This window comes from Pelecanus crispus, chromosome 3 (genome assembly GCF_030463565.1).
Source record: "Pelecanus crispus isolate bPelCri1 chromosome 3, bPelCri1.pri, whole genome shotgun sequence".
NCBI classification, from domain to species: domain Eukaryota; kingdom Metazoa; phylum Chordata; class Aves; order Pelecaniformes; family Pelecanidae; genus Pelecanus; species Pelecanus crispus.
The window spans coordinates 127,259,403-127,403,581 of record NC_134645.1 but is presented as its reverse complement, the minus strand read 5'-3'; the positions used below and the strand labels follow the sequence as shown (position 1 = coordinate 127,403,581).

Sequence of the window (144,179 nt, the reverse complement as noted above, 5' to 3'; positions counted from 1 at the left end):
TTTGGATAAAAACATAAATCCTTTTTATATCATAGAGACATAAGAGTGTATAGGACATCACTTTGAGGATAAAATAGATGCTGTTAATTTGGATTTTTCACCATACTAGCCAACAGCTGATGATTTTTTTGGTTCTTTCAGACCAGTTTTATTTTCCCAGACTGTTTCCAATTTTTCAGATGATAAATTTCTGTTACAGTGTCTTGTGCTTATTGATGGTATCTCAGGATGTCTCTGGCTTCTAGGTACCCCAGCTATACTTCAAGAGGCCAGCTACAGTTGTCAGGGATGTTTCTAGTTTGAAGGCTTAGTTCCCAGGCTCACAGCTCCCAGGATGGCAGGCAATTTCTCTGCCAGTATTTTTCAGCAGACATTTTCTTCTGTTCAGCAATTTTCCCTTTCTAACCAGGCCACCTTTAAGGCTGCTCACATAGCAGCCTGAGCAGAGGAAGATCCAGTCAGCTTATCCTACATGCTTCCCTCTCTCAGCTGGAACTTCAGTGCCTCCTGAAAGGGATGCTGTTCTCTTAATGTAAACACCTACTTCTCCCAGTGTGAGCACCTTTATTTCTGCCTAAGAAAAGGTATACTTTCTGAAAAAAAAAATCTAAGATCTAGTTCTAAATTGGGCAGGATTTAAGCTGGATAGTACTACATATATATGCACCATGCTGTGGAGCTGAAAGAAGTCAAGAAGGCAGATATTATAAATCATCATTCACCCTTTTAATCAGAAGAATAAGTAGTACTGGTGATGGTGAGAAACACAGAAAATCTGGAGAAATAAAGGAAAGGAACTGTAGAGAACAAGGGCTGAAACTACTGTTCACCACTGAACAAAATGCCAAAGGTGGCAAAAAAATGCCCTGTTTTGGACTCAATAAAAACAGGCTGCTTTCTGAGTTGTCTGAGAAATTCTAGCATTGCTTGTGTTTTCAAGACTATTAGTCTTGAAAATATTTTTCTTCAATATGTATTGCACATGCATATAAGTCAAAGGCTCAATTTCTTCGTAGGTGCTCATGTAATGAAAGCAACATCTTTGCAAAATGTAAGACTTGGAAAAACCTGTGCATAAAAAAATTTGCACAATAATTTTTTTTTCATCCTGCTAAATGTTATGCCTCTGCCATGATGTACCTTGAAACATTTTCTTCATGATGTACAAAGGAAATCTAATCTGATATTTATGACCAACTTTGAATTGCCCACAGTGAACCTAACTGACCCCCTGTTCCCAAGAACTATAAATCATGTATCTGATGTTTCATATTACCTGACTAAGGGCTAAGATAAATCACATTTTCCCTTACACTATATAAAATTGAGCTCTTTTAGTAATTGATTTTGAATTGTCTGCCTTTTTCTGAGATTGTCTGTACTTATGGGTGGCAAAAAGAAAAGAAAGGATTTGCAGAAACAGCAAGAAGTCAAAAACAAGGACTTGTGAGATTGCAGCAGATCGATTTATAGTGCTTACAGATTGTGTGCCCAGATAATTTGAAAGCACATGATATGAAGGGGTCAGATCAGCCTCGTGCCAACATTTTTTGCAGCATCAGGCAAGACTGTCACTTAAGACCTAGCCAAAAGATTTACAATGTAAATGGTTAGTGCATATGGGCATGAGATTGCTTAAAGTCCCCAGCTGCCAGTGTAGACAAAACCTTAATTAGCCAATAATGCTGGAAATTTCTGCTAGCATGGAAGTTTTCTTTATTCAGTAAGCAGTTCTTCAAATAGTGCTGAACTGAAATCAACAACCAGTTTGACAAGTAACTGAGGAGCATGGCTTTAGCTCAGTATTTATTAACTAAAAATTCAATCAGTTAGCTAAAGGTAAAAGTTTATTATTATATCTCATGAGACATTTGGTACACTAAGCAAATGAGAACAAGTTTCTTTTAAAAGATTAGATATCTGTATTTGGGGATCTGTTTCCTTAGGGAGAAACCTGATTACATGACCAGTTTTATAGATTCAGAGAAATACACAACATCCATGAGAGACGTAGGCAATTTTAAGCACTTGTTCTGCAAACAGTTGAACTACCTGTGCACACTGGGCTAAGAAATTCAACAGGTCCTAGGAATTTAGACACACAGTTCTCAGTAACACGTATTGAAAATATCAGCTTATACATTCAACACTAGGTAAAGCCACCAAAGCAGACAAACCCCCTTCAGTAGTTTATCCTTTGAATTGATTGTGTTCCTTGTCCCATATTTTCTTAATGTGTGAAATGACGAAGCTGCAAAGAATGCTAAACCTTAGGCAGACAAGTACACTTTATCATATGGTTCTAATTATGGAAGACAATGCAAAAGTAAGTTTGTTTGTTTGTTTGTTTGTTTGTTTTCCTCAAGTACTCCCTAATTGTTCTAAGCTTATTGGCATTCTTTTGTATATAGGGAAAAGAGGACCAGAAGTATAACTAATTTTTTTCCAAAAGCACAAGACTTCTGAATCCCTTTCAATACTTAAAGGCAGTTTATAGGAAAGATGGGGACAAACTTTTTAGTAGGATCTGTTGCCACAGGACAAGGGGTAATGGTTTTAAACTGAAAGAGGGGAGATTCAGACCAGATATGAGGAAATTTTTTATGATGAGGGTGGTGGAACACTGGAGGAGGTTGCCCAGAGAGGTGGTAGATGCCCCATCCCTGGAAATATTCAAGGTTATGTTGGATGGGGCTCTGAGCAACATGATCTGGTTGAAGATGTCCTTCCTCATTGCAGGGGCATTGAACTAGATGACCTTTCAAAGGTCCCTTCCAGCACAAACCATTCTATGATTCTATGATTCTATGAATTATCTGATGTTCTGGAGCAAAGAATGTAAAAGCAGCAGACAGCTAACCAAGCTGCTAAAATCTACAGTAGGAAAATGGAAACCTGAATCCGATGGCACTGACCAGTTATGAAGGCTAAAAGTCTATATCAGCTGCCAGCAAGAATTTTTACTCTCTTTAGCTCAGGTAGAAACGGGACACTAAGCAAAACAAGAGTCAGAAAAGGATGAAGAGAAAGTCTTCCTTCAAAGATGAGGTCTGTCCGATTGGACTCTGGGCATTGGTAAAGAGACCCAGGAAAGGGTCAAGGTTTAAACTGTTTCATACTAAAAACTTTACGGGTGAATCAGCTTAACAGGGTCAGATTTTACATTGCCATTGATTTTGGTGATGTAAACAGGTGAGATAGGATAGCACCAATACGTTTACTCACATTTGAAGTTCTCTTTACGCTATCACAGCAGATCAAAGAAACCTCGGTATAAATGAAATTCAGGTCGAAGTGTTTAATGTACATATAGGCATGCAAGAATGATCCGCTTAGTGTTGCTAAGGTTATTTGAGAGGTGTCCAAATTGCTTTTTGAAGCTCTTTCTCTGTCTCGTTTGCATGCCATTCTCTTTAATTCTGGAGATACCTGAATGGTTTCATAACTTTTCCTTGCAAATGCAAGAAAGCTCTCATACTATGTACTGTCTACATTTTTCCTATGGTTAAAATCCCTATTATGCAAGTGCACACACCTCATGATCATCTTTAATCCAGGACTAGTTCGATGAAAACCAAACCTTCATGTTTAATGGACCAACAACATCCAGGACAGTAGTGGGAAATCAATCCTAGGTATTACTTGAACTACAAAAATTATGCCGCATTAGGAGAACCAACCTTGTGCTGTGTAGCACTGCTGACAGTGGTTACAAAGGCAGCAATATCTCCCAAAACTGTGCCAGGATTTTACTACTTTGCAACACCTAGGTATTGCTCAGTACTGCTATTAGTACCTGCACCCAGTTTCAGAACCCATTGAATTGTGCTACTGTTAAGTTCTCCCTACAACAGATAAGGCTATGGAAATGAGTGAGACCAGCATTTTGCTGCCAGTCCTAGAACTTTAATTTGGAATTCAGTTGTCTGAAAATTAGATAGACACTAGATATTCATTTCTCCCTTTGGGTAGCAACTGCAGCAGCAGGGAGCAAAGTTTATTGTCTTCTTTGGATTAGATATAAAGAAAGACTTTGTTCCATTCTACATCATTTGAAAATTTCAAAGGAAATTTAATGAGCTCTACTTACACACTTTAACCAAAAAGAAGCTCCTGCAGAAACGGTCCTCATGCTTGCAACCACAGACTAAGCAGTAAGTGGACAGATGATAGTAACTCTTGGGAAGATTTGGTGTGGCTTTGGTAATGTTGAGTTGGCGAATCTGTTCCAAATTCATTCAAGGGGATTTGACTTGCCTCTTTGCTTTAAAAAATACATGTTTGTAATACTGAATGTGTTCGTATCCGGTACATAACGGACCACCTGCCATGACAACTGAAATGGGATTAACTGTTATGGCTTTTTAAACTCAGAACAAATATGAGCATATCAGTGTGACTATTATCCATGACTGCTTGAGTGTGGATCAAAGAAGTCAACAGAGCACAATATCTGTGTTATACACATAGAAGAATAAAAATTCCTACCTCATTTTTAAACTACAGAAGAACATTGAGTCTTGCAATCTTTCTTAATAGGTACTTTCAGTACATATTGACATGGACTTAGTCTCTTGAATTTAGATACACTTGTAAGGGTGAGATTGAGGTCATCTAACTTTAAGGGTAGTATTCATCACTGGTCATTGTAGATTTGAGTATCTACAATGTAGTGTGTACATCTGAACAAGATGACCAAGTTACTATTGTAACTGTTTCCACTGGTAAGTGGAAAAATAGCTGGGATTAAACTTATATATGTAATGCCATTTTAAGCAATCACAGCTGTCCTATGTAACATCCGGCTGCTGCTCCAGAAGGGTGTGGATCTTCTGTATGTCTCCCTTCCTTGTCAGACCCATGCCATGGGTGTCTTGGATGCCCTGAGATGTCTCAAATTGCTCTAGATGCCTGTGTATGGACAAGCCCCTATGTCCACAGTGTTGACTTCTTCACCTGAGATAGTCTTGACTGTGGCTAAAGCCAATGAAGAAGAATATGAACAGCTCACCTATTTTAGCTGCACCTTAAAATGAGTTCACTCCCCTCAAGCCCCTATTTTTCTCTGTTGTCTGTAAAGGAAGCATAGGGCTGACCAGAAGAGGTGTGGACATCTATATTCTAGCCATCTAAACATACGTAATTGAGTCATACTGTCCTACTTCTGGAAGTGGGAGGAGCCAAAGGAGCAACTCCTTTTTATATTCTCTGTTAGTATTATTGTTGTGGGGCTGTTCTCACCGATGTCAAAAAGCAGCAGCATAAGAGTGCAGGCATTCACTCATCCGTCCCTGGTCTGGTGGAGTGCTGGGTCAGTGCATGAGTGTCTGTGAATATGACACTATTTGTATCAAATGCTGGGAAAAAGCCTCTTTTTAAAAAGCAGGGAGAACAGACATGTTGCTTTGTTTATAGCACTTTCAAGAATAAAAGTGGTAAGTGGTAAATAATATGCCTGGGAATGCAATGATTTCCCAATGCCCAAATGTGATGGCTCCTGTGGACTCATACCACTGTTACAAAAGCAGTATCAAATGATCTGATATCAGTGGAGCAGCTGCAGACATTTTGCTAAGTTAGCTTGGCAGAAAAGAATTTTGTGAAATAATTGAGCAGTTGGACAAGCTTGAAGAAGGAAGAGGCAGGGAAACCAGTCCCTTGGCAAAGAGATCATTATGGCTGAGCCAGAGCTAGAGATGGCAAATCCCTTTGCCTTTTCCTTTCACTGTCCTCTCACACTGCCCATTTTCCCTGCCCTACTCAAGAGCACCATCCCAAGCCAACCAGTTGTTAGTATGTCCAATGCCATCCATTCACAATTCCCTCACTAAATGAGAGCATCAGCAGGATACATTAGGGCCAGGGTGTCATTCCTCCAGGACTTCACTATTAGACATATCTGCAACCCTAACACAGACATAATCCCTAACATGGGGATGCTAAATTAAACCTCTTTCTCTTCTGCACATGAAAAAGGATAAAGCTGACTGTGAAACACTCATTCTACTGGCCTGGAACAGCTGAGTTAGGAAAATAGTCTCTCTAGTCATGTTCTCTAGTTAGAGAACAAGTCTTACAAGGAGCGGCTGAGGGAACTGGGGTTGTTTAGTCTGAAGAAGAGGAGGCTGAGGGGAGACCTTATCGCTCTCTACAACTACCTGAAAGGAGGGTGTAGTGAGGTGGGGGTTGGTCTCTTCTCCCAAGTAACAAGCAACAGGACAAGAGGAAATGGGCTCAAGCTGCATCAGGGGAGGTTTAGATTGGATATTAGGAAAAATTCCTTCATGGAAAGGGTAGTCAAACATTGGAAGAGGCTGCCCAGAGAGGTGGTGGAGTCACCATCCCTGGAAGTGTTGAAAAAATGGGTAGATGTGGCACTTTGGGACGTGGTTTATTGGGCATGGTGGTCCTGGGTTGATGCATGATCTAAGAGGTCCTTTCTAATCTTAAGGATTCCTAGTTTTTACTTTCATTATAAATAATCCAGCCACCAAGCCAGGAAACATGAAAATGTTACTCTCCCCTTAATTGGTTTAGTGGTGGACTTGGTAATGTTAGGTTAATGGTTGGACTGGATGATCTTAAAGGTCTTTTCCAACCTAAACGATTCTATGATTCTATGATTCTTCTATGATTCTATGATATGTCCAAGAACACTATCCTGTTTCTTATAAATGCATCACTGAGATAGAAAAATACTTGATTTAAGAGAGTTATATAATTGACATAGGAATCATCAGTCCTTGTGGTACAATAGAAAATATCTGTAATAAGAACACATTTCCAAATTTAAAAAAAAAAAATACCTACTATACTCTATAACTATACTATGGCTGTATTATAATTTAGCTATAATATATCATCTTTCAGTTAGCCTTTATTTCCTACAGAGTCTTGCTGCTTATTAAGTAGGAATATTTCCCCTTTGAGTCTCCTTGTATGTCAGTCAAAGTCCCTACTAAAATAGCTGAACCCTGACAATTTTATTTTTTTGCCTTGATGTTATTTGCCTTGACACCACTTGAGAAGGCTGAAGAAATACTGCTTTTACAAAGTTGCTTCCAACTTTTCATCACAATGTAATTCTCAGAGAATCTGCAATGTCTTTTTTTCCATGTTTCTAAACTCTTCAGGAAAATTTGAGCTATCTTGCCTAACTGCAGATTTCTAAACATTAAGTATCTGATCCAATCTAGTCTGCCCATTATCACTGGATAAAGTGAACCTCTTGCAGAAAATGTCTTATCCTACCTTTCAGAGAGACCTCTACAAAGATGTGATGAATGTTCCTCTTACAGCTATCTTTTTCCATCTACTACATAGGAAGCTTATGCAACCTGTTAGATTGGATCCTTGAGGTGAGATTAATTCAGGTCAGTTGAATTCTACCCTGTGCTGAACTACCTTATAATTGCATTTCCCATGGAGTAATTATGTGTAAGGTGAAAAACAGAACAAAGGAATGAGATCCAATTTCTCCAACATTTTCTTTTTTATGTAAGACCCCCTTTTTAATTCTGGAAGAGCCAAATTAATGAATTTTCTTATCATATAGGCAAATGTTATGCAGGAGCACACTCCTAACTTTTTCTCAGGCAGAAATTCAAGGATTTGAAGTATGAAAAAAAAAAAAAAAGGGATCCTGGCATTTAAGCAAACTGACATCTGTTTCATTAACAGACAACCTGGATAACTTGGTTTTGTGTGTAAGAGCTTTTTATTTGTCATAACTCTGCAAACTGAAGGAACTGTTTAATCAACTTCAGCAGAGCATAATCCCTTAACTTTGATATTTTTTCCTCACAGCACTTAGCAATGCAAACAATATTATGAATACCTGGAAGCATTGCAGCAGATTCACAATGGCAACCTGTCACAGTCTGCCCATATGAAATTGTTTCTGAGACACACAAAAAAAAGGAAATTACCAAGAGAAAATGGCTGTCATTTGGGAAATTCATATTAATTGCCTACAGTCATAGTCAATGTCAACTGACTCAGCAAGGAATATTTAACATTAAGGTTTGAGTAGTCCCCAGAAAATCAGCCTCTGTTTTAAGTCAGTTGCACACTTTAACAACTGGCAGGATAGGATTTTCAGTAAGTCATTTGCTCCATTGATCTGGAAATGACAAGATTTAGGACGCACACTTACACAGAACAGAGGTGGAGACAGCTTGGAAAAGTTAGCAGTGTATGGAAATTTTCAAGAACGTAAACCTGAGGTTTCCATCACAGACCATATGTATGCCACTAACGGGCACTGCTAAATAGGTTATCCTGTATAACTAAAGCTATTTCAGACTGGCAGTGAGCAAGTCAAAAAAATGGAGAGGAGAGAGTCTCGAGGAGAAATACAACAGTTCAAGCAGATACGGTTTCAAAAAAAAAGAAAAAAAGGAAAGCAGAATAAGCAGTAGCTGTCATCCTCCATGAGCATCTCTAGACTGCTAGACTGCAAGAGAATCCACTCCTCCTCAAGATAGCCAGGGGAAAGAAGGAGAAGGAAAAAAGGCAGAAGGACCCAAATCATCCATATTAATCCCTGGGATCTCTATGAATGTCACAGTGGTCTGGTTTCCTCAGGACACATGACCAATACACTTCTGTCATAATTGAACTTTTCCCTTCCTATCAGTGTGGGAAACTGCTGTCTTCCCCAGTATTAATGCTGATGAGGCTCTTGTTTTCCTTTCTCATAAGATTCTCACAATATAAGAACCATGAAATGGAGCTTTCTCTTGGCCACACCTCTTCATCCAACTTTGATTTACAACCTATACCCATTCCCTTGTGTATTTTTGCTGTATATCTCTGAGAAGAATATGTATCTGTCTTCTCTACAGCCCCTGCTGAAATATAAATTAGATATTCCTCACTGCCCTTCTCTTCTCCAAGCTGAACACATGCAGCTCCCTCAGCATCTCTACTTATGTCATTAACTCCAGCCCCCAGACATCTTCATGCCCTTCTACTGGACTTGCTGCAATTTGCAAATATCTTGCTTATCATGTGTGCACCAAGGCAACAGCACACATATTGAGAAAATCCACTAGACAGACAGAAATTATTAAGTGGTCCAAATACTGTTTATATTATAAACCATTAAGCTTACAGTGTCTGGGTTAGGTACATATAGTGTGTAGTCAACATATGGCCCCAAATTCATGCTGATTTGTAATAAAGTCAGAGATGGCTGTTAATCTGTGTGTACTAAAATGAACAGCAGACTTCACTGGTACAGGATGAGTACCAGTAGGAGAGAGAGAGCAGCAATTTTAAATGTACTGCATTACTTTTGGGCTTTGGAAGGATCTCCTTTTGTTTTGGGAGTTTCTCTGTTGTCCTGTAATATTGTTTCATTGTTAGAGAACATTCAAATGGCATATTAAAGCTTCTGTTTTTAAAAAATAAGATATGCAAGTAAACGAGCAATTTAGAAAGCTCTTCACATGTCTGTCTGAGCAAATCAACCTAGCCGTGAGTTTTCACTTTCAAAGTTGCCTTGAGAGCATGAAGGTGGAATTCAGCCTAGCTGCCCTTGAGTGTGCATACAGAGGTGGCTATGTTCAAGTTAGTCACCCAGGCTCCCACTACAGCCAGTGGAGATCAAGTCAACATAGCCAAAATTAATAGTTCTGCAGACTCCATTGATTCACTCAGTGCTGTAGCAGGTAGAAGAATACCTGTCTATCTAACTCTTTCCCAAATAATGTCCAAGCATTGTTCAAGAATCAGCATGGGTCAGAGACCATCCCCAATAGGCAATTTTAATGCAGTCATTCAGTTTGGAGGCTGAGAGAGTGACCAACTTGTGTCAGAGCTAGAGAACAGTTCCTGGCATGGATTTATTTGCTACACTTATATATGTATATGTGTATGGGTATATACATATACATATTTTGTAGAATCATAGAATGGTTTGGGTTGGAAGGAACCTTTAAAGGTCATCTGGTCCAACCCCACTGCAATGAGCAGGGATATCTTCAACTGGATCAGGTTGCTCAGAGTCCTGTCCAGCCTGACCTTGAATGTTTCCAGGGATGGAGCATCAACCATCTCTCTGGGCAACCCCTTCCAGTGTTCCACCACCCTCGTCGTTAAAAATTTCTTCCTTATATCTAGTCTGAATCTCCCCCCTTTCAGTTTAAAACCATTACCCCTTGTCCTATGGCAACAGGACCTGCTAAAACGTTTGTCCCCATCTTTCTTACAAGCCTCCTTTAAGTACTGAAAGGCTGCAATAAGGTCTCCCAGAGCCTTCTCTTCTCCAGGCTGGACAACCCCAAGTCTCTTAGCTTTTATTCACAGGGGTGGTGTTCCAGCCCTCTGACCATTTTTGTGGCCTCCTGTGGACCTGCTCCAGCAGGTCCATGTCCTTCTTGTGCTGAGGGCCCCAGAGCTGGACACAGTACTCCAGGTGAGGTCTCACCAGAGCAGAGTAGAGGGGCAGAATCACCTCCCTCAACCTGCTGGCCACGCTTCTTTTGATGCAGCCCAGGATATGGTTGGCTTTCTGGGCTGAAAATGTACATTGCCGGCTCATGTCCAGCTTTTCATCCACCAATAACCCCAAGTCCTCCTCTGCAGGGCTGCTCTCAATCCCTTCATCCCCCAGCCTGTATTGATACTGGGGTTGCCCCAACCCATGTGCAGGACCTTGCACTTGGCCTTGTTGAACCTCATGAGGTTCACATGGGCCCACTTCTCAAGCTTGTCCAGGTGCCTTTGGATGGCATCCCATCCCTCAGGTGTGTCAACTGCACCACTCAGCTTGGTGTTATCTGCAAACTTGCTGAGGGTGCACTCAATCCCACTATGTCATGTATGTATGTACAGACAGGGGGACAAGGATAGAGAGACTATGTATGTGTATATATGTAAATATATATGTAAATATATACAAATGTAATACATAAAGACTCAGAGTATACAGAGATAAGGCCTTAACTCCAGCACTTCCATTTAAAAATTTCTGCTTACCTTGTCTTTCTTACAAACCAAATGTGTGACAGCATAAATTATTTGGCATCATTTAGGCTCATATTTGTGTGTTTACTGTTTTTATGTGCTGTGCCTTTCTTCTGGGCTTTCTGTGCAAATTCAAAATCTGAAAATTACTGTCATTTTATACATTAGGAAAACCCTGTGTTCTAAACCCAAACTAGCTGTTTGAGAAGAGAAGCATATTGCAAATGGAGCTACCATATAGGTCACAAATCTACCAACTAAATTATTGGTGCTTTCTCTAGACTCTTCCTTCCAGGCTCCGTTTGGAGTGCCAGCAGGATCATTTATGAGAAATCTGTATACCTGCAAGAATCCCAGGTGTTGTGGGAATCAATACAGAATCGATGGCAATTGCTGAGATTTGGCTGGATGTTTAAGAAATTACTCATCTGGAAGAGGTGTAACATCAAATGTTTTCCCCTTGCCATGTCAAAGCTCATGGAGATTTATCTTACTGAAACAAGAAACTATTTCTGAGCAGAGCCATTGCTTCCTAAGATAAGCCACTAACTATTATGTTGCAGCTGAATGACACGAGGATGTGCAATTACCAAAGCACAGAAGAAAGTGTCAAGAACCTCAGAAGAAAATAAGACATTTACCAGTCCTGGCAGTTCATGGAGGTGGGTGAAAACAATGATTAGCAAAATGGTAAAAGTGTAAAATGCCACCTGTAAATAACTATAAAGATAGTTGGTGTGAATATTTAATATGGGGTTGTGGGAGATTTTTCTTTGTTTCTTTGTTTACAGATTTATACATAACCTTGTTTAAAGTTTGATTCAATCACTCAGAAATTTTTTTTTAAAAAGTAAAATTACACCTGGTTTTACAAAAAAAAAAAAAAAAAGAAAGAAAAAGAAAAAAATCTAAGTAGAAAAACCAAGATCCTCATTAAAAAGTCAGAAATTTTTGAATGTTCAGAAGAAATGACGATTCTTTACTTAGTGATCTGTAAGACAGACATCTGTGTCAAAGATCTGTGTAATCAATGGAGCCATGCAACATTTCCAGAATGCAATGCATCTTGTCTTAAGTTGTTCACATGGGTTAAATCATGCTCCACCGATGTCTTTTTCAGTCTAATCACTACAGAACAGCTATATGATTAGCTTAGACCAGACATCAGACTTTAACATATGAAAACTTTGTTAAAAAATAATCTCACCATTCATACCTAAATATAGTTGTTATTCTCCGATATAAAAAAGAAAAAAACCCATCTGTTTTGTATAAGTCTGATCAATAATAGGCCCTTGTTCTTTCAGAAATGTAGTGAAAACTGATATGAAGAAACATTTGCAATGCAACTGTAAACTTATTTCGAGTAAAGTAACTTTGGGCTTTGTGTGCAGATCTAGTGAGTACAAAGAAGCTATTGAACGCTGAGACAATGGTAACTTCTTGAGATTACAAAAAAAAAAGAGGGAGAGCCCACCTTTGTCTATAATTTATTTCCCAGATGTACTGTCATGTAGCAGCATTAGGGCATAATGAATCTGCTCTGTTATTTGCTCCACTGCGGGCTTTGAGCCAGGGAGTCATTCTGCCTGAGAGACAAAAGACACTCTGTCTGCACAGAGATCCCTGCATCTTCACGGCATGTTTCCTCATACATTTTGTGAACTGTCTTTCCCCTCCCCTCTCCCTCTGTTATGTTAGCTGTGAACTGCAGTGAAAATCTGTCTGTGACAGACACTTTTGGTACTTGGTCAGCTGTCAGACAAGAATGAGGTGAAAGACTTCAAATATGGCATCGGGCTTCACAAACACACATCCATGCACACACACATAGAGAGAAACAGCCATCACTGGCTACTGCTCAGGTCCAAGCAGGAAAACAAAAACAAAACACACAAAAAAAAACCCTCAAGGAAGAGACTGCTCCTATATAAGTCTGAGAACTTGCAGAGAAAGAAGGCATATATATGTAATGGTTTTGTTAAAATCAAACATGTAAGTTCTAAACCCAAAAGAATGTTTCCTAATCTCTGACTGCAGGGTTAGTAACATCTTTGTTCTATACCCAGAACTCACCTGTGGCAGTATTTACTGGAGGAGATCTCCACTTTGGAAGTTGTTTCCATTAATGACAATGTCAAGAGAAATGTAGGGGAAAAAGACTGGATGAGAAACCTGTGAATGGATGAATGTCCCAGGCTGACTCACAGAGTATGAACTCTAACTCATGCCACCCCAATCCACCTTTATTAGGATACTTACACGGCACCTGGCAATGCATGTTAGGGCCATGCTGTTCGGATGCTATAACCTTTAGTTACACATTAGTCTAAGGTACATTGCAGTGAAGTCATAGTGTTTATCCAACGTGCTGGGGCTCGTTGAAATATCCTCTTTGGGTCTTGTACCATAACAAAAGGGTGTTGTATTCTCCTACAGCACTGGCTGAATTCTGTCTGTAAACACAATGCAGCATTCAGGGAAATCAAAGGAATCATCTCAGCTGGGTCCAGTCTGAGATCAGGTCTTGAAAATCCTTGTTTGTCCAAGAGTATTTGACCAAATAAAGCATCTGGTTTGGAGTACACAAATGACACAAGAAACGCCTTGATTTTCTTGTGACTCTGAGAGACGTATCTTAGATTCACTAGGCTGCATGCCTTTTTTACTGTAATCTGTAAATCTAAACAAACAACATGGCCACATGAATATCTGTCATGCCCCAGCCAGAAACTAAGCACCACACAGCTGCTCACTCACTCCCCCTACCCTGATGGGATGGGGGAGAGAATCGGAGGAGTAAGAGTGAGAAACACTCCTGGGTTGAGATAAGAACAGTTTAATAATTGAAATAAAGTAAAATAGTAATTATAATAATAACAATATAATAATGATAATAATAATAATAATAATAATAATATACAAAGCAAATGATGCACAATGCAATTGCTCACCACACACCGACCGATACCGAGACAGTTCCCAAGCAGCAATCACTGCCCCACAGCCAACTCCCCCCAGTTTCTATACTGAGCATGATGCCCTATGGTATGGAAAAGCCCTTTGGGCAGTTTGGGTCAGCTGTCCTGGCTGTGCCCCCTCCCAGCTTCTTGTGCACCTGGCAGAGCATGGGAAGCTGAAAAGTCCTTGACTAGCATAAGCAGTACTTAGCAACAACTAAACCATCAGTGTGTTATCAACATTCTTCTCCTACTAAATCCAAACCACAGCACTATGCCAGCTACTAGGAAGAATAACTCTATCCCAGACAAAACCAAGACAATATCTCTAATATTCCAAGGTATCCCTAATATTTCTGGATGTCTGTAGAAAACTGAATCTTACTGCCAGTGATTACAAGAGTCAGGACATGCAGGTCATGTGTAACAATTAGGTGTGTGAACTTGAATCTTGCCATAGGCTCGCTCTTAGTCACTGGAGAGATATAGGCACCTGTTGAGTGTGGTTCACCCTTTTCTAAGACTGAGAAAAGACATGTCAAAGATAAATTGGATTGAAGTGTCTGAATTTTATCTTCATTTAGTATGGACTGAGTCCTAAGGTGGACTAAATGCCTAACATTCAGACAGCTAAGTCTCCATTTCTTTCCCTGAGCTTAGCTATTCTTGGTTGCGTAAGATGTCCTGGTGTATCTGAGAGCGCCACCCAGGGCTGTCAGATACCACAAAACATATGACAAAATGGGAAGCTCAAAATTTCTGAACCAGTAGCTAATGTTGAGGAAAAATATCTTACAGCTTCTCAAGACAGTGCCAGGCACTGAAGTTGAGGTAACTGAGTTCAACATCTGAAGGGAAGTGACTGAAGCAGACAGTGGGCTATATTCAGCTGCCCAAACTTTGGTATTTAGTGTCTTTTAAAAAGCCATGCAGATATGACAAACTACTTCTGGTATATCCCCAGAATTTGGAAGCATAGTTAAGGCCAGGCAAGATAACTCAGCGATGCCTGAAACAATAGGGATGTGATTCATTTGCCTACATATAGACATTTAGGGTTATTTTAAGTACTGCAGGATGTCCTACCTGGCCTCATCTGACACTCCAGAAGGATAGTCTCCCATTAGTGCTGTGTAATACCTGTCACTACCATGCATATGTCTCAAATATGCTACAGCAAAATTGGCAACAGACATGTTTCATCAACAAAATCTCCTCTTGTGTGTCTGCACTTCATAATTCCCTGAGCATGTGGAGATCTAACTCTGCAAGCCATCACACATGTAGCACAGAACTGCAAGTATCAGCCAGCTAAGGCACAAAGCAATATAGTACAACTATATAAGTACAATTTGCAGTATGGTGTGCAACCAAGGCAGATGACCCTCATCCCCAGGCAGTGCTCATGTCTCCATGAATGGAGACATTTGTTCTTTCTTGCAAACAATCCAAGCTTGCTCAACTTTGTCTACACTTGCTACTGAGGACGTATCCAAAGAGGACTCTCAGAACCTTTTGGTGGATGTACGGCATATGAATAAGATCTGTATCAAGCAGATCTCTCTCAATGACATTTTTTGTAAGAGAAGGAGAAAGGAAGGGTTGGCTTTGTGTACAGAAATTAAGTTCCATTTGTAACTGAGCCACAAACTTCCTGCATTTGACAAGCAACGTTTTTCTTCTTGTTTCCTCCTATCGTATCCTGCGATTAATATTACTTCCCCTTTTCTGAGATAACTTGGGTGGACATATTCATTGATGCTTATCAGATATGTCCAGAAATATCTTTACTACTGAAATATTTAGAATCCTCAGGGTTTCTTGCCAGGGAGATAACAACCACAGTTACCTCCTAACAATATTGAACTTTTCCACTTTTCTTCAACCCCTTTGGTCCTTTTTTTCTTTCTGATAAGCACCATAAAGTCTCTCTTAACCTTCACAAATTCACCCTTCATCTAATGACAGACAGTTCACTTTCCACATTTTGGCATTTGGCATTCTCTTCCTCTTGCCCTGACTCTGACTGGATTCTGTCTTTTCTTAATCTGTCTTCCCCAGCATGAGAAACCGTAGAAAATCTCACACAAACCAGAGAGAAGCTATGGAAATTCCCTGTAAAAACAAGAAAAGAACTGGAAAGACTAACACTCCAGAGGTGTGCACCAGCTTTGAATATGCTATTCCCTTCCTTCACTCATTTCCCTCAGCTTCTGCTACACTTGTTTATCCTAACAAAGCTAACTTTTAGTATCTCTTTCATTAATTAGTTAAATAAAAAAAAATTTTAAATGGAGGAATTAAAAAAATATGAAACTTTAATACAGCCATTTGATAATCATAAGATAAACAGGTACTTCTAGGACACAGTATGAATTTGTTTAGATGTTAACTTCAGGATGAAATGAAACATGCCCCAAAGATGCCTGTTAATTTCCAGAGTCTATGAAAGGAGTCTTACTCAAATACAGATGCCTGTGTCTAATTAAATTAATTCCATTTCAGGTGCCTAAATGACTTGGAGAATGTGGTCTTAATGGTCTTCATAATATTCTTTTCTTCAGAACTTCTCACCATCTTTCCTAGTAAACCTTGTTTTTAAGTGAATTCAAAGGGGATGTGACTCTATAAACCACTAATGCAGGAGATGGCCACAGTTATAATGTTGTGTAGACTACAAATACTTCTTAAAAAGAAACAAAACGCACAATTCAGTAGCGTCTGTATTTCTTTCTTATATTGTAATCACACTTGAGTTAGTTTTGGCACAGCAGTTCTTTAGATGTGTAGGTTGATAGATAAAGTTTCCTGTATTGCGTATGTCTACTAACATAGAATACCTGGAAAAAAAGGTTCAGCTTTTATTACCTTTGTATGTATAGGATTTAGTGTGACGATGGAGACAACATTACTTAAGAAAGCATTTGGAACCGTGTCCAGGTACTTGACAGCAGGATATCTTTTTAACCTGTAGAAGGAAAAGAAATTGCTCCCAAAGATTTTGGGGTTTCTCAATAAAAACTGGAAGTACATTATTCATAGAAATAATTATTAAGCTCTCTGACTATGGTAAATTTGCACCTGAACATTTCCTGTTCATGGTATTAAGACAAGGCCTTTTTGTGGGAAGTAGGTCAAAAAGATTTTGGGCTTTTCCCTTTTCACTTTTCCCAGTGAAACAATGACTGAATTTCCAATGAAGTTGTCTTGAGTCAGCCAAAAAGACATGAAGATTTGTGCTGATGTGCAATGCTTGGGGAACCACAGGTGCTGGAGCAAAATGCATTTGCACTGTGAACACAACTCTCCTTGCCCAGCAGATTTTCTTCCCTACTCTGAGTCATGGAGAGATAAATACATACAGGGATATAGAAAAACAGAAATATGGTTTTATAACAAAATTTTCTTCCACTCAGATTCCCTGATAGAATTATTTTTTAATTCCAAGTCTACTTTCTTAATAAAGTATATTACTAGTCTTAAACACAAGACTTTGTTATTTCTGTAATGGACTCTTGCTTTAGACCACCTCAGGGTTTGATCAGGCTACAGGCTAGACTCTACCTAAAAAACCCCTTTGGAAAGAAGAGAAGTGAGAGCTCCATTAGTCCAGTGCAACACTCAGTGAAGATACTGAATTTTGGAACATACCCAAGGACGTACTGTTGCCTTAAATGATCTATGTTCAACAAAGGGTAAGAAATATATATTGGACATTTATAAAAATCCACAGAATGCTCCTTTTCTATCATCTTTTCCAGGCCCAAAGTGTTATCACAGATGTTCCCTTCCATGACATCTAACACGTTCTTCTTGACATTTTTTCATCAGAACTAATAACAGCAGGTATGCTGGGAATTAACTGTATCAAAGATCTAAATGAGGCCTTATAGAAAAACATAGTATGGTACAAGGATATTGTTATACAACCTTGCTATACTGCTAAAATAGTGGCAAGCAACATCTCACCCTAAACACGGAAAAACTTCTGTCAGATAAACTATGGAAATTTAATTTCATTTTTCATTGCATTTTTCTGTGTGACTGCCTAATAGAGTAGATCCTTGAAACATAATCCTTCTAAATAAATGCACTGTTGCTAAATGCATTTGCTATGGCAGATGTCTGAAGTTACCAAATAAAGGAGTTGTTTAATCTTCTTCTAAGTCATGCTTGCTTAGAGTTACTGGCTTTAGTACTCTGGGAGGAGCTACAGAAGAGCCTGGGTTTTGTGCCCTGTGTGCAGAAGTTAAGGACGATGGAGAGGGAAGAAAGAGCCACTGACTCTTGAAAGAACCAGTATCATCTCCAGGATGGAAGCACTCTGCCTCAGTGATTAACTTTGCAACCAGTCTGTTCCTAGAGATACATAGTGGAGCTTTCAGGCTGCTTTTTTCCAAAGATTGTGGTTAATGGCACTATATTTCCATCAGTTTTCTGGTAAAACTGAGGCCTTGGGAAATGAGGTAGAAATAAAAGCTGAGGCAACAAGTTTCTTTCAGGATTATTAATATAGTTTGGAATCTCGATAATGGACTCAAAATATTTATCAAGCATGTGATCTGAGGTTACACTGTTCACAAAGAAATTACCTCTCTGAGATAAAGGCAGATGATACATAGAAAAGAGCACACTGTTGTTCAGGGTAATAAAAAATGATATGCTCGAATAATTGAGAACACGTTCATCATATGGAGCATGAGAAAAGAATGTGGCCTATTATGTCTAAAATACCAGTGGGAAAGCTGCCAGAAGGCCTCTTTGGCCTTTAAGAGCAATGAATTTATTGATTGTTCCATTTGCATAACTGGCATGAAACTCCACATAAGCATTTGGGCTTTCGGTTTGTGGCGGGCAGAAAATGAGACAGCTTCACCCATTCATAATGCAGGACTGCTGAACAGAAGTGATTGTATGGTTGGGAAGGTGGAATTTCTCTCTCAAATGTTTTGACATCTTTAATTCAGGTGTCTGTTTTAATCAGTGGACAGAGAAGTCACCCAAGGTCAGTCTTTAAGTAGGATGAACCTGGAGGTTACCTGCCACTTTAAAGACTAAAAATGAATTTTTAGATTGATAAACTTAGCTGAGATTAATCCCAACCTATGATAACAATTATTTTTCCTCCACTGGAAAAAATCTAATTCTTTCTACAACTAATTCTCCTCTCATTTTTTCTACAGTCACGAAGTGGAACAAAACCAGGAACATCTAGATATTTGGACACTGCCTCCCACATACAGGAATATTTCAGCAGAGTGGGGTTTCAAAGGCTTTTGTGGCTTCTAGACTAGGTCAGGCTCTCTTTGTAGCCAAGAAGAACAGAACAATATTTTCAGAAGATAATTTACTTAAGATAGGTGTCTAAGATAAGAAAAGAGAAAGGTGTCTCTTACTCTCTGTTGACTATTGAGAGACTCTAGATACATATTTTGTGCTAGGCATGCAACATCTGGACATTAAAGGCAGGTGAGAGGAATCTGAAGTATGATTCCTTATGTAGTTTATTAGTGCTTTTTGGTCTTACTGTGATAGCCTCTGGTACCCTGTTCTGTGCTAAGAAACAATTTTAGAAGATGATGTACAAATGAGAATAAATGGATGCTTTTCCTCCTAGAGGCTGTATAGTTAGCTACCAGCCAAGATAAAAGAGGTGTACAGAAAAACAAGGATAATAAATGGAGATAATAAAGACAAAATAAAATGGTCTTGACCTATTTGTAAGACAATATCCACAGACTAGAGCTAGCTTACTGCACTGACATTTTTTGTAGGCATCAAAAGGTCCAGAGATAGCTCTGCAAATGTTTACTGACCAATTTCCCATAACAAAACTAAAGATGCTGAAACTTTACCAACTAAAATTTGAAAGTCATCACCAGGGGCTGAGGAAGTCATGGTCAGAATCTGAAAAGTGGGTGAAAGATGAATGTCGGGAGAGAGAGAGGGGCTATACATATCTGAAAAAATGGAAACAAGTAGCTTATGACTGATAAGATGGAGCTTGCATGAAAATTTTAAGAAAGATAATGAATTGCATTTATATTAGCAATGCCAGGCATCCAGACACATTATAAATGCCTGAGACTTAAAGTGATTTACTAGAGAAGTGAGGTTTAGATAATCATGTTTTCTGTATGCGTGACCACTTTGCTTCCTCAGTGGATGTGATTTATTTCATCAACCTTTAGACATCTTCAGTTCAGCTGAGTTAGTTGCTCTAGGTTTTATTTAGAGAAAATGAAGTAAAACAGACATTTGTAGGTCTTGTGGATATAATCTATTTTAGATAAGTAATACAGGATTAAATGATTCACATCCTGGAATTGTCCATTTTTCTCTATATGTTATCAAGGGAGATGCACCTGAGTAGCTTCAATGACATCAAAGAAGTTAATTTCCCAAGTTTAATGAGTTTTACTTAAGCTGGCAACCTGTCACAGGTGTGGTCCTCCAGGGATCACTACTGGGCCTCACGCTGTTCAACATCTTCATAAATTATCTGGATTATGGCATTGAAAGCATCCTCACCAAGTTTGCTGATGACACAAAACTGGGTGGTGAGGTGGACACATCAGAAGGGAGAGCCATCTTACACAGAGACCTGGACAAGTTTAACAAAGTGCAAAGTCCTGCACCTGGAATGACACAACCAAAGAGCCCAGTACAGACTAGGATCTGTGTGGGTGGAGAGCAGCTTTGCTGAAAGGGACCTGTTATCCTGGTAGACAACAAGCTGAACATGAGTCAGCAGTGCATTGCTGCAGCAACAATGGCAAATCAGATCCTGGGCTGCATCTGCAGGGGCTAGCAGAGACAGAGATGTAATCATCTCATTCTGCTCAGTGCTTGTCAGGTCATACCTGGACTATTGTGTCCAATTCTGATCTCTGCAATTCAAGAAAGATGTGGACAGACTTGGAGAGCGTCCAAAGGAGGGCCACAAAAATAATCAATGGGCTGCACAACTTGTTCTATGAGAAAGACTGAAGAGTTAGGTCCTTTCTCCCTGAAGAAAAGAATGCTCAGAGGATGGAGACTGTCTCTTCACGAGGAGCCACATGGAGAAGACAGAGGGCAACAGGTACAAGTTGCCCTGAGATAGGTTTCATCTCAACATAAGAAATAAATTTATCACTGTGAGAACAATCATTTACTGGAACATCCTCCCCAGGGACATGGTAGAGTCTCCATCGCTGGAGATTTTCAAGATGTGATTGGACAGGATGCTAGATAATCTCATCTAGGTTGCCTTTCCCACAGAAGGTTGGACCAGATGATCTTTCAAGGTCCCTTCCAGCCTGGGCTGTTCCATAATTCTATGATTCTAGGATAATAAACTATAGGAACAATTTATGAAGTGTCATGACAGAATTTCTATTCACAGAAAAGTTATTACAGGATAGGATGTTGTTCTGAATCATTCGTTCAGGTTTAAGGACAACTCTTACACTTGAATGGAGAGTTGATTCAAGAGGTCTCAGTGTATATTGGGCAGAGAGATGAATGACGTGAGCATTATAGGATCTAGTCTTTACCTTAGGATCCGTGGTTCACTGATAACCTGAATGCAACCTTTTCATTATTAATGGTTATAACAATTATGTTAGTAACACTTGCTTTCTCATACAACAATTAGAGCTTCCCACTGTAATTAAATTGTCATATCTGTCAACAAGTAAAATAACACAAGTCTCATTTGGTGCCTTTCCAGTGTAAACAATATAAAAATCATGCAACCTTAGAACAGTTTTGGTGGTACAGCACATCTGAAGCTCATCTGGTCTAACACCATGTTCAAAACATCGTAAACTTGAAAGTTTAAGATTAGATTGCTCAGCACCTTGCCCAGTTTTTAATATCTCCAAGCATGCAAAATCCACCACCTCCCTAGTCAATCTGCTTTAGTCCTTAACAAACCCACCGTAAAATTTTTTTTTTTTTTTTTATCTAGTTAGGGTTGCAATCAGTGGTCCTTGCCTCATGTCCATGTTGTAAAAGAGTCCATCTCTGCCTTTCCCCTTGCCGACATAGTGGCCCTTTGCTAGGCTTACTCCAGCTTGTTAATGTCTTTCTTGTACTGGGGACTCCAAAACTGGGCATGCTAGTCCAGACAGTTTCAGAAGTGCTGTTCTCAATACTCTCACTACGTAGGGGCTGATGCAGTGCGGTACATGGTTAGCCCTCACTGTTGCAAGGGTGCACTGTTTACTCATATGCAACTTGTCGTCCACCAACAACCTTTAAGTGCTTTTTTTAAGAGCTGCTCCCTAGAAAATTGGTCTCTTCCAGTTGCTTACTTTCAGATCATTTCTGTCAAATCACTTCTCCAGCTTTTTGAGATTCCTCTGAACAGCAGCCTTATTATCCAGCATATTGACTGCTCCCGGCAATGTGGTGTCAACCACAAACTTGCTGACAGTGTGTTTATTTCCGTATAATTACAAAACAACAAATCATCCACTCCCATTTTGTCTGGTAGAGCCTATATACAGGTTTCCCAGGTAATTAAAAGCAAACGACTGTTTTGAAGGCACACTTCACAAGGGACTAGGGTAGGAGTTGAGTGGCAATGAGGAAGGAAGACCTGAATTTAAATAAAAAACCCCCAATGTTTAATATAAAAGCAGACAATGATAGCTGCTCTGGTCAGTAATTGCTTAAGACTAAATGTGAACAGAAACAGTCTATGTGCACGCAAATACCCTTCTGATCTGGCAGTATTTCCACCCATTCTCATCTTACTCCATGTACCCGGCAATGTCAAATCAAACTACTAAATGTGTTTTAATGTTAGTGCACACAATAATCTTTTAATCTTTATCCAATACTGGGTAAAAGAATCAATTACAGAAATAGTCTTCTCTACTTCTTTGACTTTTATACTACAGGATTGATGTAAAGAATCCATAGCATGAACAGGAACTTGGCCCAAGAAGTTTTTTACCCCCATGGAAAAATCAATAGGCAAGATTCCTTCTTGGTTACTACAATGTCAGTCTGGAGACACGTCAGTAGCCAGCCGAGTTTATTTTCATTCCTGGAGTTTAAGATCAAGTCTCACTATAACTGGATGTGTCAATCATTAGCAGACAGCCTTTGTACCTGGAGTTCACATTGACTGCAAATTTCATATATAAGGAACAATACATACAAAACTCATTTCAGACTATTTAATCTCTTCCAATACAAGATGTAAGAGGAAATAAAAATGGAACACAAGCAAAAAACCTTCTCCTTAGAAGAATGTGCACTTGCCAAATGCGCTATTCTATCTGGTCACTATTTGAATTTTATAATACCTGTGACACTGAGTCACCTTGTCCTATCAGGAAACAGAAGACCTATAAATGACCCTTTGGTGAAGAGCTCTAGTCACTTCCACAACCAGCTGAAGAAGGACGGAAGAAACTTCTGATCTTCCTGGAAACAAAAGGTAGGATTTAGATTGATTTGTTTGTTTAAAGTATTACATTTTTTTCATGTATTAAAATGCAACCTATTGTCAGAAGACTTCTTGAACAATTTAGGACAATTTAGGACAGTCACAGAAAGAGGATTTTATTCAGTGAAAAATAAGGATTACATAGTCAATAGTGTAACACGAGCTGAAAAAAAGGAGGAGAAAATTGATGAACAATCAAAAACAGATGAAAAGCTGCCTGTATGCAAGAAAGCAGTATCTTGGCAGGTTATATGTATATAGAGAAAGAGACAGGGACAGACTGAACATATTGAATTGGATATATATTCGGTTCAGTATATTCTATTGCTATATGTAGCTATTACCACTTCTTTTCAGAGTGGGGAAATCACCACCTTGTGCAACTTACCACTTTTGTGCAAGGTGGCTGCTAAGTAGAACTTTGTCCAAGAATGCTGTAGAAGTGAAATCACAGCTAGTATTATTCCACTCCAGGTGTTTTTCAAGGATAATAAAAAATAATGGGAAAGTTCTTTTCTAATAGATAGCCAATTTTATGAATAATTTAGGATATACCTTTTTTTTTTTTAGGAGGAGGGATAGGAAAAACATATTCACACAAGTTTGCTAAACTCATACAAACTAGGGATGCTAAAGCACCATCTTTCAGTGGCAGATCCCTGTACACAGATGGAGTTGCAGGAAAGTCAATAAGACTTGGCACATGTCCTGATTTATGTTTGATTGAGGGGGAACAGGGGAGGGGGACAGAGAGACTGATTTTAGGACCAGTGCCTAGAAATTAATGCAGAGCAATTAAATTTACATCTCATAAACTATAAGCATTTGGTTGGAATCAGTGGGATTGCCAACAATACATTAATATCTTGGAGCAGGAAACCCAGTGGGTCTTAAAAAGTATTCCAATGGCATTTTGAAACTTGTATCATGTATTACATTACCAATTATATACAATTGTACATTAATTCATAGAAAATATTACACTGAATGAATGCTTTGCCCATGTCTTTAAGTTAGCTTCTTCAGTTTGGTTTGCAAAACAGAAAGCTTCACAATTTCAGTGAAGAGTTATTTTTCCTTTGAAATAGAGAATTTGGTTTTACATGTTTTAGGTGCAAAAAGGATTGTTTTCTATTTGCATATCATCACATTTTACACTCAAAAGACATATTTTTGCTTGTAACTTGAGTATAGCTAAAAATAACCCCCACCTCTATTTACTTTCCAGTTAGAAATTAAGTGAAAAGAATAATTTTTCATGCTATTGGGAGTACAGTCTTTTATTGCTAAACTCCCAGGTCATATACACTGCAAAGTTTTGTAATGGGTCAGAGAAATAAGTGGTAGAAAAGTTAGTAAGAAAACAATTCTGTGATCCTAAAGTACCTCAAGGAGGCATAGGTGATGTCAAAATCAAAAATAAGTGACATAAAGCAATACCCAGAACAGGAAATCAATGACTTAGACTGTTAATTACAACTATGTTTTTCCCCCAGATCAATTAGATCCTTCCTCAACTACAAGTGCTTGGAATAAGCCACCCTATTTTGAAGGCTGTGACAGTTTAATTGTACAGATGTGGCCAGTCAGTCCAGGTTTTTGGCCTCTGAGCCACAGCTGCCCATAGTCACAGTCCACTTCAATGAGCTTTGCTCTTTAGCAGAGCTGGAGCACCATCTCTGCCTACAGGCTGGGGACTGGGGGTCACCTCCAGTACAATGTAAGCAAGCTGGTGAGGAAAATGGGCCTTGCTGTACCTTTTAGAAAAGGGTAGTTTTTCTGACCCACATGTTCTGCAAGAGCCAGAGCACCTTGTGTTTTATATAAACTGGTTGCCTCAAGGTAAAGGGGCTTTGCTGAATATGGAAAGATCAGCAAAGCCTATTGGCCTGTCCCCAAGAATAAATTAAAACTAAAACCAGCAACCCCTCAAAAACCGAATTAGAAGTTAAGCTAATAATATACTTCTGTGGCAACATGCCCATAAATTCCCTTGGAGTGGGAGGCTGGGAAAAATGCCAAAATAAGTAAATTCCACTGTAGTCACCTGCTTGCCTGCCCAAGGTACCTAAGCAGAAACAAGATGTATGTAACTCCTATGACTGATTGCAATCAGACACCAGAATTTTGAAGTGACCTATTACCTCCTGGATCACTGTAGTGGGATGGTGTGGTGCTTTGAGCCTCCTAAGCAAGTAGAATCTTGGAGCGCAAAGTCTGGTGGTTGCTTCTTCAGTTAGAGAAGGCTCTCATTTCTGCTGCCTTTCCACACTACCTGTAATATAATCAAGAGTTGTCTTTTAAAAACAAAAACAAACCCAAAAAGCTTTCTGAAAGAAGTCTTTCCCAGGAAGCCACTGCTGGTCCATTTCTGGTCCAGCCAGTTCTGCCCCAGCTTGTGTGCAAGACTTCACAGTGCTGGTCATTAAAGGCGTTTAAATCTAGACTCGAACACCTAAGCGCAGAGGTCTGCACATGGGCTGGGTGTCTAACACCCCTTTCAACCAATGAAGCGCATTCAAAGCAAGTGACAGGGAGTAGGGAAAGTTTCAGACTAAGGCAGACACAGAAGCAAGCTAAAAGCAGCATCCCACCTCAGCCGTTCCGCAGTGTGGCAATGAACAGAAGGCTTCCTACAGGAAGGGAAGCATGAATGTCCTCCTGTACTGTGAATTCAGGTGAAGGTATTTGGCCAGGATTGCAGGAGGAAGTAAGAGACGTGCAAAGCAGTTGATTCATAGAAATTTCAAAATGCAGCGGGGGAACGAATTTTATTTTTCTACTTCTAAAAATGGGAGGAGGAGAGAAGGAGGACAGAACGAAAACATTGTCTTGCTACTTGAGAAAAAGCCAGGAAATACACAGAAGAAAGATGAATTATGTATTCATGGAAATGAAAGCTCCACAGAAAATAAATTAAATCCTCATTCTCCCCTTTTCAGAGATGATTCTGCCAGTGCTGTTCCTGTGTCTCGCAGCTGTGCTGCCTCTGTCCACTGGAGAGGTAGGAGCCACACTCTGTACTCAGAAAATCTGGATGGGACCCAACATACTTGTGATCTGACTGAACATGTTTTTTCCTATGCACACCTGTCATGCAGAAAGAGACTGATTAGACATCTAGGATCTGGAAAGCATTTACCCTTGAAGTCTGTTTAATTTTAAAGCAGTAGACTGGTTCCACACTTGCACACTAAACCATGTGTAGGCTCAATGTTACTTACAAGTTGGGTCAGAGATAACTATATTTTCCAGAAGCTGCCATACACAGATCCAGTAACTTGGATCTCCCAAAGATCCAGCCCTCTTCCTGTTAATTCCTTACACTTTTACAGGCAGCAGTTACCTAACTCTCTCCCTTTCTTGTCCTGCAGGTCCTGAGCTATGTGTCTCTCCCTTTGCTCACAGTCCCATCCTCTCAACGTGTATCACTGACTTCCCTCAAACAGCTAAACAAACTTAAATACTCAGTGCACACTTAGAGTGGTTCCTCCCAAACCATACTTATTCTGAAGTTTGAAGTTTGCTACTTCTGCTTCAGAAACACTAATGTGACTGAAGGCTTGACTACGTTTCTCCCTAATTCTTCAATTTCTGCTCTCCATGCTGCAGTCTAGAAGACTAGTGAGAATGGTTGTAAAGAGGAGGCTGAGTTCTTCACATGGCTATTTCTTAATTGGAAAACACATTAAATATTTGAGAAATGCTATCAGTTATGGCAGGAGTGGAAGAAAATCTATGGCATGAAAAACATAGGCACGCTTTTTTGTTTCGTAGGATGTCCTGATGAAGTACCACAAGAGGTCTGTCATGATCCTGTGATTAAATAACAGGTTCCTTCAATAAGAAAAACATTGATAGGCATGTTTAAAATATTGAAGAAGGGGAACACATCATAAGCACATTCACATCTTCAGCTGATTTTTAGATCCTATTTCCTCAAAACCTCATGAAGGAATTTATAATAATAGTAAATTAAGTCTGATTCAGTTGCCTAAATTTAAGAGTCTACAGGCACATGAGATGTTCCAGTTTACCTCAGCCATCCACAGAGGGTTGGCAGATACAATGCAGGAACCAGTGTTATTACTGCTAAGCTCTATGCTGTGGAACCACTGGAAGTGTTACTCCACATGGAAGCACCCCTAGAGATACTTAGGAGACAAAGCGTATCACAGTACCTTCTCCATCACAGGGATCACCTCATTGGTTGATATTAGTATTTTGGTTTTTTAATATTTCTTAGACAGGATTCAGGATTTTGTTACATTCAAATGAAAAAGAAATATAACATGTTCTTTCAATTTAGGAACCTGAAGGTTTCGATATTCTGTCAACTAGCAAAGCAGATCAGCAGAAGCTGATTGTTGACAGACATAATACTCTCAGGAGAGGAGTACAACCAACTGCCAGCAACATGATGAAGATGGTAAGTTGCATGCTGTAAATCTATTTGCAATGAGTAATGGACCCTATGAGAGATGCAGGATTGTATGCAAGGTCACATTATTTTATTTAGCTACAGATTCACCCTCCAGACCTTTCTTAAGGATTCAGCATGGCCAGCACCAAGAGAAACATAAAGCTGGGCAGGTGGGAAAAATAAGTCTGGAAAATGTTGTGGTGTATGAACAATGATGTCTTTCTTTTGGAGGAAAAAGAAAAGGAAAAAGCAGAGCCATGGCACTGTTCATTTCTTTCTGATGCATTCTTCATCAGCCTTCACAGTTTCTATTCTTCTCTTGGGTGCATAGTAACTGTGTTCCTACTCGCCCTACCCCCCAAAAAAGGGGAAGAAAAAGATTTTGTATATGATTTTTTTCTGATTTGAAGTGTAATTTCCAAATGTTGTTCCTTCATGAGGGGTTATTCATTGGTACATGTCTGTATGACTAATATTTTCTTCTTTCATTAAGGAATGGTGTCCTCTGGCTGAAAAGAATGCCCAAAAATGGGCCAATCGATGTACTTTAAGTCACAGTCCTGCTAACATGAGGAAAACCAGTAAGTGAAGCATGAATGCTAACTGAATAATGTCATACATGTTATTGTTGTGACCAGTTTGGTTTTTGTGGGGGTTTTTTGAGATGCCATTTATATTGAATGTGATTTTGTTGGTGCATGAGACAAAGGCAAAATTCCAGATATAAATCTGCCCAGTAACTGAGAAAAAGTTCATTCTCATCCCAGTTGCATCAGTTTTACACAGGTATATCCCATTTTCTTCAGTAGGTGAAAAAAATCATAGTGAGAAAGCATATTCTCTCAAAATATCCATCAGAAAGAAGAGAATCTAGACCCAGTCTACTGCAGAAACTAGCTTGCATGTGCTGGGATGAAATTTTCTAGGAAGGAAGGGGCAAAAGGTGAAGGTCCAAAACCAGCTGGTGGTGTTAAACATCATTTCTAAGATGAGATTCATAGTTTTTAAATCCCCTGGCAATTTGCAACCCATAACTATCTTGGAGGCTCATGTAAACACTTCAGTCATTGGATATTGAAGTTACAGCTATACTGCGTTAACAGTAGTCACGATCAGTGCCCAATGTGGTGTTGACTGACTTCTGTCTATACTGCACGTAAGATGTGGACTGTCCTTCAGTCCCCATACTTTTTGCCTAAAAAACAAATCCTCTGGTTCTTGCTAAGGTGAATTCCAGACAAGAACTAATGCGTACGCAGTGGGGTTGTACCTGAATAAAAACAGTAGGTGACGATACTGTAGACACCTTCTTGTGCACCCAAAGTAATCTTTGCGTTATTGGGATTTTCCCAAGATTACTGAGCTGTGACCTGAATAATGACTAGTTTGCTAAGTTTCAAATAGCAAAATTACAGTCGTGAATCTGTGGTGTACACGTGCAGGTATATCTACAGATATGCAAAAGGTTTGTCAACAACCAAACTACCAGCCAAACAGGCTGGCCATGCTGAAAACTGGTCAAGTGACAACCTCAGTATTGACCAAGGCTGATGTCACTGAATTGGAGGAAAAAAAAACACCCTGCTGTCCCATCTGGGATGAGAACTTCCATGGAAATCATACCAGCTTTTGCTGTCTTTTTCTCACAGGTGTATCTTTTATGCATTTCTCAGTACCTTTCTCTTTTCAGCTGTACAATGTGGCGAAAACCTCTTCATGTCATCTGCCCCTTTCTCATGGTCAGATGTTATTCAGACCTGGTACAATGAGAAGAAAAATTTCCAGTATGGAATTGGAGCAAAACCACCAGGTGCTATGATTGGCCATTACACTCAGGTAGATGCAACTTTTTTATATTTCAGGCTGAATAAATAAATATCTGTATATTAGCTAAGCAACTTTTACCCTTTCATTATTTTTAAATGGAATAAGTACAATGGAGACACAAGAGTTATTCTGACAAAACAAGATGAAAACTTTCAAAGTAACAGCATTAAGATGAAAATAATAGACGAAGTGTCTTTACGGAGTAAAGAGTAAAGATACCGGTATTTCAAAAATTCAGGAAGAAACCAAGGGAAGAAACATATTTGTTTGTTTAACATCTGAAAATTGCTCAAACACTGGAAAAATAGGGTTATCAAAGTATCAGGAAGGAAATATAAATAGGTTTGTTACAGTCTACAGAATTCCATTGACTCAGAGAGTTTCCAGTTGGACAATGGCTTATGATAAACTCCTCTGTTCACCTGCACAAAACACAGGAAATAAAATTTTACATCATGATTTCTACATCTTCTCCAACAGTTTTAATTAAATGAAAACATACATAATTGAGACAGTTTAACTCAAACATTTTATATATGTGTGATAAATTATTATCATTATATCCTAAAAGTTCTTTGCTTCAAGGGGTGAAAGCAGGGAAAAAAAAGTTTTTCCAGCAAGATGGAACTTTTATTTTATTTTAAAGGGTAAATAAAGTGACTTAACTTTATTAACTTCTGTAATGCATATTGTACTTAAATGATTTTCAAATGTATATTTTTAATTCTCCCATGATTTTTATTCTTATACCTACAGGTGGTTTGGTACAATTCTTATCAAATTGGATGTGCCGTCGCTTTCTGTCCGAACAGTAAATACAAATACTTTTATGTCTGCCAGTACTGCCCCATGTACGTATTGATTCTGATTCTGGAACTTCTTTTTACATTATCAAATTTAGTCAGGAGATGGTGAAATTTGTGATAGGGCACATCACCCATAGCTGAGGAACAGGTTTGAAGGGTGTATTAGGAATACAAAAAGACAGAAAAACACTCATCAAAAGAATTTTTAAACAAGCAAAAACATAAAACAGATAAAAATGACACATTTTCAGATTAAATTTAATTTGCCTAAAAATCCTAATTTTGATAATAGAAAATCACAAATATTTTGCACATTCTACTTGAAATCTTGGTTCAGAAAGGCATATCAATATGTACAGTACAGTGAAGACTATAATTAAGACCAAAAACTTTAGTGGGAAATTTAAGGCAGAGTGATGGTTTCATAAAACGCCTAAAATTAATTTTCACATTTACATTGTAATATATCGCAGTGGGTTGACCTTGGCTGACTGCCGATAGCCCCCCAAGCTGCTCTATCACTCCCCCATCCTCAACAGGACAGGGGGAGAAAAAAATATAAGAAAAAGCCTGTGGGCCAAGATAAGGACAGGGAGATCACTCACCAGTTACCATCACAGGCAAAACAGACTCCACTTGGGGAAATTAATTTATTGCCAAACAGAGTAGGATAATGAGAATTAAAAACAAATCTAAAAACACCTTCTGCCTACCCTTCCCTTCTTCCCAAGCTCAACTTCCCTCCTGATTTCTCTACCTCCTCCCTCCAAGCAGCGCGGGTGGATGGGGAATGGGGGTTGCAGTCAGTTCATAACATGTTGTCTCTGCCTCTCCTTCCTCCTCATGCTCTTTTCCTGCTCCAGCGTGGGGTCCCACCCATGGGAGACAGTCCTTAACAAAATTCTCTAACATGGGTCCTTCCCACAGGCTGCAGTTCTTCACAAATTGCTCCAGCATGGGTCCTTTCCATGGGGTGCGGTCCTATAGGAATGGACTGCCCCAGCATGGGCTCCTCTCCACGGGGTCACAGTCTCCTTCAGGTGCATCCACCTGTTCTGGCGTGGGGTCCTCCCCGGGCTGCAAGCAGGTCTCTGCTCCACTGTGGACGTCCATGGGCTGCAGGAGGACAACCTGCCTCACCATGGTCTTCACCACGGGCTGCAGGGGGATCTCTGCTCCAGCACCTGGAGCACTTCCTCCCCCTCCTTCCTCACTGACCTTGGTGTCTGCAGAGTTGTTCCTCTCACATATTCCCACTCCTCTCTCCTGGTTGCTGTTGCACAGCAGTTTTTACCCTTTCTTAAATATGTTATTACAGAGGCTCTACCACTGTCACTGATTGGCTCAGCTTTGGGCAGCAGTGGGTCCATCTTGGAGCCAGCTGGCATTGGCTCTGTCTGGAATAGGGGCAGCTTCTGGTGTCTTCTCACAGAAGCCACCCCTGCAAATTCCCTCCCCACCCCACTGCTGAAACCTTTCCAGATAAACCCAACAGACGTATAAAACTTGTTTGACATATAACCAAAGACTGAGGGTGAATTAATATATGTATGCATCCATATAATTAAGTTTTACCTCAGATATGTTATAGTGACTTTATAGCTTATGTTGGCAATGTTGATGTTTCAGGGGGAATCTACAAAGTTCAATTCGGACACCCTACAAAAAAGGAAAACCCTGTGGTGATTGCCCTAATGCTTGTGAGAATGGCTTATGCAGTAAGTTTTAAGCATTTTAATTGTGACTCAGGTAAAGTTGATGCTTTAAAAAAATCCCAATTAATTTATTGCGAATGGAAATTTTTATTTGTTCAAATACCAGGCCACAAGACTATTACAGAACCACACTTCAGCATGCCAGGTGTTTTACCTAGGTGGGATGAATTGTGGAGTGAAACCAACGAAGAAGGAGTCTATGATAAGGGTGGGCAAATGTTAGTAGTTGGTGTACACTGTGATGCAGATACCCTTCACTTCATGGATCAAGATATTCATATGGCCTTAATTAAAGATGACAATGTCTGGGTCTTCATATGGAAACTCTTATGAATATTTCCTAGTGTAAGAAGATGCATTGACTGCAGTGAGGTCAAAGATATATTTATACCAGTGGTAGCACAGAAATCTCAGCTCCAGATTTCCAGCTGCAGTTTATATGCTTTTCCACACCCAGGAGAGGCAATTCTCATCCTTGAATCTAGGAAATGCCGGGGAAGGAGGGGACCTCTTTATGGTTTTTTTTTCTTCTTCCTCCTTTGAATAATGGTGGTTGATCAGGTAGCAGTAACAACACACTTGATAAGAGCAAGTAGAAAATCTGAGTTTTAAGAATTCTAACAAAAAATAAAAAAATATGGGCTGAGCCTCAAGATGTAAGATTTCACTTCAAGACTAACTTCTGTTATGTAATTAACTTAATTCTAGATTCATTAGATGTATAAAGACAGAAAGCTTCACAACACCTTGCAAGTTCAGTGAGAAAACTCCTTGAAAGAGCTAAGAATTTTGTATGTGTGGTCAAAGGTTTTGGATGCTGCTGTGGAGTAAATGACAACAAAGAGGAAAAAAACTACAGAGAAAATAAATATTGATGAAAAAATATTCCGAAAGGAAACACTGCAGGTTCTTATTTCCCATTTATGATTAATTTTGTGTTTCAATTAATTTTCAGAAAAACTTTGAAAGTTTGAAGATGTTTATTCCAACTGCTTTGGCAAAGTCTCCTGCATGTACCCATAGCTTCATCAAGTTCACTGCCCTGCTTCCTGCCAATGCACAACTGAAATAAAATAACAGGCTCAACTTTTTCCTTCCTGGACATCCATCACCTTAGTGACTTCTTTCACAAAAACAGATTCCATCCTGCCTCTCCCGTATATGCAAGACTAACTTCAGTCCAGTGATTCATATGAGAAAAAGCTGTAGAAAGATGTAATATCCTACTCGTATAATGGTCTAGAACATAGTGGAGATCTTAATTGAAATTTGGCATTTGGGTACCAGATATATTTAATGGCTAGCTTCTCACATCTTTCTTTTTCCAAAGTGTTATCTAAGGATTGTTTAAAGTTCTGTGGTTCTATATGTTTCATATGTTCTTAGTATAGATGGATAGTCCTTGATCATGCAACTAGACTTAACTTGACCAACATTTTGAACTATTGCACTGTTATCAGGACCAGAAGATAAACAGGATTACCTGAAATATGTTGTTCTCAAAAGGAATTAGGAGAGCAGCACAGTTTCCATTAGAACTATTCTGGTTTAGAATCTGTATCGTTTGCTGACATGCATTCTACTGTAAAATGCTCAGTTGTACTTAAACATTAAAAAAAAAAAGTGTATGCCATTTAAATTAATGATCCTGCCTATAGTATAAGATTGCACTTAGCATAAATATATGTAACCAAACCTGCTCTCTAATGGAAAAGAACTGTCTGAGAAAAGGGCTTAATTCACAAAAATAGATAGTGAAGGGAAAGGTCTGCGTTTGGAAACTTTGCTTTTAATAATAACTAACAGTGTATTCCAAAACTATGTTTTAATATCTGCTTTTGCTGTTTCAATCATTAAATTACTCATTCTTCACTGACCAATTCATTGTAAGTTTCCTTTTTTCTTATTACCATGAAATACAGTTCACTTAATTTCCACCAACTTTGTGACTTTATCAGCATTAGGTCTTGAAGGGAGCCTGATTCTTTAGCAGCATAAGCAGAAACTGTTCCTGTGAGAAACTGAAGATTTCCTAGACAAAAACAGAAGTCAGGAAAACAACTTTCCTTCAGACCCTTTTTCAGTGAGAATGACCATTAACATAAATAACATGCAATACTCACTTCTATGACCTTTGGGAAGCAAGTGCTCTTCTGTGCAGTCAACAGTGGGACTAAATATTATTTTAGTCTCACCTTACAATGGTTTCACATTCCAGTCCTCTTTTAGTAAGGAAGCTGCTGTCATAATTAAGATTCCAAGTCCCAGAGTCTTTTGCACAGAATAATTTTAGCAACACATTTCTGACTCATTCATTTCAGCGGCAATTTCAACACTGTTGTGGTTTAACCCCAGACAGCAACTAAGCGCAACACAGCCGCTCACTCGCCCCCCACCGGTGGGATGGGGGCGAGAATCGGAAAAGTGAGAAAACTCATGGGTTAAGGTAAAAACAATTTAATAGGTAAAGCAAAAGCCGTGCATGTAAGCAAAGCAAAACAAGGGATTCATTCACTGCTTCCCATCAGCAGGCAGGTGTTCAGCCACCTCCAGGAAAGCAGGGCTCCATCACTTATAATGGTTACTTGGGAAGACAAACGCCATCACTCCGAATGCCCCTCCCTTCCTCCTTCTTTCCCGCAGCTTTTATTGCTGAGCATGACATCATATGGTGTTGGATATCTCTTTGGTCAGTTGGGGTCAGCTGTCCCAGCTGTGTTCCCTCCCAACTTCTTGTACACCCCCAGCCTGCTCTTTGGTGGGGTGGTGGGAGAGACAGAAAAGTCCTTGACTCTGTGTAAGCACTGCTCAGCAATAACGAAAATATGCCTGTATTATCAACAGTTTCCAGCACAAATCCAAAACATAGCCCCATAGTAGCAGCTATGAAAAAAATTAACTCTATCCTGGCCGAAACCACCACAAACACACATTTCTGATTCATTCATTTAAGTAGCATTTCTTCTTATATGAAATATGAGCATTAAGTTAAAAGCCTAGTTTCACAATTCAAAGTGCTTATTGTTTGGGTTTGTTTTTTTCTCATTCATCTCCACCACTTTTTCCCTCCATGATATACTGCCCTCTCATTTGGGTACATCTCTACTAGAAATTAACAATGCCAGGACATAGATGTGAGCACTGGAACATGACTTACTGCACTCTTAAATAATTAGCATAGGTCCAAGTAAGAATGATGATAATGCAGTAGCTAATCCAGTGTTGTTACCATTAAGGAAATGGGTAGACCTGTTACCCCCACTCCTAAATAAGTCCATTTACTATGAGTAATGGGTCTAGAAATCTATTCCCTTGCATCGTAACCCATACCACAATAGCTGATTTCTCAGTCACTCACAAGAGGAAAGGAGCAGTGTAGTGAGGTAAAAATCAGTCAATAAAGATCAATAAGCCTAATTTAGATATCCAGGAAGATAATGGAGCAAATTGTTTACCAGTCATTTTGCAATCAGTAGAGTATAAAATACCAGCATGGACTCGTCATGAGCTGATCTTGCCAAACCAAACATTCTTCATTGAGTAACTTGGATGAGTGGATGTTGTTTTAGCTTTTAGTAACATTTGACAATGACACAAAAGACGTTTTCAAACTAGGGAGATGCAGTTCAGATGGAAGTAATAAGACACAGCACATACACGCTGTTGAACACACACATCCATGATGGTCCTGTGCAGGGGGCAGAGATGGAGGCCTCTGGCAATGCAGTTAGGTGTCTGCACAGGTGGACAGTACCCACACGCAGATCTAATTGCACAGTTCTCACATGTGGTGTCTATGACCTTCCCCAGCCACAAGTCACAATCATGGTTGAAGACAGCTTTTCCAATGATATGGAAAACCTTCACTGAATGCTCTTCTTGGTTAAAGAAGGGTCAGATCCACATTCCCACATTTGCCACAAGCACATTTAGGGCATGTTTTGGGGCAAAACCAAGTTCTGAGTTCCCAGAACACTTCCAAAAAACATTAAGAGCCAATTCACTTCTAAGAAATATGCCACAATTTTAATCCATTACAGTTCAGTATAAAACAAATAACTAGTACTTAGGAGAGATAAGATCTGGAGAGGTAATAAAAATAGATAGATCAATGATGGAATAAACAACCCTTGGAGCAGGAAACCTAAGATGTCCTGTGCTGTGCTACAGAGACACTAATCTACTCTTGTTTGCTTCAAGGAATTTTATATTCTTTTTCTCTCAAAAGGGACATACCTTTTATGGGTGAAGTACAGAACATTTTTGTCACCTATCCCAAACAGCATTTAACTTAGTGCTTACAGTACCTTCTTCATAAATGTTAGCTTTACCGCAGGCAGGCATTATATCAGATCTCCTGTTCCCCTGACACATTCTCTCACTACAAAGCAAACTGGTAAAAAGTAGACCTCCGCCAACAACTTTTTTTTCTTTTAAGCATATTTTAGAAGGAAGATGGCTATGACCGACTATATGTGGGGTCCAGCTACTGTTTTTTCTTGGGCATGAGAAAGGTTTAGTGACTGACTGTAGTACCAAATGGTGATGTTGCAACCAGGCAGTGTTGGTAAAAGACTTAAAAGCCATTATAACATATATTTCATATGAATTGCAAGGCAATGTGCCTTGTCCCTGGTAGCTTCCTGTGGTCACTGGGGTCCCCACTTGAGATCATGCATTCCTCCTAGCACATCCCGTTCCTGGCTCATTTCACCTTTAAAGGTGAAAGCGTTGAAACCTTTCCTACCTTTACCAAGGATCCAGAGCAGACAAGGAGGTGACATGGGAGGGCCCGTGGAAAGGGGTCATTTCCCATTCCTCCTTCTCACCTGCTTCTGATGGAGCTCCCTGCAGACAACTGGCTGCTCTAGGACAGTGCCTGAATTATGTCCCATATCACAGGCCCCTGGTTCACTGTGGAAAAGTACACAGTTTAGAATAGAATAGAATAGAATAGAACAGAACAAATTCAGTTGGAAGAGACATACAATGATCATCTAGTCCAACTGCCTGACCACAAATTAGTTTAGAACTAGTTCCTCTCTAAACTGCAGAAATTCTCTCACTTGTGCAATGGTGTAACAGGAACAGCAAAACTTTATGATGTGCACAGTTCAGCTAAGGCATTATCCTGTCTCTCACCTTTACAAAAATAATGTCCTTAATGGCAGGTAGAAAAATACTGTGGCAGGCAGAACTCAGTTTGCTCTTTCTCCAGATTTGACATCCAACAGTCATGACATCCTTTCAGTGCTGAAACAGAAACTTTGTCATTCTGAAAATGTATCATGATTAGTTATGGAACTTCTGGATATTCCTAGAATGTATGCAGCCTTCTGAAAGCTGTAAGACGGATGTATTTTACACCCTTCTCATGCTGTGGGCCTTAGATTCACTTATTTCTCAGAATTTGAAGAAATATTCTTAAAAACTGCAAAGCAAAAACATGCAGTATAGTTTTAAATGTGTGCCTAGTGCCTTGATTGATTTGACACTTTAACGTGTTATAACAATGTTTCAAGGGTGAGGATGGAAAAATGGTGAAGTCTCGTTATGTGTGGTGGGTTTGAAAAATCCCTCCAGAAGCTGTGGATTGCCTCTAACTTAGACTCTCTCCTGGCTGCACAATGCAACAGCTCTTTCCCAAAATTCAAGAAAAAGATACTGTACATGCTTTAAAGTAATATTTGTTCTCTGTGAAAGGAAGTCGAATGAAACAAAGTATGCATCCATCTGAACAAAACAACTGCAAGAAGGATCTCTAACTTTTGAACAACACTCTCATCACAGAACTAACTTTTCTTAAGCCAATGAATGCTTTGCATTCATTGGCATGTGGCAGGACAGTACTGTTTAACAATGCATCTCTAGGCTTTATAAGAGAAGTAAATTTTAAGTAAATGGCAATGCATTCCAAAGATTGGCAAGACCTATGATAAATTCCAAATTGTATAAGGTGTAATCAACAGCAGGAGAAAAATGAACCAAAGTTGTCTCTTTCGAGACTATTTTCACATGAATAGTTTTGGGTTTGTTTTTTGTTTTTTTTTTTTTTTAACTTCATTTTACTTGTATCTTTTTACTTATTTGTTTCCAGATAATATCCAAGGAGCAAGCTCCACATTTTAAAAGACAGAGCTAGGAACCACATAATCATGTGGACTTAATACAAGGATATCTTTGAGAGCAGGCACAACAACCCAACAAATCTCATAAATTAATCTAAACTGTTGAAAACTGACTTTTGATAATATATTGTCTTCAGTGAATTTCTTTCCATACTTTCTTGAGATTTGAAGAGGGAGCTCTATTTTTGTAATCTGCCTGACAGCTTTCAGCAAAGCTCTGCTTGGCATGTATTGCAAAGGCAAAAACGTATTTACTGCAAGAGACATCATCATTGGATAACACAGTTCAGAAATATTAATGTTTTAAAATATGCTAATGAAATTTAACATCCTGTACACTATTTTTAATGTATCTATCAACATTTTTTTCCTTTTTCACAGTAAATGTAAGTTATTAACATTAGAGGAAGCCAAGAACTGTAGGCTCTGCAATCACTACCAATATCCTGCTATGAAAGCGCACATGAATGCATTGATCAAAATATGGAAAATTCCATAGTATTCAAATGCAGCCTTGAAGAAAGTTCTAAGCTCTGATGGGAAGGGCAGCTTGATTTTTTGAAATGCATGTCACAAATAGCTGAAATTGCATGATAGATAAAACTTTCCATTCCTCAGCTAAACCTAATTGGATGATAACTAAAAGAGAGAGGTTACAGTGAGCATACAAAGATTGGGAGTATAGTATGATAATGAAGTCGCACTTACATTTTTCACACTTCTGATTTTGATTGCTACATTAGATAAATGCATTGATTTTTAGTGTACTTTTTCCTGCATTTTTACAGGAGCATGTACCTTTGACTTAATCTTCTCTCACATAATTATGTAAACCCAGAAAAATTAATTGGAATTATAAGTTTACAGAAGACCAGAAAATATTTGTGGTTTTTTTCCCATCCAGTTAACCCCTGTCAGTGCTGGTTCATCCTTCCATACTGTTTCTCTAACTTTTAAGCTATTGTATGTAATATTGGTTTTATCAAACAGATTTCCTCTGAAGCTGAGTCATCATCTGCTACATACTATAGAATCATTTAGATTGGAAAAGACCTTTAAGATCATCCAGTCCAACCATTAACCTAACATTACCAAGTCCACCACTAAACTAATTAAGGGGAGAGTAGCAACCCCACCCCTCCTGGCTTGGTGGCTGGATCATTTATAATGAAAGTAAAAACTAGGAATCATTAAGATTGGAAAGGACCTCTAAGATCATCAGTCCAAGCATCAACCCAGCACCACCATGCCTACTAAACCATCTCCCAAAGTGCCACATCTACCCGTTTTTTGAACGCTTCCAGGGATGGTGACTCCACCACCTCTCTGGGCAGCCTCTTCCAATGCCTGACTACTCTTTCTGTGAAGAAATTTTTCCTAATATCCAACCTAAACCTCCCCTGGTGCAGCTTGAGCCCATTTCCTCTTGTCCTATCACTTGTTACATGGCAGAAGAGACCAACCCACACCTCACTACACCCTCCTTTCAGGTAGTTGTAGAGAGCGATAAGGTCTCCCCTCAGCCTCCTCTTCTCCAGACTAAAGCACCCCAGCTCCCTCAGCCGCTCCTCATAAGACTTGTTCTCCAGACCCTTCACCAGCTTCATTGCCCTTCTCTGGACACGCTCCAGCACCTCAATGTCTTTCTTGTATTGAGGGGCCCAAAACTGGACACAGTATTCCAGGTGCAGCCTCACCAGTGCTGAGTACAGGGGCACAATCACCTCCCTGCTCCTGCTGGCCACACCATTCCTGATACAAGCCAGGACACTGTTGGCCTTCTTGGCCACCTGGGCACACTGCTGGCTCATGTTCAGCCGGCTGTCTACCAACACCCCCAGGTCCTTTTCAGCCAGGCAGCTTTCCAGCCACTCTTCCCCAAGCCTGTAGCGTTGCATGGGGTTGTTGTGCCCGAAGTGCAGGACCCGGCACTTGGCCTTGTTAAACCTCATACAGTTGGCCTCGGCCCATCGGTCCAGCCTGTCCAGGTCCCTCTGCAGGGCCATCCTACCCTCGAGCAGATCAACACTCCCACTATGCTATATCTAGGACCAGACTGTCCACAGTCTGTGTCAGCCAGGTTTTTATTCTGTTCTGCAAGAGTAAAGATGTCATAAAAAATACAATGGACTTTAAAGTGGCCTTAAAAAAATTGGGACTGTTTAATTCAAGTATTAATCATCTGAGCAGAAAGGTGGTTTTTCTACTTGTATGGAGATAATTCTCATTAATTTTCTCTGTAACAGTCACCCACAGATAAGCTTTATAGATAAATGTTATACAGCAAAGTAATGAACATTGTTCTAACTCTTTCTATGCCATTTTCAGATGGATTTCCTGACTTTATGTGTGTGTCCACCTGCTCTGCTGCATCAGCTTGCTGGACAGGTAAGAAAGATAGGGCAAATTTTAAAGAAAACAGAAATAATCTGCAGATAATTTTACATACCTGTAGATTATATTTTTATCATTTTGCAGCTGTAAAAGAAAACAACAGGTGTATACTCAGGAGATGCACGTTCAGATCTTATCAAGGCTAGAGATCATTTGTGCCCTCAGCTGGCCCACAAAATGCTCCAGAATCCGAGGTTTTACACTGTGAAACTGAGCTGTGGCACCCACAATCTGCTGTTTGACACCCAGGCTGCCCACACAGTGCTTTACACTTAAGTGTCTCCCAATTAGATGCAAATTGCAAACAAAGACTGAGCAAGGAGTGGCCTATTTCAATTTAATGGAAGTAAGGTTTTAATCCTCCCACTCCTTCTGTGCTGTGGAATGCATAAGGGTCACAGGTTTCCCTTGGCATGGCAGAAGCTATCAGAAGCAGTTACGAATACACATTTGGATTTAAGCAGCTACATTTCTCCTAGAGCTGTCTGTAGGGATCCTGTAATCTGGATCTCAGCCTGTCCACAAACCAGTACTTGCTCTAATATGTTAAGAATAAACCTCTTACTTTTTCAGCTTTAAGTGGCAGGGACTGTTCATTGCTGTAAGTATATTTATTTCTCTGCCTATAATACGCTTTGGTTATAGTTTGCTGTGCTGTATCAAGCAATTTCTATCAATTTTTCCTTAAGTTTTGTTCTTACTGCTGTTCTGGCTGTTTTGGGTGAGCTGTTTTTCAGATAGCTGGTCTATGATTAAAAATAACCTAGCAAAAATCAGTTATTTTTAAGCTGGGTCAGCTCCTCAGCACAATTCACCATAAGTCCAACATCAAGTCCTTTTGTTACAACTAACTAAGGGGCCATAAAAAGGCAGAAATGAGCTTTGTGGGAGGGGAACAAGAAGCACTCGTTAGATGAAACCCCTCTACAGTGTTACTGCTAAGATTTTAGTGCCGGGGGAATACATCGCAGAGTCTGTCATGTATTTATCTCTCAGCTTATCAGAGGATTGTGTCAAAGAAAATGATAAGTAAAAGATAAGTTAGTTTGAGACTGACAAGACCATGTTGTCTAGGTTGCTTGAACAGCAACACAGCTACATGTTAACCAGCATCGTTAGCAAAATTGTGAATAGGAATTGCATGCCTGATGGCACTTGTGAGGAGCAGCCACCATCTAATGAGTGCCACGGGTCTTTGGTTAGTGCCGTGTACTGCCAGCTACATCTGTGAAACAAGGTGAAGATAAAAGATACGGAATAATAAAGTAGGATGTCATTAATCAGCTTCTACAAAAGTAGCATATCAGTAGATAGCATTTAATAATACATCGCCCCAAGCAGCTCGATGTCTGAGCCTGATCTCATCTTCTACATAAAGCATCTCCCTTGAGCCCAAGCTGTATTTGTTCACTTTATGAACTGCAGTGTTGGACCTGCTTTGCCGTTAGTGGGTGGTAGCAGGAGGCTTATCCTGCCAGGAGGTGATACACAATACATAGGTTATATTTTTGCTCCATTTAAGAAACTAACAACAAATAACAAGGCCATTCAGGTTAACCCATCACCTAACGAGGCACAACACTGGCAGCCAGGCCATCTATTAGCAGTTAATAAGGAACAAGGTTGCACAGGTTAGGCTCTGAAGACACCTGTTAGCCAAGAGGTACCACACAGCTCCTGGGTCAACCAAAGCAAATGAGCTTACCCATTAAAACATCAGGAATGTTAATATGGGGGGTGGGACCTATCTTGAATTACTTTAGCCTTCCACAGCCAGTTTAGTCATCCTGACAGTCTTTAATGGGGAGAAGAGAGAGAAATTAGTAATTTTGTGGAACAATTCATAGGAAACTCAATTTTTTTTTTTTTCAAACAGAGGTATTATATGATACTCTGGGTTGGCAAAGATCTACACATAAGGCTGGTAGGTACAGCATCTACATAAAAATGAGAGGACAGTTTTAGACTGCTAAAAGCAATTGCCATGGGTCTTCAACTTTGCAATCAGTGAAGCAGTTTGCCATTATATTGGGTTTGGTTGCGATAGAATTAATTTTCTTTGTGACAGCTCATATGGTGCTATGTATTGGATTTGTGGCCAAAACAGCATTGATAAGACACTGGTGTTTTAGCTGTTGCCAAAGAGAGCTTACACAGCATCGAGGTCTTCTCTGCATCCCATGCCGCTCCACCAGTGAGTAGGCTGGGGGTGCGCAAGAAGTTGGGAGGGAACACAGCTGGGACAGCTGACCCCAACTGACCAAAGAGATATCCAACACCATATGATGTCATGCTCAGCAATAAAAGCTGCGGGAAAGAAGGAGGAAGGGAGGGGCATTCGGAGTGATGGCGTTTTCTTCCCAAGTAACCATTATAAGTGATAGAGCCCTGCTTTCCTGGAGGTGGCTGAACGCCTGCCTGCCAATGGGAAACAGTGAATGAATTCCCTATTTTGCTTTGTTTGTGTGTCCAGCTTTTGCTTTACCTATTAAACTGTCTTTACCTCAGCCCATGAGTTTCTGCACTTTTACCCTTCTGATTCTCTCCCCCATCCCACTGAGCCCCTACTAGGGCTAAACCATAACAGCCATAAAAACTTTGCCGTTTCTCATGATGTTCCTGCCCATGGTAGGAGGGTTGGAACTAGATGATCTTTAAAGGTCCTTTCCAACCCAAACCATTCTATGACTCTATGAGATGTATTTTTCCACGTGAAAATCAAATTATTTTTCTGCCACCTTTTCCAGCATGTGTGCCACATAAGTGCACTGTGCTGGTGAACGAGTGTATAAGCTTGTTGTGGTTGAACCCAGTAGGCAGCTAAACACCACAGAGTCATTTGTTCACTCTGCTCTCCGCCCAGTGGGATGGAGGAGAGAATCAGGAAAAAAAAGTAAAATTCATGGGTTCAGATAAAGACAGTTTAATAGGACTGAAAAGGAAGGGAAAATAATAACAATAATAATAAAAATAAAAAATATACAAAATAAGTGATGCACAATGCAATTGCTCACCACCCGCCAACCGATACCCAGCCAGCTCCCAAGCAGTGGTTCTCCACCCTCCGGCTGCCCAGTTTCTATACTGAGCATGACATCATATGGTATGGAATAGCCCTTTGGGCAGTTGGGATCAACTATTCTGGCTGTGCCCCCTCCCAGCTTCTTGTGCACCTGGCAGAGTATGGGAAGCTGAAAAGTCCTTGACTAGCATAAGCAGTACTTAGCAACAACTAAACCATCAGCGTGTTATCAACATTCTTCTCATACTAAATCCAAACCACAGCACTATGCCAGCTACTAGGAAGAAAATTAACTCTATCCCAGCCAAAACCAGGACAGACCTCAATTCTGGGGAAGCAGCACGGATGTTTCAAAGACAAAATAGCAGTTGTGCAGCATGCCTGGATATTCCACCTCTATGGAATACATATGGTATGCGTAGTATTGTCCTTCCTCATGAACAGCTGTTTTGTGACTGTGCAACTGGGAAACACATCAACAACTGCACTGCACTCTAAAAATAGCCCTCAGATCTAGGGCAGGAGTGGGTGACGTATGTACACACCAGAGCTATGAAGGAAATTGCAATTAGCTAAGCAGCTAAAGAAGTAGAGGTGCAATTTTACATTGTTCCTCACAGAGGAAACAGCACATTTTAGTCATTCCTACATACCATGCAGAGACACCATCAAGCAGGCTCCAAAGGTAACACAGTGATGAGAAGATGACTCAGTTGGGAGTAGGTTTTCTTTCTGCTGACTTTGCACTGCTGTTTCCAACAGACATGAACTAGCTCAGGCACATCTTCCTTACATGTGTCCATTGCAGTCAAACACATTCCCTGTGTATTTTAAAGGATACATACACACTGTCCGTCAATCACTGATGGCATTCTACAGTAGGAAGAGTAAATGACCTGAATCTATTCTTAGCTTTAGACCTTTTTCTACATCTTCCTCCAAACCCTTTCCACCCATTCTTTTTTCCATGTCTATCTATATTGATAGGTTTGAGAGCCAAAACACAGGCTTGAGCTCTGAGGTGATTTTCTGTACCTTTATAATCTGTCCTTGACACAATTTTGGCTTAGACAAACTAGCATCACCCTCCAGAAAAGCCTTGACATGGTTGAGAGGTCAGTAATGCCAAGGGCCTTTCATTACCAGGAGCTTGGAAGATGTCATAGTGGTTCAAAACGTAGAGGTCAGCTATACTGACCAGAGCCAAACCAGCTGGCCTTAAGGCCCAAAAAGTTATCCTAGACACATAGTACTATAGAAGTAGCATATATCCTTACAGCTCCCCCTTACATCTCTTCCTGGAACAATTGTTTTCCTCAACCTTGTCCTCAAAGAGATATAGACTAGTGAATGACTTGACCCATATGATATTTTTTTAAAGTCTTGGTGATGTCAAGACAGTCATTTAACTTAGCTGCTCATCCAGCCTATCTCAGACATCTGCTGTAAGATGAGGAGATGAAATGCAGACCTGGAGTCCCTCCATTACCTCTAAAGGCAGCATAAGGAGAATGGCTGTGAAGTAGACCCCTAGCTTCTAGAGCTGGATGAGATGAATCCCACCCCAGCAGTCTAGATCATACTCTTACAGGGACAGGTCTTCATCACCATCTGCAAACTCAAGAGACTTATGTGGAGGCTAGCTATAGTGAGGTTAACTTTAATGACAGCAGGCTTGGCCTGGGGTGGGACTGGGAGGGGGGGATCTGCAGACCATGAGGGTTCTGGCTGAAAAGAGACTGAATAATGGAGATAGTGGCAGTTAAACACTGAGAGATTTTCTGCAGTGGGTCAAAAGAAGAAGTTTAAGAAACACATTAAGATAAGTAGTCACAAAATACTCCAAAGAAGTGAAGTGACTGGTCCCATTAGATGAACTAGCTAGAGATTCCCCATATTTGAATCGTGAAAGCATGGAGGTCATCTGTCTCTTCCTGAAGTGCAACTTCACAGGTTCATAGCAAACCCCATATTCTTGATCTCCCTTTGATTATGTGATGGATGCTGAGTTTGGCCCAGAACAGACAGTGACTGACTCATTAGCTGGAGCACAGGAGGTAGCAAGGTGGAGAGGTGTCATCAAAGAACAATGCAGTCAAGGAAATCATCTTATTACAAAGTACATTTGTAACTAAAAGCTGCCCACCTTTTCTCTGTGATTTTTCTCTGACTAGACTGACAGGTCCAGCCACGTGACATCTGTAGGTCCAGTGCAGACCGGTGATTTTGCAAGCACTTCTTGCAGAGCTGTAACCAGCTGGGAAAAAACCGTGACAGAAAAAACATGCCAAAGGTGTCCATAGGTAAAATACAACTGAGAGGAAAGGACTGAAAAAAAAAAAAAAAAAATCATGCTTACACCTGTGTTAGCTCAGCCTGGCTCCCCCTAGTTGTATCAACTGGGTTCAGGTTAACACAGATGCTTCCTTGGTGTAGAGCTGAGTCTGACAGTCTGATTTCAGGCCATTCTTTCTCACTGGCTTTAGAGGAAGGGAAAAGTACTTACCTGTTCAGTTTAAGAGTTACTGTGAGAATTTGTCACTTTTGACATGATGCCAGAATATGTAAGCCATTTGTTGTGTCATACTTCAATCTCTGCTGACTCTGTTCACATATATTTTGGTGAAATTACCAAAAGAGTTTATTTCCTCCTGCAAAGGTGAGGTGCTGGAGTGTGTTCAGAGAAGGGCAACAAAGCTGGTGAAGGGTCTGGAGCACAGGGCTGATGAGGAGCAGCTGAGGGAACTGGGGTTGTTTAGCCTGGAGAAGAGGAGGCTGAGGGGAGACCTGATCGCTCTCTACAACTACCTGAAAGGAGGGTGTAGTGAGGTGGGGGTTGGTCTCTTCTCCCAAGTAACTAGCAACAGGACAAGAGGAAATGGGCTCAAGCTGCATCAGGGGAGGTTTAGGTTGGATATTAGGAAAAATTTCTTCACAGAAAGGGTAGTCAAGCATTGGAAGAGGCTGCCCAGGGAAGTGGTTGAGTCACCATCCCTGGTGGTATTTAAAAGATGTGTAGATGTGGTGCTTAGGGACATGGTTTGGTGGTGGACTTGGCAGTGCTAGCTTAACGGTTGGACTTGATCTTAAAGGTCTTTTCCAACCTAAATGATTCTATGATTCTGTGATTCTATAAATTCTAGAGCATCAAAGCTACAAAATTAACCTAAGCTGCATCAGCTCTCAGAGTGATTTAATTTTTATAACAATGTGTATTTCCATGAACTAAGTTAAAATCACTGGACAGTGCAGGGGATGAAATATTCTATAGAAAATGCTGAAATCTGGTACCAACCCTGGTGACACAGGTGGCCTCGTTCCTCCTCAGGAGGAAGACACAGACGTCTTTGATCCCAGGTTAAACCAGGTCATATCCTGGCCACATCAGACACTGCGTGTATGAACTGATTATTTATTTTACGTGTGTAAGCCTGACACGTCTGGCATGCTGAAGACTTGCTGTGCAGGATTGCCTAGCAGTGGAGGGTGCCAGATGATGCATAGTGCCGACAGATGTGCGGCGAGGTGAATCCAGTCCTGCATTTTTCTGTTTGCCATGTCGCAGATAGAATTGTACTGTGCATGCCAAGCTATGCAAACCTGCCCAACGCCGTTCAGACACTTGCCTTCATTAAAAATATAGGAGTGCCCTCTGGTGGAAAACTGAACACCTGAAGCTGAAGTTTCAGTGTCACTAAAAATTACCTTTTTCCTCAACTGCAAGTACATGTAATTTGTTACTGGTAAACCAAAAGAAACTGCAGGGCCCAGATTAGTTTTTAGTTACATCACCGGCTATTTTCACCTAGAAATAAGAGTTTAGTAAAAAATTGTCCCTGGTTAGGCAACCTGGTGATTTTTTTTTTATTATTCTTAAAAACTTCGTTTAGATTTCATCTTCTTTCTCACCTTAATAACAGCCTTGGGACACAGCTCATCTCGGTGTACTAGGGACTGACGTTTCATCTCCTGAAACTTAAAAAGACTATCTGCTTAACAGTTACCAAGCATAACACATTTTATGTTGAACATATAATTTTGGTCAAATTATAGCATATGGAGCTCTGTTTTAGATGACTAAACTTTCTCTATAGGTATGGGAGAGTTAGGCACTGCCGAAAGGGCATCCTTTTTTGTCAATACGCCGCAAAAACTACTCTTGCAGATAGTGGCGCAAACTCTCCATGTTTTGGACTTTGGTGAACATCCTGTGCAAGTATATCTATAATCATAAAGGAGGTTTAGACCTAAATATATAACTTAGAGACTTCTATGTCAGGGTAGAAGAATCGCCCCATTGGTGATTTTGGAATAGAAGACAGTCTGTGTCTGGTTAAGGGCTGTAAATTCCTCACACTCAAGGGAGAGCACAGTAAGAACAGAAAAAACACCTCTGCTCACCTCAGCCCTAGACTACTGGTAGCTTACCCTTGTGATAGAGAAATGGTTTACATCTAGCAGCATCTCTCTGTGCCAAAATTATTTATTTAAAACTGACAGTCATGCATGCAGAGTTTGATTCTCCAATACATTCGGTCTTTTGGCTTCAATATAAAAACTCCTGTGCTTAAACTTACATGTATGCTTAAGTATTTGTCTGGATCGGGGCCCAGTGCAGTCAATTGTTTCTTCTGTCAAAGTTGTACTCAGAAACTAGTTCAGATAGGCTAAAGACTTTTGCACAGTTATAGTCATTCCCTTGGTCTTAGTCAGCATTACCACAGCAGAGCAAAGTACTCAAATGCATGGTATAGGAGAGTACAACATAGTAAATAAATATACCGCTAGTGTACCCAGAATGGGGTCATTCCAGAAAAGAAATAACATCCCTGTTTGAATCTCTTGTAAGTATAAGCAACAGGGCTTTATGTATTCTAAGATACATAAAATGTATCTTAGGATGTTTGGGAAAATGCAGCACAAAGTAGAGTGAATCAGGAACTCAGTTCCAGTTTGTCAAGTTCACAAAAATAGAGTTATTTTTGTGCTGATTTCTACTGAAGAGGAAGGTTGGGGGGTTCAACACAAAAGCACAATGACTGGTTTCAAAAGCAAGAAGGTTGAAAAACCTGATTCTTATGTTTGTATAGAATAAGATAACTGTGTAATGTCAAGAAACACCACGTAGTGCTAATGATATCCAATCAACTTCTACAGAGGAAGAAAAATTTTAACTAGTGATAAAACAATAAAATGAATATTTTGTGATAGGACTCTCTTCTGGCACTGAGCCTGTCTTCAGGCAGAGATTTCCATTCCCTCTTACCCGATAAATTTTTGAAATTTTGTCTCTGAAGGAACATAATCTTAAATGTTAATTCTTTCCTCACGTTTCTTTAAGGTTACATGGATAATGAGTGAGAAAGAAAATATCACACAGTTCATTATACTGTAATACATGAATGATTGGAACTGCTTTGTTTTTTATTTAATATGTAGTAGTGTGTTTAAAGTTTGATTTTATGTTATTTTATTATTTACTCTGAGAGACCAATCTCTTGGGAGGAGGTGGAGGTGCACTTGACTCCCAGAGCCAACTCAGCAGAGACTAAATTCAACAGAGGCAAAGCCAGTTTAGGCAAACAGCTGTCTGGAATGCTTTAAGTCTGTGGATTCTGCATTTGGACTTTCAAAGTTTCTTCCAACTCTATTTTTTCTTTAAGCAAAGTGAAGTGTAAGTTACTTTTCATTGCTCACTGTTTGTTTGTAAGCCTTAAAAGAAAAATGAAAAGCGTCTTCTATAAGGAAAAAATACTAAGCAGGGTACTTCAAATTAAAATGACAAATCTCCAGGGGTTCCTAGAGGTACTGTCATCACCCCATGAAAAAAATAAAGCAGCACAAGCCAAGATTGTTATTTCAGTTGCACTGACATGAAACTGTCCTATAGTGATATAGCTGTCCCTACTGGGAGCAGGTCTGTATTAATAAATTTGTGTCAGTATAAAGCCTTTCTGTCTGCATGTCAATGTGTGTAGATTTGAAACTGCAATCAGATATCACACCCTGAGAAAATCTACCGAATTCATACAAAAACTTGCAGGCTTGGGTTTGCAAAGAGGTGGGAAAGCCTCTGTCATGACACCCATGCAGTCTTAATCCCAGATTAGCTGTCCTAATGGGTGCCCAGCAAATTGCTGTGTGTGCAGAGCATGTCCATGGCCATCCCACTCTGCCTGGGAAGGGGATGGGTGGCTGCTATCCATCAGAGGGCAACAGGACACCATGCTCACGGGAAAATTAGTGTCTGGAGCTGCTTATTAGTGGGAATATTCAACAGTGCATTTGGTGGCCTCTGTTTTCTCAACGCTAAAAGGCTGGACCTAGGTTTCACCCTGTGTGCTTGGTCATTCCTGCAGGCTGGAGGGGAAGCTGTGTGTGCAAAGTGCTTCTCTGTGTCAGCTGCCCAGAGGTAACATCCCACCTATGCTACAATTACTTGTCAGTGCAAAATGTCCGCTTAGACTGGAAGTGGTCCCCTAAGCCATTCTGGGGGATCCACTGCATTGAACTGAAACATATATCACAGCTGGCTCTGCTTTGGACAGGGTCCTCCGTGGGATGGGTCAGGGAAGGAACTCTGATTTGCTGGCCCATGGTGCCCTGCAGAGAAGCTTGTCTCTGCAGATGGAGTCTGGGATGGTTCACTGGGTGTGTTGGGTACAGATGATGTGAATATCCCCTCTGATTTTCCCCTTTGATTTGAACAAGGGCAAAATGAAAGGGAGATCTTAAAACAATATTGGGACTGTACAGGTTTACCAAGTCAGCCACATCCTCCACTTCACAAGAGACTTCAGCTGGTTTAACTGTCCTTGTATACCTGACTTTATGCACAGTTTTGACAGCCAGCTGAACATCTTCACCCTCACCAATGAACTGTTCCTGCTGCAAACGTGAAGGTGATGGCAAGAGCAAACCAGTGTATAAAGTTTCATTCATCTGTGAAAATTATTGCCACTGGAAATCACTGAATCAAAATTGCTCAGCTGGCTTGCAATAGAAAAGTACACAAACAAATATATGTGCAAATATTTTTGGCTTTGAATTTTATGCTGAGAATGAGTGTAATCCTGTCACTCTGTAATCCCAGCTGTGAGCTCCCTCCAGATGTGTGCCAGGGTTCATCTGCCTGTGTTCCTGATATCCATGGCCTAAGTGCGTACCCTTGACTCCTGCTGCTGGGAAAGAGCAGAGGGAAAGTTTGTAGAAAGACAGCAAAGTAAAAATAGGGACAGAGTAAGTACTGTTGATATAAGGTTGTTAGCACCTCAACAATTCAAAAAGAAAAACATCAACATGGAAATGTATAAAGTCTAAAAAAGAAGAAAAAAGCCAGGGAGGCAAGTCAGGAGCTAGTAGGAAATCACCAGGCTTTTGGGTGAGTCATCACAGCCATCAGTGTCCACAGAGCTGGTGGGAATTTGTATCTCAGCACCACTGGAGTTGCACACTTCAAGGAGCTGGGGAGGGCCAACCAGCCCCCTTGGTGCCTGCCCTGCCAGCAAAGGTTCTGCACAGTCGTGAGTCTATTAGCCTCAAACCTTGTTAAACTGTAGCCACCTTTGAATATGATGAAAATTATATAAAGAAATAAATAATTGCTTTATATTTTTTACCTCATGCTTGAGCAGTTTGTGCCTGACTAAAGATGCCAGAGCAAACGGACCCAAGAGAGAGGTTGTAACACAAGAGGTGACCAAAGAAAGAACCGGGAAGCTGGAGGCATCCACTGAACCTCCCTCCAAACTACCTGACCCTCATCCCAGTCCACACATTTGACCAATATTGTCATCATTATGCATGGTTTTCCCTTTGTTTGCTCAGGCTTTTCACACAAGAGTAAGAGACAAAGAAAAAGATTTAGGGAGGAAAATCAAGGAAGGGAGTTGTAATTTGCTCTTAAACTCAGGCTTTCAGATGACAACGTTATTTTAAGGTAAATATACATTAACTTGTTTATTTGAGAAGCTGAACAGAGCTTGTGATTTGTTGCTTGGCACTAAAAGTATTCTTGGAGCAGATGAAAAAATGCCCGGGTTATACAACATGGAATATTAAAGAAAAATTACTTTGGCAAACAGAAAGTTTCCTGGTAAACACTCTCTGGCTCTGTGGGAGTAGTACTTCACTGACCCAAAGTGTTTGCTTTCCACAGAGCAAAGGACAAGCAAGACAAAAGTCCATGAAACTGTAATCTGCAGATTTGACATATGAGAATGTCATGATGTAAAAGCTTTTTTCTATTTCTTTCCTAAAGCTACATAGATACGGGTATGATCCAAGTAGTGAAATTTAAACACCTAGTCATACACAGGGGAAATGCAATAAATCTCCATGTAAATTGTCTTCATTGCAATAGAAGACAGGACAAATCCATCTGCAAGATTAAAGATAGCAGTGAGAAGGCAGAGAGGTAGTCAAGTCTGATGAAATTCACCACTGATACTTAAGAAACCAATTGAACAAATCTTTGAACCATGAACAACCAACTTCATGAAGGCAATCATCTCACGGAAGAAGTGATTTAGAGCTTTGGGAAGATGAATATGGAACTTCTGCCTAAAAAGGCAACTAAAGGAGCATTTGAATCATTGGCCTGGTTTGATCCAGGGAAAAATTCTGGATTAAATTATTGAAAAAGCAATACATAAATCCATAAAGGCTTTGTTGATAACAAGACACATCTAATATTTCAAATTTCCATCAAGCAGGCCTGCAAGATAAAGAGGCCTCACAGTAGCTAATTCCTTAAAAGGGAACTTTTACATTTCCTTTTACATACGCAAAGCAGAAATGTGAAACAACTTACTCTGCTGCTCTGCTATGCAAACTATTGGCACATGAGATAAGAACCTGCTTGTGTTCAACTGGAGCTAGGCAGAAGAATCAAAGCTAAAGCAGAATAATTACGTCAAGTGACTGAATATGGTAAGGTAAATACAACCAGTATGAACTGGAAAACAACAGGGGTGTTTTGGGTTGCAATGGCACTCACACCTACGATATCAGTAATACCATATAAGGGAAAGATTGTCTAGGGAATGCTATCAGAAATATCAGGTTTTGGATACACTAGAAGCAAAACCAGGATCAAAGGGGAAAATGTAATTAGGAAAGGACTGCTTATTTGAGAGGAGTTTGAGAAGAGAAAATGCAAGACTGCAAGGGCAGTGAAAAGGTGGGCTCAAACTCAGAAAAATGAAAATACAGAATAAAATCAAAGAACAATAGTAAGTGAATCTTCTGGCAGCAAGAGAGTGGACACCTACAGACATCAGTGATGCCAGCTTGCAGGCCTGAGTCCACCAGGACAGTTCAGGGTCCCTCATTGGACAACCCGTTGTACTTTGTATCAGGTCAACATCTGGTGGGGGGCAGAGGGGGAATAACATTGGGTCGCAGTATTTATAGAACTGTAATTTAGTAGTGGATCTAGATCTTAAATTAGATTTAAGAGCTATAATTAATAGTTTCATAGTTGCACATAAATGCCTGTATAGCTATATAACAGTCAATTAATATTAGTAACTTTTTATTTTGTTAATTTGATTATGGATTATTTTGGTTCCTGAGATTACTGATTGAGATTACTGTCTGCTTTGCTCATTACCTCAAAGTGCATTCACTAATCAATAAACACCTTGATCAGTTTGCATAAGTTACATCTCTAGGGTCCACCCCAAAGGGGGAGTATCAACCCTCAGCTGGAACAGATGGGTAACTGGTAAAATGAATAAACTGAAAGCAATAGACAAGATATACTTTGACTTTAATAAGACTTTTGATATTGACTTATATGCCATTACATATAAAGAAAGAAAATGTGCTTTAGATTGCATCTCCATGAAGGAAACACACACTTAGTTGAAACTCTGAAAAGTTTCAATTCACATCTTACTTTGACATGAAGAATTGATGTCAAGTAAGGGCTCTGAGGACTCCCGTGCTGTGTAAGCCAATCATTATTTTTATTGTTTACTTGTGGAGTTGAACAGAGGGTTCAATTCTAAAATATTTTTTATAACCGAGCCTGGTTGAGGTTCCACATTGTGTAGGGGATGGGACTGGAATTCAAACAAGAGCCTAATAAATGGGCAATATGATCTGCATTAATAAATGATGAGACAACAGAATAACAAAGTATACGAGTGTGAATTGGAGCATAGCAAGCTTTAAAATGGACGAGACATCAAAAAAGACATGTTTTGTTCCGGGCTGTATTAACCACCTTCCTGTTAGTAAGACCTATAAGTTAATTATTTCACTCTGTTCACCATCACTAAGTCCTAAGTTGGTGTGCTAATATTCCAAAGAAATTTGTAATGTATTGTTATGTAAATAATAGTACAGAGATGACTTAGTACATAACAACTATACTGCACCTTCTGGAAATTCCTAGCACAGTTTTTTAGAACAGGGATGTGCGAGTTCAACTTTATGCTGGGCTAAGTAATTTGCGTGATAACTTAAAATATTACATGACTGCAGTAAGCAAGCAACTGGCTTCTTTCTTGCAGATATTTGAAATTTTGGGGTTTTTTTTCCTACTAGAAATTTACAGCTGTAATAATCCCAGTAGCATCATTTCTCCAGCTAGAGCAAGACTTTACCTCAGGCAATGGGAATTTTAGTGAGGATACATTTGGCCCACACAATATATCAAGACCTTCCTCAGTTTCTTAAGGTGATTGTGAGACTGGTAATGTTCAGAAAAAAGATAGCAGGAAGCAGTTTGAGTAACAAGAACTAAGGGATTTATTTATTCTTCCCTTTGAGGGGGAAGGAGAAACCAGACCAACATGAATAGATGGTCAGAATAAAATACAACATGCAATATAATTATAATCAAGGACAGAGTTCTGAGTGGCCCATACAATGTAGTGCATATTTCCAAAAAGAGATGATCTGTAAATCAGTATTTCTCCTTCATAAAGTAACAATCCTTAAAAAATGACAGGACAAATAAGAAAAAGGGAAAAATCAACAAGCATCTGTAGCAGAAAGCTACAGCCAAAGCTTTACGATTGCACCAAAATGCTTTAAACAAATGTGTTAGAATTTTAATTGCACTTGAAACAAGAAGCCTGAAAAAGTCACCATCCTAGGACTCCTGTAGCTGCTTTTAAGTGCTCCCCAAAACCAGTCATATACTTTCTCTGTATTTTGCATCCAGTGCATTGTTTCCCCAAGATTATGAGATGGTTCTTTGACAAAGTGCTTAAAATAATTGGCTGGAAGTTATTTTTCAGATCTGGATAGACACTGTTCCTTTCTCCTACTAGACCTTCACAAATGCTTACATCAATCCTATTCCCAAACCTCTCTCCACAGACGAATTGAAAGCTCTCCAGGGTTGTATTATAACAAAGTATTCTCAAAGAGAAATATAAATATGAAGTATTATTGAAAAATATCTGTAATCAGGCAATACCCTAATCTGTTAATTGTGGTGTCAAACTGTGACTGTAAGGACTAAGTAAAACACAGAAATGTCTATTGAAGAGTCTCTTTAAGAGAGACAAATTTAAAATTAAGGGTCAGACTTTGGAAATGAAGCATTTGGTCCTGCAAAGATGATTAAAATAATTGTTACTCTGATGGTCCTCTTCTCCCGCAGATCCAGCAGGGACCTAGAAGTGGAACTTCATTTGAAATAAAAAAAAATATAACCTTTTCTTTCCTATTTTCTCCAACACATTAGAGGAAAAAAAAAAAAAATCAGACTGGATTCAGCACAAGATCATCACAATCACAAAATCAGCACAAGAAGCACATGGACCTGTTGGAGCAGGTCCAGAGGAGGACCACAAAAATGATCAGAGGAATGGAACACCTCTACTATGAGGATAGACTGAGAGAGTTGGGGTTGTTCAGCCTGGAGAAGAAAGGCTCCAGGAAGACCTTACTGCAGCCTTTCAGTACTTAAAGGGGGCTTATAAGAAAGATGGGGACAGACTTTTTAATCCTGTAGTGATAGGACAAGGGTTAACAGGTTTAAACTAAAAGAGGGTAGATTTAGACTGGATATAAGGAAGAAATTTTTTACACTGAGGGTGGTGAGGCACTGGCACAGGTTGCCCAGAGAGGTGGTGGAGGCCCCATCCCTGGAAACATTCAAGGTCAGGTTGGATGGGGCTCTGAGCACCCTGATCTGGTTAAAGCTGTCCCTGCTCACTGCAGGGGGGTTGGGCTGGGTGACCTTTAAAAGGTCCCTTCCAACCCAAACCATTCTATGATTCTATGGATTGCTCTATTCAGTTGGGAACAAGGTGTTTAATTCAGGATATTTATGGGAAAGTCAGACAAAGAGAAGTACAAGTAGTGCTTGGATCTCCGTCTCCTTCACAGTTAGTAGCTACATGAATAAAATACTTCACCCACTGTGTAGGAAACTTGGATGGATCCCTCTCCTCTCTGTGCTGAAGCACACATCCCTCCTGGAAGAGAGCCCTAATCCTCATGTCACCAGGGATTTGGAGTGGCTTGCACTCATGAATATGCCCTCTTTATCCTCTCTTCTTCATCTTCTGGAAGTGGTTAAGATACCCAAACATAAGTGTCTAAAGCCACATTAGATGACCCAGTGCTTATAGTGCCTCTGTGCAGGGCTGGGAGGAGGTTTCTGAGAGACCCATACCCTTCTGGAATAGAAGAAACAGGCCAGGAAAGACCTAGATGGCATCCACAGCCACTCCAAGCACCTATATCTGTGAAGGGTTTGCAATTTCTAAAGCAACGCTGGAATACATCTATGCTGCTTCCTAGGGGAATATCTTAACCATGAGGCTGCACAGTTGATATCAACAGGGATAGCCTCCTCAAAATAATGTACAAACCCCTTTTGAAGAGCTCTGTTAAGAGCTACTGTGTCTTCTCTATTAAAACAGAGGGAATTAAACTGGATTTCATGTAGCCTGCTTGGGTGCTTTAATCCCATGCCAGTAGGAGAAAGGAACAGTGTTTATCTAACTCTGAGAAATTACTTCCAGACAAAACTTATTGGCTGATGTGACCCATACCCCAATAGTTTCAGGATAACTAAAACAGTGCTCTTCAGCTAGCTTACAATTTCCCAAACTAGAATACAAAAGAAACCCTCTCCTACAGCTGAACATTCTGGGCCAGAACCAATAAAACTTTTGTTCATGGTTGTGGACCCACTGGAGCCTTCCCACTCCGAGAAACTAGTTTGTAGCTATATCCTCAGCTAAACTGCAGTTCTGCTCTCTCTGAATGCAAAGTTATCTTGCCCATTTTCAGAAATTGTTTTCTTGCAATTTTTCATGGGACTAAAACCACAGAGATTCAAAGCAATCCCATTCACATACCAGAACAGTAATTTCTTTAAGTTAGACCATCCAGATAAGGTACTTACTTTCCTCAGAAGAGTCTAGTATGTAGTTCATGAGTCATCTAGGTTGAGGGACAGCTTTTTATGGCTTGCAAAGGGGACACGTTAAAATGTGCATCATGTCAACACCACTATCTCTGTAGGCTCTGTTCTCCAGAGGATCAGTGAATGTCAGCCTAGCTGACTTCACAACGCAAGCTGACATTAAAAGGTGGCATACTCTTGATATCTCTTCTTCATCTTTGGTGTCAGAGGCAGGATGTGAAAGATCTGCTGCTTACAACATCAGAGATTTTTCTTCAGCTCTGGGTTGACTCCCAGCTGGTGTAGTCTCACCCTCTAGGCCATAGTTTTGCTATTTGTCTGGCAAGCACATTTGACTGCTCAGTTTGAACTGGATGGATAAGAAATCAAACCTGGAAGAGCTTCAACCTGCAAAGAATGGCCCTAGGCTATTGCTGCACTGTTCACATAGCGCTGATGATAGACTTCTGCCCTTATGCTTTGGGTTTTATGAGCCATTAGCCCTATGTTTCTTACCCTACCCACTTCCTCTCTGCACACAGCTGCAGCCTCTGCAAATCCACATCCACAGCTGTTACCACAAAACTAATCTCTGCCGGTGCTCTGCAGCTGTACTGCTGCAGTGGGGGACAGGATTCCCATCCCCAAAATCCTGAATGTAAACAAGACACTAGCCAAGCTGTTAAGAGCTGACGACAGGAAAAGAGAGTCAGTACATATTTCGTTCTGCACCTACAAAATCCAGGAACTTTTTACTTTTTACTTCTTGTTGCCAGCAGTGGACGTGAAGAGAAAAGCATGTGTGGTGTTCTAGGAGCTGATTGCTAAATTGCTTGTTTAGCTACTGATTGTGTGGTAAATGGGTACAACAGAGCAGAGTTTAGCTCTAACCACCTGAGCAGCTCACTGTCAGGCTTTGTTCACAAAGCATAACTGCAGGTGGGTATGAATTCGACAGTTGTGGTGACTTTCAATGGCCCCTTTTTGTAGCTGACCTTGCTTTGAGTGTACCTGTATCTTACTTTTGCATGGTTCTCTTTTTACATCCCATTTCTTTCCCCTCCTTCTAATTCCTGCTTACTATATTTTGTATTAAGGTTCTAACATGTCGCAACATGTACCAGGCAAACTGAGTAGAAAGGTAGTCTTTGTTCCAGTTTTGATACCAATAAAATACAGCAGAATGTCAGAGCACAGGACAAAGATGGCAACTTAAACCAGACATGGTCAGTAAATGCACTTGAATTTGGAACAGTAGGTGAAACAAAGCCTTTAGGCCCACATCTCTGAACACATTCTGAGCAAGATGAATTTATTAGGACAGACATAATTTATGAGACATCAGTCACACAAGGAAAACAGAAGGCTGGAAGTATTTATTTACTACACTTCTAAAACAATTTCTGGATGCTGCAGGTTCAGTTTTGCATAAGTTTTTTCTCTCTACAGATTCATTTTGGGATATCTGGTCCAAGCTAAACTTCTGCATAGCTAACAGATACTTCCAGTTTGTTACACTCCATTGCTGAAGAGCAGGAAGTGAGATTCAGTTCTCCTGGACTCAAATATCTATAATGCAGACTAATTGCTCCAAATTACTTTTATTGTTAGTTCAGAAAAATACATGTTTTTAATCCCAGATTTGTGTAGTCTGTTTTCGGGTCAGACATTCAGGGCAATGCACATCACATCTCAGAAGTGACTGGTTTTGGGTTGGTTTTTTTTTTCCTATAAAGGAAACTAAATTTAGATGAAGACAGCCATACTATAGATATATACAGTTTGAATATAAATTGAATTCTACCCTAGTGTCCTGGTTTCGGCTGGAATAGAGTTAATTTTCTTCCTAATAGCAAGCATAGTGCCGAGTTTTGGATTTAGGATGACAAGAATGTTGATAACACACTGATGTTTTAGTTGTTGCTAAGTACTGCTTATGCCAGTCAAGGACTTTTCAGCTTCCCATGCTCTGCCAGGTGCACAAGAAGCTGGGAGGGGGCACAGCCAGAATAGTTGATCCAAACTGACCAAAGGGCTATTCCATACCATATGGTGTCATGCTCAGTATAGAAACTGGGGGGGGGTGGCCAGGGAGCAGCGATCGCTGCTCGGGAACTGTCTGGGTATCGGTTGGCGGGTGGTGAGCAATTGCATTGTGCATCACTTGCTTCGTGTATCATTATTATTATTATCATTATTATATTATTATTATTATCATTACTATTTTACTTCATTTCAATTATTAAACTGTTCTTATCTCAACCCAGGAGTGTTTCTCACTCTCACTCCTCTGATTCTCTCCCCCATCCCATCGGGGTAGGGGGAGTGAGCGAGCGGCTGCATGGTGCTGAGTTGCTGGCTGGGGCTAAACCACGACACCATGTTATTAAAAGACTATCATGAGTACGTGGAATCATAAAGGCAATATTGCAAGCCATGAAATAAAAAGTACAGGAGTGCACACTTAGAAAACAGGGATGCCTTGAGTGCTACTGATCTCATCTGCCTTTCACCTGGAGATTCACCCGATTCTACAAAGTTAGCTTTTCCAAAAAGCTATGTTGGATTCCTCTCCTTCAAACTGCAGTTAATCAGCAATATCATTTCCAAATGACTCTTCATGCTGGGATACTGTGATTTTAAATGGAGATTATCTTAATACTTATTTTCACTGCTCCAAATGTTTCTTATTTGCTTACTGTAACCAGTCCAATAGAATGGTCCATGCAGGACTCATTGACTTGCGAATCAGATTTTCCTGTTTTCTTCCACATTTTAACATGCTTTTCAGTCTCAGCAAGTTCAAGATATTTTTTATCAACCGGACACTATTACAAGAAGACCAACCTTCTTCCTGTGCCATCTACAATACCTCTGGTATACTCTTATGTCAAGTGCATGAGAAGGCTAAAATGCTTACATATGGAATGAATTTAGGCCTGACATTTTTTTAAAGAATTCACAGCAAAAGTCCTCACATTATTGTCACCTTTGTTAGACTAGAGAAACACCTTTTCCCAGCAAATAGATGTAGCAAACAAAAAGGCATTAATGAAAAACTTCAGTTTGTATAGCCTGTTTTACACAGAGGTAGTTATGGCTGAAATCATTAACCATGTGAACTGAAGCTGAGCCCTTAAAACCGTTTTTATCCATGAGTAAGAAACAAATATCTCCAGATCATCATTACATTTGAGATATCTGTGATAGTTTGGAGTCTGTATTGCTTTATGTCTTTCACTGTTAGTTAGAAGGAACAGAGTGTATTTTCCATTCCCTTTTTTTTAAAAAAAAAATCACTCAATAAATCACCTATATCAAAAGTCAATTTGGATTCTATGAAATTTCGTTTGCTTGCTTTGTTTCCTGTTGGCCAGATTTATTTCAAACAACAGATTTGTTCTAAAACATCAGGTGGGCATAGCTATGTTTTGTTTGGTTATATCAGACTCTCACAGAGGAAGACATATCTGAAAAAAAGTGTTGTTCCACATGAGGTTTCCATACAGAAGTCTTCTGTGTTCACTTTCTTTGCATCCTTCCAGATTGTTGTTAACATTCACTTACAACAGGCATTGGTTTATTTGTTTTATGGGAGAAATGTGATTGAAGGGATGTAGCTTATCTGTCTCACTGATCTGTATCTGATAGTTTCTCTTATTTTAATCTAACATTTTAAATGCATTAGATATGTTGCTCCTAAAGATGACTTTAAAAGTGTGTTTTAGCTATTTTCAAGAAAGGGGGATGAAAAAGACTAGCTGAAATGCAAGTGCTTTCACTATTGAGTTGTCCAGGAGTAGGAATTAATTTTACCCCAGATGATTTTTCTGGAGCCAGATCCTTGATGTCCTATAGTATAGATTTAGAACATGTTTCTAATGAATTACTAGATCTAAACTGTAGCTGAAATGCCAATCTGTACAGAGTTAAAAAAGGACAATGCTGCATTTTTACATTGCTCAGTTTTGCCACATTTCAACAGAGAAGATTGAAAAGAGCATGAACACATGCACATACTGAGCTTTGATATGAAAAGTGTATGATTGAATCATTTGCTAATCCATTTTGCACTTCATGCAAATTACTTCCACCACCAAAAAAACTTCCTTCTGCAATTTCATACGTTAGACTTTAAGAGTAGTTTTTGAATGGTAAGACTAGAAAGGAATTAAGTTTGTTATCCAAGGAAACTGTGAATTCTCCTCACTGGAAACTTCTAAGAACCATGTAGAAAAACATGTCAGGCACAGCCTATTTATAACAGATCCTGCTCTGGGGGCAGAAGGGAAGGAATAGGCCTCTTAAAGTTTCTGGTTGACCATTTTTTTAATTGTTGCATTATACTGTGCTTAGGCACAGTGACTGTTGGTCCATTTATGTTTTGGGTTTTTTTTCCTTGGTTATGAATAGTCACATAGGCAGTGGTTTCAAGTTTCAGAGTCATGGAAGGACACTTACTGCAGTCACTAGGGCAATCACTCTATCACCTGGGCACTGCAAAAACTTGAATTCCTTTAATGCAGAAAATCCATTCTGGAGGTTCTAGACCCATATTTTTTGCTTCAGGATGAATACTTTCATAACTTAGCTGCGGTCCGAAGGATGGGTACTAGCTGTAGGTTAGCAGCAATGACTACAATTTGTGCGTTACAGTCAGTGCTGTCTCCATTTGTTTGAGAGGTCTGGGGCTTTGCAGAAGCAGGAGTTTAGAAAAAATAATATCCCTGCACTCAAAACATCTAGAAATATCTCATCCCCTCCCACAAAGGGGAAGCAGGTAGAACGGACAGGGCAGGACTGCTTGTTAGCGTGATCAGCTCCTACTTCATATGCTCTTAATTCAACCCGTGTACCTGAGATCCCTGACTTCCAATGGAAGGAGTGACCTATTGGTTACACCTGCCTTGTCCACTGACTACTAAGAGTTTAGACAATGAGTCTGGAGTAGATGCTTAAGTTCTCGACAGCCAATGTAAGGGAAGTGAATCCCACTTCAGATCTGGTAGTCAAATCTTTATTCAAGAAAACTAGCAAATTAACATACCCTCAGTGGGAATTTCCTAATCTGGTTATTATAAGAAGTGATAGATTAGCCAAATAAGATAGACTCATATTTGACCATGAAAAAAGAAAAAAAAAAAAAACGAAAAACCAAACACTTTTGGGTTTATTACCAATATTTTTTTTTCAAGTAAGAGTATGTTAGGGTTGTTATAAGCTTCTGAATTCAGTTGTGAACTCATCATTCTTTTAAAAAAGACTATTTCTAACTAAGAATCAGACTAGTACTTCAGAACAGATGTTTTGTCAAACAAATCAAAATTGTATGGGAAATTAAAGGATTTAACCTGGCTAGTCCTTGCAGGTAGTGGGAGTGTCTAACATGATTATGCTGATAATTTTATCTCTTATTTTATTAATTGCCAAGATGACCTCTATCCTTGGGGGAAAAAAAAAAAAAAGAAAAAACCACCACTCTATATTCTACTCTCTTGTGCTCGGTTTCTAAGGTGCTGATTTCTCTAAGAAAGAATGTAAGAGTAACGAACTCCTGTTTACAAGTCCCAAAAGATTAAAAATCTCCCTTTTCATTTCAAAGCAAGAGATCAGGAAATTTAGAAACACTTCCTTCCTATTTTGTAGGCTATATACAAATATATTTAAATATTAAAACTATTTATGAGATTATTTGTCTGTGGCAGAAGTGAGTATTTATTGAAATAACACTGCCTCAGGTAACCACAGTCAGACACAGTTATGTGTGTGCTTAGTCTACAGCCTCACTTGTTGAGAATTTCCTTGCTACTGGCCAGAGAGCAAATCACCTGAACAATATTTATTCACAGTAGTTTTAAAGTTACAAATCAGTCACATCATAGTATGTATAAAAGCATACAAAGCTCAGTAGCAGCCATTAGAAGGACAAGACCAAAAAAAATATCCAGATTGAGCAGCAGTCTCTTTCCAAATCTAGCTAGTAGGCGATGGTTTGGGTCTTTCTCAGTTGCTCCTCATCCTTCACCACTGCAGATCTGATTAAGCTGTGTTCAGCAGAGGCTTAAACTCAGCAGTCAAGTCAACACAGCCCAGCAAATGAGGAGCAGTCACACTGCCAGTCTGCAGGTCTACTTCTGACAGCGGACCTGAAAAATCACCTGTAGGCAATGGTGCCTGAAATGTCTCCTTTGTAAAGCGAAAGCAAATTTCAACCCTTAAAGACTGCAGCTGTGCCACAGTGGGCAGCGATCCAATCAGTACATCTGCTTGGACTGAAAGATGGTGAAGAGCAGGCATGGTGAGTAGCTTTGCTCTCCAAAGATTGAGGGCAGACATCAAACGGTGTATTTCTCTAAGGAGGGTGGATTTGCTCTACCTGCTCTCCATGCTGGCTGAACACACGGCGTTCCCTAGTTCAAAAACAATGGTGCAGTATTATAATGGTGCTATTGTCAAAATTTTCAATTTGCAAGTCATCTACACCCAGCATCTGCACCTGGTAGTCCAGCGTCCAGTCCAATAGCCTTCAAAGAGACTCGTAGCTTCTGTGTTTATGTGCCTTGCCTTTGCCTGGGCTAGCTTTTTTTGTGTGGCGTCTACCCTCATCTGACAGTAATTGTTTGAATTAGTACCCTGTTGGTTATTTCCCTAATAATAATCTGGAGTGGAAGGTGAGTTGGGTTGTGTGGAAGAAATTAACAATATTCCTTTTTGCAAAACAAAGTTAGCTAAAAGGATCAGGTCTGCAAGGTGTTTTGTACAGCTAAGAAAAAGATCTATGCAAAGCCTGAACCACACAGAACAGCATGAATTTTAATCAAAGGCACTAGTTAAGCTGTCATTAACTTCAGTGGAATTGAAGAATTGAAGAAACTGGAATTTTGGCTTTATTGCTTGAGCTCAAATTAAATTCTAGTAATTCAGGTTTATATAAGGGCTGGAAGAAGAACTTTCACAGTCAAATCTCTCAAGCTGATTTTTTAAAAAAAACTTTCCATAGATTTATCTTTAAAAAATGTTCTTCAAATGTGAACATAAATGAATCCACTTTGCAGAGGGCCATCAATCATGGGAAACGCTTTTCTAATGTCGGATGATGCTTACTTGAGCAGGACACTGGTGTGACCCTACTGAACAAATTAATGGGCTTTTTTTTATACAAGGAAGCAAAGATGAAGGAAATGCTGCAAATTCAAGATATCTTGAATAACGAAGTTAAAAGGGGGTTGATCCATCTGTTACAAGAAACACACAACTTTATGCTACTTATGGTTCCTGTTTCAGTGCAAAGCAAAGTCTTCTCTCTGTACGAGATAGTGGTGCCCATGCACCATCATACACTCATTTGCACAGTTTCAGCACATTCAACTGTATTAGGTATCAACTAAAATAATCTTCTGTGTGGCAGGCTTGACTTTGCAACAGTTTTGTGTCTTGCTTACCTACCACACTACACCAAAAACTTTACGCAAACAGAGATTAATGGATTTTGGGTTTTGTTTTTTTCTCTCTAGAAATGGATCTACTAACTGCAATCATTTTCCTGGCTGCTTTGCTACACCAATCTGATGGACAGCTAGGAGCATTCCTCTATTCAAAAGAACTATAGAGTAGTTTGTATAGATATCTAACATAGCATAATCTGTTCTAGTGATCTCTAGAGCTTTACAATTCAGCATTAAAATTATGAACATGTTAACATAAGACAATAAAGATAACTCATTTTTCACAGACTTTTGTATTAAAATATTTCTTCTGCCTATCAAAATATTCTTCTCTTCACAAGAATAACTTAAAAATACTATTTCCAAAAAAAATATATGAACAGAAGCTATTCTATAATAGTTTATCTAAGTATCCAAAACCTAATCTTCACCTCTCCTTAGAGAGGATTAATCTTGTAAGATGTAGATATCTACTACGTAGGCACTTCACAGAATCACAGAATGGTTGGGGTTGGAACGGACCTGTGGAGATCATCTAGTCCAACTCCCCTGCAGGTTCACCTAGAGCAGGTTGTACAGGATTGCGTCCAGGAGGGTTTTGAATATCTCCAGAGAAGGAGACTCTACAACCTCTCTGGACAGCCTGTTCCAGTGCTCTGCCACCCTTAAAGCAAAGTTTTTCTTCATATTCAGATGGAACTTCCTGTGTTTCATTTGTGCCCATTGCCCCTGTCATTACACCCCACTGAAAAGAGTCTGCTCTATCTTCCTGACACCCACCCTTAAAGATATTTGTAAGCATTGATAAGATCACCTCTCAGTCTCCTCTTCTCCAGGCTAAACAGACCCAGCTCTCTGCCTTTTCTCATAAGAGAGGTGCTCCAGACCCCTAATTTTCTTCATAGCCCTCTGCTGGACTCTCTCAAGTAGTTCCTTGTCTTTTTTGAACTGGGGAGCCCAGAACTGGACACGGTACTCCAGATGTGGCCTCACCAGGACAGAGTAGAGGGGGATAACCTCCCTTGACCTGCTGGCCACACCCTTCCTAATGCCCCCCAGGATACCATTGGCCTTCTTGGCTGCAAGGACGCCTTGCTGGCTCATGCTTAACTTGTTGTCCACCAGGAGTCCCAGGTCCTTCTCCACAGACCTGCTGAATGGACATTTCCTCCTTTCCTCATTTTAAGTTTCAAAATGAAAAACAGGTCCTTGAGCAACACAATGAGATCTGTAATTCCCACAGCCAGGAACATGCTGAAGCTGGTAAACTCTGCAACTAGCCTGCTTTCCATTTCATTAGCAGAAGGCTGTAGCCTTCTAAACAACCCACTCTCAGTAAAGAGAGAGGGCGGGAAAGGTGCTCTGGGATTGAGATTAAGAAATCAGAATTTTATCCTTTTGTTTCTTCAGGTTTCATGCAAAGTTAACTCAGACACAAAGCCAAAAGAAAGCAACAGTATGTTAAAAAACTCCTATTATTCAGGACCGTCTGGAGATCCGGACTGTGTGCTACTGTGCAAAACAACCTGCTCCGCAACCTTTAAGAGCTGAAGAAACGTGGTGCCCACGCCGCCGTAGTGTAAACTGGCACAACTCCTCTGCTTTCCGCTGAGAACCACAGGAGCATTCAGTGCACAACCCCCAAGACATTCGCAGGTTTTTTTTCCTTCTCTTGGTCTGCACTAACCTGTCTGTGACCTGAATACTTCTTCCTTTGTGTCTTTCAGGTGTGGAGTGAGAAAGGTACCAAAAATGTTCAGAAATAGACAAATAAGCATGGGATGAAAATCAGTCCAGAAGATCAGAGTCATTAATGGTACATGACAAATATGGAGCCTAAGCTGATGGGTTAATGACAATTTGCAGATGACCCCTGTGCATATGAACTAGAAATAAGGATATCTTTTAATCTGTTATAGAATATCTTTTTTAGGATTATTAAGCACAAAAACATCATCTTTGTCAGATAAATACCCTGAAAGACAAATTGTTGGAACTTGAGAGAGAGGGATGTTATGTACTTGTACTTTTCTTGAAGTGTCCGCTTTTGGTTCCTGCTGGAGACTAGGCAGTGCAACAAATGACTGTTGGTATGACTAAGTACAGACATTTTTGTGTAACATTTTGTAGTCAAATAAGTATCTGTGACTGAAAGCTCACCAAAATCAGAGTAGCACTTCCTGCAGCTTTCATAGGATCAGGTGTACTGTCCTTTCCTTAAAATCGCAGGGCAAATAGGTTGACATCATAGAGATTTTCTTAGGATGTAGCTACATCCCCTCTGTCCTACCTCCTACCCTACAGCTTACTTCTCCCCTAAGTAATAAAATAGACTTACTTCTACTTCAGGTGTCACCTGCTGTGAGAATGTATTACTGTCATCCTTCCCAAGAACATGGGCTGAAGCAATTCAAGTCTGGTACAGTCAGTCCTCCAATTTCAAGTATGGATTTGGAGCAACCGTGGAAAATGTCAATATTAAGAGCTATACTCAGGTATGGAGAAATGAAACAAACTGCAAAGATATGTTAGAATTAGAGGAGTACACTTAAGGGACCTGGGAGATTTTTATCACCAGAATAAAAAATTATCACTATCATCAAACCATTATCTATCATTCATGCTCTAATCCAAAGATGAATGATAAAATAAAACTCTTTTTCATCTAATTCTGAGGCAATAGAACCAGTATTTTGGAAGAGCTGTCCAGAAGAGAAATATTATTCTGTAGGAAAAATAATTCTATACCTTTAAGGTAGAAATAAATATTTTCTATATAGGGATTGAAATACCTGGTTAAGAAATGTCAAAGCAAAATATCTATGATGAAAATATTTGAATTTAAACTTTAGTGTCCTGCCAGAAACTGTGTTCAAAAACATTTGGAAACTGGATGACATGGTTAACTCATTTTTCAATTTATTCTTTCTGACAGCTAAACTGTAAACTTAAAAGCTAAATAGACAAAATGACACAATATCTTCTGGTTCTGTTATTTTGTGAGCTTTTTGATGAGAGTTCAATAAAACCTGACTCTGAAATAATGTGTTTAATTTTTATTCTACAGCTAATGTAGTGCAACAGTTACCAGATTGGATGTGCAGTTGCCTACTGTCCTAGGAACCAGTTCAAGTACTTTTATGTTTGCCAATACTGTCCTCCATATGTACTGCCTTTTTACTCATTTGAGATGCGATAATTATGGATAAGTTTTCAAAAACTCCTGCGGTCCATTGGTCATGTGTAGGATAAAATTATTACAGTTTATTTTAACCATTTATAATTTTGAAAACACTGATGTGAATTGTGGGTTTACCACCAGGTTAAATAGCAATATTTATTTTATCTCACATTGAAACAGATATATTAGGAAATTTTAGCATACGAACAAAGAAAGATCTGCCTCTGCAGCATCAGGCATCATGCACAAGTCATCCTATAACTTTGACCACAAACAAGAAAGTCAGATGCAAAGTGAAAGCCAATAGTAAATTAATATTGACAGAGGTAAAGAGCACATCTGAAACAGCTACATGTCAGAAGGCATCTGCTGAGGTTATTTCCTTATAAGCCACAATCACCTGAAAGCCATGAGAAAAGCAGAACTAGGAAGCACATAAGATTTTTTTTAACCGATAATGCTATACAAATGCAAATAATCAACTAATTTTCTTTCTCTAAACCTTATTGTCCCTTCTATTTAAAATCAAAGTTATTGTATTCTATGAATATCTGAAACTAAAACATGACTGTCTATGAAAATAATTTTGTCCAAAAACTTTTGGATGCCCTTCATTGTGATAAATAACATAAACTCCTGTTAATTGTTCAGAGTTGCTCTTTGGCCTTCTTTTGTGTTGTATTTCTTTCAAATTTTAGAGGAAATAATGCGATGCAAATATCTACACCTTACAAAAGCAGACCAAAATGTACAGACTGTCCCAGCCACTGTGACAGAGGGCTTTGCAGTATGTGCATATATTCTCCTCCTTACAACAAACATTGCGTTACCTCAGATAATAATGTTGTTCCTTTGTAGCATTTTATTTTGGCATGGTTACTTCTTGCTAATCTGGATGAAAGATCCTAGAACTGCCCCTTTCATTCCCCCCCAGAAGTAACAGTGGTTAAATATTCCACCAGAACAGGCACAGTCTTGAGCAAGAGGGTTGGACCAGATGACCTCCAAGAGGCCCCTTCCAACCTCAACTGTCCTGTGACAATGGGTCAATTGTGTTGCTGTTGAACAATAGGTGCATTATCGCACCGTCAATCTTCTGCTGCCCTCTTCTGGAAAGCTCAAGACAAAATGTCTTGATGTACATCTATAGCTAAGGGCACAAACAGATTGTCATGCTCCACACATCTGCATGTACATGAAGATCTGCACAGGCCCCTAGGTTCTGCAGCCTTCCATGTAGAGCAAGTCAAAGTGTACAAATAGATGGGAACTCTAAGATATCACCTTTCTGCTTGCATTCCCTTTTCTACAATATTCAAGCAATTTTAACAGCAGAGCAAAAGTACAAAGACTATATAGACACGAAAATTCCAAATTTTCAGAAAATGCAGAAGTATCAGACTGGGACTTGGTTTCCAATTAATATTTCACGGTTTTGTTTCTATCTCTTGTATTTTACCCAGTCCTTGCAAGTATCAAGGCTTCTTTGGAAACTGCAGAAATCTGAAAATCTTGTTTCGCTCTAACCATTCATTGGTGAAGGAGAAGTGTCCTGCTACCTGTAGCTGCAGCACTCAAATCATATAATGTCCTGATGGATGTCATTATAGCTGCTGTGAGACTTACTTATTAGGAAAGAGTAGAACTCACTGTGAAGTGTATTCACACTCCGTGCATCAACTCAGATTGACTTATAGGTAACATTTTTTTCTGAAATCTCACCATTACTTCAGTTCTAAATAAGTCTAGTACCTCAAAATAACTTCTGATGTTATTTTAGACTTTGTAGAAATCATGCTTAAGCTACTAATGTGTTACTTCGTGGTTTTCCTTGCAGTGGATCTTCCACTGATTTATTTCTTTTTAATGGGAATTTTGCAAAACATGTTAATTGCCACTTAATTTTATTCTGTTACCTTTTCTTTGATTGTCAATGGAATGTATTCCTGCTAAATAAATACACAATTTACCACCGGTTCACAAACAGAGCTTTTCCTTGAAGTTATTTATACTTCAATGTTTTCATTTGGAAAATTCCTTATGGATATTTCAAGGCTCTTTAATACTTCATGTGAGTGGGGATAAGACAGGAAAAGAAAGACAGAGCAAGAAGTGATGCATTTTTTTGTACAGCCAAAATAAGAGGCACATGTTGAATCTGCCAACTTTTACTCTGTGGCCTAAACACAAAGCTTCTGATACATCTGTGTATGCAGGTGATCGATGACATTTTTTTTCATATGGCACCAACAGTCAAGAAATATGAAGCTCTTTAAAAGCATTCATACAAAGAAAGAAAGATATATATCCCTTCCCATCCTCTCTATGAGTAAATCAGTCCCACACTCGTTTGGAATTCATATTGCAGCAAATAGAAAAAACTGCTGCTACAAAAGGAAAACCCAAGAAAGCAGTAGATCCAAGTCCCCAAAAATCCACATCAAAATATCTCATTTTCTCCAGAACTTCCCAAGAACCACTTTAGTGCTGATTCCTAACAGTGCACACCTTTAGGATGTCTTCAAGAGGACCAAGTCCAGCTGAAGGCTTTAGATGTGCCTTCTCCCACCTCTATTTGCAGGCAGGCCACCAGCTCCCACCTAGCGGGTAATTTAGCTGGATCTGCTGCACATGCTCGCAGTGCCACGTTAGTTGGTGCTTTGCTTCTAATTATGCATTTCTTTGAGTAAAGTTTGTCATTTCATATCTGTCCAGGCCTTTTCCAATGCAGGGCATGACTCTGTATCTGTATTGACCCAGAACTGAGGACGTGGATTTGTTACCTGTCAGTGGCGCTGCTTACTTGGAGAAACTTTCTGACCCATTTAGTGAGGGGCATGATCACAAGCATGCCTCTTTAGATGCTGACAATATTATTACATTGACAAAACAGTATTTCAGAATCATCTTACAACTTTTTTTTTTTTTAACATGTTATAGCTTTTATCTGATCTTTATATTTCTAACTTTAATAAAAAGGTAGATACAGAGGAAATAGAAGCTCTTTGCTTGCAGTTTATAAACTCTGATAGGTGTTAAAAATGCGCAAATGTCTGGAACAGCATCTTCTCACTGAACAGAGAAGCTCCTCCTTCCTGCTAACCTTCCTCCTGACACTTCTCCCAAGTGATACATCCTGGTGCCATGCAGGATGCACTAGGGTGTCCCACCAGACCTCCAGTTGCTCCTCAAGATGGGTGCTGGTCTCCCATCGGTCTTGAGTCAGGAGTACCAGCCCTGAGCAGGACTGATCCCACTTACCACCTTCCCTTCCTGTTTTAGACCAGTAAAAATCATTTTCTCCATAGGTCTGCAATTCTAGTTAAAAACACAAGAGGGTGAACCATACCCAGACATTCAGCTGCATCTGGTTTTCATTTTGCTACCTGCATAAAGGGCTCCTCCTTTGACTAGAAATTAAAGTCCTGGGCCTACCCTGGCCAGATTTTAACACTTGCTTGGACAGAATTTCTTAGCTAATACCGGATGAATAAATAATCACTACATATAGAAACAGATTGGTAGTGGTTTTCTCCCCTCCATTGTTTCATCCTGTCTCTGTTGGCCAAATTGCTATCATATTAAAGCAATTTATACCACCAAATTAAGGCAATTTATGGTTTCCAGGATATCAATGACTAATTCTGATAGCCTTGATTTTCTGCCTGCCTGAAGCTCAGTTTCAACATCATGACTGTGTGCCACTATTCAAGGCTTCTACAACTACAGCGATATTTGTAGAAAGTGTAATTCAAACCAAAGCTGGGTGAAAATTTCCTGAGAAACCTATGTTTTCCTCAAAAAATACTCTATAAAACCCCAGTTGTCTTACAGGAGGATACATAATTTTGGCAAAACTCTCAGGTGTTTCCAAGATTTAATTTCTGCTTACAACCAAGGAGATGGGTGTTAAAACTCCTTCCACGCACACACTTTCTCTTTCCTCCCTCTCCCTCTGGGCCAATGAATATTTGAAGAGGAATTATTTTATTATTAGAGACTTCTGAGAGAGCTCCCTCTCCAAAGAGCCAGCTTTTGTGCTCTGGATATCCAGCTATGGTATTTGAGCATGGCAGCAGCAGGAGCTGGAAGAGATCACCTGCATTATGACGGGCCACCCTGGAGCATCATGCAGCCTGCTGGGCTACTGCAGGGTATCCAGGCGCTAACCTTCTTCCTTTTGTAGGAGATCTCAAAAGATTCTGCTTCCCTATTGATGTGGAATAGAAGAAATAGCAGGTGAGATTAAATGCTACCTGGGTGATCCTGTTTCTCAATACAGACTTCAAAGAGAGCTTGGGTTACTCCACTTAGTTGTTCATGTCCCTAGAAAGGCTGAGATGCTTCTGAATATGAGTTTCCCCTATACAGGTGAGGTAAAAGCAATATGACATTCACTGAGATCGAGCATGCCAAATAACATTTTTCTCCATTCTCTGACTGTATTTTCACACACTTATTTTTTATACTGGTGCCCTGAGAGCTACTTCCTTTGTGGTACTAACATATGCCTTTTTATATGTGCTGAAGTTACATCTACAGAGTTGTGCTACTTTTTAGGTGTAGTTCAGGCAAGAAGCTAGTAACACTGAGAATTTCCTAGAATTTCTATTCTGGTTCCAGATATACTCACAAGAAACACATATGCTGAGAGATGACAAGAGCAACTACTATGATACAACTCTAAGTCTTATCTGTGGAGAATGATGTAAGAGTTCTTAAGCAGTTAACTTACATGACAAGGACTTTAAACACAGACTTTTGAACAAAATGTTATAAAGTAACTTTTAACAGTCTTACAGCTTGTGAAGAAAGAACATCTTTTATATTTAAAATACACCAACTTCAGTAGTCATGTTATTTAATTTGGCTGTCTGAGAATCAGACTCTGGGCTAAGCAAAATGGAAGGTCTTTCACTTTCAGAATCACAAAGTCTTGCTGAAAGTCATGGGCCTAAATTTTCCCTGTTTTTCTCCATCTATCGGCATGAAACAGAGAATGACTCTTCCATAAATCTTGCCTCACTCATGTCCTTAACATGCCACACCTACAATAACAACAGATTAAGCAGGTAAAACTAAGACTTTATACTAAATGGAAAGCAAGGGTTGGAAACCTTGACATGCCATTAGAAGTTTGTGACAATTACAAATTGTCAGTATATCCAATTAATGCCCAAGAAACAAAACTGTCGCAAGATGCTTGAGCCAGACCAAGCAGCAAAGGGCCATCAGAGCAGGGACAGGATGAGGATGTTCCCCACCCCTGGGCTGCTTCTGGTTCTTGTAGGCCAGGCTGCCAAAAATTGGATTCCTCCAAGTGTAACGGCCACAGCTACACTTAGCAAAACAGGAGACGGACTTTCTCATTAAGAAGCTACTTGACAGCTACTGTCTCTGCTCCAGGCTGCAAGCAAGACATTTAACCTCCGTGCTTCAGTCTCACCAACTGCAACGCAGAGATAAACTGACATAGTCAGGGCAAGGGAGATTAATTAGAGAACACTGAGAAAGAGCCTATGAAACACTAAGACCTGTTAATTATAATATCACATTTCCTAGCCACACCTCCAGTATAATTATATCTCAGTTTAACCACAAGTCAAGGGGACACAGGGCACCAGGAGATACAAGTGAGGAAATTGCACTCCCTCCCGCCCTGACCCACCAGTGATGTCTGAAGGTTCATGGGCTGGTCACTGGGCTCGGTTGTCTGGTCTTGGGTCTGTGCAAAGCAGCCATGGGGCTGTTCCCTGGGACTCACAAAGATATTCTGACACCCACATCAATAACAAGTCTTGAAGAAAGGCAATTTTTAGGAAAAGTTGTGGTAACAGATAGGCATGGAAATACTCTCATGTACATTAAGGAAATGGCCCATGTTAACTATTCATTCTGTTACTGATGGGCAACCAAATGCTGAACACATGTATAACTGAAAACGACTCTTTAAAATGCTTATCATCAGTTTTTTGGTCTTTTTGACAATGATGGAAATTATAATTTCAAATCAAATGACATTTTTCTCTTTCTGTTTTGCATCATTAACACTCTTCTGCTTTCTTCTCTTCTCTCACTTCTGCATAAAGTGATGGAAGTAAAGGAGGAAAACTCAAGCTGCCAAACTAAAATCAAATTAAGGCTTTTATTTGTTTTTTTGACAAATTTTGAATGAAACACAAGGTTTTTTATTTTATTCACTGACCTTAAAACACCAATTTTTATTTCAGAGCATGCATAACCATTCGCCTGTCTTCTTTAAAAAGTCCTTTCCCAATGTAAACATTTTTCAGAAGACTTTCAGTTGTTCTTTTTGAGTCATCGGGTATAGGTCAGATATACTGCAGGTGGGTAATGTTACCTTCTTTAGACAATGATAAGTTGTTTGTGTAGTTTTAAGCAGCTTATTCTGGAGCTTTTTTGTCGTCAATGGGGAGGAGGAGAAAATAGTCCAAAACTAGTAGAATGAAGCATAGGCCTGGAAAAGCCTCAGGTCATAAAGGGAGTCACAATGATTAGCTTAGACCAAATGCTTAAGATTTACTCAGTTTTCTGTGATAATGTGGGAGGCAGTCAACACGAACCAACTCTGCAAGGGAAAACCTGGATATATTAATTGCAGGATGACTGTTAGCTATAAAAGTGAAGTTGTAATGAAATGTCACCTTAGGATGTGGCATGCATTTCCAGAAAATGGAAGAGCTAATGTTATCTTACATGATATTGGTGAGAATTTATTTGAAATTCTGTTTACAACTCTAGTTATTTGTCACTAAGTGAGCTGAAATTAAGCCCCAAAAGAAGAGATATTAACATATTCAGGAAAACAGATGGTCTACAATATCTGAGAAAACCAAAGAGCCCACTTGATTAGAAAAAGCAAAAGCTGAAAGGGAATAGGATTGTTCTCTACAAACATCAGAGGGATTAAAAAAAAAGTAAGAGCTGCTTGTGTTACCAGATATTTTTATCACAAGAACAAGATATATACACTGTATTAATAAATTTACTGAAGAAATCAGTTTCTAAGCATCAAAACTGGAAAGGTCAGCAGCAGCCTTCCAACTGAATGAAGAAGGACATAAAAATTTTGCAAGTAGAGGGCAAAACATTTATGGAAGGGATTATGTGATAAGCTACCTACAATTCCAGGAAAAGTCCTCAATGACCTAAAAATTTCCTGTGTTCCTAAAAGGACAAATGTTGGGTGATTGAAGAGGTAAAAAATATCAGTCACAATAAATAGGGTGTTGGAAGCAGCCATCGTGTTTCTTCCACAGATTGTAGTGGCTGAGTGTTCATGAGAAAATCAGCTTATAAATGGGAAAGGAGAGAGAAGACAATGAAAAAAAGAAATGTATAAAGAACCTGGAGGGAAAAATGAAATGAAAGCAAGTAGTAGAATGTGAAGGCAGGGAGACAAACCATGAGATAAGGGAAAGGCCATCCAAAAATGTAGAAAGTTTACTGGACAGGCAAACATCACCGGAAATATGAATGACCATAGAAGCCTAGTATTTAATAATAGGCATTGAGGAGGTTTTAGGGCACTGAGGGCACTCATGGCCCCGATCAGCCTCCCTTGAAGCCTCCCCAAGAGCCCCATTTTGGCTCAGCCTCTCTTATCTCGGTGTACCTGTCTCTAGTCTTGTTTTTTGCCCTGCCTCCTGGATGGGTCTTGGACCATCCCTTATGTAATCAATAAACATAAGGGTGGGTGCTTTTGAAACACAACAACAATACAGACCATTTTGACACAATATTGACCATAATATGTCATAAACCAAGTTTAAATCTTTGGAGCTTAGATTATTCCAGTAGCCTCATTCTAACGTTCATAGCAGATCTAGCTAGACAGATCAGTTGAACAAACCAGTATAAAAGATTTTTATCCAGCCTTATATGAGTTATTTAATGCTGGTAAGCATATGTTTTAGATGTACCTGGAAAGTATCTAAGAAGAATGTGACATCTAATGAGCTATGGCATGAAAACTTGTATCTTTTACAGGTTGGTATGAACACTTCAGAGATTGGATTTTTCTATTCAAATTGGTTTTCCTTATATTCCCATATTTATATGCTCTCAATTCATTATAGTACCTCCAGTGTTTGCTTGTCCCAGAACGGGTGTTGTGTTTTAGTAAGTTGGGTTGCAGTTGTTCATTGAATTTGTGCTTGGCCCATTGCAAGGAAATGATAAATTCATCTTGTCAGTTCAATAGCACTGGACTACTTCTGGGTATTCAGTGATTTAGTACCTACTTCCTGGTAACTAAAAAACAGTCACGTAAATTAATTATGAGAGTCACAAATCATGTCTTCCATTTGGTCAGCATTCAAGCTACAAACAAAGAAGTCCCTACTTGACTAATATTCAGACAACTGAAGGAGATGTTAGTTGTACATAGGAAAAACAAACAATATGGGAGTTTCTTGTAGGAATTTTTTTATGTACTGATCGTGCTACCTACATTTGCAACTTGTGCCAAGGTCGTACTGATTAGAACTTGTGGATCAGTGTTAACACATGTACAAAATGCACAGTTTATGTTGGGATTTAACTTGTGGTGTGGCTCAGAGTTGACAGCACTAATTGAGTCATCGAAATCAGATATTTACTATCTCTCTGTCTTGACAAATCCTCATGTAGGTCAGACCAATTATTTCATGCATTGCCACTAAATGGCACCATGCCACTAAGAACATTGCAGCTCAGTCTCTGAGAGGCTGATGTTTATATAAATTATGAAAGTGCCACACAGAGCAGGAGGTCTTATGGGATCAGCTCCCTGGAGCCTGTTTCCTACGGTCTCAGTCTACAGACACCCTCTCCGATCTGGCTGCTATGGATGGATTGTTTTACAAAAGTAGCACTGGGAGCTATATTAGCTAGGGAAACTGAAGTTAACATATCTTTCCTTTGAGGAATATTCCCTAACCACCCTCTTTGACTCTTCATGCATGCATTGCAATTATTGGGCAAACTTAGCATTATGTAGCTCACTTAAGATTTCTGTACTCTGCAATATTTAGTGGAGAGAGAAGTACTTAACCTTCTCAATAGGAGGGCACGATGAAGTGGAAGAAATGGAACAGGCCCTCTTGCTGAAACAGAAAGCATGCTAATTTTACTGTAGTCATCACTCCGGTGACGTGGCCTTTCCTTACAGCAAATGGAGCACATAGGACCTTTGAAGGAATAGCACAGCACTGCACTGAGCAAATTGTAACTGCAAAGGCCCGGCGGGGGGGTGGTGGGGAGGAAGAGGATTTATAAAGCTGAAAGTGGTTTATCTAGGTTTCAACAAGCAGGGAAATAGAAATCACACACAACATTTACAGATAAAGAAATAGACACCTTAAAACTCTGAAACACAGAAAATTGGTAAAAAAATTCATATGAGGAACAAAAGTTCCTGGGCCACAAGACAGGGATTGTAAATCAACTTGGCAAAGCGGTGAATACGCTTATCGTTGCAGTTACATCACCTAATATTATAGCTCTCTAAAGTCATTTCTCAAAAGCAGGTTCTTTTGCCATTATTCCTCTCAGGGAAACAGATGCCCACCCATGTGTAAACTGAGGCACCTAAGGTCTGTGAAAGGTCAGTGAGGAACAAAAGACTTCTCCCCAACTTCCCTGACAAATGCCCTTTCCTAGTACTCTTCTGGCAAGATGCAAAGAGTGGAGTGAATACAAATACAAGTATATTCACAGAGCTAGATTATATTTTGAAACCTAGAGACAGTCCTCAATAAGGAAAGACAACTGACATGATACATTACCATGTCTGAAATAATTTCCTTGTGTTTTTCCAGAAGCTTAATATCTGCTTGCCTTTAGAGCAAGACAGCAAGACTTAAGTAAGGGACTTCACATCGGCAGGAACAGCAACTTCACATCGGCAGGAACAGCACCTCTGTAAGAGCCACCTCAAGTGCCCAGATACGATTAAGGACAGAGGACTGATGGGGAGCAAGAGAAACTCCTACATTAACACAAGAAAAGACAATAGACATACATGATTTATCACTAACATCTTTTGCAAGTAACATCCAAGACTTAAAGCATTCATCTCATTCATGCTATTTCTTATTGCTTTCTCAGGATAACAGGTAGAGGTTTAAGGTATATATGAAGCATCCATCTTCCCTGCCGTAGTCCCTTTTTTATCACAAGAGCAGTACAAACTGGCCCTTGTGTAAGGGAGAATGAACCCTGTTATCTGTTGTAAACAGCTTTCCTGTGACATTGGGATACACCTCAACCAAAAGCTTCTGCTTCTGCATTTTATTCCTTCTTTGCAACGCTCATGAAATAAAAGCAGAACATGAAAGAGTGAAGTTTTTAAGCCCATCGTGCTCCTCTTCAACAAGGTAAGCTTTAGCCAAACACAGCTTAACTGGATGTAATTCTCTGGCCTATTTTATTTAGAGGGAAGAACAAAAAGACTGAGTAATTCCTTCTAGTCTTAACCTCTATCAGTTCTTTGCGTACTGGAGAGAGGAAGAACATTGTATAGTAATCAAACAAGGTCTTCCATAGAGAAGAAAGTCTGTGTGACTTCAAATGGAAAAATAAAACACAGCTACTTCAGCATGAGACCCTGTAATAATGAGGTAAACTAAGCCATCTATCTATTAAGCTGTGCTTGCTATTTGTGCATTATGTTTCCTCCCTCTTCTGATGGACATCTTAGTGTTCCTTGTAATAATTTTTTAGTGGGGCATTAGTGACCTTATTTTCCCCACATTTGTGAGAAATCAGGTAAGAGGCTGGTGGGGGTGCTATGGATCCAGTCAAGACAATCTTACTGTTGCTATCCAAAGAGTCAGAAAACACACTTACTGTTACTTCCCTCTTCAAGGTGAAGGAGTCTGTTAAAGGACTGCATGGACAAACTGCATTTACTTGGTTGAGCTTTCAACTCGTGGTGAGGTAGGTGTCTGCTGACTCAAAGTGTTAATGTTTAACAAAAAACCCTCTTTTACCATGACACCGCAGAAATGGGATAAATGTCAATGTTCTCAAAAAAAATTTTTCAGCTCAAGAGTTCAGGAAATCTAAGAAATATTTCTGTCACAGCGTGCAGGCAAGCTGCACCTTATCCTACTTTTATGGTCTCAGTAGCTATGTCCACAATAAGAGCACACGGCAAGAAGTAGCTTAAAGATTGGCATGCACCCAAGTCATGCTCCATAAATCCACATCATTGGCTGAGGGATACTCATAGCTCAGACTTCAATGAACTGAACTCAGAGCTTTAAATAACATCAGCCTGTTCAGCAGACCACATCAGTTCTCTTCTAGGAGGCATCCTGAAGCTGATTTGAGCCTGTGTCAGCCAACAAACATGACCAAAAGGGCATTGAGTACCAGGTCCTTGCATTCACCCAACCTATTTAGCTTATTTTAGATAACTTCCTTTAAGATGAAAAAAATTTCTCTTGAAAGTTTCTATTTCTGTCTTCTGACTTAAAAGGGCAGCATTACTGGTTAGATCAGATACAGAAATCTATAGCATATATCTGGTCAGGTGAATGCCACTCCTAATGATGCCTGAGGGTATTCTGTAAGAAGACTATTAAAGGCAGATTCTTTCTCATTCTTTACATAAGGATACTGCTCAATTTACCCCTTTATCTCTTATTTTTATTTATCTGGAAGCTTGAGAGTCTGCCATAACTTTTCACATTTATTTACATGAAAACTATGATACCTCATCAACACCATATTTTTCCATCAGATGGAAAGGTAGGATGAAAAACCCAACAGCTATTTAAAAGACAAATACCCAAAGTCAGTTAACAGATCCAGGTGTGCAACAATATTTATCAAACACCCTCACTTCTTCAATTGTATTTACAGCCATCATGATTAGGCTGAAGCTAATAAGGAGACACAAGGGAATTTCCTAGACACTAAAGACCGGCATCTCAAGATGTGTGCATTTTTGATTGCCCTATGCAGCAGTTGGATGGACATGTAAAGACTTCTGGCCTTTGAAATTATATGTTGCAGTTGGCTGTTCCCCATCACCTGGCAAGTTGTGTCAGAAACAAGACAATCCAGAAAAGAGATGGGAATGACAGACAGCCATTGACATGGCTTCAGCTGGGAAATATATCAGGCCAAAATGCAGGACCTACTGACTGTCTTCTATGCACAAAATTTCCACTGTGATGTCGGGCTGCAGGGTCAAGACCTTGTTTTCATAATTAACAGGATAAATATTTCTACGCTCCACAGACCGTATGATCAAGGGCCCATAGTCATTTTTTTCTTTTTGATAGGGAACTTCATTCATACACAAATTACCTAGAAGAGTGGGAATAATCTCTTTTCCTCTGGAGAAATGAAGTTGTTTCTCGTTTGAGCTTGGTATACAGAGGGCAGTGTTTACGGATCACTGTCAGTGCCTAATGCTTCCTGTGAAATTCTCATCAGGTTTGGATGAGCTACAAGGAGTTTAAAATCTGTCATTTTCAGTGCTCAGGGTAGAGCAGCATCTTGTCACAGTCACAAAGAAAATCCAAGCTTTTGCGGAGGAAAGCTGAAACTTTTCTCCTTGCCACTGCTGCTTCAGACTCAGGGTATGGCTATTTACCCTTCTTCTCTTAGAGAGGCTTGAGGAGAATATCAAAAAGACCTGCCATTTCCTGAAGCAATGCCCAGACCCAAACATGATACAAGACAAAGCCCATCTCAACTGGCACATGAATTATAGCAGAGCAGGCGAGCACATTTGCCAAGTCCTTGAAAATCTTGGGTGAAAAGCCTGGTCCTGAGTCAAGTTTCTAGAGTTTGGATGCTTAAATCTGAACTACTATCCAAAGGCTTGCATTATAGTCAATGAAGAGAAATGAGAATCTCTAAAACATTATGCATCTTTTCCTAAGACAGCTGTTTAAGAGAGTTAAATCTGATCATTTTCTTGAGATGCACATAATTTCACATTAACTACAAAGGCAGTATGAAGTGACCGACTAAGACATGCATGAATACTCTTTCAAATACAGACTGTGTGTTTGTATGTGTGTGTTTATGTACCTGCATGCAATTTAAGATACAAAATAGTAATCTCAGAGAAAGTCCTGACTGAATGAACTTGACTTGACCCATTTTAAAATGTAAACTTTTATTAAAAGGCACTTTCCCCAATAAGATTTCAACAACGAGCCTTTTCTGCACCCCTGAAAGTACTTAATATAAGGATTGCACATATGTCATGTGAGATATTCACTAGGGAAAACATTATGTAGTGAATAACACAAGATATTCATGTCTGAGCTATGGGTAAAAGACAATGAACTTTACTTGTAATTTTGTTCTTTTTTAATCACTTCCTGTGCAAACATTGCTGTCTGTCTTATCCTGTGGTACAGCAAGGATAAGCAATAGCTTTTTAACAAAGCTCTGCTTCCTCTCTTTGAGCTGTTCAAATGAAATACAGTTGCTACAAAGAAAAAATGCATATATGCTTATTTTAGCTTTACCGCTTGCAAGTTTGATTCTGTGATAGACTGGTATGTTTTTGCTAAAGGATTTGGTTTCCATTCCAAATCTACAGATGCATTTTCAAGGAGAAAAAGCAGAGGTCATTTTAAACTTAGTTTGGACAATGGTCTAATTCTACCTTTATACTAAAAAACTGAACAGTGCCAGGGTTTTTATCCTCCCTAAGATTACAACAGCAGTGTCAAGCAGACTTAGTCCAGGAGTTCACCATGAACAGGGCACCATTCCTAAAAGGTGCCTGGTGTCAGCCACCCCTCTTGGCAAGCTAAAGACTGACAAATATGTAAATTGGCCTCAGGACCAGAGAAAACGACATGGCACTGCCTGGTACACCAGTATAGATGGACCCTAAAAAAAATGAGTTCTTTAAATCTCATATCACGTGAGCAGTTTTCCAACAGTAGTCTCACCAGGACAACAGCCCAAGGTAGCATCAGCTCCCAGCATCTATAGATTATGCCAATTTTTATAGCCAAGCACTGACATGGCATTTTATTGCTGTATCTTAGCACTACTACTTCATGACCAATTAGTCTACTACTGCAATATCATCCCTTTTTTTAATAGATACAATTTTTCATGAAATAAAGGCTCCTACCATACAGTTTTTGCCTATCTTCTGCATCCTGGATTAACAGAGGCCAAGTTTCTCAATATCACATCAATGAAATATCCACAAAACTTTCAAGAGTCAAGATGAATTTTGACAAGCAAGAACAAGTGATCATCCAACAGTAATCTAAGTGAAATTTAATTTGCTCCTTCATTCATGAGAAAGTACACAAACTGAGCTTTTTAAAACCATTTAAGAGATTTGATCTCTGACCTGTTTTCATTGTCTGAGCTAAGGGAAATGCAAAAAGCAATAATTTAAATTGAAATATTGAGCTGTTTTTTCAAATTCATCTTTTTAATAATGTACAGCTTTATTTTTTAACAACTAGGAATATCCTTTTTTCTTATAAAGAAGTATAATTATTTTATTTTTAGATATGAGTTCACAATGACAACTTATGCTCTGAGGACGTCACTCACTGTGAAATAAGAACAAGTACTCCTTCAGCCTGCTGAAAGAGATTCTCTTTGCTTATCATATCCTATATGAAAAGGTAGGAGATTATCCATGTTTCTTGTAAGATGAAAAATTATTTACCTTTTAAAATGAAAGCTACACCTTGAAGAAATTATTGACTACAGGTAACACAATTGACTGTCACAGTGTTCCTTAGTATGTGGAGCAAACCAGGCACTGTGAGATTTTCTTTTAGGCTATTTCCTTTCTAAAATATGGATAAGACAGTGAGAAGTATATCTGTGGCTAAATGAGCTGGTTTGCATTACAAATTGAAAAAATATGTAAGGCAGCATTTCACGCACAGAAATAGCCTGGGAAATAGAAATCACTATATTGACCCATACTGTTTCCCTCCCATAGTGGGTGTGACGGCGTGTTTGCCTGTCTCTCTGTTACTTTTTTTTTTTTTTGCTATATCACCCACATCCACCGAACGAGGCAGCTCCACTGAAGGCAAGTGTCCTTTATCAGGCTCTCGCAGCCTCCTGCTCTCCTGCAATGCCTTCAGCCCTTGACACCAACATGAAGTTCAAGTTCTCGATCCTGGCTCTTCTTCTGGAAGTGGTCATCATTTTTTTGTTTGGGATATTTGTGGAATACGACACCAGTGCCTCTCAAGATTTATACCCATGTAAGTGTTACTGTCTAAGTTTTATAGAAGTTAGAATTTCTTTAAACTAATCCTAAGCTAGATTTCTGAATAACTTATGAGACCTATGAATACAACTAGAAAAGAAAGGCATGCTTTGGACCCCACAAACTTTTTCTAAGGTGTGAAACTAGCAGGTTTCAAAGACAAATTCAAGCTGAGCACATATAAAATTCTGAAAGTAGCTAACTGCTTAGAAGTTAGCTCTTCTGGGAGAGAAGAGTCCTGAAAATAGTTCTAGAGTTTGCATAGCAGGTTAAAACTTGGAGAAATATGAATAGCTTTGAACAAATCTAACATTTTCCAGAGATGGATGGTAGTGCTTCTTGCTGGACCTTCTATCCTGATTACTATATCAAATAATGAAAAATAATAGAACATTTAATTACTATTATCCAGGTTTCAAAATGTCTTAGGAGAGCATGGAAACTGGGGAGCATATTCATCATCATTACAAAATATATTTGCAGAAACTGGACTTCACAAAGGGCAATAGTTTTTGTCACAGGGTGGATAACCCCCTCCTATCTTCAAAGCAGTGGCTCAGTAGTAGACAGAAATGGTTCAGGCTGCAAACATTTCTGTTGATTTGTTGTTCTGCAAATGCATGATGAAGTTCAGGGAGAAAGCTTTTGGCCTGAGGAGTAGTTGCTGCCTTCTCCCACCTTCCTACTCCTCAGGCAAAGATCAGACTGTTGTAAATAAATAGAAAAATAAGTCTGCAGAGGAGCAGCCTGTGTCTTGCTGGCAGTATTGAAGGTTTGCTATTCGTTTTCTTGGGTCTGATGGCTTAACAACTTGTAGCCCTGATTGCAATACTCTTAATGATGATCATAACAGTACAGAACTCCTTGCCTGTATGTAATACCCATGTAATTTTGAATATATCCCTCTTTTTGTCTCATTCCAACTGTCCTTTCAGTGACTGTTACACGGGAATGTGATCTCGGGGTCACTTCACTCCCTAGTAGTCTTGTGTTGTGTATTCTCACATAGAGCATTGTCCGGTTGAGAGAACAGTGAATGCGCAGCATTATTCAGCTCCAGATGCAAATCAGCTGATGAACATCAGGGGCTAGTTATTCACATTTGAGCTAACTCCACTGAGATGCAGCAGTATCCCTGAGAGATAATAACTTAGGCTATGCCTGAGTCCGTTCTCTTTCTGAGACACAGCTTGGCTATATCCATGATATTGAACTATCCCAGTTCCTAAATAAGGTGGCCTTATCTAGATGGTATATTTGGAATGACCCTTGGTCCACTGTCACCCAGGAGGTGACAGCTGGCCTAGGCAAAAACTATGCCAGAGACCACATTGATTTGACAGCACAGGTAATTCTACTTCTGGCACTGTTATTTTATTAACATAGCTATTGTCTAAAACACCTGTCCATATACCTCTTCTCTGACTGTACCCCAAAACAACATGAAAACAACAGATACAGCCACAGAACAATAGTGTTTTGGGCATCTTTGTATAATTTGGTAAGCCAGAAGAATGCTGTCATCTAGGACATGGGTCCTTCGGACTCAGATTAAGGTCAGTTTGCCCTGAAAGAACAGAGAAAATTACATTCTCCAGTCTGAATATCATACCTGCTGGCTCTGGTACTAAATTGACCTGTATTTTCTTGGAGTCCCCCTTACCAAGGAAAATGAAGAAAGGTGCTTGCGATCCTCGTGTTTACGCCAGTAATTTAATAGTCTTCAATGGCCCCTTACAGCATGGTGGTGCATTTCTTAGTAAACCTCAAGTCTTCTGGATGGAGATTGCCTGTGCTGCATGCATCACCGTTTGGCACTGTGTTCTCTGGGGTGCTTCTGGGATAGGCTGTTCTTGCACTTAAAACCCTCTCCCAGCCCTTGTGTGGAGCCCTGTTTTTTAATTTAATATCTCCATTTTAAAAAGGCATCAGGGAGAGGGCAGGGGCTTCATCAACATCACAGAGAAAAGGATTTTTCTCACCAGATGCTAACACTACAATATAGGCCTTTAAAGGTAATCTATCTAGTTAGGGTTCACTTAGAGTTATTTCTTCCCTAATACAAGTGTCTAAAATATGTGGGAGAAATTTCCTGCTGTTTCCCATGCCTTCCTGCCCAGGCCGTGTATGACTGTTATACCTGCACACTGTCCCCAAGCTGTCCACACTATTGAACTGCTAGCAAGCTTCTGACATGGTTTTGGCTCATGCAAACCAGCACCTTGACCTCCTCATAGGTATGGCTTTAGGCATAGCATAGGTAAGGGACTACTCTCAGTTGGTAGTATAGGTGGGAACAGTGTTTTGGAAGAGAAGAGCATGTAGCTGTACAGACCTAAGTCAACAGCCTGATTACAGACAGGAAAGTTTGTCTCCAATGGGTTATCTGTATGAGGATGACAAGTTGGGAAAATTGATACTGTCCGAGGATGTTCAAAATACTGAAAAGCTATTGTAATGAGGACGAAACAATGTAGAAGAAGGTAGTGAAGAGGCAATTCTGTATTTCCTCCATAAAAAAACTCTCAGAAGAAGTAGTATAATTGCTAATTGTCTCCACATGTTGGTACCTGAAGTACATCGAGTGTAGATCTGCTCGAGGGTAGGATGGCCCTGCAGAGGGATCTGGACAGGCTAGACGGATGGGCACTTTGGTCACAACAACCCCATGCAATGCTACAGGCTTGGGGAAAATCCAGCTGGAAAGCTGCCTGGCTGAAAAGGACCTGGGGGTGTTGGTTGACAGCCGGCTGAACATGAGCCAGCAGTGTGCCCAGGTGGCCAAGAAGGCCAACAGCATCCTGGCTTGTATCAGGAATAGTGTGGCCAGCAGGAGCAGAGAGGTGATTGTGCCCCTGTACTCAGCACTGGTGAGGCCGCACATGGAATACTGTGTCCAGTTTTGGGCCCCTCAATACAAGAAAGACATTGAGGTGCTGGAGCGTGTTCAGAGAAGGGCAATGGAGCTGGTGAAGGGTCTGGAGCACAGGCCTTATGAGGAGCGGCTGAGGGAACTGGGGTTGTTTAGCCTGGAGAAGAGGAGGCTGAGGGGAGACCTGATCGCTCTCTACAACTACCTGAAAGGAGGGTGTAGTGAGGTGGGTGTTGGTGTCTTCTCCCAAGTAGCTAGTGAGAGGAAAAAAGGAAATGGGCTCAAGCTGCATCAGGGGAGGTTTAGGTTGGATATTAGGAAAAATTTCTTCACAGAAAGAGTAGTCAAGCATTGGAACAGGCTGCCCAGAGAGGTGGTGGAGTCCCCATCCCTGGAAGTGTTCAAAAAACGGGTAGATATGGCACTTTGGGACATGGTTTAGTGGGCATGGTGGTGCTGGGTTGATGGTTGGAATGATGATCTTAGAGGTCTTTTCCAATCTTAATGATTCCTAGTTTTTACTTTCATTATAAATGATCCAGCCACCAAGCCAGGAGGGGTGGGGTTGCTACTCTCCCCTTAATTAGTTTAGTGGTGGACTTGGTAATGTTAGGTTAATGGTTGGACTGGATGATCTTAAAGGTCTTTTCCAACCTAAATGATTCTATGATTCTATGATTCTATGATACATTAATGGTTTCAGTACAAAACCCAAATACCAAAACCCAGACAAATACCAAAACCCAGATAAAACTCAAGGTCAGTGTTTTAATAACAAATCTCCCAGGCAAAACATCACTAATCATTTGCAGAGTACAGCAAACTGCAAAAAACAACACTAATCTTTAACATGTACAGCAATAAAAGAAGCATGGTGCAGATCAGATAAATTAAGATTGAGAACAGATGAGTCAATATCATGAGCTGCAACTATTAAAAGATACAAATTCCTTAATAACCTCTGGTTAATCTGTTATTATCTCAACCCCTCCATGCCCCATGTTGGGCACCAAAAAGGACTGTCATGGTTTAGCCCCTGTCAACAACTTAGCACCATGTAGATGCTCGCTCACCATCTTTCCCCCATTGGGATGGGGGAGAGTATCTGAAGGGCAAAAGTAAGAAAACACATGTGCTGAGATAAGAACAGTTTAATAATTGAGATGTAATAATAATAATAATAATAATAATAATAATAATAATAATAAATTTTAATGAAAAGGAGAAAAACAAGAGAGAGAACAAAACCTAGGGGAAAAAAAAACCCAAGTGATGCAACTGCTTATCACCCACCGACCAATGCCCAGCCAGTCCCCGAGCAGCGATAGCTGCCCCCCAGCCAACCCCCCCAGTTTCTATACTGAGCATGATGCCGTATGTTATGGAATAGCCCTTTGGGCAGTTTGGATCATCTATCTTGGCTGTGCCCCCTCCCAGTTTCTTGTGCACCTGGCAGAGCATGGGAAGCTGAAAAGTCCTTGCCTAGTGTCAGCACTGCTTAGCAACAACTAACACATCAGTGTGTTACCAGCATTATTCTCATATTAAATCCAAACCACAGCACTATGCCAGCTACTAGGAAGAAAATTCACTTTATCCCAGCTAAAGCCAGGACACTATGCCATTTGCCTTTTGGCCAGGCTGTTCAGTTTACCAGTAGAGACATAAACTAAATAAACACCACAGATGTAATGTTGGACTTTTAGATGCTGACCTAAGAGTTGATGGATCTCATTCACAATAAAGAAGCTGAATAAAAGCAGGATTCCCTGATATGTGTGTTTTCACTTTTAGGCCCCCTTCCTCTCAAAGTCCCCTGTCTACAAAGTGCACACAAGAGCACAGTTTGCCTGAGGACCCTGCACAAAATTAATGCTATGGCTGTATAGATGTATTAGGACATATCCTGAGCCAGGACTTCCCATGAGTTCACAAAATGATGGGTTCAACTGCTTCCCTTTCTATCCCCAGGGATGTTAACCCATCTGTACCTTATAGATTTAGTTATTTCCTCCAGGGGTTAATCTATATCCTGAGAACTGCAGTGCAGGGCCTGATTTTATATGCCTTAAATACCTCAGCACCATGAATCCAAGCTGTTTCAGTGTTTTTGGACTGAAGAAAGATGAAACTAATAATTGAGGATCACCACAGTTTTGCACTCGGGTAATGGGGGCTGAGCTGCGATCATTCTCAAAGCACAGCTTTGCATTATATCTATTTCTGGTGGATGGAAGTACAAGCATGGCGAATTGGATGGACAGCTTCAGGCACGCTGTGCCACTAGAATGGGAGGATGAGGGCCTGAGGTGGTTTTGCAAGCACTGCTAGAGGATTTCTTTAGTACTGGTATCCTGTATGTAATGTCCTGTGATTGAACCGTGACTCATGCCTTAGGAAAACTTATGTGCCCCTCTTGTTCTGCGTTCTACAGTATACTCCTTTAGGCAGAGCAAAATCACAATTTTAGTATAAACCTAGATGCCACAAGCATCTTTGCATTGAGACTGACCACCATGCAGAGACCTTGCAGTGGAATTAACATGTCGGTCTTGGGCAGCCTTGCAGAATCATGTACAGTGGTTTTGTTCAGGATCTGCTGGGGTGTTTCTCCTAATCTTTATTTTCCTGTATCACGGAATAGAAGTACTGTGTCACAGAATAGAAGTACCGTGTTTTGTTAAACACAGCTAGTTACTGAAACAGTTTATTGCAAATCATGCTGTTTTCTCTATCATTTGAAATCATTCCAGACCTATTCTTCTTTAAAAGGATGCGTAAGAGGTAGTTAAAGCACAAGGCTAGACCAGTTGAAATTTGTCCTCAACATCTATGAATTAACCTAGTTTTAACCAGGATTTTTAATCTTTTGTGTAAGTAAGTCCAGACAGCTTTAAAACATTTATATGAATCCTGGCTAGCCCTCAGGAGGGCCCAGGATTGACATGTAAACCAGCTGCTTCTTTCAAACAGAATTGCTTCTAATCTTCAGGGCTGGGGTGAGATTTTTAAAAGCACCTTTCAAAAGAGACCTGAGTATGCAGAAGTCCTGTTGATGGGCACTGAGAATTAAACTCCTCAGTCATCAACGTGCTTTTGAAACCTGTTCCTTTGCTCACAAGTAGAGTCAGGTTACTTAAGCAGTAAAGCATCTTTTACTAACCTAGACGTGATTTACTGAGATGTTGTATACATGAATGGGATTTTTTTTATGAGAACAATTTACTTGCTGTGTCCGCAATGATTTAACCAGGAGATTGCAAGCAAGGGCAAGTAATATGCTGAATGCTAACAAACCATAATCTCCTCCTGGAGACTGGAAAAATTTTCTGACCTGGAGCTGACTACCCTGAATGGGCAAAACTAAAACTTTATTACAAAGTCCATGGCATAGGCAGCTAATTAAATAATAAAAAGAGCAGAAGTAGGTAATTTTCAAATGTACCCCTCATTTTGTGCATGAAACTCAAGTGTGATATAAACTGAAAAATGCTGAAATCATATATCACTTTGACTTGTCATGCTAAACATTTATTAAATACATGTCCATTTTCTGCTAAAGTCAAACAAGAGGGCGATTTTTGTAGATGTTGTTGTGCAGCTTTTATGGATTTGACCTCTAGTTCTGTATTTTTTTAGTAATATTAACAAGCTTTTAATAAAGTAGTTTTACAAGAGTCAGACAAATAACCTGGGCCACTTCTCAAATGCAAAGATCCTGATGCCACAGGTTACTGGATGAATGGTCACTCATAGAAAATTATTTTTAAAAGGGGAGAAAAATGTTTGTTCAGCATCCAGTTTCCACTTATCCTCAAAAAAGAGGGAAAGAGATCTTGGGTTACTCCTTCCCTTATTTGAGAAGAGCTTTCTCATGTGACCTGCAAATGTACTTTTGTCCCACTTAAAAAAAAAGGGGGGGTGATCATCTGTACCTGAGATCGTCAGGGTGGTGTCAGAGGAATGCTGGGAAGTCTGTCCACTCTCAGTCCTACTGGCACTAACCACTGCCACACGCTACATATAGGCTTGGAGAAGAGTGGCTGGAAAGCTGCCTGGCTGAAAAGGACCTGGGGGTGTTGGTTGACAGCTGGCTGAACATGAGCCAGCAGTGTGCCCAGGTGGCCAAGAAGGCCAACAGCATCCTGGCTTGTATCAGGAATAGTGTGGCCAGCAGGAGCAGAGAGGTGATTGTGCCCCTGTACTCAGCACTGGTGAGGCCGCACATGGAATACTGTGTCCAGTTTTGGGCCCCTCAATACAAGAAAGACATTGAGGTGCTGGAGCGTGTTCAGAGAAGGGCAATGGAGCTGGGGAAGGGTCTGGAGCACAGGGCTGATGAGGAGCGGCTGAGGGAACTGGGGTTGTTTAGCCTGGAGAAGAGGAGGCTGAGGGGAGACCTGATCGCTCTCTACAACTACCTGAAAGGAGGGTGTAGTGAGGTGGGTGTTGGTCTCTTCTGCCATGTAACAAGTGATAGGACAAGAGGAAATGGGCTTAAGCTGCACCAGGGGAGGTTTAGGTTGGATATTAGGAAAAATTTCTTCACAGAAAGAGTAGTGAGGCATTGGAACAGGATGCCCAGAGAGGTGGTGGAATCACCATTCCTGGAAGTGTTCAAAACACAGGTAGACGTGGCACTCTGGGACATGGTTTAGTCCAGCCTACCCTTGATTGGTTTAGTGTGGACTTGGTAATGTTAGGTTAATGGTTGGACTGGATGATCTTAAAGGTCTTTTCCAACCTAAACAATTCTATGATTCTATGATTTCCAAGACATTTGAAGGAGAGTTGCTCTAGACGTGCAGCCCACCACCCCAGTCAAGTCAGGCATGAAGCCACAGCTCTGAGTTCCTGTGGCATAGGCTGCTGCAAGCTGGGAGGGTGCACAGGCAGATGTACCCATTGAATGATCTTATACTTTAACATCCTTTTCCTAAACATCCCCCACTGACTCCATCTGACACAGGAATATGGGCAAATTAAGCTGTGTTTTGGGTTCTGCATCCACTAGGACACTAAAGACTTTGCTGCTGGTAGGATCAAGAAGGTTGTATTAGCATGGTTTGTATTGTTCCTAGCCATATCTTTTTCATCTCTTGCCAGGTCCTCTGAAGCAAGGGAATATATTGAGCTCTAAGCAAGGCAGATATTTTCATACAGAACTGCAATACAAAATAAGCAAGTATATTGTGTTCAGAGAAGGGCTACAAGGCTGGTGAAGGGTCTAGAGCACAGGCCTTATGAGGAGCAGCTGAGGGAACTGGGATTGTTTAGCTTAGAGAAGAGGAGGCTGAGAGGAGACCTTATCGCTCTCTACAGCTACCTGAAAGGAGGGTGTAGTGAGGTGGGTGTTGGTCTCTTCTCCCAAGTAGTTAGCGATAGGACGAGAGGAAATGGGCTCAAGCTGCATCAGGGGAGGTTTAGGTTGGAAATTAGGAAAAATTTCTTCACGGAAAGGGTGGTCAGGAATTGGAACAGGCTGCCCAGAGAGGTGGTGGAGTCCCCATCCCTGGAAGTGTTCAAAAAACGGGTAGATGTGGCACTTTGGGACATGGTTTAGTCTAGTCTACCCTTGATTGGTTTAGTGTGGACTTGGTAGTGTAGGTTAATGGTTGGACTGGATGATCTTAAAGGTCTTTTCCAACCTAAACGATTCTATGATTCTATGATTCTATGATCAAAAGCAGAACCCCAAATAGGGAAATTAAGTTGATTTTGTATCTTTTAAAATAAGTAGTAAGCACAACACAAGAGTTGGGATAGTAGTTCTGGAAATTGAGTAACATGGAGGAAAATGGGAAGCTTCCAAAAGACTGCAGAGGCCTCAAAAATCCCATCACTGGTTATTATTTAACTCAGGAAATAAATGTGAAAATGTCCAGCCTAAAGAGGAAGCAAAAGGATTGGGCATATCTGCGAACCACCTGCATTTCTACGCTGTTTCTTAGATGTGCGTAGCCCAAAGTAAAGGATCTTACTACATGCATGTATGTATTTCAGTGCTAGATCAGGGCTGGAATATGACAGGGCAAATATAAGAGAAGTTATTAGGAATCTTCAGTAATATTATACTTCTGGGCCCTCTTTTGGCTAAACGTGGTAATGCATATAGCAAGACTATAGGAATGCTGAAAGCATGTAACTGGGAAATGTAACTTCAAGCCAAATATTATACTAACCAGGTCATTGTCTCAAGTTTTTCCCGCATATTTGCATGTAAGAGGCAAAGAAATAGAAACAAAAATAAATAGTTTCTCTATACTGAGGTTCTTACTAACAATAAAGTCAGACAAAAACCTTTAATTACAGGACTCAAACCTGTTTGTTGTAGAGTCCGTTAAATCACACAAAACACTTCAGAGTGACAAAATATTTTAAAGTATAAAATACCCATGTTGTGGTGATAAACACAGTTTATATTAAAAAGCCTAAAAAAGGAAATTTAAAAAAAAAAAACCTTAAAAAAAGAAGTAGAAAAAAACCTACCCATATTTTAACAAAATTCGTATTTGAAAAAAAAGCATATTTGGAGGTGGGCTAAGTACATGCTGATTAGCAATATTAATTTACTAGTTTAGACATTACCTTAAATGCCTTTTTCTTTTACCCATGTAAAGAAATCAATCTCTTGTATAGTAATTTTTAGAGATCACAAGCATATTTTTGCACTGGGTCAACTAGCACTCTACCAAACAAATCCCATGTACAATTCTGGAGTTAGCCAGAACACATTGGATGTGACCACCTTTATTTGAGGGGGAACAGAACTTTTCTGTAAGGACATGAAGCTGTGATGTTCCAAGTAGCTTCACAGTTCCAAACACATTAAATTCATTAGTATAAAGATCTAGTGTTCTTTCCATAATGATATAGCAAGGAATAAAATCAATAATTGGGTCTTGCATTTTCCAGACAGTCAATCTTCAACTAGTAGAATGGTCATGAAGTAGGGAAGGATGGATAACATTGATGACATCAGTTTGTAACTCTTTTCTGTTCAAGCCTCATTCATCCCTAGGTTTCCTCCCTTCATAGTCACTACACAGACATGTTTTCCCTTCAGACTTTCAGGATATCCATGTGATGATATTTGTTGGATTTGGTTTCCTGATGACCTTTCTGAAGAAATATGGATTCAGCAGTGTTGGTATCAACATGCTCATTGCTGCCTTCGGTGTCCAGTGGGGAACCCTGATGCAAGGATTTTGGCACATAAGAAATGGGAAAATTCATGTTGATATCAAAAGGTACCTGTGAATTTACCAAAATTGACATTTCTATCTCTTAAGATATCAGAAGCCATAAAGTACAACATCTGTGGGATCAGACTTCTAAGTTCACTGAAATGTGATTGAGCCTTACTGTCCACCTGTCAACATTCATCTGCCCTTCACCTCTAAAGGGGCAACACCTGGTGCACTGGGCCAAGGGAACCAAAGGGTGGGATGAAATTTGAGGTGTTATGTTACATGCGGGCCATAAGTCATGTAGAGAGACTGCTTTGAATCTCTGCGGTTGTGGAAGCTGGCAGATTTCCAGCAGTAGCACAGCACATCCTGCATCCAGCAGGCATGAAAGGATCTGTCCTTCCACAACACATGGGGTCACAGAAGAAAGGCTGGAACAGTGTGTCTGTCCACTCATGAGGTTTTCTCCTACTTCTCAAAGAATTATTTGCAAGAGCACTATACTGCAGTAAGGTTTGGACCCCAATCATAGAATAAGAGACCTCATGAGCAATGTCTCTAGATACTTTTAATCCCCCTCCTATTCATCTGTCTGCTTCTACCAAGGTCTCAGAGTGTTTTCCACATCTGCAGTTCTGTGTTTTGAGTCAACTTGTAGACAATTTTGAAAGGAACAACATCCAAACATTACTGAGGGACAAGCAGGAATAACCTAAGTAGCTCCTTAATGCTTACAGAGAGGCATTTGCAGAAGGACCCATAACTTAGTGCCCCTTTGGGCTGCAAGTTTTTGACCAATTTGTCTTTTTATTTATCTTTGCCATTCCCTATAACCTGTTAACACTGGTCCTTCCTGACAGCTAATGAAAACATGATGCACAGTGATAGAAAGGCATGCAAGGTTTTTGAAATGAGATAAACCATCTGACCAAACCTAAGAGCTCCCTGTCATCTTTGGAGTTCAAGTGACAGTCAGAGCTGGAAATGTCCCCTGCACATCTGCAATACACATCTCATCTGAGTTTTCACTATAATTTCAACCAGCCAAGAATGTATATATTATAAGCAGGAGGCAACCTTCCCACACTTTTTCCTCAGCAGCTGGTAAGATCCCTACAAAACCCATCTGGAAAGGTTTGATTTAATTTTCATCCACAAAGATGATCTTGATCATTTTATTTCTGAAGAGTTAAAGCTCTATCATTTTAATGATATGACAGGTTTGCAGCCTTATTTCAGGTCTCTTTAAACTGACTTTCTTTTTTCCTGTTTTTGTTTTGCTTTGTTTTGTTTTCATTTATTTTCCTAACTTCAGCATGATAAATGCAGACTTCAGTACAGCAACTGCTTTGATTTCATTTGGAGCAGTCCTGGGGAAAACAAGTCCTGTTCAGATGCTGATCTTGACAATTCTGGAGATCACAATCTTTGCATGCAATGAACATCTAGTTACAGAAATATTTCAGGTACAACTATTTAGCAGTAATTGTTTTCTGTTTATAACAAATGCTTTCACTTTGTAATACTTCCAGTTTACATATTTTAGGTTCTAGTTTCTACCATAGAAAATAAACCATTAAAGTCACCCAGACTCTCCTTCATCAGATCCTCATCTTTATGCTGTATAAAATCTTTGGCATTATTTTGGGTTCCTATTACAGGCCACAGATGTTGGAGCCTCAATGACCATCCATGCTTTTGGGACTTATTTTGGTTTGGCCGTAGCTCTAGTCTTGTATCGTCCTGGTTTGAAAAACAAACATGAAAATGAAGAATCAACCTATCATTCAGATATATTTGCCATGATTGGTAAGTGAAGTAATAGTGAGTCCTGATCATTGTTCATCCCTCTTTCATCCCTATGTTTTAATGATTGCCTATTATTATGCTGCATCCATTTTCTTAAATACAGTCCTAGAGGCATATACGTTTTTGTCTGATGCATGCACAATTTTTTCAGTGACACACATGTTTTTACAGTTTTTCCTTGTTTAAAAAAAGGAAAGATCAAATTAAAGATGCATTTTCACTGTGCATTAGTGAAAAGGTGACTCCCTTTTTTGGTAAATCTTCTGTTATAAGCAGCATTTCCATAGCAATTGGCCATAATTAAAAGTATTGAGCTGTGCCTGTCCCACTAATGAATGTTAGAAACCATACATCTGTCTGTCTGTGAGATCTATTCATAAATCAATTTACCAACTAAAACTATCAGTTATATCAATAGATGATAAAGGATTTGCATGTGGACTGTCTTGCTAATGCATCCTGTTCTGGTATGGTTTTCATAGCGGTGGTGAGCTCTGGCAGTGAATGGGGCATGACAAGGGGTCACAATGTGTTAAAAGTATTCCAGCAAGATTTGACAGAGACCATGTGTCAAAATCCCAGCTGCCAGTGTCAAAAGCTTCTGCATAATCTAGTATTTCTTCCAGCATTTTGGTTATTTCATGCTTCTTATTGGTCATCTTCCTCATTTCTTGCAGATAGTTCTGTTGTGTTGGATCTTTCACATTGAAATACCTCTTGTGACTGAAGAGTCTTTGTTTCATTTTGACTTTTATTCATCCAGGTACTCTGTTCCTTTGGGTTTGTTGGCCCAGTTGTAACTCTGCCATGGCATCTGAACGGACTAAAGCAATTGTCAACACTTACTATTCGTTGGCTGCATGTACTGTCGTAACATTTGCCCTCTCCAGCCTGGTGGATCAAAAAGGCAAATTCAGTATGGTAAGAATCACATCGCAACCTCTGTTAAATCGAGTCACCCCTCTATAATAAGGATGATTAGGCAGATCCCCAATATCTGTGAGCTATCTGGACCCTTTGCTCATACTGTGGGCAAAATTAGAGCTATTATACTTCTAAAAGCTATAATGTAAGATTGGGCCCTGAGGCAACCCACCCTGCTTTAGTTGTGTGATGATTCTTCAGTGGAATCACGGCATCTGGAGAACGAAAAGCTCTTAAACATTATAGCGATGGTCCTGCTCCCTTGTTCTCTCTTGTCCACAGAACGTGCTGGACAATACAGACATTAGTCCAACGTTCAGGTGGACTTTTGGATCTTATTCCAAAGAAGATCCTATGTGAGTTACCGTACTGCAATAGCCAAAATAGGTCTCTCAAGGCAACAACCTGTTCCCTGGCAATCTCACTGTGCAGCCGCACAACCGACAAAGCCAAACTAGGTTGGAGCTGCCAGACTGCCAACCTTTCATCTCCTTGCCCTGATATGCAGACCTATGTTTTCACCCACTTCTTTCCAGCAGTTGCAGTGTTTATCTAAGCCCAGTGTGAGCAGGCACAGTTCAATGAGCTTGCAGAATTTGCCACTGTTGTAGGAGGCAGTTCTTGCTGGCTCAGCCTGGCTTCTCAAGAGGTCAGAGGAGTTTTAGTGACTTTGCAAAAGCTGGGCTTCATTAAACTGGCCCCAGTTAAATTGGCTTAGAACAGCTTTGAAACAACACCCTGAACATGTAACAGGGAACCCTGTTTTAAATTCCTGTTCATTCTTCATTGGAAAAATCCTACCTGAAGAAAAGAAAAACTTCTGTATGCAAAAAAAGCCTTGAAATTCACTCAGCCCTAAAACAAGCCTCTGTTCCACATATATCACCTCCACCTCTGTATACTCTTTGCAGGGTCTCATCCAAAATGCCACCCTGGCAGGAGGAGTAGCAGTGGGTACCTGTGCTGACCTGTCAATCCACCCTTTTGCTGCCATGTGCATTGGGAGCGTTGCTGGAATCATCTCTGTCCTTGGGTTCCAATTCCTGAGTGTAAGTATTGAGGACCCATCTCTGCTCTCATTTACTTATTGCTTCACTGGGTTTACTGGAGCTCCCTTGGTTTGCTAGAAAGGGAGTTTAGAAACTGGCTGATACAGTACAGAGAGTAAGCTCCTGATAACAGTTATTTTTAAAGCAGTGTGATTTAAATAGATGCTCATGAGCTAACTTCAGTCCGTCACCTAGTTATAAACAGAGAAGAATCACAAAGATATTAGAGTTCATTAAAGTTGGGATTTCTGTTCAAGGAGCCACCAGAATTTTGCTCCCAGTGCATGTTTCAGTGAAATAGTACTAATTATATTTCAGTCTTTTAAAATTTCTAAATAGATCTGTAATCAAAAAATACTTTTGAAGTATCAAATGGAAGTGTTTCATGTGAAAAATGTAGAAACAAACTGTTCTGACTAAAACTGTTTAAACTGGCATTTCCCAATGGATAAACATTCTGGAAGAAAATGCCTGACTAGCACACTCAGAACAGGCATGTGTGTGTTGCTTAGCCACCTCTTTCAACCTTTGCTGCAGTGGCTGAACAGATTAGAAATATCAGTGGACTGTCAAGTGTTTTGTACCATTATATTTATGATAGTGGTGTGGACATTTGTACCATTATACATATATACTTGTTTTTTTCTTCATATAAACAATTTCACAGTGAAGGGAAAGATAGCAGGTTTTATAGCTAAACTGTGTGTACATGGAATAAGTTAAATTGTTTCTTGTACTTCTGCACTACTTTCTTTTGCATATCATTCTAGATATAAGACTGTAAAGTCACTATAAACTTCATATTTCCCCTCATTTCAGCCTTTGTTGGCATCCAAGCTGAAGATTCAAGACACTTGTGGAGTTCATAATTTACATGGTTTACCTGGAGTACTGGGAGGTATCGCTAGCATCGTAGTAACTGCAATAAACGAGGAAACTAAGTGAGTTATATAGAGAGAAAAGAGTTTATTGATTTTTGAAGGTCTATCCTAATTTTCCACCTTTCTTGGATCTAATTACGATTTTTTTTTTTTTTTCAGAAAATGCATCTTTGATTTGATGTCAGACATTGTGTTCTGGTTTAAATAGGACTCTTCTTGACATCTTGCTTTTAACACACTGTTTATATGCCAAGCTCATTCCAAATTAAAAGCTCAAGTAAAAATAAATAAAATAAAAACATCATAAAAACCAGCATACAGAACCATTCAAATGTAGAAGAATCTTTATTATGATTCTACAATTACACTGCTGGTAATTGTAAGATTTCCAAGAAAATTGGCAAAAAAGGTTATTCCCACCACCCTAAAAGACCCGAAGAAGATGAAATGGTTGGACTGGATGATCTTAAAGGTCTTTTCCAACCTAAACAATTCTATGATTCTGTGATTCTAAATGCTGGTCTTTTTGACCAATGGGAGCATTCTTTAAAGGCTTATGAGATACTAATAATCTTTTCAAAGAACTTGTTTTCATCTGTAGTCTAAAACAAAACCAAAAGAAAATCATGATTTCTGTCTTGTACGCAGCAATGCCAGGATATTTTCCTAGGAGCCATCTTGTCCATCAGACAGCAAGTACAATGTTGTAAGACCAATTATCAGTCTCAAAGTGTAACAATTTTTTTTTATTGTTAACGGTTTGTTTTTCTGTCCTTTTCAGGGCAAGTGTCCTTTTTACTCCTGGCAGGCAGGCTGCTGCCCTGGGCAGTACAATTGGAATTGCACTGGCAGGCGGAGCATTGACAGGTCAGTATGATGCATATAGCAACTGAAATATATGTGAATTTAGAGGTTTGCCCATGGAGAACTTCAATGTATCAACAATTTCATGCAAATAATCCAAAATAGGAAAAGAGAAATAATGCATGATGGGACACTGGCAGAAACTTAAATACAGAAAAGCAGTTTTCCAATAATTTTGTCTTCAAATGAAGCCTAGATATCTTACTGAAGACATGCTTCAAAGATACTGGGTTGTATATATAGGAATAGTAAGATGTTGTTCTGGATGGAAATCTTCTCTAGATTCAGACACTTAAAATTCTGAACAGGAACTAGTTTGAGATATTCATTTAGGTGTCATGTGTTTCCATGTGATTGTGGATACATTCTAAACAAAAATTCAGCCTGAAATAGAAAATTCCAGTGGAATCTGGGAAAGGTTTGAGCAATTAAAAACAAGTTCTTATTCATGTCAACATGAAGAAACCTGCATCACCTCTCATAATGAGTGACCTGACATCCCAATATGGTTGGGCACTTCTGTAGGCTACGAAACAAGTCAGAAAACTTTGATGACTCCCCAAGGCACATCTAAGGAACATTTATGTAGGCATTTTGTCCATTTTTTAACCTCTGATGCTGTTTTTCCTGCAGGTGGTATTCTAAAGCTGCCCTTCTTGGGACAAGCATCTGACCAGAACTGCTTTGATGACTCTGTTTATTGGGAGGTAAGATACAACCTCCCTTTTTTTTCATTATGTCAAAAGATGTACAGCACACTGCAGTCCTGCTCTCCTGGGGTTTGTTGTTTGCACATGAGTAAGCTTTCAAAAACGTTGCTCTGCCCCAGGCTGTGAATCTATCAAGGCCACCTTCAGGATCTTTTTTGGACTTTCTAGCTAGTCATGCCATTTACATTGGACTGACCTTGAACAAAAAGAGGAAATAGAGACCTCAGTGGAGGTCTTTATCTCTCTTTTAAGTGCTCACTGTGTCAGGTATCCTCCTCCTTCTTGTAGTTTTGACACATGACATTTGCATTTCTGGCTAAATGGTGCTGCTTTTCTCCGATCATGTAGAATTTCATACTGAATGAAATTTGGAGCACTTCTTCAGTATTTGTAGGGTGAGTCTATTTAGGCTGAGCAGAAGCTCTTCTGCATCCTGGTTGAATGATCTGACCACTGAGGTTACCAGAAAACGATGGGTCTCTTGGCACTATTGTTTTATGCATGAAAACACAAACAGTGGGACTAAGAAACAACTACATCTGAAATAGCCCTGCTAAGCTCCCTTTACGCTCAATGAAGAGATGGCTCTAGATTGCAGTTCATTTGAATCCTTCCAGATCTATGTTAGAATACATAACTAAAACCTTGAAAGTCTCTATATTCCCCACTGATAATGAAAGACCTGCCGCTGTCTACCTCAAATGTAGAGCTCTAGACTGTGGAAACCTAGATTTGATCAGCTGAATCTCACATACATCTTTGAGTTGGATGCCTACAATCAAGTGCAGAGCAGAAACTCAGACATAGCTTTCTTCTTGGCTAGCTTAAGAAGCTCCCTCTACTGTTTGTAGGCTTTCTGCATCTCCCTTTATCAGAAACTGACGACAGATTCTTTGTATAGGCAATCTGAATTTTATCCTTTATGCCAGGACAGACTAAAAAAGGCGAGACAAGAAAAAATACATGATATACATTCCTTGTAAATAAAATGTTGTGAAGGAGATTTTATTAGATTTTAATGAATTAGACGCCAGTATGGACCACACAATTTGGCTTTTGGTGACAGAAAGTTTGCAGTCTAAGGGGAAGTTTTGAGCCAAAAGATCAGCTGTAGCAATGACAATCAGAAAAAACCCAACTTTTCATGAAAGTTCTGTAAGTCTTTCGCTGTTTGACCTCTGGAAAGTCAAAACACTGTTTTTTGGCAAGACCTGAAATAGGCTGTCATATGTAAATCATAAAAAATGTCAGGAGAAGGAAACTTTTAAAGTGTGGCTGAAGAATTCACAGCCTGTGTTGACCAGTGATAATAATACAATCCTGCTGAATTGAAGGTCCTGTAGTATCAGTAGCACTGCTCAGAAATACTCTAGTCTGAGCTTTATCAGGTAATGGGAAGAGACATTGATATTTGGCATACATCATTTACTTTTCATTAGAGATGATCACCTGGTTTCTTTAGAGCTCTTGAAAATCCCAGATACTAATTTTGCACTCTCATAGCCAACATCAGTGTTAAGGAATTCTTCTACTAAGAAAACCCTGAATTAATTCCTCAGAATTCAGAACTGGTGGTTAATGTCAGGCTCGGTCAATGTTAATAAATAGACACATAATACATGCGGGCAGAATGACATTCTCAGTGCACTTTGGTTTTCTTTTATGGCAAAAGGAAGTCTATATCTCATCAGCTGAACTCTTCTCTGATTTTCATGGCAGGTTCCAGAAGAGAAGAAACCACATGAAATTCACTCCAACAACTATGATGAGCAGAGCAGAGCTGAAGCCACCATGTAGAAAAAAAAAAAAACAAACCTGTAATATTTGTCCTAATGATGTTCTTTTCAGTTTCTAATACTAAAAAACAATATCTAAGTATTGTCTTAACCACACTAGGTTTTCAAGAAGGGGCTGTAGATAACTATATTTTTGTAATATATATAAAACAAGCTTGATTTTAGAATACATAGTGATTATGCCAAGCTAAGGTGAATTAATTAGTTCCTTCCAATATATTTGTTCATCAGAAAAACCCATCACAAACTGCTCTACAAAATTATCTGTATTTTGCTTTTTGCAGTCACTGAGTCATTATAGCCATTGAAACAACTTTTTTGTTTCAAGCCTATTACAGAATACCATATTTAACTACAAAATTTCTGAGTTACAGTCACGTCCTTCAACTGTGTAGGCGTAATCAAGAAAAAACAGATTGATATTGTTTATTTGGATTCTAACAAACTTTTCACCAGGGCATCCCAGATTAAATTTTTAAGATAGTGTGTTGTCCTATTTTTGGATGGGGGAGAAAATGTGTTGTATTTTGAAGACTGGTTATGACAGGAAACAAAATGTTGAAATCATTTTCATGACAAAGCACAGAATATAGTGATTGATGAGGTATACTAAGTGGCAATATGAGTATCAAGATTCTTTGTTAATACCTTTATTGAAAGAGAGAAGAAAGTGAAATGGTGAAAACTTTCATTATTGGCATAGATTTATCTAGGCTGTTTCAAGGACACAGTAAGGGATTTGAGTATGAAAACCAGATAATTACATAATATGTCTTATTACGTCCAACAGTAATAAGTGGATAGTAGCACTAAATGCTAGCTCCAAGAAAAAGCATCCGTTGTTAGGAACTGATTGGAAAGCAACTATGTTCAACCTACAGAAGACTCAGTGGAGAACTGTGTGGTGAGTCACTGCCTTTGAAGTCACTGCCTCCTTAAACAAGAGAAAGTGGAAAGAAAATTGAAGCTAAAGTAAGGTAAATTAACTCCACCTGAGAAGTGACAATAATGGCTGCTCAATTAAGAAAGACAAAACCTGAGGTATCTGAAAGGACTCTGTAAGATGACAGTAGCTGGGAGCAGAGTCACACATCTGTGCTTACCTACATGGGGAAATCCATTGAGAGGCAATGGATGGGAGACGAAATTCTAACGGATCACAGTGCCTCTAGGCATTATTCAGACACAGAAAGCTACCAGTGATGTCTCAGAAGGACAAGCTGCAGTGGATGAACTTTCAAGACTTTTTATATTAGCATCTTATTTCAAGTCTTATTTATCAGATTTAAAGGGAAAACTCCTCTCATACAAAATAGCACAGATATTTTCAGTTCTGCTGATGTATTTTTCCTTGAAAAACTTTAGAAAGATACTAGGCAGGGCTGTCCCATATGTTATATTTGCTGTATATTGTTATATATCTCAGATTTCTATCTATGAATGAAAACTCATTTGTTGTAACACACTTTAGTTCAGATAGGCTCTTTTGCAGATGTGCAACGATTGACTCTTTTCTACCTTGTTGGCTAGAATACATCTTTTATCCTTTCAAAACCTTCACACAATCATTTTTGTAAAACCTGAGAAGGCATTTAACAATGTAAATATGGCATACGTAAAGATTTTAGAAGTATTTTGTGCATAATTTACAAAAAATATTGAAGTCCTTGAAGAAGATTCAATATGTAGACAGACTGTAAAAATCTTATCCTCAGTACATGAAGCTCACCCCTCAAAATCCTACTTGGGGATTCAGAGGGTCTTTCATTCACCTACAGCAGTGAGGTAATTCCACTGATTGTGAGTGTTGACCGCAAAGGAATACCTGAGTGAGAAAGTACCGCTTACTGTGAGTAAATCTTTCAGAATTATGTCCTCAATAGTTATCTTTAGTTCTTCAAAATAAAAGGGAAAATAAACTGTGAAGTTTTGTTCTCCAGTTCTCCTTATAGTCTTTCAACAGTAACACAGACCCTCATCCACTAAGTACTCATTATTGTCCTCTGCCTTTTTTTTTACAAGATTACTGCCCCAGACAGATCAGTCCTTCAGGTTCTCTCAAAAAACAGAGTAGGGAGATGGATCCCTTTACATGGAGATTTATCCCACCTAACCTAGCTATCATTTTCAGGAAATTGTTTCCTTTTTGACAAAGAAGGACCCTAGAAGTAGGACCTGTAGTGATGGACAAGGGGCCTGTAGCAATAGGACAAGGGGTAATGGTTTTAAACTGAGAAAGGGTAGATTCAGACTAGATATGAGGAAGAAATTTTTTACAATGAGGGTGGCGAAACACTGGAATGGGTTGCCCAGAGAGGTGGTAGATGCCCCATCCCCGGAAACATTCAAGGTCAGGTTGGACAGGGCTCTGAGCAGCCTGATCTAGTTGAAGATATCCCTGCTCATTGCAGTGGGATTGGACTAGATGACCTTTAAACACCCCTTCCAACCCAAACCATTCTATGATTCTATGATTCTAAGTCTAGCTTAGCCTGGGAAACTATATTTTAGATGGCTGAAACCATGTGAGGAGTATATGACTTTAACAACTGGAAGAGGGATTAAAAATGCATCTGTGAAAAACACTTTGATAGGTCCATTCTGATGTTCACATACTTAAAAACTAGAAAAAAATACAGAAAAAAGCATTAGGAGAATTAAAAATGTAAAAAGCATGTGTTGTAAAAACATCAAACGAGAAAGAGGACCAAAAATGACCTCTTGAACAATGTGGTGTAGCCAGATGACTCATGTGAAGCTAAATGAACAGGATATGAGAAACTGCAAACCATTACAAGAGAAAATTGCTGGATGTGACAGGAAACAATGTAACACTCTGATAAGAATTACAGATAACACCATGAAAAGTAAAAAGTGAGTTATATGAGAAATGGCCTAATAGCACAGTTAATTGTAGGGGAGAATTGGGGACCTTCTGGGGAGCATAACCTTGAAAGGCCAGCAGTGCCCCTGTAAGCATAGCTGAAATACCAACCTCAGGTACAGGTGTAGCAAGCCTGAGACCAACAAAAATTTAATTAGTATTGGGCAAAGATGGGGAAGGCAAAGAAATAGGAAAAGGGACAACGAGGCATGCAAAAAAATCTGCAATGAGGGCTGTCTGGGCTATCTGTCAGGCAGTCCTCAGATAGATCACTGCAGCAAGACAATAGAGCAATAGATCTGTGATAGATCACAGAGCGAGACAAAAAATCAAATCTCTTGTTTTGATCATCCATGCATGTTTGATTTTCTCCTGTGGTCTCCACCCTGATACGGTGGAGAGCTGCTGATCAGGCACAACCCAAAATTCATTCATTCCCTCTGGTCAGAAGCCTTAGACAAGAGCTTGAACTCAACATGGATGAATCCAGGCCTTATGGTTTGATCACCCTGTATGAAAAGATTGCACATGGAATTTTCCCAGCATATTTCAGACTGCTCTTCACCCCAAATAGACTCTCTCTCTGCAACAGATGGTGCACAAAGATGTCCATGGTGGTGTCATCAGGAAATGAAATACAGCAGTTGCTGGTTTTCTAGATAACCTTTGTTTAATCAGAGCTTTAAGCATTACTTTCTTTTCAAAGTGACTGTGCCCTTGAAGTGTATGATTGGTTTCTCCTAAGGTTCTTTACCCTAATCACTCACCTCCATACTTCAGCTGTCAGTGGTATATGGTTCTCTGTCTTAGGGTATTTTCTTTGGCTGGTTATTTCCAAATTAATCAAAGTTGTGAATACCCAGAATCAGCAGAGCTTCTTTTGTACATAGTTGCAACTTCTGTGTAATATGTTACTGGACACTATGGAGAGGTGTTGAGCCTTACAGAAGCTTAAAATGTTTTGCTAAGTACCCTTTTGCTCATCAGTGAGGGAGCCATACACTGGCAGGAAGGGAAGGCAAGGAGTTAAATGAGACACAAAGTGGAGGATGAGCTTCGAAGATGGGGCTGAAAAGTAAACCAAAGTTAAAGTACAACTACTCTACATTTTTTGTCTCTTTGACAGGACAAGGAACAATGGATCTAAACTAAAGAAGAATAGATTTAGACTAGACATAAGAAAGAAATTTTTTACAGTGAGGGTAGTGAAGCACTGGAACGGGTTGCCCAGAGAGGCAGTGGAGGCCCCATCCCTGGCCACATCCCAGGCCAGGTTGGACGGGGCTCTGAGCACCCTGCTCTGGTTGAAGCTGTCCCTGCTCACTGCAGGGGGGTTGGGCTAGATGACCTCTAAAGGCCCCTTCCAACCCAAACCATTCTATGATTCTATGATTCTACATCTGAGGTTCACAATGACTCGCATTCCTTTTCTTTCTCATGAAAGACTGCCGATGTTTTATGCTCTCCAATAACCACTGAACACTCTTTCTGTCTTACCTTTGTTCTCACCTTGATTTGGTTTTAGGTAACAAAGCTTAAATAAGTTTTATTTTTTTAAAAGTGAGTAAAAACTCATTCAGTATGGACATTTATTAAGCTGTGCATAAAAAATATCTGAAAAAGATGAGTTAAATGGCAGTAACTGTGTGTAACTTTCAACTTGAAAGTAGATTCCACCATCAGGATGCTGGAAGCTTGCTCTTAGATTTCTGTCATTCTCAGAAGAAACCTTAGGACACTGTTCATATTTTTCAAATTAGTAGCATTTTGGAGGTTAGGTCAGCCATCCTTTAAAAGATATTTTCTGTATCCAGTCCTAATCAGAAAACATATCTTTTTCTCTGTAAGGGTCAAACTGACAGAAGCCACTGGGATTGGTGGTTTTCTAAGTGAAAACTTCAAATTTAATGTTTCTAATACAGTGTATCTCTTTTTTATTTTTTTTTTTTTAAGAGATTAAATACAGATAGATTAAAGTGTAATGAAATGAAACAAAGGAGTTGGACTTAAAGAAATAAAAAGTTTTCTCTTCTTATTATTTCCTCTTATTAGCAATTATTTCTTATTTAAATTAACCAAAGGTCAAGCTTATTGACACATAGCCCTTTTCCAAAACACCAGTAGATGAACATAACTTTGAAGCCTGTCTTACGGATATTCAGTACTACCTTTTTCAGAGCAATATCTTTGTATTTCATTACTGAAAGGCAAATTTATTTTAAAGCCATTTACTGAACATTTGCCTACAAAACTTCTTTTAATATTTGTATTCAAATCTGTTGCTGATTAAATGCATGAATTAAATGATCAGATGATCAATTGTATTTGTTTGATATTTCTTGGGGACATACAGTCTTATTTCTCCCTCACGGGGATCAACCTGTTAACAAAGTATGTATGGTGAGAGAACTCTTCTTCACCAGCCTCCTGCAGAAGTTCACATTTCACCCTCCCTTAGGAGTTTCCATCTCTGACCTGGACCTCTTCCCCTTCATTGGGTTTTCCATCCACCCAAAGCCTTATAAAGTCTACACTATAGCACCTTCCTAGAGCTTTTCTCAGATGCATTTCTGACTCAGAAACAAAAAATGCATACACTCAGTACAAAATATATTAACAGTCCACTGCCACATATGTGTCCCTACACCTATGCATCTTCTCATCAAGCAAACAGGCCAGGGACTAGTGTCTGGTATTGCACAGATCACATACCCACACAGCAACACTTTCTCCTCCCTGACCTCCAAGGCAGACCTTGGTTCTTTACACATTCCTCCAAATACAGACACACACACAGTGATACACACAAATACTGGTACAACCTACTGCAAGAAAATGATAGGTGTTGTCCCAATCCAATACTGTGCAAACATGTTGAAGAGTACCAAAGGAAATCCTATACTTTGAACTAAGAACTAATTTACTTCAGAATAGTATGCATATTAATAAGATCCACTGAACTCGTAAAAAAACCCAAACCCAACTTTCCCACTTCAGAATCAAACTGTCTCAAGCGTTGTCTTCAAAGATGCAAAGATGCTTACTTTGTTATGAGTGACATAGCTAATGTGACCAGATCCTGCAATTTTCCAGCAAGTTCAACCAATGACCCCTATGTCTGCATCCGTTTGGGGTATTTTTTTTCTTGAGTTTATGTTAGGTGAGGAAAACGTGTACAGTGAAAAGAATTACTCTTGCTCTACCTAGTCTTGCTCATTGAGATGACTAAGCACCACAATAATTTTCTCCATTCCTAAAAGAACTGGATCAAGTTCTCCTCATGCAACATGTAAAACACCATAGAGCAGCAAATCATTTGACTGTCATAAACTTAACAAACCCTTTAGAAACAACTCATCTGGTTCAAGATGCGTGTCTAGAGACATTGTCAGACCTTGGAGAAGCCACAAACATTGGCCCAAAGCAAGATCTTGAATCTCCACTTCAAAATAAGACCAAGGGGAAATGTTCCCAAGCATGGAAGAAACACTCACAGCCTGTCACTCATGTCTGTGACAATCTCACCCTGCCTCACTCACTCACTACCTGCCAGCACGGCAGGAATGAGAGACCTGCTGGAAGAAATCAGCAGGACTGAGCAGGCAAGGGCAATGGGGTGAGAGGAGTTGCCTCCTTCTCCCACTGCATTTCAAGAGATGCCCCTAGTTCCCACAGTGTCCTTCCAATAACCCAGAGAGTCTTGTACAGGCAGGTAAATGCTGTGCTTGTTCTGAAACTCTGCACAGACTTAACCCTGGGCCCATCTCTTGGGAAACAACTCAGAATTTCTGCTTCCTTTGATATTTCAAGAGTCAGTATCTGACTCATTCTTTGTTAATAGTTAAATCCCAGATATATGTGGAAATAATGACATTCTTGGTGCCTTTTTACTTCCTTTCAGGAGGTGGAGTAGAAACAGACCAACTGGCATATAGCTGGACATAGGCCCTGGACTTTTCCCAGGACACCTTCCAGGTAGGTGAAATGTCCTGGTCTTTCCTCCAGAGACTCCAGAGACAGCAGCAGACTCGGGGCAAGCTGGTATATTGACAGAGCAGGCTTGCTCTAGCTCCTCTTCCAGGCTCTGGGCCAGATGCCCATGCTCTTTTCCTCAAGGTCTCTGCACCCCCATCCCCTGAGGGGCTGACTCCTCTCCTATGGCTTTGGTCATGTCTCTGCAGGGGCCTTTAACGCTTTAAAGAGTCAAAGACAAGGGGCTCAGCCTGGGCATCTCACCTCACGCAACATTCACGTTCTTGCCTCAAGGTCATGTACAATTTAGTTCTCTACACTTCTACTAGAAAGCTCTTCCAAACACTGTTCTGAAGGCTGCGGCTCATCTTCTCTGGTCAGTCTCAATGAAAGCCCTGGATGGTTTCTTGTCCATGGCTGCTTCTTTTAACACCTCCTTCTCTGCTGCTCACTCTCTTAGACTCAGGAGTCAGACTGTACCTCAGCTCTCTTTCCTCAACCAACAGAGGCTATCTTTTCTCAATTTTCCCCTCAGCTTTGGCTCCCCATTCAGAGACAATCACACAACCTCTTCTCTCCACCTGTCTTCCTGAAATGGTTACAGCTGGATGTCAAAGGCAATTGCCACAGCTGAAGATACAGGCCCTACTGTACAGCTGGCTCTAGGTTTCCCTGCTTGAGAAGCAGTGTTGGACAGATGACATCCAAAGTTCCCTTGCAGCCTCAGACATTATGTGAAAATCAGGAACATGTAACACCTGGATTATCTGACCAGTTTTCGCTTCTGTTTTTGGAAGAGAAGGTGCCCCTTGCCCCCTCTTCACTTTAAAGGAAGCTGAGGCTATCAGATCAATACAGACCTCACCATTTGGCCAGATCAGTCTGACCCTATATTTTAGTCTGCTTGAACTGGTAGAACAAAGATGTGTGTGCTATTACAAATTATTGAGCTAGCTCAGAGGAGCTTGGCACCGAGTTCTTCCTCTCCTGTCTACTTCTGATCAATGCAGCTTTCCACTATAGGACCCACAGCACATCAAGGCTGTAAATCCACAGTCAGGTTACTCAAGAGGAATCTTCACAACTATCTCAGATCCCTAGTCAGCTGAGCTTCTGCTCTTGTCAAGACCTGGCATCCCCAATATCTTCCATAAAGAGAGAAGGGAAAGCCTGAGCAACCAGTGGAACCTCTTCCTTCTCCCACCTCCTCCCAGTCTCAAAGTTCAAGGAAGTGTTTGAGTTGCTGTTTCTAGGTTGGACTTATGACCACAGACATCTCTGCCAATGCACAGGACTAGTTTAGACATTACTCATTAAACAGTAACCAGCATAGGGTAAAGTGAGTGCACACAGTAGTGAGAGTGCCTAGTAGGTATTCTCCAAGGGCATTTCTACCATTTCGTAGAGGTGAAGCTCATATCTCTGTATGTGTAGAAGTGCCATTAATGCTTCAAACTCTTAACTTCTGACATATTGCACTTTGCCTGAATTTTCTTCCTCTCAGCTAAGACTTCGCTGAAAGACAATGGATTGGGTCAATCTTGTTCCTGTAGGGTTACTGTTTGTACTCATTCTCCTGCTGATTCTGAAAAGACAACATGTCTGGAAGAGCCAGGCAAGAGAAAACTTCCCCCCAGGACCCAGACCTTTACCCATCATTGGAAATGTCCACATCATGGATCTGAAGAGACCCTACCTGACAATGCTAGAGGTAACTTCTGTTGTTCCTTAGAGCTCTCTGTCTAAGGCAGTCACTGACCCCCTAAAAGGGGTACAAATTTTTCTCTGGACAGGTAGATGCAAGTGCAGCAGAATTAATTGTCTGCAGTAACTGCTCTTCCTATCACATGATCTTGTGACAGTGCCGGGGAATTGACTTCCAGCCACATCAAGAGAATTGATCTATTTCTGTGGAACACAGGAAATGTTGGGCTTCTCCAGACAAGGGTAACTAGAAGAGAGGGGCCCTACAGTTCCTACAGAAACTTCCACCAGGAGCTGCTTGAAACATTTAGGGAGGAGACCAGAATGTTCTAGAGGCTGTTTGGTGGACTCAGCCATCAGGGAACTGCCTGAAAACAGCTTCTTGATCCTCTCGCTTCATCCTCACCATGAAGGAGGAACTTTCCTGGTTTCCCAAAGCAAAGCAGGAAACAAACAAACACTGCTTATTCTTTCATATCTGGTGGCAGTAAACTCCAGGACTTCAGGGAAGATGGTGTGTGACTGTCAGATAGTGTATGATTTTTCATGTCCTCTCACTGAACTGCTCCTCAAAGCCATGAACCTAACAGTTTCAGACTCTTCCTGTGCTCTGATGTACTACCACCTTGAAAACTAGTCGTCTTCTGGGTTGGGCAACATTTGCAACATATCTCCTATGAGTTTACAGCTTCTCAATCAAAAGTTACCTACAGAGTCCATGTAGTGGACACAGTTACCTCATAACTCAAAATTAAGCCATTCTTAACCTGCTTTCGTGGTTCACATGTGAGCCATGCAGTCTATTCCTGCCTGGTTGTGGCTGCAGCTCTTGCACCTTGTCACTAAAGGCAGTAACTCTAGATGCACCTAAAGTCCAGACTATTTAAGAGTTGCTACTCATGATTCCAGCTGATTTGTACCTCCCCATGTGTGTATACAAGGAACTGAACAGGTGTCGTGGTTTAAACCCAGTTGGCAACTAAGCACAACACAGCCACTCGCTCACCCTCCCCCCACAGTGGGATGGGGGAGAGAATAGGGGAAAAAAAAGTACAACCCATGTGTTGAGATAAAGACAGTTTAATAGGATAGCAGAGGAAAAGAAAATAATAATAGTGATTATGATGATAAAAGAATATAGACAAGCAATGTATGATGAAACTGCTCACCACCTGCTGACAGATTCCCAGCCCGTCCCCGAGCAGCAATTGCTGCCCCCCGGCCAACTCCCCCCAGTTTCTATACTGAGCATGATGCCATATGGTATGGAAAAGCCCTTTGGGCAGTTTGGGTCAGCTGTCCTGGCTGTGCCCCCTCCCAGCTTCTTGCACACTTGGCAGAGCATGGGAAGAGGAAAAGTCCTTGACTAGCATCAGCATGACTTAGCAACAACTAAAACTTCAGTGCGTTATCAACATTATTCTCATACTAAATCCAAACCACAGCACTATGCCAGCTACTAGGAAGAAAATTAACTCTATCCTAGCTGAAACCAGGGCAACAGATTTTGCCATGATTACTGAGAATTTCACTTTCTGTTTGTCTCTTCAAAGGAACACAGGGCCAAGCCTGTCTGCTCTTCAGCCTTTCCTTTAGTCTGTTACTTGAATACCTAACAGAGGATTACAGACCCCATTGTGATTCTTTTTATTCATAAGAGCTCCACCATTTGTATGACAATTCTCCATGTTTTGGACAGTGACTGAAAAGCCAATGCCATGCAGGAAAGAGAACATTAAACCTGCTGAAAAACAAGTATTTTGAGCTTGCTGAAAATCATCATAAAAAGGTCTTATTTTATTGTCCCCTTTCATCCCACTAGCTATCCAAAACGCATGGCCCAGTCTTCAGCATTCAGATGGGACTAAGGAAAATGGTGGTGCTATCAGGATATGACACAGTGAAGGAAGCTCTGGTGAACCAGGCGGATGTATTTGCAGGGAGACTTAAAATACCAGTTATTGAAAACACAGGAAAAGGAAAAGGTGAGTGTACTGTTCTGTTCCACATACACCTGTCTTCTGCAAAGAAGAATGAGACTTTCTCCATGGAGAGGATAACGCAGAACATCTCACTTTATTTTGCTAAGCATGTGAGGTAATGCATATGAGGGGGAAATTGAACAATGTGTGGTGATACCCATTGGGGATAAGGAGAGCTGATACTCTTAATTTACACATAAACATGTAATTTATAGTTCTGAATCTGCAGCTGAGTCTTCCCTTAGAGGTGATATGTTGAGGAGCTGACATGGGGACATCTCCTGATCTCCTCTCACAAAGGCCACCTCTGCAGCCACCCAACAACCAAAACCTTGCCACATAAAGCTAATACAAGCTGGCAGAGAAGTGTATACTCCATCAGCAGCACTATCTCCAAATAATCCTCATGAGATCGATATTATTGAATGCTTATTTTAAATTTTCCAGTTCAATCACTGGAACAGGTCACCCAGAGAGGTAGTGGAGGCCCCATCCCTGGAAACGTTCCAGGCCAGGTTGGACGGGGCTCTGAGCAACCTGATCTGGTTAAAGCTGTCCCTGCTCACTGCAGGGGGTTGGGCTGGATGACTTCTAAAGGTCCCTTCCAACCCAAACCATTCTACAATTGTATGATAATTTACATTTGAGAATAAATCTCTATTAAAGAGAGAATAAACAATAACACAAGCCTTTAGTTTACTTCCCCAGAGGGAGCTCACTCTTGCTCTGAGTTCTTCTTGTGCAGATTTCACCCTCCACAGGTGTTAGACCCCAAACCTGATCTTTCAATTACCATAAATACTGGTGGGATACATGGAAGTAGGGACGTGAGAGATTGTCATCTTCTGACAGGAAAGTAAGGGTGAGCACATTTGTATCTTGTGACCAGCTCTAAGTAACCAATGTATTGTTAAACACCAACCTGTCTGCAAATGTTTTCTTTCCTCACAGTTTCTTGAACAAGACTCTAAGCAAGAGTAAGAGAGCATGATAGGTGAAAGGAGAGTAAATAGCAGCACCAGCTTGACCAAAACTTCTCTGCAGATGCTACTGAGAATTCTCTGTAGCTTTTCTAGTGTGTAGGGGGGTGGGATTACCCCCAGCAAGTGGGGAGGTTTTCCAAGCAGATGCCTGTATTTGAGGTTTCATTTACTCTCTACAGTCTGTGTAAGAACACAGGCACTCTTGAGAGAGGATGCATCTCACCTAAGGGAGACATCTAAGGTTAATGAGCAAACTCATCATCCCAGGTGATGTCCCAGAGGCACAAAACCAACTCTCTGTTCTAAACAAAGCTGAACAGAAGCCCTCATGTCTCAGGGCACATGAGACACCTCATGAACTCCGAATGGTGGCTGCTTCCCTCAGAGATTTCTCCTGACATATGTTTTTTTGTCTTATTTCATTCTCTGTGGGGACACAACATGTCTTGAGAGCTTGACAGATTTCCTGCCAGCACTCGTCTTTACCAGAATTCAGGGTAGATGAGGATTCTTTGCTCTCATGATGAAATTTCTATTTTTGTGTTTTCATTTTCAGTTTCAGGAGTTATATTTTCTGATGGAGAAAACTGCAAAGTGATGCGAAGATTTACTCTTACAACCTTACGAGACTTTGGAATGGGCAAGAAGGCCATAGAGGATCGTGTTGTGGAAGAGTACAAATGCCTGGCAGACACCATTAAGGCACACAAAGGTGGGGGGAATCTTACCTTCATAACACTGATTTTCCTCAAGCCTCCTACAAAAATGCCAAGGGTCAAGGAAGAAGAATCTCTGAACTCTTTCAGAGATCTACCTTTCCCCAGCATCTATGCTCCAAGGAGTTTATACAAGCTGTCTGTCTCTGTGTATCTACCTGGCAATTGCCTGACAAATGAAAAGCATCCATTGAGGCACTGGAAATCAGACATCAAACAACACATCTGAGAAGAGTGACTTATTCTGCCGTGTGCAGTGCCTTTGATCCATTTAGTGGCATTGGGACAGCAGAATGCTATTGCAAGCACTTGCATACCTATACTAAAAACTGATTGTCCCTAAAGGCACACGTCTGGGAAACCCCTTCCAATAGGAGGCAGAACATCCAGTTACACATTTCACCAGCATCATCCAAGATTATTTCTCACTAGGCTCAGTTACCAACTGCAGGACTTCAGTAGGCAGCTCTTTTGACCAAGCAGATTCGGGATCAAAACAGATTTCTACATCATCATTCTACTTCAGGCTTCAAGTCCTCACCTTGAACCCCTGAAAGCAGGAGCTGTATCCAGCTGTAAAGGGGATGAACTGGAGGGATCTAGAAGCTGTAGAAGTGAGAGCCCCAGCAGGAAAGATAGAGTGACCAAGAGCTACTGAGTTAGGAGATTGGACCTAAAGGGACACAGTCCAACTCTCAAATAGTGGTGATAAGGGACAGTCCAGGACGGCACCAATGGGGGAAGTGTCAATGCTCAGTTTCCCTTATACCAGGAAAATTTAAGATCATGTATGCCCAAACAGAGCAGCCTGGGGCAGGGCCACAAAGACCCAGGGCTGCAATAGTCTTGCAGAAAATGGAGAGGAGCACAAAAGACTTGCATTCTGTCTCTGGTCTGTCAAAATGCCTTTAAGGACGTGCGAACCCTGAGATGGGGGAGCCTTTCCTCCTGCCAGCTCTGTGCTTATCATGTCCCAGACTTCACTGAGCCTCCGCATGCTACTTTAATTAATTAGAATAACTATTGACTTTGTTGTTTACACCTCTTTTTCCCAAGCTAGGGAAGCCCCTTGAGATGACTCTGATGATGAATGCTGCTATTGCTAATGTCATCGTATCCATATTGCTTGGAAAGCGATATGACTATGACTATGACACATTCAAAAGGCTCCTGTCATTGGTGAACGAAAATCTCAGGCTTTTTGGATCTCCATCAGTTTTGGTGATTCATACTCTTTAAATATTCCTATTCAAAAGCATGATTATACAGTGGTATACAGAGATACACCTCTCCAACACTGATCATTCCAACACATTTATCTGTACATGACAAATACATCCTGAAATGGCAGAAAGTGGACTTCTGATGCTATTTATGGATTTCTCTTAGCAGCATAGCCTGGGAAATTATAAGATCCTCTTTTCATAAGAATTGAACAACATGTAATACGATACAAGGATTGTGTCCCCTCCCAGTAGAAGTCGGTCATTGCTCCCCATCTCCCATTAAAAACAACAAGGTCAAAATCAGTGTAGGAAGGCCTGTAACTGCCTCTTAAACTTAATACTCCCAATTCCAACCAGTGTGGAGAGGGAGGCACGAATTCTTTTAGAGTGGAGAGGTAGGAGATTGTGTCAAGGGCATATGCACAAACATGGGATTTCTAGGCTGTCATCAACTAGTGTGATTAATACTCAGTGCAGAGGGAATAAATTTTAACCATTTTACACAGTTGGCCAGGGAAAAAGGAGGACAAAGGAACATATTGCACCTTGAGTATAAGGCTCTACACCATTTTCTGTAAGTGCTTTTTTTAATATACCCTGTTGAACTGTAGTACATCTGCCTAGCAGCTGTTTTTTCTTCCTCTCTATCTCTGCATCTTGCAGATATACAACGTGTTCCCAGTCCTTGGATTCCTCCTGAAGGACCACAAAAATTTTATTCAGAATGTAAAAGAAATCAGTGCTTTTATCAAGGTGACTTTCATAGAACATCTCAAAACCCTGGACAGAAACGACCAGAGAAGCTTCATTGATGCTTTCCTCGTGAGACAAGAAGAGGTAATTGCATCCTAGCAGCTTCTTCAAATCTCCTCACTTTCCTTTCAAGGCTTGGTAGAAAAACAAACGTTCTTCAGTGGAGATCTAGCATGTGCAAAAGTCCTACCAGAAACTGTTGTCAGGCTAAAAGGATGTGCAGTCATTTCAGCTAGAAGGTCAATTGATCATAGACAAGCATCCGAGGGCTGGAGCAGCTCTGCTCTGAGGCCAGGCTGAGAGAGTTGGGGTTGTTCAGCCTGGAGAAGAGAAGGCTGCGGGGAGACCTTATTGCGGCCTTCCAGTACTTAAAGGGGGCCTATAGGAAGGATGGGCAGAACCTTTTTAGCAAGGCCTGTTGTGACAGGACAAGGAATAATGGATTTAAACTAAAGAAGAATAGATTTAGACTAGATATAAGGAAGAAATTTTTTACAGTGGTCAAGCACTGGAATGGGTTGCCCAGAGAGGTGGTGGAGGCCCCATCCCTGGAAACATCCCAGGCCAGGTTGGCCGGGGCTCTGAGCACCCTGCTCTGGTTAAAGCTGTCCCTGCTCCCTGCAGGGGTTGGGCTAGATGGTCTCTAAAGGTCCCTTCCAACCCAAAGCATTCTATGATTCTATGATTTTATGATCTTTTATGTGCCCCCAGTAATTTACCAGGAAAATACAAAACACTATTTCAGCAAGCAAAGTATGAGAAGCTGTCTTTACCTGTAGTTTAAAATCCCTTTCTGTACCCCAGCATTTCTGACTCTTTTTAAATTCACATCTCCCTTCATAGAGACATACCCAGGGAAAGCTCTAAGCCCAGGACTGTTCGGTACATATTTCTTGGTTTCAATTGCCAGCTCACACAGGATTTCATTTACCTGCTTCAACAAAACTCTAGTTTTACAGTTGTTATAAAAGTGTGGCAGTGTTTGTACCCAGCCCTTACCACTATGTGATATGGCCTCATGAGGTTTCAGTCCAAGTCTGCTATAGCAAAAGCATGGGTTGGCTGCTGGGTTACAGGGAAACATGAACCACACTTCTAGGCTCTCTTTTGATGCTAGTGACAGGTAAAGACAATATCATCATGGGCCAAGCCCCCAGTACCTCTTGAGTTCATGTCAAATCCCAGTTCTGACCGTAAATTTATTCTGCTTCCCAATAAATCTTATCCTACAAGATGCTCTGTTCCATGATCCATGGGTCAAAAATCTCTGAAGCAAATGATTGAAGAATATGGGTGGCCCCAGTGACTGCTCACTCTTTTCCAAAACATTCTTGTCATCATTGACATTATCCAAGCTGAAGACCCTTGTTGATTTGAGTGTGTATTCTTGTGGGCAGCACCTGCAGTCTGAACACTCTATCTCAAAACTCAGCTTAGAACAGGTTTCTCAAGACATCCCCTCAAAACCTTCTTATCCTTCGCACTTGTGGCACATGAAAGCTTTTCCCTGTTCTCCAATGAAAAAGTGCCTTCCTGAATCTTTAATCAGCTGATATTATTATTGTTTCATATCTCCAGGAGAAAGGAAAGCCCAACGGATATTTCCATAATAAAAATTTAACTGAGATTGTGAGAAATCTCTTTGTAGCTGGCATGGAGACCACGTCCACCACTTTGCGCTGGGGCCTTCTGCTCATGATGAAATATCCTGAAATTCAGAGTAAGTGGAAACTAGGCAATCAGCAGCTTCCTTCTCATCAGGTCACCTCAAATGTGACTTCACATTGAGCAGGGCTGAACAAAAAGTGAATTCACCACATCTCCCTATTCCTAGCAGGAGAAAGAGACATTCAAGTGATCTATCTATGTATGATCCCTATTTCTTTCACAGAAAAAGTCCAAGAAGAGATAGAGCAAGTGATAGGGTCAAACCCCCCACGAACTGAGCATCGAACTCAAATGCCATATACAGATGCTGTTGTCCATGAAATTCAAAGGTTTGCTAGTATCCTGCCATTGAACTTGCCTCATGAGACTACTGCAGATGTGACCTTCAAAGGCTATTTCATTCCCAAGGTGAGACAACTTCTGCACTACTTTTTTTCCCTCCATCCCCAGTGTAACACATCTCCCTTTAAAGTACTGCTTGCGTCCAAGGATGCTTGCTCACACTGGGGTTCTCACAGCTACTTTGGCAGGAGCTGCCCTATTAAAGTGGGTGTTTTGAGCTCTAACATACACCATCACTCTGATGGTGGCAGCAACACTATTCCCGGTGCAATAACTGCTCTGCCTTGGCTTGCAGGGAACCTACATTGTCCCCTTCCTGGCCTCTGTCCTGTGAGATAAATCCCAGTGGGAGAAACCAGACATCTACCCTGAGCATTTCCTCAACTCTGAGGGGAAGTTTGTAAAGAAAGATGCTTTCATGCCTTTTTCAGCAGGTATCTTTCATTTTGTTTTTAGGGCTCTGAGGGGAACTGGACATGCAAGACTCCTTTCCCATTGGAGCTGGCCTCTCAGACTCTTCCCAGAGGTCTCCTCTCCTCTCCTCTCCTCTCCTCTCCTCTCCTCTCCTCTCCTCTCCTCTCCTCTCCTCTCCTCTCCTCTCCTCTCCTCTCCTCTCCTCTCCTCTCCTCTCCTCTCCTCTCCTCTCCTCTCCTCTCCTCTCCTCTCCTCTGACAACAGCCCAAGAAGCAGCTGCCACTGACTTTCTTATGGCCATTCTGCATTTTGTTCTAGGCAGAAGGATCTGTGCTGGAGAGACTCTTGCCAAAATGGAGCTCTTCCTCTTCTTCACCAGCCTCCTGCAGAGGTTCACCTTCCGTCCTGCCCCTGGAGTTTCCATCTCAGACCTGGACCTCTCTCCCTCCATTGGGATCACTGCCCCCCCAGTAACCCATGAGGTCTGCGCAGTGCCACGTTCCTAGGGCTTTTCTTAGTCATCTCTTTTTTCTGAAACACCTAGATGAAATACCTGTGTTTCTAGTCCCATGTGGGAAGTTTGGTGCTTCTGAATCCAGTAGGGGATTCTTAGCCCAAGCATACCTTGGCTTATAGCCAGAGGTGCCTCTCCCACCATTACAGCAGGCAGCAGCCCTGACATCCAGCCACTCCTTGAAAGGGAAGGTGATGGTCATTGTGAGGACAAAGGAAGGGCTGGGCGGAAGGTGTTTTAAGATTTAGTTTTTATCCCACTCTGATTTGATTGATAATAAATTAAATTAATTTCCCCCAGTCAAGTCTATTTTGCCCATGACAGTAATTTCTGAGTGATCTCCCTCTCCTTATCTCGACCCACGAGCCTTTCATTATATTTTCTCTCCCCTGTCCAGCTGATGAGGGGAGTGATAGAATGGCTTTGGTGGACATCTGGCATCCAGCCAGGGTCAATCCACCAACCCCTTGATGAAAGAGGCCAGGGCCAGGCTCTGGGCCAGACCTCAAAAGGTACCACACTGATCTACACACACACACACTCAAAAAAAATTCCCAAGGGCTTTCACCTTCCACACTTCCAGAACAGCTACATCCAAACTGCCTAGAGAAAATGGTTTATTACACAATTTATTCCCGCACCAGTGCCCTAAATGCACGCGCGCACACACACACAGAAATCTAACTGAACAACTCAACCTGAGACAAGGAAATGTAAGATGTTTACCCAATACAGAACTGCAGTGCAAATGCATAGAGGGCTCTCAGGTGATGCCATGTGTTTATACACTGTCTGGAAGTTAAAATTAATTTAGTTTACTACAGAATAATGTGCATATTAATGATAAAGATAAAAGCATAGAAAAATAAAAAGTCCTCCTCCATTTCAAATCAAACTGTTGCCAATATTGTCTTGCAAGCTGTAAAGATCTTCTTTCACACCTGAAATGCCTTCTGGGGATACACCCCTGGCTGGAACAGACAGCCAGTGATAGAGCAGGAACTGAGCAAACCAGTCCTTCTGTGGCACCTCTTAGGCGTCTCCAACTTCTTTCTCATACACCCCTGCTGTACCTTTTTAGTCACAAGAACAAGTTGTCTTAGTCACAAGAAGTCTTCTTAGACTTCAGTAAGGCTTTTGACACTATCTACCATCATCATAGCCAACTTGTTGATCTATGGGTTGGATGAGCAGACAGTGGGGTGGGTTGAAAACCTGCTGAAAAGCCAGGCCCAGAGTCTAGTGATCAGTGGTGTGAAGTCAGGTTGGAGACCAGTAACTAGCAGTGTACCCCAGGGGTTAATACTGGGTCCAGTCCTGTTTAATGTCTTCATTAATGATCTAGATGATGGGGCAGAGCATACCCTCAGCAAGTTTGCTGATGACACCAAACTGGGAGGGGTGGCTGTTACACCAGAAGGTTGTGCCATTGCCTAGAGGCACCTTAACAGGCTGGAGAAATGGACTGGCAGGAACCTTATTGTGGTGGTTGACCATGGCTGGATGCCAAGTGCCCACCAAAGCCGCTCTATCACTCCCCTTCTCAACTGGACAGGGGAGAGAAAATATAACAAAAAGCTCGTGGGTCGAGATAAGGACAGCGAGAGATCACTCAGCAATTCCCATCACAAGCAAAACACACTCAACTTGGGAAAAATCAGTTTAATTTATTACCAATTGAAACTGAGTAGGCTAATGAGAAATAAAACCAAGTCTTAAAACACCTTCCCCCCACCCCTTCCTTCTTCCCAGGCTCAACTTCACTCCTGATTTTCTCTACCTCCTCCCCCTGCACGGCACAGGGGGACGAGGAATGGGGGTTGCAGTCAGTTCATCACACACTGTCTCTGCTGCTCCTTCCTCCTCAGGGGAGGACTCCTCACACTCTGCCCCTGCTCCAGCGTGGGATCCCTCCCACGGCAGACAGTCCTCCACAAACTGCTCCAACATGAGTCCTTCCCACGGGCTGCAGTTCTTCATGAACTGCTCCAGCGTGGGTCCCTCCCTGGGGTGCAGCCCCTCAGGAGCAGCCTGCTCCAGCGTGGGTCCCCCACGGGGTCCCAGTTCCTGCCAGCAACCCTGCTCCAGCCTGGGCTCCTCTCCCCACGGGGCCACAGTTCCTGCCAGGAGCCTGCTCCAGCGCGGGCTTCCCATGGGGTCACAGCCTCCTTGGGGCACATCCCCTGCTCCAGCGTGGGCTCCTCCCCGGGTGCAGGGGGATCTCTGCTCCCCCGGGGGCCCCCATGGGTGCAGGGGCACAGCTGCCTCGCCATGGGCTGCACCAGGGCTGCAGGGGAATCTCTGCTCCGTGCCTGGAGCACCTCCTGCCCTCCTCCTGCACTGACCTGGGTGTCTGCAGAGTCCTTCCTCTCACATATTCTCACTCCTCACTCCGGCTGTAATTTGTGTTCCCTTGGTTTTTGGTTTGGTTTTTGTTTGTTTGTTTGTTTCCCCTTCTTAAATACATTATCACAGAAGCGCTACCACCATCACTGATGGGCTCGGCCTTTGCCAGTGATGGGTCTGTCTTGGAGTCGGCTGGCATTGGCTCTATCAGACATAGGGGAAGCTTCTAGCAGCTTCTTACAGAAGCCACCCCTGTAGCCCCCCTCCCTGCTACCAAACATTGCCATGCAAACCCAATACACTCATGAAGTTCAACAAGGAGCAGCGCAAAGTCCTGCACCTGGAGAGGAACAACCTCAGGCACCAGTACATGTTGGGGACCACCCACCTGGAAAGCAGCTTTATGGAAAAAGACCTGGGGATCCTGGTGGACACGAAGTTGAACATGAGGCAACAATGTACCGTTGCTGCAAAGAAGGCTCTTGGTGTCCTGGACTGCATTAGGAGGAGTGTAGCCAGCAGGTCAAGGGAGGTGATCCTTCCCTCAACTCAGCACTGGTGAGGCCACACCTGGAGTGTTGTGTCCAGTTCTGGGCTCCCCACTACAAAAGAGATATGGACATACTGGAGAAAGCCCAGCAAAGGACCATGAAGATGCTGAAGGGACTGGAGCTTCTCTTGTAGGAGGAAACACTGAAAGAGCAGGGACTGTTTAGCCTGGAGGAGAGAAGGCTCAGGGAGATCTTATCCATATGTGTAAACATCTGGAGGAAGGGTACAAAAAAGACAGAGCCAGGCTCTTTTCAGTGGTGCCCAGTGACAGGACAAGAGGCTATGGGCACAAACAGAAACACAGGAGGTTCACTCTAAACATCACGAAACACTTTCCTGCTGTGAGAGTGACCCAGCACTGGCACAGGTTGCCCCAGGAAGTTGTGGATTCTCCCTTCTTGGAGATATTCAAAAGCTGTCTGGACATAGTCTAGAGCAGCTGGCTCTCAGTGGCCCTGCTTGAGCAAGGGGGCTGGACCAGATGACTTCCAGAGGTCCTTTCCAACCTCAACCATTGTGTGATTCTGTGATTTGAAATTCCCAATGAATTCAATGGAAGCAAAGTTATACCAATTCCTAAGCAGTTTAAAAAAAAAAAAAATCTCTAAGCCCTAATCACTTGGGGACTGGCATTCTAATTTCAGGGTATTAAGGTTGTGCCTGTACTAATGATGAAAATATAGCTAACCAGCAACCTGCAGAGCATGCAGAGTTTATGACTTTAATACCAAACAACAGGTTGATGACCTGTGGTTCTTCATGTTCTTGGACTTTCATCCTTGGACAGTGAGCTACATGCTCACCCAGTCACACATGCTTGGCTAGCAAACACTTACCCACCTCTGTACCGTACTGAGTATTCATTAGCAAGCACAGGGGAAGAGAGCAAAACCAGTCACCAATCACAAGAAAAACACACCCGTCACTGGAAAAGAGATTTATGGACTAGTACAAGCATCTCTCACAAGAAATTTTTGCAGGAGGACAGAGATCCAGAGTCCACATTTTCTCTTTTCTCTTCTGTAGCAAATACTTGGCTGAACAGAGATGGACTGGAGCAGCTGTACTTCCATTGGTTTAGTGTTCATCCTGACTTTTCTATCCATTTTGAAAATAGGAGGTTTCTGGAACAACCGCTGGAGAAAGAATTTTCCCCCAGGACCAAGAGCATTACCTATCATTGGAAATCTGCATTTGTTTGATTTGAAGAGACCCTACAGGACTTATCTACAGGTAGTCATTATCTTTTCTATTAGTCCCATAATTGGACATATGTCCTGGTTTCGGCTGGGATAGAGTTAATTTTCTTCCTAGTAGCTGGCATAGTGCTGTGGTTTGGATTTAGTATGAGAATATTGCTGATAACACACTGATGGTTTAGTTGTTGCTAGGTAGTGCTGGTGCTAGTCAAGGACTTTTCAGCTTCCCATGCTCTGCCAGGTGCACAAGAAACTGGGAAGGGGCACAGCCAGGACAGCTGACCCAAACTGGCCAAAAGGCTATTCCATACCATATGGTGTCATGCTCAGTATAGAAACTGGGGGGGGGTGGCCGGGGGACAGCAATTGTTACATGCTCTATCCCCGCCAAAACCAGGACAACATAGTACCAGGCCCCATAGTCCAAGATATCAGAGAGTTTCTCCTACTGCACCTGACATGTTGTATCCACAGATGACCCTTAGCAAGGGACAGGAGACTGTTATTTGAGCAGAAAAGTTTGAATGCAGGAAGATTTGTTCTTTACTGTAATACTTTCTCTGTCCTACTTCATGCATCTAGGTTTCAGCCTTAAACAACTCTCAGATTAATAACAAGTGCTCACCTTATTTTTGTGGTAATTTTGAGAAAAAGGTAACTGAATAAGGAGCAATTTTGATATGTGGTCTAACTCCCTCCACCTTCCACTGATTGATGTGTCTGGGGTTGCGACTTGAACTTCCTGCCTTCACTGACTTAACAACCCTTCTCATCTCCCTTTCCTCCTTTTTTCCCCAAAAGCTGAAGATAACTATACACTCTTATAGTCAGGGCCAACAGCTGCCAGAATATACAGCGAAGATCTAAGCAAATCAAAGTAATAAATCTTTCAGTTTTCTTCTAGTACTTTCCTTACCTACTTTATTGTAGGACTTTCCTGATTTTGAATCAGACAACTTCTATGAACCTGCTTCTTTCTTAGAGTTTTTTCTACTTAGACATTGAAATTACACATCCTCCTTGCTGATGATTTTAAAAGGGATATTTGCTCCTACATATCTGTACGTATGTTACATCCACAAATCAAAACAGTGCTCAGATGTAGTATCTGGAAAATCACTGTAGCTATCCAATGCAGCCTAATTGTGTTGGCAAAAGCAAGCTCCATCTCTTTTCAGGCCAACAGAATAAAGATGTGTCTACTGTAATTCAATGAATCCATTCTAACGGAGGAGGTCGGTTCTGTGACTTGAGCTTAGCTCAAGGTTTAATCACACATACTTAGTGTGTAAATGCAACTGGAGACCATATGCTCATAGCAGCATCACCACTGCAAGCATTGGAAAGTCCTTACTGGAGAACACCCTTTGAAAAGATCATATTCTGCCTTAGCTACAGCAGTCTGGGGTAACAGTATCACCATCAAAAAAGTTACTCTTAATTCAGACATGTGTCGCTGCTCCTGTTATTTCATATAGTTGACTGGACTTGCTTACCAGTTGCTGAACATTTTGCATATTGATACTAAATAGTTGTCTTCTGTTTCTCTGTGCAAACACACTAGAAAATAAGTGCAGTGAGGAAAACCCCCTCCTATTGTCAGGAGAATCAGGAACATGAGTTATATGAAAATAAATCTGCCTGTACAAGCTAAAAAGGTACCAGCTTAGGCCAAACATTGTCTCTGAGACAGATTCATGGTGGATGTAGTCATAAAAAAAAAAAGAATTTACTTAATTCTAGATCCTGGCCTGGAAACACACTGGGGTTTTGATACAGTAATGGTAGCAAAAGTTTGAACAGGTTTAGTCTGTAAACAAAAGAAACACAATAACATAGAGATCAGTGTGAAAACATGAGTCAAAAATTGAATTTACAGGGGTTCCTGAGGGAAGACAGAGCTGTCAGCACAACCCTTGACTGACTTGGGGTTTCAGCTGTTAACCCTTCCGCTCAGTTTAGCACAATGGGACTCCACTCCTGACTCTGCCATTTAGTCATTAGCCATCATAATGTCTGGCACATTCACATTATTTAAATCAATTCTCTTTCTCTGTACTTAGGAAAACATTTAACATTTTAGTAACTTAGAGGCAGGACAGGAAAATAAGCAGAACTGAAAGGGTGGTGAACTTCTCTATAAGCTGTAAAAGCTGTAAATCACTGTTATCTTCTTCTGTCAGCTTTCAAAAGTATATGGTCCAGTCTTCAGTGTTCAGATGGGACAAAGGAAAATAGTAGTGATTTCTGGGTATGAGACAGTGAAGGAAGCTCTCGTAAACCAGGCAGATGCATTTGCAGAGAGACCTAAAATCCCAGTCTTTGAAGATTTGACCAGAGGAAATGGTAAGTTGGTTTTATTTTTCCTTATCTGCTTGACTTATTAAAAAAGTTTTTTCCTAAAGATGAAGCAGAAGCTGGCACACCACTTTGGATCAGAGACCATAAAAGGCATTGGAAATAGGGAGCAACTTCATTGACTTCCATGCACTTACTCAAATTTGAAACTACAGACAGTGACAACAAAACAACCATAACTAACAATAACCACAGCAACAGATAATGGATAGTGTCACACTTTCAGGATCTGGAACAAGGGCAGGCATGCCAGGCAAGGCATTTCTAGCTCTTATTATATGGTTCTGGACTTCTGTTGTTTTGGGTTTATCATGAACTTCCTTTTCCTGGAATGAGTATTATACTGCTGCTTCTCATTTCAAATGGTGAATAGTGCTTTTAAAATCTGAATGTGACAATAGAATGGAACACATATAGAATTGGGGATTTATTTTAATAACAGAAATATTGTATACTGAGCTGGGTTTCCAAATGAGATTTTCACACCCAAACTTCCTTCTAATTTTACATGAGAGTTTCATAGTTACATCTCCAAAAACCCTTGGACAAATTCAGGAATAATTCCATGAACACTTTAACAGCTGCATCTTTTGATCACATTATTGCATGTAAGCTTTCTTTACACCTTACTTTTTCCTTGGAAAAAATATAACTGAAGTCATTAGTTACATGGTGTAACAATTTCAGTGAAAAAAATGATTGAGGAGGTTTTAAGACGCTACCTAACTTCTAAATTCTAAATTTGTGTCTATTCAGGTTTCTCCTGCAATCATCAGGGACAAGACATCTCTGTTCAATTCCACTTCCAAAGTATGATGATCAGTGGCTTGAATTTGAATTTCCTATGCCCTCTTTCTTTCAGTGACAAGAGTCTCTCAGAGATATATATTCTTCTTAAGATTTTATTAAATAGCTCTTAAGTAGTTTATCCTCCTTTTTTTTGCAATAAACCTGCATTTACAATTTTGCAATAAACCTGTTGAGGCCTGAAAATACTTAAGGGAAAGTTTTTTCCTCAGCCAGAGGTAATTTAGATTGCTTTAAAAGTGACTGTTACTAAATATCTACACTATTTGCCTACAAATTAGTTATTTAAAATCTTCTGCCACCTTGAAATGTTCTCTTTGTGTCAGGGATTGTTTTTGCTCATGGTGAAAACTGGAAGGTGATGCGAAGATTCACTCTCACAACATTACGAGACTTTGGAATGGGAAAAAGGGCCATAGAGGACCGCATTGTGGAGGAGTATGGGTACCTGGCAGATGCCATTGCATCACAAGAAGGTGGGTAGCTGATTCATTCTTCAAACCTCTCAGGTTTTGTTCAAGTACCCAGGGGGTTGCCAGTAACCTCAGGCTCAGACCTTTTTAAAAAATGTACTTCAGGCTGAATCAGTTTGATGAATTTGGCTCCTCTGGCATTTTTATGTCTTGGCATGCTATTCTAACACTGAATAATAATCAGTAATAGCAATCAATCATAACAAATAAATAGAAATAATTAGCATTAAATTTACTTTTACAAATTACATCTTTTGCCACAATGTAATACATTCTTTTCTTCATTGTATAGGAAAGCCCTTTGATGCTAGTAAAATAATTAATGCAGCAGTTGCTAACATAATTGTGTCAATATTACTTGGAAAACGATTTGACTACAAAGACTCCAGATTTGTGAGGCTTCTGCATTTGACCAATGAAAGCATGAGGCTTGCTGGGAAACCTTTGGTTACGGTAATGATAAAGGTTTTTATGTTGCTGTTCCCCTGAATGCCATAGGAACATAGTAATACAGGTAGTCAATTGTTTCTATTAAACAGAAAAATCTGAGACTCTGAGAGATAATAGGTTTACAAGCACTTTCTGGGGCAAAAAAAAGCTTAAGAGGCAGGCTGAGAGTCTTGAAGCCAACAGTCAAGCCCCCCATCTCTCAAAAACATACTTAAGCTATAGTTTGAAGAGTGCTAAACCTAGACTGAAAAAATCAGATCACGTAGTGCATGAACAGCAAGCTCAGCATTCCCCAAAAATAGAGCTCACATGTATAAAGCGACCAGGCAAAACAGTTCACTCTCAGAACATGGGGCAGGGAGAAACTATAGGTCTACCTGTACAAGGAACTCTGGCACAAAATCTATTTTCTCATGCTTTTAGCACACTGAAATGTCACAATGAGTAATAAATACTCCCTGATACTTGCATGCAATGCTGCCACACACCAGATTCACTTCCTGTTCCTTTAGGCTTTGAAATAGAAAAAAAAAAAAAAAAAGTTAGTGGAAGAGCTGCCTAAAACAATAAAAAAAGTTGCTGGCCAACATTTCCATCTCCCTGGTGGCAAGTTGCAGATGTTTGAGTCTGACATCCACACTACTCCTGCAAAACAGTAATTTGGGGCTGAGAGTTTTCCATGTATTCCATGGTCCTTGATGGATTTTCTACCATGAATTCGTCCAGTCACTTTTTCATGTTCTAAAGAAGAAAATATTAATGTTAAGTCTTTATCTTCGTATCTGCAAAATGGGCACAATATTATTAATTTGTTTCTGTAGTGTTTTCAAATCTCTGGCTGGTAAATTATTTCCAACATCTTTCACTCTTGTAGATGTACAACATCTTCCCACACCTTGGATTCCTCCTAAGGGCTAACAAGACTCTTCTCCAAAACAGAGATGAATTCCATGCTTATGTACAAGTTACTTTTATAGAACATCTCAAAACCCTGGACAAAAATGATCAAAGAAGTTTTATTGATGCTTTCCTGGTTAAACAGCAGGAGGTAACTGAATCTTTTCTCATTTATTCTAACTTTTATGGTTATATGAAGACATTTACAATTTCTTTTCAGTCCTTATAATTATAGCTATATTTCTTTAGGGAATCTATCTTTGACAAAACACATATAATGAATGGGTAGAGTTGAACACATATTTCACTCTGTTGCAGTTACAACCCCTTTTAATCAGCATTTATCCTTATTTATGCTTTTCTTCAGACTGTGTCAATATATTTACAGAGGCTGCATCTTTTTATCTGCTCTCTCTGTTGTCCTAGTCCTTCTGGCTCTTTCAAAAACATAATGCATCACAGAACAAAAGCACTACCTGGGCTTTACTGGGATCCTTATTTGGGGTCTCTTTGCAGCTGGCCCCAGTAAATGCAGAGATCATGCAAAACATAACGCCTATGTCAACACTCCTCTCCAAAGCCCACAGCTCTTCTTGGTCTTTCACACTTTTTTAAAATATAAGATTTATTTCTTAGTAAATATTTAGCTATGTAAATTGCATTTTCACATAGAAAGCTTTAAGTTTTCATCCTTTTATCTCAACCACTTCTTTTAGGAGAAATCCACTACCAATGGGTATTTCCATAATGGCAACTTGCTAAGCTTGGTGAGCAACTTGTTTACTGCTGGCGTTGAGACAATTTCCACCACACTAAACTGGAGTTTTCTGCTGATGCTAAAGTACCCTGAAATTCAGAGTAAGCGGTTTTATGACAGATGCAATTACAGTCAATGCATTAGGAACTGAACAGGAACCTGGAAGGTCAAGATATCTGTTAGTACACTAAGTTACAAAAAGCCAAGGTTTCCAGCCAATTATTGTCTAGGTATTGCCGTGCCCTGTGGTTCAGACCCAGTGAGGGGTACACTAGTCGGCCTACCAGTAGATTATAAATAGAGTTCATATGGCCCAGGTCCTTTGCTCAGTAAAATCTCATTAATTAAAAAGAAAAGAGCTGTCCTGTGTTGGCCAATGAAATTGTTCCAGGTTTCCCTCAGAAACAGGTTGTTCATAAACCAAAGGCCTGTGCAGATGTTAAATGACCCATAGCAGGGCTTTAAATACCTGAGAAGATTCAGGGAATTGCTCTTTGACATCTCCATTCCAGTACAGGGAATGGTACAGTGTTGTTAGGAGTCAAGTGGGGGTTTTGAGACATCTCTTGGTCAGCGCAAGAAACTTTAGGCAGAAGAGAGGGCAGAAAAATACAAGTCTTTACGCTTCTTATTGGTAAAGAAATAACCAAACACCACAGTTCTGTTTACCTCCCATTATTTCTGATAGGAAAAAAAGATTTTAAGAGAATTTGTGGGTTTCACTCAAGGTCTTTTATACTTTACATCAGTAAAGCATAGTATGTCTCAGAGATGAATGAGTCCTTGCCTCTTTCTTATAGTTGATTCTTTCCTCAGGAAAGGTCCAGGAAGAGATAGAGCAAGTAATAGGGTCAAACCCTCCACGAATTGAGCATCGAACTCAGATGCCATATACGGATGCTGTCATCCATGAAATTCAGAGGTTTGCCAATATCCTGCCATTGGATTTGCCTCATGAGACTGCTGCAGATGTCACTCTCAAAGGCTATTTCATTCCCAAGGTGAGATGCCTAAGGATTTTTTCACTTAGCATTTCTTCTTTCTCAAACCTGGTTAATGTGATAAACATGAACTTCTAATGAAGTGACATAACAGCAGTCAGAATAATCTCTTTCTCCAGCCTGATGATCTTGAAGTTTTATTGCCATTACTGCCGCCACAATATTTGTCCACAGATTAATTCCACTGTCTTATTTTGCAGGGAACCTACATCATCCCCTTACTGACCTCCGTCCTGCAAGACAAATCGCAGTGGGAGAAACCAGACATGTTCTATCCTGAGCACTTTCTTGATGCCAATGGAAAATTTGTGAAGAAAGATGCTTTCATGCCTTTTTCAGCAGGTGCCTTCCCTTTTCCATTTATTGCTGTTGCGAGTAAAAATCTTAGACAAGAACTACTTGCACCAGTGTTGTTTTGTTCCTGAAGCCTGGCCTCCACACTGTCTTTTTCATGGGACCATTTCACAACCCATATTTCACAGATTTCTCAGGACACACAACTGACAAGAGGGAGTACTCACAAATGCCTGCTAATTCCTCCAGCCTCTGGATGTTATTGGTTTCTCAGTTAGTATTCATTGTTATAAATAAGAATTTGTAGTGCCTTCTTAAATATGAGGGAGTTTTTCAGCAAATTCCATGATGGTTTAGATAACGCATTTCTGTATTATAATCTGTAGCCCACAACTGCCCTATGGCCTGGGCTTCTTTGTCTCTGACTCGTACCATACCCAGCTGCATTGCCTATGACCACACACAAAGCACATGGGAAAGGTGGTTTCTGTATCTTTCCTGGGGCACCATGTTTCGTTATTGCACGTCCCTTTTAAAAAGTCATGAATAATGTCGGCTGGGATCAAGACTTCATATCTGTGCCAACAAAGAGGAGCTGCCTTATGTAAAAACCCAAATTCTGTGTAAAATCAAAGGACAGAAAGGGGTTGCCTTCTGAGGCTTCCGCAGCATTCACCTAAGCTTACACACCTGCACCAATTGCCAAAGCATGGCAGGTTCTGACCCCCCTGATGACTGCTCCTGCTCTGGCATTTGTCCTGCTTTGCAGGCTCTGGTATTACTCAATTAAGCTCCTATATATCAGTCTCTGGCTAACTTGTATATCATATCCACAACACTGCATTTTTTATAGACCCTATTTGTGTATTTTTAATTCTGCATGATACAAATATAGTTTTTTTTCTTGTCATACTCACCATCCAACGTATAGTAAGCATTTTTTTTTCATAAAAGACCTTATGATACTTCCATTTCACAGGCCTTCTTTTTCAGATTTAAGTCTAGATGTTCTAGCTGACATCCATGGAGTGTCAGGTCTGGGCATTCCCTGGATGGCTTGTTTCATAGCACAGCCATGGAATAGTTCTTCATTTTCCACTTTCTGTCATACAAGGGAGTTAAATCAAATCTTTGTTCAGGTCTTTGCTAGTTCTGGCCTTGAACCACCATGCTCTGATTAAGGCAGTTTGCAAGCTGCTGAATTTGACCAGGATCAAGAAAAATTTGTGTTCACAGTGCTTTTGAAGAAAGGCTTATATTAGGGGCATCATAAAATATCTCCACCACCTCCCTCCTCAGTCCCTCTCTAGCCAGCCTTTGTGAGTCTCCAAGGTCTGTTCTGACAAAATTTAATATAAAAAATGCATGTGACTAGACTAAGAGATTCAGCGCCTAGACTAAACCAGCCAAAGTTGGTCTGGGATCCAAAAATTGAACTAAGTAGAGGAAAAGTCTGAAAATTAAGAAAAATACAAATTTTATTGAAAACTGGAATTAAGGAATTCAGATTGTATTTCCATACATTTGTCCTCAAATGCAAGCATTTAGACAAAGGAAAAGAAAAAAAAAATCACCAGGTGGCTTTGTCACCATACCTCTGAAGACCAAGTATCCTCTCTCTCAGATGACTCTTGTACTCCTAGCTATGAATAAAGCACACAGTAGCTTTTAAGAGCTACTGTGTTCTTTATTCACAGCTAGGATATGGCATTTCAAGTGTTCTGGATGCCCACTGATCTTACTCAGAATAAGCACTGCTCCAAGGTTTTTATTTCTTCCAACTATTGAAGCAGCAGCTCCCACTGACTCTCTTAACGGCAGTTCTGCATTTTGTTCCAGGGCGGAGGATCTGCGCTGGTGAGACTCTTGCCAAAATGGAGCTCTTCCTCTTCTTCACCAGTCTCCTGCAGAGGTTCACCTTCCACCCTCCCCCTGGAGTTGCTATCTCAGACCTGGACCTCAGCCCTGCTATTTCATTTAATGTCATCCCGAAACCCTATAAAATGTGTGCTATAACAAGTTCCTAGAGCTCTAATCAGCATCAGTTTGTTTCAAAAATGTTTAAATTACTTCTTCATTATACCTGCCTTCTTAAGTCTTTGGGCAAAATAATTCACAACACTACAACTTAATTAAGGTTTCCAATACTTCTAAAACAAAGTGGTGTTCTTTTATTTTTTATTTACTGGGTGAGGGCAGAAGCAGACCGAAAATATGGACTAATTGATGATTCATGGATTAACCTATTAGATTACCTATCTGGGCTAAATAACGCAGACCCTCAGCTTTCACATTCTTACTTCAATTTTCACTTGGTAATGTGTGTTTTTCGAACACATATCCCCCAGAAACACTCCCAAGTCCAGGTTTCTCCAAAGAGCCATATGGACCGTGAAGCTGTGCCTAGCTTGTACTATCCTGCTTAAAGATAAGCACTGCAAAGCCTCTGTGGTGAATGTGGGATGTTCAGAGCTTCAGGTCTTCAGAACAGAAGGGTTGTTTGGTCTTGGCAGGCAGATTGGTTTGAAGTTGGTTTGGTTATACCGATGTTCCCCAATATCTCATTGCAGCTTCTCCCCTTGGCTCTTCTCCCTAATCATTCCCCTCTTCAGGAGCGTTCAGCCCCTGCTTCTGCCTGGGCAGCAATCAGTGCTGACCCTCTGTGGTATGCCTTAAAGCTCATTTTTTCTTACATTGGCTATTTTACTTGGCACTAGAAGGACAATATTCCCTGTTCTCCATTTCTCCTGAGAGTAGCTGTTGAAGCAAGACACTCATTCCTTCTCCTCAAAGGAGTCACTCCTCTGAACATTCCCTTTTGTTTGATCTCATTCCCTTGGTTTGGGGTGTTTCATACCAATACTTTTCCATATGCCTTTGACTCCTTACTCAAACAAGAATCTGATCATTAGGTTGTAAATAATTAAGTAATTATGGGGAGATTCAATCCACTTTAAAGTTCATATACAGAGCACCGTTCAATTGCTTTACCCCAAGCCTCTAGTACCATTTTAGATACCCTCAGATCTTTTGCTTGGCCTTCAGCTGCCAGGCTGGGGGGACAGGTCCTGTGCCATATAAGCCCCATGTGCATGTTTCAGATAACATACATACTTCAAACATCTATGAGTATTCAAATGTAGACAGCTAGATAGACCCTAATGATTAAAGACTCAAAAGTGAAAATGAGAATCCAAAAATTGCACGACTGGTTGGATCATTTTTATTTTCAGGAGCAAATTTGTCCTGTTCTTGAATTCTTCTAAGGTAATAATTTCCTTTCAATTTTAAGGAAAATTTTTACAAAGAAGTAGCAAACTTCTCATTTAGATCTGTTTATCTTAATTTCTGGATTCACAAAGGCGTTAGATAGAAAGGAAACTTAGCCTGAGGTTTTCATTTGTTTCCAAATTTCAGGAGGCAAAGAATTTTAAAACTCGTGTCTCTCCTACTTTCCAATCCAGGTTGCAGAGCAGGTGCAGGTGAAAACCTTGCCAACATGGAGCTCTTCCTGCTTTTTACAAGATTCCTGCAAAAACTCATGTTTTTTCCTACCCCTGGAGCACCCTTTTCAGGTCTGAACACAGTAAAGTGAACTGGCCTTTCAGTAGACATTTTAGTATCCGACCTATGATTTGAGAGTCTTCTTTTGCTAACACATAAATCCACATACTCCTGTGACCACAGAGGATTGTACAGGTGTAATGGAGGCAGGAGTCTATTTTTTTTCTAGTTTTTGTGAACATTTATAGATGTCTCCAAGTCCATGCTTCGGCCTGGCCATTTGTAAGCAACACACAATTATCTCTACTTCCATTAGAGGACAGACCAGAAAAGCAATGCAGAAGAATGGTCAACCTTACTAGGTACAATGAGAGAATACTCCTACATATCTTCATGGTGCTCATTGAGCTGTACATCCTCATGTTGTTATCCCCTCTGAAGCTCCAGCTGTGCTAACTGTACATCCTCATTATTGGGTACCATTTTGCATCTCAGGGGCTACAACTTTAAAAAATCCAAGCTGCTTCACTGGAAGTTGTAGTACTCCAGATCCTCACAGCCTCTATTGCTATTTAGTCCACGGTTCCTGTGAGAAAAACTAATGTAACTTACAGGACATTTCCATTGCAATCTTATGTATATCTTTTGAACTGCGTTTGCACTTGGAGAAGGTGATCTTTTTCATCAGTTAGCTGATATCTCTGAAAATTACAATTCAATTAGCTTTACCAGGAATAAAAATATTTTTTTCACTTTCTGATCCTGAATTTTAAATGTTAAAAACATTTATGAAAATATGGGGCGGGTTCCACTGAAGGCAAGGTTTGAAAAAGGGAATCACTGTAGAAAAGGTATTAGAAGCTGGTGATCACATTTCATTTTCTGAAGCTGTTCTTTCTCATATCATCAAAGTACTCAAAACAAATCAGATGTTTGCATTTCTTGCTCCTATTAACCTTTAAACAAAAGACATTTATCTCAGTAATGTAAGAAATCTAATGTAGCAAGAAGGCTTGCATTTATCTTATAAAGATTCTGAAGCCATAGAAAGAATGTGATAATTGGAAGAGTGATCGCAGTGCATGAAGAGGTGGGAGGTAGTACGATTGCACTGTGTTTTCCTGAGTGTTTCTGTATGTACAAAACTGCTAATCTTATCTAACCATCTCTGTACATATTGATTCACATGACCTCCATTAACCTACTATCTGAGGCTTTTCCACGTATTTATCTTCAAAGACAGAACCAGGTCAAAACAGATTTTTTAGTCTTTTTCCAGCTCTAACATTTCAGAAAAAAACCCCACTCAGTTTAAACCTTGTTTTTTCACTTGGGGGTTGGAGACAAAATGATAAAAATAAATTATTTTTTCATGAGCAAAACAGGCCCCTATTATTTACACTACTTCTTCCCAGGAGTTGCCATCAGCCCTGGAGAGGCTAAACCTCCATTTCTAGGTCTTTATTAATTCAGAAGCAGGTGGACATCATCTGAAAGATGGCAATGCCAGATTGTTCATGAGTTATGGCACAGTTGCTTGATGTTTGCAAGATCACCAGGATGAACACCGTCATGGAGACTGTAACTCCTCCAGGTGAGACCCACATACTTCAGAAGAAGGCAGAATCCAGTTGTACTAGAAACAGGACATTCATTCACATCTAATGTTCACCAAAAAGGCCCACAGTTATAATCACAAGAGTACTTAGTCCGTTGCTCTGCCCAATTGCCTTGGACAGTTTAGGCACACTACTGTCAGACACACCAGCTGACTGACTGCTTCTCACCCTGAGAAGAAACAGAAACTCTCCCTCCACCACGTGACACTTACATCTGTAAAGTAGCAATTTCCTCTTCAATCATTATTTCTCTCTCATTTTCCTGCTATTTTCCATTGACCTTCTTCCAATAATGAAAGGCCAACAATGCTACCAGAAAGTCAAACAGCCCTGAAAATTTATTTCACAAATACAGATGTATCTGACACAGCCTACCATATGTGAAGAAATAATAGTTGTGTACTTGTTATAGCATAGAATCATATAATCATAGAATCATAAAATCATAGAATGGTTTGGGTTGGAAGGGACCTTAACGATCATCTAGTTCCAACCCCCCTGCCATGGGCAGGGACACTTTCCACTAGACCAAGTTGCTCAAAGCCCCGTCCAACCTGGCCTTGAACACTTCCAGGGAGGGGGCATCCACAACTTCTCTGGGCGACCTGTTCCAGTGCCTCACCACCCTCATAGCGAAGAATTTCTTCCTTATAGCTAATCTCAATCTCCCCTCTTTCAGTTTAAAGCCATTACCCCTTGTCCTATCACTACAGGCCCTTGTAAAAAGTCCCTCTCCAGCTTTCTTGCAGGCCCCCTTCAGGTACTGGAAGGCTGCTGTAAGGTGTCTCCAGAGCCTTCTCTTCTCCAGGCTGAACAACCTCAACTCTCTCAGCCTGTCTTCACAGGAGAGGTGCTCCAGCCCTCTGATCATCTTCATGGCCCTCCTCTGGGCTTGCTCCAACAGGCCCATGTCCTCCTTATGTTCCAGGCCCCAGAGCTGAACACAGTAATCGCTTCTCAGGAAAAACCTTAAGTCAAGTTGACCTGAGTCCAGAGGGTCATTGAGATTTTTCCTGAATATTCTGTACATGGATGACCTCAGTAAACAAGGCATGCACCCATGGCAAATAGCTGGTGCTTTTGTAATGAACCTTCTGAATTGCTGTTAAATACTGCATAAACACTGTTTGCAAATTCGAGCTGTCACAGGGCTCCCACCTCCTGGCAACAGTAAAAGGAAGTTAAAATTGCCTGAGCACCAAAATAGCCCTAGGTTGACACTGCTTCAAGCCTCCGCGTCTGCTCTCTCCCCACAGGCAGCGTGGGAGTTGAGTGCTACTCTTGTTTCAGGCCCAGTATCCTCAGAGTGTCACCCAGATACATCAGGGCTCATGGGCTGAGTGCTGGTGCCAAAAACATTGTTGTTTACTGAGTGATCACCACGGCGTGTGTAGGGGACCCTTCCCTCAACAAGCATGACGATGGTCACCTCTTTTCTATATGCTTATTGCTTGTCTTGACTCTTCTATTGACTATGAAAAATAGAAAGATTCTGGAATAGATGTTGCAGAGAGAATTTCCTCCAAAATAAAGTCTTTACACATCATTCGAAACCTGCTCATCACAGATTGGAAGGGGCCCTCTCAGATACTGCTTGTGTAAACCTTATTTTTCTTCCTACTGTCCCACTGTGCAGTCAACAAGCATTTGTGGTGGTGTTCTCTGTCTAAACTTCAACCCAGGTGCAGAATTACACGTATTAAACCAAACTCCACCTAAAAGTGCAATAGAAAAACTTCAAGTACTGCAAATTCATTCTTTTTACTGTAGGTGCCTTTTTATCACATCACCATATAATTTCTGATTTCTCTCAGAAATATTTTTGGCAATTAAGAGAGATCACCCAGTTATGAAGAATTCTTATTATTTCGGGACTAATATACAAAGCATGACCAGAAGAGGTTATGGAGAGGTACAAGATCATGTATGCCTCTGTGAGAATCCATTGCAAGGACATCAAAACTTCTAGACTGTGGCCACAGCCTGCTCCCACTGAGTCTGCAGACCCCAGTATGTTACTTTTACTTTTTCTTTCGTGAAGGAAAAGCCATCTTCTCTTCACGTAGCAGATGGCTCCTCATGCTTTTCCATTAACTGGCAATAGTTTAGGAGTAGATGGAGAAGATAAATCCACTTCCATGAGAATTTCAAGTTCTTCCCATCAACACCTTTCTGAAGGCAAGGATACAAGGAGCAAAGCTCATATTAGTGCTTCAGTGAGCTCCCCACACTGGCTATACATTGAGGGTTTTCAACCAAAAAGTCAACAGTCTTGTCTGAACTGACCCTGCTCTTTCCTCCAGGACCTTTATTTGCCCAGGCAGCCTGAAATTCTGCCTTTCATATGGCAGGACCCTATGTTGCATGACCACCTCAGCCTCTTTGCTGAGGTATCTCTGTTTATCAAATGGTTATTTTCTGTCTTCAAACCAAACAGCCACTGGATGTAGTTACCTGGAAATTATTCTCCCTCTCAATAAATGTATGATCTCTACAGCTTCTGTAAAAATGGTCTAATTGGGCTGAATGAGGTAGAACCTAGAGGTAGATATCTGGCCCTACTGAAGGGAATGGTAGAATTTACCTGGCCTTGAGAAAGACAAGGATTATAATCTTGATATATTCAGTTATCCTAAAATACTAGGCTGCCTTAAACCTAGATTGGCCTTTGAATCAGGAGTGTATAGTTCTGTGCACTTGCTCACACACTAACAAAGCACTATCGTTTCCTGCAATTCTCATTTTTCTACGGTCTTGCAGAAATTCTCTGCTGTATGCCAACAGCTCCCTCCTGCCAGGAATCCCTGCTTTGCTCAAAAAATATGTTCAGTTTTTAAAAATTGATGAAGTAGAATCGTAGCTCGGTTTTCCGAAACCAAATCTGCCAGCCCTGTATGAGTGACTCAGGTTCACATACTGTCTTTCAAATGACACTGCACATACAAGTGAGATTCCTATACTTAATGCAGTATGAAACTCAGAAAGCTAAAATTATAATGGAATATTCAAATATTAGTGAAATTAAATGTCTCAATCCACCTTTTTGCCGTCCTTTTAGAAAATGTTGTAATTTTTAGTCCAGGACCTGCTGATAATTCAAATTCCTTTGTGCCCTAAGAGGATATGTGCCTCCTCCTCTGCTCCAGGCGTATATTTAGCAATGGGAGGTGCCTTCCATTAATATCAACCTGTCAAGTACGCACTGCAAGTTAAGTAACCCTGGAACTAGCCCATGAATGTGTTGACCATCACCTCCTGGCAGACCTGCAGGCATCCAGTCCTTCCAAATATCTATGTACATAAACTGTTTACCCTTCTCACTCACCTGTGTTGTTGCCAGTTAACCCATCAGATTGCATTGTTAGTGATGCCAAAAGATGCACAGAAGAAAACCAGCAAGCCAATCAGTTGGGTACTGTGTGAAGCTTTGAAACTAGGTGAAGCCAGTGCTCATATTATTTGAATTTTTAGCAGATTGACAGCTGCTGTTCAGAGGCTCCCTGGCAGCTGTCTGGCCAGCAATATGCCACTGCTATGCTTCTAGTCCACATTGTCTGAATCAAAGGAGATCTGAATGACAGTGTTGACATAAGTCACACCAGCAGCTTAGAGGACAGGCAAACCTTGGAGGAAGAAACAGTCTCTTGGGTATTAACCAATCTACTTTTTTACTTGAATGTGTAGAATGCATTTTTGCCTCCCTTGCTTTCTATAATACACCTCCTGGGCATATGCTCTTTACAGTAAACCCTCACAGTAATGGAGCCAATTACTTAGCTTTCATACAGGACTAAGGACACCCTTGCTGTCAGTAACAGAAGAAACAGGCAGAAAACATAATGAACAGGTCCATGGTTCCTCTCCAGTCCCTTTCTGTAGGCTTGGTTCTCTAAGGTCCTTTCCCTGAAGCTCATGGCTCATTCTCTCAAGTAGAGAGACTGACCTAACCTTGTTTCTCCAACAGGCTAACCCCTCAAATCTTCTTTCCCTTCCTGCCATGTCTCTCTCTTTCCCTCTTTTGCTGTGTTTCCCTGACAAATTCAGGAACAAATCTGCAGAGCTTTACAGGATCCCCTTCCCCCACCTGGACTTTTTGTTCTGCCTTTGTCTGTCCTCCACCTTTCTGCTCTCCTTCTTTTGCCAGACAGGACTGACGAAACTGGTTCTCACTCAGGCTGTACTTAATCTCTTTCAAAAGGAAATAGGACTCCTTTTATTCCAGACCTGACTCCTGTGAGGTGCTGCAATCATGGCCCCTTTCAGCTCAGTAGATAAAGACAAGTTTAAGGCTAAGTCTTAACAGTTCCCAATTCGTATTTAATTCAGGTCTGTGAGGAACCTTACCAGCAGTGCTGGGTACGTGTTTGCACAGAGATATCCACAAAATACTAGAGATGCATAGCAAATTCACCAGAAAGCAGCACCTGTAGACACACATCCCCTCCACAGTCACATCCCACTTCTAGTCACACCCATTCAAATCCGAAAGGTGAAATTGTCCTGCAAAGCAGGAATGTCAATAGATTCACAGGCTCACGGGACTGCAGGATAATTCAGGTTGGAAGAGACTGCAGGAGGTCAAAGCAGAGTCAGTCGTGAGGTCAGACCAGACTGCACAGGGCTTTATCCAATCTGATTTTGGATCCAGATGGATCCAAATAGTTTTGGACATACGTAGGTGTAACAAAGTACAATACCTCTCCGGGTCAAAGTTAAATGTCAAGATGGTGTAATAAGCCTCCCATTGTTCTATTTTCCGGTGGAGATCTGATTTTGGTACACTTCTCGGGCTGAGATCCAGGCTTTTTAGGTGAGCTGCATGGCATGATGGTTATTGCTCTACGTTGCCATGAGCAGAAGGCATTGGTGTGTTGTTCTGGAAGTAGTCTCCACAACAGTGACAAATTTCTCACAAGGCAAATTATCACTAGAAGACCACCACTGCATTACCACTTTGCTTTTCTCCGGGGATATATTGGTAAATAGATGTGCTATAACACAGAAAGCTAAGAAATACTGACAAAGTAAAAGAGTCTGATGATTCTTAAAATGTAAAAGAGAATCAGTGCACTGGACCAGATGCCCTGTGAAACAAGAGTCCTCCCATTTTAAACTATCTACTGCAATGTCCTGGAAGAGGTGGTCCAGAGTAGTTATTTATACAACACCAGGAACCAACAGAAATACTAAAAGTTATGAACGTCCTCTGGAATCAACTGCCTTGATTAGCAAAAGATGGTGACCTCCAGCAAGAAAAATTTTCAGAGCTGCTCTTCCCAAACTACTGTGTTGGTAGTACCTCAAGACACATGCTGTTAGTTAAAAGCAATTGGCAGGATTCAGCTATGAATTCAGATATGTGAATTTAGGTGTTTGACTATAAGTGTCTATATGTGCCCCTGTGACTTAATTCAGTTGTCTACATCTTGAGCGTTTGAGATGCTTTATGACAGCTGACGTCCAATGAGTAGCCCAGAAGAGTGTTGGTCTCCCATTGGGCCTCTGAACATCAGGAAGGTGTCTCAAATATTCTAAGATGCCTGAAGTTGGACTAGATGCCCATGCCTAGGCAAGTAAGTAGAGGCTTAGCCTACATTGTCATTATTCAGTGGAGATCTCCTGAATACAGTCAGTGGAGCCTAGACAGTGATCTGACTTAACCTAAACAGACACTTAGGTTTGTTCAGCAGTAGTTGAATCCTGCCCTTAGCGTCATTTCAGACACCACGCAGCATTGGAGATACCTGCACAGGGTTCACTAATGTGACATATTGGAGATTTGTTGTCTTGTGGATCAGCAACTGCAGACCAGGAAGGGTGCCCTAGGGCACTGCTTGCCTTCAGCCAACTGAACAGAGCCCCCGTTGTATTTCATATCATAGGCAACTTGTCTTTGACAGTTGTGCTGCTTAGGGAACACCCTCTTAGTCATGTCATTATCCTCCTAGTAGGCTCCTGGGCAAAAGCCTTATCAGCTTTGGCATATACAAGACTTTCATGTGTCTTCCCATGGCCTTCAGTGATAGCATCCTCATTGTTGCTCCCAATACACATCTATCCTTGGACACTCTTGACTAAGAGACAGTGTAGGTATCTCACAGCTTCCGTCTGCCAAATTTAAGTGAGTTTTAGACTGGTGTGAAAATAGTGAGACTTACTTCCAGTCCCAGAAGGAGCATTTGCAAAGCATTTGGAGTTATTTACTGATAAAATTGATGGAAATGACTTCTATCAAGCCCTCCTGACTTATGATAAAACACCTATGTGTTGAAGTTAAAATCTGCAAGACTTTTTATCCAGCCTTTGCATGTTTAGCTCTACCATGTGTAGATGATAGACACACAGATTTGTCTTGATCATAAAGGAGACACACAGTAGAAAAGAAACACATTTGTTTCTGTATTAGACATTAAAAGGCTTCTTTATAAAGTTTTTCTTTAATTCAGATTGCTCCTTACAGGTTTCTCTGCTTCTTAATTTCACATGCTAATCTCTTTTAGGCCATTTTAGGGAAAGGAGAGGCTTGAGGACTTATACCAAGACAGACAGATGGGGCTAGAGATGTCCAAGGATTCTGCTTTAGATATCCCAGAAAATGGTTATATAGAAAGAATAATTCTTCGGTCAGAAGCAGTACAATTACAGTTGAATTACAACGAAACTATTAAACTCACAACCATTCCTAAGTCTTTTGGATTTGCCATGAGCACTTTTCCCTAGGCAGAGAAGTCATGAGCAGTTAATATCTTCAATTTTAGGCTTACACAGGAAACTCTTGTATGATTTCTGATCTCGCCTAAGTGCTCCTGCACTGCACAAAAGTTGACCTGAATGTGTAGACATCTGTGAGGTTTGGCTATAAGTGAGATTTGTCTAAAAAATGAAAAGGTGTATGCATCACTCTGAAAAATGAGAAGAGAGGAAACTGGGCGTTCATGTTTTTTAGCAATGTTACTGATGGTATATTCGTCTCCAGGACATTACCTTGTGCTGGAAAGCAACAGCTATGTAATTTCTTAGATAAAGTGGTAGCCACAAGCCTGCTATAACCCTTCCTCCAGTGCTCTGGAAGGGTATAACCATGAATTGTGGTGGCAAACTGGTCTGTTGCTCCAGGAAAGGGGATACCCATTGTCATCCAAGACACAGACACTGGGGAAGCAGCAAATGAGGTTAGCAATTCCCCAGCTGATGGCATTTGTGTGTTCCAGTAGCTCATGGTAAGCCTGTAGCTCCTTGTAGAAAACTGCACAAGCATTAGTATAATGGTCAAGGTCATCCATCTCATCCTGGGAAGAAAAAATACGGAAGAATTAAAAATTCTACCCTTCCACACACACATCTTTCACATGGGAATCTAAACTCCCTGCAAGCCAACCCCAGAGATCTAAAAAAATGTTTCGAGCTTCAGAGAGGCTTCCTTTAGGACATTTTCAGTAGTAACTCTCAAGCAGGACAATAGATATATTTTTTGCCCTCTACAGTGTCATATTAGCAGAAAGCAGCAATGGTAGTAAGCCATCATGTACCCGTGGCACAGTAACCCAAACATGGTGGCAGTTTCTTGAAACTCTTGCCTAATTCATCGTTCAAAGCTCACCTCTACTACTGTTTGTCCCCTGTGTTATTTGGTTGCCAAGGTCAATGTGTTTAGACTGCATCTCCTCTGGTAAACAAAAAAACCAGTTTGTTCGACACTTGTTCTCTGCCCCTGAGCTGAAATAGGACAGCCTGGCCTTGTCGATACTGTTAAACTCTCTTAGTCTCCAAATCAGGTTGTAAACATCCAAACTGCCAACTGGGGATTGTCCACGTCCTATGCTGACTCCTGCACAGCTAGCCTAGGATTGATGGTTGTCCCAGAGACCACGCCAAGGACTTAATTGTACCCCATATAAGCCTGCACCGACAAAGGCTTGCCTCCTAGTCTGGAGTTGCGGAAGCACCCACAGATTCATGCAATTCAGAGATTGCTTTATCTCAGTGGACAGAAGGGGTTAAGGCAATGCACCCTCCCAGCTTCTCTTTAGCATTGCCTGTTATGGAACAAAAGACTGCAGAAGGACCCTTCTTTCACCTTGTAGCTGCATCTACCCCATCACAAGCTCACCAAGGCTCTTTGTCTGTCCATACAAAGGCTAGAAAGACCAAAGAATCCTTGGAAAGTTTGGTCAAATGGTGTGAGTGCAGGTAAAAATGTGTCTCTGCATAAGCTATGCAAGTTAATCTTCAGTCGGTGCAATCAGGATAATTACAATGAGAATGTGCACTTCATAAATAAGTTTGGTTTGCAGAATGTTTCAGGAAAGAGCAGCACTCCCTATAGTGGGCTTTGTGCTGGCACCCACTGAGATGTCCGATTCTACTTTACACCTCCCCCTGTTACGCACTTCCCAGATAAAGCTAGCCCCATCTGCAAAGCTCTCAGAAAGCTGAGAGGACGGCCCCAGTCACCTCTCAGAAACAAAGATAAAAAACCACATCAATCTACCTCCCTCTGCAGCTTGGTGATAACAACTTTGAAGTCTGGCCATGAGTCCACCACCACCTCCTTCCTGAAGGGGTTCCTTTGGTTGATGTTCATCGCAGCTCCGTAAACCTGCAGGATGATGACCCAAAAGAAGACAGACAGTTTGAGACATACTAATGTGGCACCTGTGTTATAAACCAGCGACTGAACCAGCGACACGGAGCTGAAAGCATATATTTAGATTTTCATACACACAGACACATCACATAGGTTGATACCTACACACTCATCAGTAAGGCATATTACCATGAAGATAAACCATTGTCTAATTATGTCAACCCTAATACTTTGGAGAGGAGGTGGACCAACTTGCTTCTTTCTTTTCTTAAGCATGTGGATTTCAGTTAATAGGCACGGCCAGATACAGTCATCTAAACAGCAAATATCAGTCAGTCCGTCCAGAAGAAACACAACCCTCTCCCCGCAGCTTTGATTCCCCAACAAACACCCTGATTCACTGATGGAAATACCACAGAAAATGACAGGTCTGTGCTATGTTACCTTGAGGGACTTGGGGAAACTCCATCTTAGCATTTTCTCCAGCATATGCAGCTTCATGGAGCAGCTGAGCACCAGCATCTTCCTTACTGGGAAGACACTCAAGGTATAAAGAGTCACTCAGAAAAGCAATAATGCAGAGGAACTGAGTGGCATAATTGCTAATTTCATAAAATACAATAGCTCCCACAAATGCCCTGTTTCAGCATTTTCCTATGGAAAGTGTTTTGGGAATTTTTTTTTTTTTTTTAATAAATGGATGTGAGGAGAACAGCAAGATGAGATGGTGTTTGGCAGTCAGAAAGGGCTTAATTCCAGGTCTTAATTTGTCATTCTACACCAGGTTTCTTGTGCTACATCAGCCAGGTCACTTACAGATAGATTCAAAAAGAGGGCTTTCTCATGTCTGCCCCAAAAATCATGTTAGTTTTTGCTGGTAAAAACTGTAAAAATAAATTCTTACAACTGATTTCTTTAAGCCTAGATACAACTGACCTCCCTTACTGGTTATTAACAAGTAATTTCTACAATGTTAATTCGGCCTTTAACTTTTTAGGCTATGATCTGGGACAGTTCATCCTCCAGGGTAACTTCTTCAGCAGAGGAGCTACTGCAAGAATGACAGCCACAAATCTTATTTGCGAAACAGCTGCCTTGCCTTAGTAATTTTTTTTTTTCCTTTCCACTTTTGCTGTAAATCCAAACTAGCCCATC

The 144,179-nt window shown here is 40.5% G+C and overlaps 4 protein-coding genes and 2 pseudogenes across 5 annotated transcripts; 5 read left to right on the top strand and 1 right to left on the bottom strand.

Moving 5' to 3' along the window:
* Window positions 1-26,320: 26,320 nt before the first annotated feature.
* Window positions 26,321-33,170, top strand: LOC104035176 (cysteine-rich venom protein TEL1). The gene is made up of 9 exons (XM_075707749.1): window positions 26,321-26,380; window positions 26,751-26,801; window positions 27,686-27,805; window positions 28,293-28,380; window positions 29,490-29,635; window positions 30,383-30,477; window positions 32,062-32,150; window positions 32,254-32,450; window positions 33,117-33,170. Exons 1-9 carry the CDS (start codon window positions 26,321-26,323, stop codon window positions 33,168-33,170), a joined length of 900 nt encoding a protein of 299 aa, XP_075563864.1.
* Window positions 33,171-65,735: 32,565 nt separating this feature from the next.
* On the top strand, window positions 65,736-69,282 carry LOC104029259 (cysteine-rich venom protein-like; annotated as a pseudogene).
* Window positions 69,283-82,716: 13,434 nt separating this feature from the next.
* RHAG (Rh associated glycoprotein) lies at window positions 82,717-101,165 on the top strand. 2 transcript variants are annotated; one of them, XM_075708016.1, is made up of 10 exons: window positions 82,717-82,922; window positions 92,866-93,049; window positions 94,305-94,455; window positions 94,651-94,798; window positions 95,562-95,719; window positions 96,634-96,771; window positions 97,591-97,712; window positions 98,434-98,519; window positions 99,150-99,223; window positions 100,946-101,165. In XM_075708016.1, the coding sequence occupies exons 1-10, from the start codon at window positions 82,790-82,792 to the stop codon at window positions 101,021-101,023; spliced, it is 1,272 nt and encodes a 423-aa protein (XP_075564131.1). In that variant the 5' UTR covers window positions 82,717-82,789; the 3' UTR covers window positions 101,024-101,165. The 2 variants fall into 2 exon arrangements, with proteins under 2 accessions (XP_075564131.1, XP_075564133.1); XM_075708018.1 differs by lacking the exons at window positions 98,434-98,519; window positions 99,150-99,223; window positions 100,946-101,165 and adding an exon at window positions 97,812-98,427.
* Window positions 101,166-109,403: 8,238 nt separating this feature from the next.
* LOC104030121 (cytochrome P450 2K4-like) lies at window positions 109,404-118,218 on the top strand (annotated as a pseudogene).
* Window positions 118,219-122,092: 3,874 nt separating this feature from the next.
* On the top strand, window positions 122,093-131,430 carry LOC104030123 (cytochrome P450 2K1). Its single transcript, XM_009481719.2, has 9 exons — window positions 122,093-122,311; window positions 124,461-124,623; window positions 125,769-125,918; window positions 126,208-126,368; window positions 127,240-127,413; window positions 127,979-128,120; window positions 128,836-129,020; window positions 129,221-129,362; window positions 131,154-131,430. Exons 1-9 carry the CDS (start codon window positions 122,126-122,128, stop codon window positions 131,339-131,341), a joined length of 1,491 nt encoding a protein of 496 aa, XP_009479994.1. The 5' UTR covers window positions 122,093-122,125; the 3' UTR covers window positions 131,342-131,430.
* A 9,863-nt stretch (window positions 131,431-141,293) lies between these two features.
* GLYATL3 (glycine-N-acyltransferase like 3) lies at window positions 141,294-143,546 on the bottom strand. The gene is given in 4 exon segments (XM_009481718.1): window positions 141,294-141,546; window positions 141,548-141,726; window positions 142,929-143,036; window positions 143,469-143,546. Coding segments are annotated over 4 exon segments (618 nt in total).
* Window positions 143,547-144,179: the final 633 nt, after the last annotated feature.

Coding starts and splice junctions, on each gene's coding strand:
- LOC104030123 (XM_009481719.2), top strand. CDS start 122,126: ATGGACTGGAGCAGCTGTACTTCCATTGGTTTAGTGTTCATCCTGACT. Junction 124,624..125,768: donor AGATTTGACCAGAGGAAATG/GTAAGTTGGTTT, acceptor TCTTTGTGTCAG/GGATTGTTTTTGCTCATGGT. Junction 128,121..128,835: donor AAAGTACCCTGAAATTCAGA/GTAAGCGGTTTT, acceptor TTCTTTCCTCAG/GAAAGGTCCAGGAAGAGATA.
- LOC104035176 (XM_075707749.1), top strand. CDS start 26,321: ATGATTCTGCCAGTGCTGTTCCTGTGTCTCGCAGCTGTGCTGCCTCTG. Junction 27,806..28,292: donor CCAGCAACATGATGAAGATG/GTAAGTTGCATG, acceptor TCTTTCATTAAG/GAATGGTGTCCTCTGGCTGA. Junction 29,636..30,382: donor TGATTGGCCATTACACTCAG/GTAGATGCAACT, acceptor TTATACCTACAG/GTGGTTTGGTACAATTCTTA.
- RHAG (XM_075708016.1), top strand. CDS start 82,790: ATGCCTTCAGCCCTTGACACCAACATGAAGTTCAAGTTCTCGATCCTG. Junction 94,456..94,650: donor TAGTTACAGAAATATTTCAG/GTACAACTATTT, acceptor TTCCTATTACAG/GCCACAGATGTTGGAGCCTC. Junction 99,224..100,945: donor ATGACTCTGTTTATTGGGAG/GTAAGATACAAC, acceptor TTTTCATGGCAG/GTTCCAGAAGAGAAGAAACC.